Source organism: Rissa tridactyla, chromosome 5 (genome assembly GCF_028500815.1).
Source record: "Rissa tridactyla isolate bRisTri1 chromosome 5, bRisTri1.patW.cur.20221130, whole genome shotgun sequence".
Taxonomy (NCBI): Eukaryota; Metazoa; Chordata; class Aves; order Charadriiformes; family Laridae; genus Rissa; species Rissa tridactyla.
The window spans coordinates 1848317-1992495 of record NC_071470.1 but is presented as its reverse complement, the minus strand read 5'-3'; the positions used below and the strand labels follow the sequence as shown (position 1 = coordinate 1992495).

At 38.8% G+C, this 144179-nt stretch overlaps 1 protein-coding gene across 2 annotated transcripts; it reads left to right on the top strand.

Annotated features, from left to right (window-relative positions):
• The first annotated feature begins 38510 nt into the window (after positions 1 to 38510).
• Positions 38511 to 122944, top strand: GLRA3 (glycine receptor alpha 3). 2 transcript variants are annotated; one of them, XM_054203906.1, is made up of 10 exons: positions 38511 to 38629; positions 55254 to 55381; positions 62626 to 62693; positions 85834 to 86057; positions 88991 to 89073; positions 101116 to 101253; positions 111215 to 111429; positions 113039 to 113185; positions 118871 to 118990; positions 122675 to 122944. In XM_054203906.1, exons 1-10 carry the CDS (start codon positions 38511 to 38513, stop codon positions 122942 to 122944), a joined length of 1512 nt encoding a protein of 503 aa, XP_054059881.1. The 2 variants fall into 2 exon arrangements, with proteins under 2 accessions (XP_054059881.1, XP_054059882.1); XM_054203907.1 differs by lacking the exons at positions 38511 to 38629; positions 118871 to 118990 and having other exon boundaries at positions 55303 to 55381; positions 113039 to 113191.
• Positions 122945 to 144179: the final 21235 nt, after the last annotated feature.

The window sequence follows — 144179 nt, the reverse complement described above, 5'->3', positions numbered from 1 at the left end:
GGACAAACTGTGACTAGAAAAGCAATAGCATCATTTGCTTTCAAGATTCTTCCCACTTATTTGTGCAATTATCTTACAGAAGCCTAAGGCGCCAAAAGAAAACATGAAGTATTACAGAATATAAACGTACATACAATTAATGACAGTACATGAACTTTTTTATAAGCCTAAACCTGTTATTATTTTAGAAGTGCAAGTTGTCTTTCCCTAGAGATCTCCTATATTTACCTCCATTTCAAAAGTATTTTTCTAAGAACTGCCTCAAAAACCCACATATTCCGTAGCTTACTCTAGGCTAACTTGATGAACCCGCAGTTCTACTTTGTCTTGTGCCCAGAGAATAGGTGAAATCTCCACTCGCGTCTTTGTTACTGTGAATTATATGCAGTTATAATTTTACTCTTGGAATGTTGTGCCAAAACCCCGAGGCTCCCCATATTATTTCTGAAAAAACACAACCATTAAATTCCATTTTAAAATTTCTATCAACAGGGACCTGCTCTAAAGGTTTATAAATGTTAGTGATCAGTTTTGCAACAAGATGCTTATGATAATTTTTCTCAATTCCACCAATTCAGAGAGATTCTTTCCCTGCTACCCTACAGTAATGGGATCTATATATTTTCTAGAGGGTCTGAAAATAACAGTCCTCACCGCAGTAGATTAGCGATACCTCTTCCATTTGCTAGCTGCAAATTTTATCATTAATAGGTAAAGGTATACTCAACTTAACTTCCAGGTTTCAGCTCAGATAAATCACTCTAGAGGAACAGGGACATGTTTTGAGTTTTCTCAGCTTCAGATATTATTCAGACATTCGAGCATCACCCACTGAATATATTTTGTATCAGAGGCTAGCACAATATTGTACAGGAAGTTGAATCTATGCTAAACCCTTGGAATAGATTCTGACTTGGAAAGCGCCCATGGAAACAAGCAAAAAACCTAAGGAGGATTATTGTCTGTACTACAGCTCAGAGATCGTGCTGAAGAATTTAAGAATTACAATGAAAATGTGTTATTTAGACAAGCTGATTCTATTGCATGCACTGTATGCTTACAGTTGATTTTACAAGACTCCAACAGCAAACTGGGAGACACGAACACAAAGACTCAGACTGTCTCTTTCCAAATGTTCCGAGAGAGATAAGCATACCCAGAGGGCATGCCTGAGATAAAGTCAGTCATATTTACCAGAAAGAGGGAAACTGAGAAAAAAGGCGCTATAAAGAATAAGTTATGTACATGATGAATTACCACGTAGTTGTTCATACGTGCTCTATATTTTCACACTCCCAACCTGCCAGATTAACATACACTGTCCAGACAGTGAGATTAAAAAAAGTTTCCTCTACTTGCTCCATAACTACCACTTTTTTGCTGCTTCTCTCCAGCAAAAAACTATCACATTATGAAATCATTAAGAAAAATCATAAGATGAAGTTTTTACTTTAGTAGCTCTTTACTTCTCATACGATATACACAAAATTATCACAGTTCCATCAGCGCTGGACAATTATATCTCCCTTTCTCCCTAGTATACCTTGATGTTTTAGTCCATAAATTATCTTGTGAATTATTTTTCCCCTCAGAAATGTTACCCACATCATCTTATAGAATTTTTAGCTACTAGATTACCATACAAAAAGAATAATATAGTAATTATGACATGATATTTTAGGTGGGTTTTCTGCTTTTTCCACTAGGAATTTTTCCATAACTAGAGGTAATTGATTTTCATTGAACTTGTATGCATATTATTTCAGTAGAAATTACATGTTAATTTCTGAAATATGTTTACCACACCTCAATTTTCTTTTGTTAAAAAAAAAAAAAGAGAGAGAAGAGCAAGAGCTATTGAGGCTTGAATTTTAAGATCTAGCTGACTGTGGCCGGACCACCTGAAGTGTAATGTAGTTCTCTTTCCCTTGAGAACATAATTTGTCAACACTGATGACTAAGACAGTACTGTGAACTAGCAAAGTGTGGCACTTCTGGGGTAATGTAATTTGCAAAAAGAAGACAAAACGAGTCTCATATTTCACTATGACAATATTTGCATGTGCAAACTTAAATTTAGTAGCATTAAAATTCATGTTTAAATACTGTAGGAACCAAGAATAATTACACATTTACTTAGCGGAATGTAAGATTGCACTAGGCAATGAAGCTCATGAAGTATTTATCCTGTTACTGACAATCAAAGAGAGACATTTTAGGGGAAGTCTAGCTTTATGCAAGTCTGGTATCAGAAGGAATTTCTCTATTCAACTTTCTCTTCCAGGTTTTTGTTTAACTAGAAGGTGACACTGAAAAAATAGTTACTAAATAAAGATAAACCAAAATAACCCAGGAGAAAAGAGGGACGAGATCTCTCTGCGCATGTCTCTGTTATAACTAAATGAAGGTAGGATTTCCCTTTGGCAAAAGGAGCATATATTGGAGTGAGTTTGGATCTATTGCTTGTTAATTAAATTGGGACTCATCTTTGAGAGCAGAAGAGCCAGCACTTTGGCTTTATGTGACAGATGTATTGATAAGGGTACATGTCCCTTTCTACTCAGTATTTCTGAGCACACTTTACATTTATTTTGATATGTCAGTGCAGTATTAGCAAATTGCTGCACAAAACAAAAACTCATTGTTTAATTTCACGTCTTTGTAAACGATCATACCAGCATGATTTTCCTACCAGAGAATAGCCTGATAGCATTCTTGCCCAATTTCCAGAGTAAACATTGTGTTCGAAATTTCTGAAAGTCTCCTGAGAAAGCTATTTACAAATACATAATGGGATTTGAGGACATGCTACTGAAACAAAACAGGGTAATATAGCATGCCGATAATACGTCGGCCGATAATACGACAATGCGTCAACAAAATCCAGCAGAATTTGTGTTCCCAAGTACTTCACAGGGACAAGGAGAAAGACTGTGTTTTTAGTTTTGCACTGTGAAACCCAATATCCCAACTCAGACCAGTGAACATCAAGGCGAGGAAGAATTCACGCTGGACCGTTCCCTTGCTCCAGTCATGCTCCAGCTGGGGCAAGACAGAGTTGCTTGGACCAAGTCTACTGCTCCTTCCCCTTCAAAGTCCCAAAGATAAAGCAGACTAGTAAAGAAGATACGGAAATATTCTTAAAAAATGCTTATAATTTTCGTTTCAGATATATGTAGTCAGGATTTATGCAACAAAAGATCAGCTTAGAATCGAAACATCCAAAAAGCATTAAAGTTTACTTGTGATGTGCTTTTGAAAATGGAATATTACTCTTCCCCTTGTCACATGTACAACTGTATTCCTTAAAGCTTTTAGACTGTTTTTACTGATACTTTCTACAGAGTCTTTCTATAGCATTGTCCTGAGACAGACTATGCCAGCTGAAGCTTCAAACAGGCAAGGAAAAAAATGTGAAAATAAATAAAATAAATTGCTAAAGTGAGGAGGCTAAAAGCTGAAGATAAAGCAGGAAGTAGACACTTCTCTTCCTGAGCTGTCAAACAACATGTATGGTTGCAAAGTTAATTTCCAGTCTCCTTCTGGAGTCTATTTAGCTATTTGTTCAGTCCTGATATCAAATCCAACACAGATGTGTAAACTTAACTATATATAAAGTAAAAAAAAAAAATCTTTTAAGACGTTCTTCTATTTACAGGTTTATAGACCTGAAGATCACTGTCCAACAAAACTGGGAGAAAGGAAAAAACAAATTAAATCTTCACAGAGAAAGGAGAGTGGAAACATTCATCTTAAAAGGTCAAACTGTCCAAAGCCCTTTAGAAAAATCTTAGCTAGTGCACACCAACACTAACCTTGTGAGCTCACCCTCAGTTCAGAAGACTCTGAGCCGGAGTAAATGGAAGCCAGGTCAAGTTTCCAAATACACACATAGAAGTATTTAAAAACTTAATAAGAAAAAAAAAAATCCTGGAAGTTCAGTTAAGCTAGACACAAGCTTTGGTTCTTCGGATTCCTGTGAATGAACGTTAACATTTCGACTCTGTAGCACTATGTGTAAATGTTGGAGCACCCAACCATTAACACTGCATCACTCCGCACATGCTGCCAGGACACGGAGCCTCCCACAAGTGTTATTTCAGGTTATTACTATCGCTGTCACATGTGGTTATCCCGCTCCTAAAACCTTCCCTCTGGTGGAGATTCTATACAAGCAAAAAAGGGGATACTCTGTAGTAAAAACAAAACAGATGGATTGAGAAATGACATTGTAAAAGGTAACAAAAAAAAAAACCCTACACTAAAGACAAGGTTCAGCAGCCTGCCACACAAGTCCCAGAGTATCAGTGGGAAGGAAGTTTCAGCAGAGTTTACGAGGAATTTCTACCAGGTCGAAGGACTGGCATGAGGAAAAATTCACCTTCTGTTTACACATATGGATTCCTTTCCTTCTCCTTTCGCATGAATATTTATTTTTATATATAATATGCACACACATAGTTTATGTCAGATATTAAATACACTTTTGTTTTGCATGGTAAGGACAAGATTCTCCTTGGAAATAATACAGCTTTTTTTATGGATTTTATGGTCAGAAATTAGACCTTCTAATTTCTTTCAAATACCAACCCTCAAATAAGTTTAAAAGATTAATAAGAATTTGGTTTTGAATCTCAAATTGTTCGTGCTGAAACCTACTCCACAAACCAGAACAGAAACGATGTATTTTGGTTTTGTTGCGCCGTATTTCTCACTAGTGCTAAGTTCCATGAAACTGATCTACCTGTAGCTTTCTTGCAAAAAATCAGAGCAGACCACGTAACATGAGAAGAGTGTATCAGTTTGGCACATTAATTTTAATGGTTTTAGTTACTACATTAGGGTATACATTTTCCAAATAGTTATATTTGCATACATTTGCAGCATAACAAATTACAATTAAGCCAATCAATCTTCTCTTTCCTCCTACTAGCTTCTGAAATAGCAGACTAAAACTCAGTATTAGCTGGTTCGTGTAAGATTCACTTTTTCCAGTTTCACCGTTTTGGTCTGTGTATTACTGAATTCATAAACAGCCCTATTTAGCAGAACTTGCACTAGTTTTGAATTCTTCTGGTTTTGACACAACATGTCAAACTGCAGCGTTATTCCATAACAAATAACACGTTACGTTGTTAAGTTTCAGCTTTTCCATGAAAGGCTCTGACAACTAACACAATAGATCGTAATATGCAAGTCTCTAGGAAATGCAAGTGCTTTAGGTAAATTGATGCTGGAAATACAAACCTTACCTAATCTTTATAACTTTACTTTTAAAGTATATTTTTCAAAAGACTGTGCTGGCAGCTTTGTAATCTAATGGATTTTTCTAGCCTGGGAGCTAACGACAGTTTTTCAAGACAGAGGAGCTGTGTAATGAAGTTGCATCAATATTTTTCAACGCAACTGTAGAATAACTACTGCCAGCTGAAAACATTTTTCAGTAGGATGACACATGTATTGTATTGCCACAGAATGGCAGAACATTTATTTTACTTAAGTAAACTCAATAAAAAAACCCAAAACACACAAAACAAAAACAAAAAATTAAGAAACCCACAAACACACCTTTATTAGTATAACAATTGTTACCCTTACCATACACCAAACTGCAGATACTGAAGTCTAGCTCTGCTTTCCCTGAAGTAACATACTCTTTCACCTTGTCCAATACAACCAAACCCATTAATCTTTTCAATTTATGTAACATATGAATTCTTGAAATTATATTTGAGATAATGAGTAATCTCAAACCAAATCCCACTCTGATTTATGTTGGGTTTCACTCAAAGCCAGAAACATGCCACAAGTGCCTGCTAACAGGTGTTTTTCCCCACCATGATGATTGTTAAATTACAGGTTGAAATCAAACAAAAGATTTGGGGTTAGAGACCTTTAGCAACAGACACATACATACACAGGAGTACAAACGAAATAATCACATATTAGGAAAGCTAATATCTTGTCCAAAGACTGGTACCACAGAAGAAAAAAAATTAAAAAAACAATAAAAAAGCCTTAAAGGGGGGAGCTAGGGATGAACACACAGCGGGGAGCTAGGGATGAACACACTTGGTATGGCGTTGAGAGGCCAGACGTGAATGGAAAGTCAGGAGAAAAATAAGAGTTTACATATGTCATCAGGGAAGAGCAGAGAACTTCTTCCAAGAGGTGCAGGAATCAGTTACTGATTGGCCTTTAAAAAGTTTTTCCAGCCCCTCCTCAGCGTAGGGTACTATCAATCAATCCCTTTTTACTCCTACTAACCTCTAGCACTAGGGATACAATCAAATACAAACCCGCGTATCAGGGCTGAATGGCCATCAAACAGAGAGAAAGTAGCAGGAGAGTATTAGTAGACAAGCAATAGACCCGGCTTCATACTGGAAAGCAATGTAAAGGGCAGCAAAAATGTTGGTGTTTGTTCAAAACATAGATGCTTCCATGAGCACAAGGGAGAAGACACTGAATATTAGAATTTGGGAAGGTGGATAAGAAATATGGTCAGAAATAAACATGTGAGGATGTAGCGTAAGAAGTAAGATGAGATTCATATTATTAAACTATGAAACAGCTTAACGAAAGGAAGTTTGGTCTTATTGCTTTATTCTTTTTCCCTTGAGATTTGTTTTGTCAAAAAAAAAAAAGGTTATGCAAGTAGAAGGTACATTTCACTATTTTATACTTTTCTACACCTTTAGTCCAGGAAAAAAAACCCCACAGATTTAGGCCGTCACTGTAGTTAACCTGCCTGTGTTCTGGTGCTTTTTGAAGGGGAAGCTTGTTTTCCATTGCAAATGCAAGCCCACCCAAAATTTCCAGTTGCATCACCCAGCATGTAATATATCTACCATTTTCAGAGTAAGAAGAAGAGTGCCAGAAGATCTCTATCCCTACAATAGTGATCTTCCAGTTCCTAGTTGTCACCTATTTGTCTCCAACCAGAATATTAATAGGCAGAATTGATTAAGAAATTCCATCTTCTTCATACACATTTGAAAACCTGATGCTTCCCTTACTCCTGTCATATTCACTTCCATCAGTCTTACGCAAAATTAAGCAACTGACATTAAGAAATGACGGTTGAAGCAAGCAAATAGTTAAAGACAGGACAGAGTAAAAGCAGCTTTCTGTATCCCAAGGGACTTTTGTAACCACTGGGACAGAGGCTTGAGTGGAGGAAACTCCTCTCATTAAAAACCCAAGAAATGCCACAAAGAACACACACAAAAAATCCCAAACAAGCAAAGCCCACAACATCCCACACATCAAGAATCACGGCTGCTCATCTCAGCAGAGATCAGTAATTTTTGTGTATTTGAAGAGCACTGGAGAATTTTAGTGATAGAAACAGATGCCAACAGAACTAGGTGAATTTTGCAGGACATAAGCTTGATCTGAAGAGGAACTTCAGACCCTAAATCCTTTCTGGACCTGACCTGTTCTGTTCCCGACATGCTGAAAGTAGACATCCTCCCCCAGACCTCACCCCCAACAGAGTATCAGGGCGTTTAACAATAAGCTCTCTAATTATGCTCATTATATTTGGTGAAAGCCAGCAGAAGGCTCATAAAAACAGTTTCAACGTTGTTTGCAAACGCAACAAAGATTTCACAAACAACCCAGACTATTGCATTCATTCAATTATGTCTAAGATATAACTCAGGAGAACAGTGAATAAACCCAAATAATTCTGAATTATTGTAGAAGTGCTAATAAAACAAGATAGATTCTGCAACCATGCTGTGAAAGGCTGCTATATTTTATACAATGCTGTACGTCAAAGCTCTGAAGTGATTGTGTTGAATTTATCTATGCTTGAAAAAGTTTAAGATTTTTATATCTCGTCATAAACTATACACAGTTTGGATATATCTGTGTTGTGTCAAATTCAGTTTGTGACTTTTAGTACAAAATTTATTTAATGACTTACCAGTGTTTACAGCACTTGGTGAAATTATCCGAGAAACAGAGAAATATTTTATTTTTGAGTGTATATTAAGCACCCAGGCAGAGTATCAAGTTTGAATTACAGTAAACTCCGTACATCTCGTCCAATTAATTTTTATAACTGTCTACCTGCACCCTAAAAAGATTCTGGCAAAATACTTCCATAAACTCCATCTTCTTTGCTCCATCTTGGCCCCTTTCTCACCAGTTCCCCAGGGTTTAATGGTCAGAATCTTGCATGGGGGAAAAGAAGAAAAGTCATCTCCCCCCTTCCTTAAGCGAGACATCTGTGAGCCAGGTATGTAAGGCAGAGCATCTGATTTATTGCTGCCCCAGACATTCCACCCTTCAACTCCCAGCGGTGTCGAGAAAGCCAAGTATTCATCCATTGACCTAATCCCAAATTCTTACAGTTGTAATCGGCACTAAGCAGCACCTTAAGTTATTTTTCTTCAACTATTTGGGGGCAAAATAGGTTTCCCTTGTTTGTTTCCAGCTTTAGTTTGAGTTATTTTTAACAAGACGCAGTCTCCAGATAATACCATTGGTAGAAATATTAGCCTGGAGACTATTTCCTCCCTGCTCATAAAGTCCACACACAGAAATTGTTTTTCCTGTCTAATGCTAAGACCACTCATGAGCAATCTGCCTTAAAAAGCTCACACTTCAACTGATAGCTTCTCAAATGCTTCACTAGTCACTGAGCACTCGGAAGGCTGAGATGGAACTGATTGCGTGAACATAAAAACGTATTTAAGCTTCAATTTACTGTTGCATTATTTCTCATAATAAAGTTTTAAAGTTTCAGAGAACTAAATGTCAACCGATTTACCATCCGCTACTAAGATGTGATTAAGCCATGACTCATTGCGACAATAACTGCATCTGACCCATGCTCGTATTTCTTGTTGCACCTACTTTGTGGCTAGTGCACTAAAACAAAGTAATAAATTGTTTTCTGCATCTTGTATATTTTTTGCACTCCACAAATATAACTATGTAACACCCAGGATACAGGATGAAAAGCTGGCCAACAAAAAAAAAATCACCTAATCCAACATTTATTCAAAAATGTATTACGTGATAGTTGAAATGCAGGTAAAGCAAGTCTAAGGCAAACTCTTGGCCAGACGTTTTACTCCTTCCTCATGTATAAAACACTTCCTTCACAAATTCTGCATAAAAACATCTTTCCGAAAATAAGTTTAAGAACCTAACTACTTGCAGAATACTTCTTCTCAGCAGAGAGCCTAGAAGTGAGAGCTTTTACAGTGCTGTAAAACTGCCTACATGATGCTAAGATTCAGGGCTCAAAACTGGGAATAGTTCCATGCAATACATCTTTGTCTTAAAATTGTATCATACAGAAGCTTTGTCAGAAGCAAGATCAAGAAGAACTCTCCACAAAGTGGCATTTAGGGGTTACATGAGGTTTCCCAAAGTATCAGAGTAAGAAAAAAAAAATCTTCTGTTTTTCTTGTGCAAAATGGGAGTGATTTAGTAGATTCTGCACGTGTGCAGTTAGCTGTGTGATATTTTATGAAGACAGACAGTCAGCTTCATTTATTCTGTTGGACTATATACCACAGAAGAATTGCAAAGGGTTACACAAGACATTTGTAGCAGCCCTAAAAAAACTATTCCGGATTTTGATTAATAGTGAAGGATATATTTCAATAGCGAGTTGTACACCACTTAGAATGGAAGCCACTGCTCTTTTTATAAATATAGATCTACAGCAACTAGTTGGATGAAGGACCTGGTGGCAAACAGTTCCAATTTTAATCTGCCCTGGAGCAAGCTATAAAACTCCCTGCTCTCCCCTGGTAAGAGGTTTGACCTAGCCTTGTAGCAAATCAGGTCAGAGGCAACACAGAGAGAACACGACATTGTCAGACTGACATACGAATTGCATTTAATAACCTGTACCGCAGTGAAGTTCACGGGGCTGCTGCTAGCCAGTTCAGGTTATTTTGACAAATCTGGATAAAAGTATATACAAATACATTCGTAGTTTCCCCCCCTTCACTATAAGGTATAAATGTTTATTCCATAAATAGTTCCAGGGTCAGTAATCAACAACAGGCAATGTGTATTCTAGCCAGAAAGTTGTTACCACAAGGAGTAACACAGTGGGAAACAAAAAACTGTCAGCTGTTTTTAGAGTACTTGCAGTTTTTAAAGAGTATACCTGAAAGCTCTGTTGGGATCAACAATAATTAAAAACATTTGTTCTGCTCTAATACTATTTAATAGAAGAAAAAAAATGCTTACTATAACAGTTGGTTAACTGTACTTCTGGGTTTTGTTTTCCTGATGAAGTGCAAGACTTACTATTGCAATAAATACCATCAACTTGGGAGAAAAAAGAAATAACACCTGTCCAAAGGTCAGGTTGTAGTTGGCAAGAAAACGGCTCTCAACCTTCCCAGTGTGGAAGCCACAAGAGTTCGCCTTGTGCCAGCGCTGCTGCAAGCAACGACAGCATGAAGGGCTTCAGCATGAGTAAAGTTGCCTGCACGTATCCACTGGCAAAACAAACTTTGCTTTTGGGAACATGTACCCTTGAACTTGCTTATTAATTTGTTTGGAAATATATTGTATAATGCAAAGCAATAGATCTAACACCCAGATAACAAAATAGACATGATTCTCTTTTCACAGCTCCCTTTTTCATTCCATTAGAACACACAAAAGCTTAAATGTCCCATAAACTTTTCTATCTGCAAGATCATTTTATGATTTTCTTCTTTCCTGCTTCCGCGATACCTTGTGCTTGGGCTCTCTTTGGGTCGTCTCACTGGCACTGCTGTAATGCCATCCCCCTCTAGACCTCCATCCACGGGGACAGCACACAAATCATCACCTCACAAGCCCAGTAAATCACAAGTAAAATATATATTTGAAATGAATGTGCTTAAAAAGAAACAAGAATTATTAAAATGATATTTTTAAAAGAAGTTTTTGAAAATAAAAAAGATGTTTTATTCTGAATGGAAACGTCTTGGCAACACGCATTTAATTGTAGGGCTGGCAGAATTCCATATCAAGTTAGTGGTATAAACAAACATCCCATCTAAACTAAGATATTAATATCACGTATTCATTTGCTTGGGTTTTTGTTCTGGTTTTTTAAAGGGAGAGTGTGAGTGCATGCACACACGCGTGCTTCCTTCTGCGCGAGCACCAGGCCCACCAGCATCCCAACTACTTGGTCACAATAATAGATCCTCCTTTACTTGACAAAAATAACCATTTCCCAAAGTATGTATTCATATTCCTCCACAAGCGTAAGTATTTCTATTGAGTTCAGCAATACCAATGCAGTTATTTTGTAGTGTCTAGATTAATTTTTGGGAACTTCTCTTGTCTTGGTAAAGCACTGTCTTACAGGATTACATCTAACCAGGATTACCTTGGGAAAGAAGATAACATACAGAAGTACTCAATATAGTAAGTTTACAGACCCGTCATTGTGTTTATACGAGTATGCAAATGGAGTGGAATCCATATGAAAGCCTGGAAAAGGAGAGTAATTTAAGAAAAGCAGTACACACAGCTATCTCCCATTTCAAAGCTACCTTTAGAGAAAGCATTTATAAATACTCCCCCTTTCCAGGTTTTCATATAGATTCCACTCCATTTTCCATTACACTGATGGAAATCCTTGTGTCAAATGTGATAGGAATAATAGGAATATGTGCAATGACAAGGGGAGAGACTTTCCTTCTTCCCTTCTAAGCCTGTAGAGGAAAGGAAACTTCATTGTCACTGCCTTTGTCTGCCCATGACAAGGATAAGAACAAACTCTAGAAATGTATCCAAGAACTATCACACAGCCACTTTGCTCTTCACAGATCCAGCAAAGATACTTTCAGCAAACATCCAGGCTGTTATGATGTATTTGTAGAAAGAACAGTTTGGAAGATCCTAAATATCAGTGTTTCAAACCAAGCCCAAAGCATGGATGCCCAAACCACTACAACACCCCATCCCTGGAGGGGTTCAAGGCCAGGTTGGACAGGGCTTGGAGCAACCTGGGCTGGTAGGAGGTGTCCCTGCCCAGGGCAGGGGGTGGCAGTGGATGAGCTTTAAGGTCCCTTCCAACCCAAACCATTCTCTCTTCCATGTCATTTCACTTGCAGGTGTACTCGCTGCTCTGTCAGATACGAACGTGACATTGTTACCATCCCAGAACAGCAGTAAGTTTATGGAATTTTAAGATAATTCAAGCCTTATCTCTGTCTATACCTGCTTCTAAAGCATATAAACCAGGTTTTCATTCCGGAACTAACATGGTCTACTTTTATGTGTGAACTCCCATAGCCAAGCTAGATATCAAAATCCTTAGTCAGAATATTTTTTTTTTTCTCCAGATGTTAAGCATTAATTTTGTACCCTTAACTACCATAAGCAAATGTTCAAATATGCCTGTTAGCTCAGTTCTGGACAGGTCACATGTATCTGGCAGTAGAGATGCCCACAACATTGACAAATAACTCTACTAAAAACCACCTATGTGTTTGCAAATTAACATGCACTTCAAGAATTAGTCCAACGTAGAGTACTCAGAATAAAAGGAACATTAAAGTCTTTTTATATTGACTATCATCCTCAGTTATAGAGATCCCTTATAGAGTAATGAAAGCTTAATCCAAAAGGACAGGTTCATAAACACTTAACAGCTCAGTATGTTCTTACTATAGTTGAATTGGGTAAATTATTTGCCACTGCGCACTTAATGGTCCTCAAACACCTGGATTAGTTTAAAAGCAGCAATGTGAAAGATTTCAGCTAGCTGGACATAACTCTTGCAAACCCAAACCACTGTTGACATGAGATATTTCACCGGTACCACCAACGAGGGGGGTCGGGTTTCAAACGAGGAGCAGAGTTCACACAGTAGTTGAGTTCCATCAGACTGAGCACTGATTCTGTTGAATCTTTGTGATTAAAACACATTCAGATGTTCTGGAATCATGTTATTTTTGTGACTAACAAAGTTACCTGGCCTATCACAGGATGATTTTTTTATTTTATTTTTTTTTTACATCACTATGAAAGTGTTCCAGAGTGCATTCCCAGCTCCCCCCTGCCTCACCTCCCAAATCTTTTCATTGTACACAGTGGACTTTTGGTACTTAAGCCATAATCTTGCATTAGGACTCACAGATATATTACTTCAGAGCTTTTAAGTATATTAACGCCCAATTTAAATCAGGAAAAATAAAAAATCCCTGAAAAAAATGAGTTTACTGGACTATTTTCTCCAGCTAAACCAACACCAATTCTGCTGACCTATCGAGAAGGCAGTGAATTAGAAGTCAGGAATATCAGTTCAATTAATACCAGCCAGGAGTTTTGCGTCTTTCCCTTCATATGCTCATGTAAACGTATCTTTCACAGGTATCTTATTTGTGTTTTTGACAAATGTCCATTGCGTTTTTCACACAGTTCCATGTGTGGCCAAGAGGGAGCACTGGTCATTACAATTCAAGTTTAAATATCACAACAAGCTATGGATTGCAGAGCAGTAGGCAGTATAATCTGCGAAACAGCCAGTGGCTGAAAAACTATGTTGAGTTGCTCAACTTCAGCAAAAGGCAACCTCAGGTTAAGGTCATTTGTAAAGCTTTCTAAAGAGCTGCATATAAAAAGACCGCCTGGGGGTTTAAAACAACTAAAATAAAATCCCCAAAGCCATCCAAACAAGTATCATAAGTTCTACATAGCAGGTCTACTAAAAATAACTACTATCCCTTTATCAACTCCCACAGGCTAAGGTCTGATTTCAAGTTAGGGCTGGTTGCATTTATTACTTCCAAAACCAGCGATAGTTGCAGGCTAGTGCATATGAGGCTGAACAGGGAGAAAGTTCTGTTGTCAAAGCAAATGGGGAAGAAAAAAAGAAAAACACAACACAACAAAAAACACCCCTCCACACATACTTGTCCTTGTTTGCTATGGACTCTGAAATTCCCTCCTCTTTCTTCTGTGCATTCTCCTTCTGCGATCTCTGTGACTGTGAACCAATCTTAAGACGACTCAAATGTGAGGGGGTTTTATTTTGTTTTTCTTTCTAACTAAATAAGCCTTGCCTCATAGTTGCCAAGCAGCAAACTTCTACAAAGAAAGAATGTTGCAGAAAAACCTTTTTCAGTCCTACTAGGAAAAAAAAAATAAAAATACCCAACCCAAGAAAATCCACACATCTTTCAGCAAGATTTTAAAATGGCCTTACAGTAATCTCATTACTATCCTTTCAATTAAAACACTGTTCATTTGTTAGAGTATCGTGTCCCAGGGAAGAAAGAAAAAAAAGCTTTAAAGAAGCATGCAAACAAAAAGAAAACAAAACCACAATCACAAGAAGCATTTCCACTGGCTGTGAAAGACGCTCCAAAATGATCTGTCTGGTCATGAAATGAAATTTCTTTGAAATTCATTAAGTCAGACACTATCAGCCCAATCCCGCAATTCTGACTCAGGCAAAACTGTCATTGACGTCAGTGAAAGCTTTGCCTCTGTGAAGAAGTGAGAACGGATTTCAGGACTGGAACCTAGTTGTGTTTCATTTCATTACCATCTCATTTCATAAGCAAAAAAACCATTAAAATCAGAATGATATTCTAGACTAAAAGAAAAACTGCACATCCACAGAGCACAAAACAAGCGTGGCATGAATTGCAGTGGAATTTTCTTGTGGCCTTTATTTTAACTTTCTGTTAGATGTCAGGACAGTGCAGAAATCAACATATATTTCCTTTATGAGTGTTGGCTTCTCTCAAAGTGATTTATGAAAACCGATCTGCTACTAGAAGCGCTGTAGGGTAGACAGAAGGTTGTAGGGAAAACACCAACACACTAAAGAACTAAAGAAAAATAGGCAAGAACAAAGCATAAAACAAAGCAGTACAGCAATATTCAAGTATTTAATATTATCTTGCAAACAGAGAAGCCATCCCATTTACGCTCAGGGAAAGAAAGAAAGAAAAAGTAGACCAGGTATTGTATCAAAAGGACTTTCCTCCAGAATTATTGAAAAAAAAAAATTTACTGGCTTTTTTAAAATTTAAATTTAATTAAAAATTAAATTTAAATTAAAGTTACCATGGTCAGATCTTCAAGGTCTGGCCCAGTATCAGAAAGACAATATTGGCACTGGATTGACACCTGGGAAAATCCTGTATTGTCCACTGTAAGAGAGAAGGTTACAAAAAAAAGGTTGAATGTTGGTTGCACCTACAACGGCCATTACAGCTTACTGTTACACATAGTATCTCCACATCACAAGTTTAAGATCCATGCTGCTGTACACGTCTTACTTTCCTGAACATGCAAGAAAGACTGGAACACGAATACAACAAAATATGAAATGCAACTCCACAAAAAAACTACAAAAGGAATATTTTTATATGCATCTTAGATACTCTATATACAGTCAGTTTTCCAGTGGGATTCCTTAAAAGGAAAAAAAAAAAAAGAAAGAAAAAAAGAACAGGAAAAAGTTTAAGTGCATGAAATGAAGTTTAAAGGTTACCAAGTAACTTCTTGCTTAAGAAGCTCGTTTGGGAAGCTGCTCATAGCAACAGGAAGCTTAATGAATTTAAAAAGTATATTCACTTATTAGCTTCAAAAAAATTGAACTATCTCTTGGAGGCAGTTCTCTTCCTTGGACAGGCTTCTAAGTAAATATTTTCGTCCTTAGTACTGTTTGATGTTCAATTTTTCTTTATTTCTTAGATGTATCTGTTTTCTCCATGTATTTTTCAGTATCTGCTGGAGGAGAAGGAGTAGGACTTAAGAAGAACTTGATATTTTCAGCAGTTATTTGATCATGTGTAAGTGGATTACATAAAGATTTAGTACATGAAGACATCAAATACTGATTTTAAAGAAATTTAGTAAATATCTTCGAAGTTGAACTCAGTCTTTTTTGTATGAAAATGTAAGTTGAGGCAGTTTACATCTTGAGAGGCACAGCTTGCCCTGTGTTGTTTCATCGCTCAGATATCCTGAAAAGGGGGTGCTACCCCAGGCAATTCTTCTACAACATAGCAAGAGCAGAGCCAGGTTCAGGAAACAGCATAGGAATTAACCAAAAAAACCCTCTTTGAATTGGTACAAGTCAGAAGTTTTTACTGGGCAGCTAGAAGCTTTAATGAAATGCTTTTCTATGCAACTCACAGAAGTCATTCCCACACCTGTGTGCCTTCCAGCACCTGTTCTGCCACGGAATACCCAACAGGTCATTTGTTTGCTACAGTTTTTGCCTAGAGAAGTGGTGGAGTCTCTGTCCTTGGAGATATTCAAAAGCCAACTGGGTACGGTTGTAGGCAACCCATGGCCATGCTTGAGCAGGATGGTGGACCTGACAACTTCCAGAGGTCCTTTCTGGGATTCTAAGATTCAATTATAAGTTTTAAATATGATCAAATAATGCTTTAGTATCTAGATTTTGGATTATTTTCCCTATTGAAATAAACCACTGGGAATCAACTTCTTAGTATTTCTAGCCTGATGTATGCTGTTTTCCCATAATTTGTTTTATAGATATATACATATTTATCTCTACAAAATGACCCATGATCTTGAGTCTTTAAAGCACATACCTCAAAACAGGAGCAAAGACATCTGTCATGAAAAATCAATAAAAACAATGTTAAATCAAAATACTTTCAATAAGGTGTTTTTTCTATTTTCCTGAAGAAAAAACACTACCTTTCTGCTCCCCCCCCCAAAAAAAAATCCACACGTCAGTTATACCCTTGGATATTATAGTTGCTCCTTAAAGCAATTGCTGTACTACTACTGAAAGCATGCATCTATGCATGTGAATGCAGTTATCAAGTAATTCTTGTCACAGCAGTCAGCCAATTTCCATTTTTTACAGTTAGCCCAATAAAAGCTTTCCTTTGTGTAATATGTCAAGAAGTGCAAAGAGATTTCTTCTTACAGGAAGCATAGACACAGGAAATCAAAGGACATTGTTATAAACTAGCCCAGTACTTCACTGCACAGTCATTAAACGGTTACAAGTAGAGCCACTTCCAATAATGCTGAATCCCTCTGAATTATTTGCATTATACCTCACAGCCTGGGAATTGTGCTTTGCCTGTGTAAGGCGGCAGTCCAGCTCTCCAGTTCTGGAGGCAGGAAAGCAGAGATTTCCACTATCCGGTTGAGATTTTGCTTAATTACTGTTACAGTCTTAGAACTAGAGACGGCAGTGACGCCTGCAACAGGTGAAGATCTGCCAGTCTGGGTCACTTTGCAAGTTCTGAAACCATTTGTCTGCTGGTGGGAAGCTGTGACTTCATCCACGCGAACAGCTGCAGAGCTTCTCTTTGTACCCAGACAACACTGATGCTGTTCAGCCAAGACCCTCCGCCAGGCACCCCGCTGAGCGCATGAGAGAAATCACTTCAGATAACACCCTTTTAAAAATCCCTTTTAAAGGGATTTTACAAATTCATAGCACATTAGCAGCTTTCCCTGGTGCACGCTACTTGGCAGTTTGGCAACACGCTGTCAGTGACCGCAAGTGTGACACCGTATGTCAGAACTCTGTTAGAATTACCAACAACAGATAAACACTTACAATCTCCAACGTGCACAAGCTCCTGAGCACACGAGGAGTCAGTATGCATGAATTTTTACAGGCTTTGAAGAAGTGTCTCCAAGGCCTTAGTGAAATACTGCGTTAACACACATTTACGTTATCCTGAAAAAAAATCATGGTGAAGACACTCAGGCTTTTGCTTGCATTTTCCTCCTTCTACTCCTCAGTTGAAACCCCAAAGTAATTGTACTGGGAATTCTCCTCACAGACCTCATAAGCCCTTAAAAATTACAGCATTGTTTCCTCTTCGGGCAAGGAAGTTTTGTGACTCTGGTAGATTTTTGGGACCAAGTGACAAATTGCATTTGTGTAACATCAAAGAAAAGAATTCAGTCCATCAAAGAGCAGCTTTCCTAGATCAAGTAAAGCTCATTCAGCAGCTTTCAGTTGCTATTTATCTTTTCCATTAGACTTTTCATCTACTGGATGCTAGGTGGAGCTAAGTAGGGGACTAGTCTACATTTATGCGAAATATGTACAAATATTTATAATTTTCCTCAACAGACTACCTTCATGTTTAACAGAAAAATATATATATTTTTATATATATATATACACACACACACATACACACACACCCCCCCCAAAACACAAATGCTATTCTGAAAAGAATAGTCATTACTTCAGCTTCTGTTTTCCACTGGAGAAAAAGTAACACCTTTGGTGAGAAAAAACAGCAGGAAAGGCAAGTTATTTTCCTGGTCAGTTTACTTTGGCAAATGCAGGGACACTTCCTTCATGCCTATTTACTGTTGTTGCTAGTTTAGCGCAAGAACACCACAGCACAAATTAATTTTCATAAAGAGATGCAAAAGTATCTGGAAAATCATCTGGCACTGAAGGTTAACCTATGACTCTTATGGAGTCCCCTCATTGTCAAGTATTTTTCCATTCCACAGGCTGCTTTGGAAGACCACTCTCGGGCTTTATCTGTGTTCCCTTCATCTCAAGTAAAGTTTTTTGGGTCTCAGTTATTTTTATGAGCTGGCAAGGAGGTCTAGTCAACATTGCCCTGGCAGAATGGCATGTCTTGGAGCTGGTCAGCTGAGGGAAACAGTGCAAGCTCTTCAGTAAACAAAACAGAGCCAACACACAATGGGCAGATTGTGGTTCATTTCACTGTCTGGAAAGCAACTGATCTCAGGTAAGGTATTTCAATTGCTACTGGTCATAAATTAGGGTTGACAAGTTGTCAGTAAAAAAAAAAACTTTAAAGAAATCACATTTTGAAACTATTCTCTTAAGCTAAGGAAAAACTCCTCTAGCCTCAACTGCTCAGCAGAAGAACAAGCCCTTCAGAAGTCACTGACAAGAAGCATCAACATTTTAAAATGGTCAGCAACGTAGTGCTCAGAGATATGGTTTAGTGATGGTTTTTGTCAGAATTAGGTTGATGGTTGGACTCGATGATCTGAAAGGTCCCTTCCAACTGAGGCAATTCTAGGATTCTATGAGCCCCAGTACAACAGAAAATCTTGTAAAGATTACCTATTTCATAGAAATCGGACTATCCCAGGTTGGACAGGACCTTGATAGATCATGTGGTCCATCCTTTCATGGGAAAGGGAGCCTAGATGGGGTTATCTAGCACCTGTCCAATCCCATCTTGAAAACCTTCAGCGATGGGAGCTCTCCCACGTCCCTGGGGAGGTTGCTCCCGGTATCTTCATATTGTATATTATGCTATTCACAGCATTCTGAAATTCCTCCCATTTGCCTTCTTCCAATAAATAATAGCATGGTTTGTTTGTGTGTGGGTTTTTTTTGTTTGGTTGGGTTTTTTTGGTTTTTTGTTTGTTTTTTTTTAAGACGACAACATTCACAGTTTCACACATTTACATACAATAGCTGTATCTTAAAAACCCTTTTTAACACTATGCTGAAAAAAGAACTGGGGGACACCTAGACATCTTCCTTATTGCACTCTCACTTCTATTGAGATAAGTTCCTTTTAAATAAATTCTTTTCAGAGAAAAATGATTCAAAGAACTGATTTTTGTCTTTTCAGTGCCTAGAAAAAAAATCTTGCACACTGTAAAGCCAGGCTCCAAATGTCTCATGGTTCCCTGGGAAAGTTTATTTCCCACCTGCCAACTTTGAAAAACATCTGCGCTGTATTTGGCTTCAGGATGTCATTTACATGTTGTGCTGGTTTTGACTGGGATAGAGTTAATTTTCTTCATATTATCAAGCATGGGGCTATGTTTTGGCTATGTGCTGAAAACAGCATTGATAACACAGAAGTGTTTTAGTTAGTGCTGAGCAGAGTCAAGGCCGTTCCTGCTCCTCACCCCACCCCACCAGCGATGGGCTGGGGGGCACAAGGGGCCGGGAGGGGACACGGCCGGGACGGCTGACCCCGACTGACCACAGGGACACTCCATGCCATGGGACGCCACGCTCAGGGTATAAAGCTGGGGGAGAAGGAGGACGGGGGGACGCTGGGAGTGATGGCGTTTGTCTCCCCAAGTCACCGTTACAGCGATGGAGCCCGGCTTCCCTGGGGATGGCTGAGCACCCCCCTGCCATGGGGAGCAGAGAGTGCATTCCTTGCTTTGCTTGCGAGCACAGCTTTTGTTTTACCTACTAAACTCTCTTTATCTCAACCCATGAGTTTTCTCACTTTTACCCTTCTGATTTCTCCTCCCCATCCCTCTGGGGGGGAGTGAGCAGCTGCGTGGTGCTTAGTTGCCAGCTGGGGTTAAACCACAACACATGTGCATCCTTCACATAAAGGATATTATGGCTAGCTATTGCCAACAGCCAGCAAGTAGCTTTGTTGCTAATTCTAGTAACCCAACACTTGTTCCATTTTACATTTGTTTCACCTAACAGCCTTCACTTATTCAGAGCAGGCTCCCACAGGTGTCTAGGCATGCATGATAATTAGAAAACATTTTTCTGAAATAATAAGCCAAAGTGTACTACCTTTAAGAAAGAGCACTGTGAAACAAAGGTCATGCTGGTTATATTGAATTGAAGGCTTTTTTTTTTTTTTTTTTCAAAGCACACTGCTTGATCTCACCTTTCATCAATTTTAAATACAATCATTTAAATAAAACATAACAGTAAAAGCATAACTGCCAGGATAAGTCTAAATACATTTCTAAAGCCTTCCTCCTCTCTCTGCACCCACTACAGCATTATAACAAAAATACTTTGCCTGATGTTTTAATACTGAAAGAAAAATAATCATAGTTGAAGCCTGGATTTTCGATGGACATTGCTCAGATATTTGGAAAACAGAAAAATCTTATTTTTTAAACCTTTTTTTGTGATATTCACATGCATTAGTAACACCAGAGTTTAGTCACTGCTAATCTTTGTGAGATACTGAAGTAGATTGTTAAACAAATAAACAATTTCCTAATGCCCAAGGAAGGAAAGAATTGAGCTGCTTTCAAGAATCCAGTATGAATTAGTTCAGATTTCTATTACCATTTCTTTATGAGTGCAGCGCATGGCTTTTTTTTTTTTTTTTAATTTGTGCAAACAGAGCTCCTGAACTAAGTCAAAATTCATCTGTCACTATTGCTGCTGAATGCTGTTCAAGCTAAGTGGAGGTAGCAGTTATCTTTTTCCTAAATGCATTTTGTTGCATTATCTGCTGATGAGGAGGTCTTAAAAGCTCCAACAGTTCAGCCGTTGTTAAAAGCCTTTGTTGAATGAGATATTTTTTCCAAGAGGTTACTATACAGCAAAAATATTTTGGATCTCCCTCTAGCAGAAGTATCTTGACATTCATGGAAAATGAGTAATATTTCCAGCAGGTCAGGTCTACTGGAAAGTCCTATATATTACTAATGTCTCACAGACATGATTTCTCCTTTACAGCCATCATTGGGGTTGTATTCAACAAGCCGGATGGGTCTCACATCTGTATTCAATCATTCAGTTTTGCCAAGAAGCAGATAAGAAAGAAAAAATTTTTCCTCTCATTTTAAACTTTGGAAAGAAAAAATAAAATAGCAATACTAAGTAACAGCTTTTGAAAACAGCTATAGATGTTCCCCAGATTAGAGCGCATTGCTATCTCCGGACCCTCTGGAGATATTAGGTTCTTCTGAGAAACAAAAAAAAACTCCTTTACTGAATTTCGTATTTCATCCTATTTCCCCAAAAGTGGTATGAAGCAGTGCCACAGAGACAAGAACAGAACTGTTGACAGCATGAGTTTCCATCTGTATTCCTGAAGACTGTATTCTAACCCTACTGAGGCCCAGGAAACGCACAGCAGCTTAATTTACTTTTTTGCCATTACTGCATTCCTCTTCCCTCGGTAATAGACCTCATATTGCTAGACATCCTAATTGGTGAACTGACACGCTACATTTGTAATGCAAGGCTATTTGCATCTGTATTGCGGTTTTTCATCCAACTTCTTTTATTCCAAGGAACAGGACATAGAAATCCACTATAGGATTACTCACCAGCCAGAGACTGTTTGAGTTCTGCACATTTAAGTCTCCAGACTGAAAGTATGAATCACTCTTCAACAACATGTCTGCATATAGACCACACCTCCCTATCACCAACGATGAATGGTTTTGAACTTGATCCGTCAGGGTCTCATCCGTTGCAAGATCTTACACCCGGTAGAACTACAGGCGCATCTCTCATTTGTCTCTCTCATCTCCTGGGCTGATGTAAAGGAACATTTCTTTAAAAAAAAAAAAATGTATTTTGGTGACATTTTCAGCAAGAAGCAACCTTACTGAGAATGAAGAATGGAAATACCACCTCTATGTAATTGAAGCAGTGATGATAAATTGATCTCATTAATTCTTTCAGTATCTCTAGAATTGTGCAGGATTCAAACTGAAACTGCAGTATTAAGGGACATACTAGCAGTACACTGATCCCCCCATGCTTTTGAGGATTTCAGTTGAATCTGAACCATTATGTCTATATCATATCGGTGATGAAGTAGACTTGCTTCATGTTCTGCCTCTCCTCAGAAGAAAAAAAACCAAACAACTAAGGTGCAAAAACATACCAGGAACATCATTCAGAACAAAGAAACTTGACACTTCAAATGAGATGAGAGTTAGTTTATAAACAGAACCAAGACATTTTTCGGTGAAACAAGCCGCCTAAGTCAGCAAAACAACGTCCCACATTCCTGCCCCTGAAAGAAAGATATGTAGTAGCTGCTCTACCACTAATTTGCTGGCAGTCTCCTATTTTTGCTGCAGTTTCTATAAACTACAGATTCCTTTTATTTCCTGCCTCCCAACCAATACAGTCAGGATGAGAGAGAAGTCTTCCATCCCTCATCTCTTCTAAAAAGGCAAGACAGTTTGGTCAAGATACAGAGTGATAAACTACCGAAGAGCTGCAGAATGTCATCTTTGATTTCCTCTTCCCATTTCCTACTCCTATGGGTTATCACTCCAGTAATGCACCCCAGTCGCCCAAAGCTATGAGTTATTCCCAACTCCCATCGCCCAGGTGAGCCATAGACCAACCAGCACAGGCTGTTGAATGATGCTGCAGACCACACCAGTCCAAGCAATGCACGGACTCCACTGTCTTAAGTAAATGCCATCACCAATGAGATGTTTAAATACGCACACTTTAAATTTTTGCCTGAGATGAAGGCGGACACATTAAGATGCACAAGAACTCCAACATGAGCACCTGAAGTTACAGACTTCCACTGACCCCCTTATCTTCATGTCCCAGAGTTGAGGTCCACAAACTTACAAAAATCAGAAGCTTTAAGAAATGTTTAGCTTCTTATTCACTAGCTGAAGTATTAAAGTGACATTAGGGAGTCTTGCTGTTGTAACCATGCTACGTAAAAACATCCTCTGAACTCTGACTCCCAATGAGCCTACACCAGCCTGCTAAAAGAGTAGGGCTCACTGCCACAGGGTGGTACCACAGCTTCTCTCACAAGCCTGTGCTTTGCGAGCATCCACTCAATAGCAAAGCAGGTATTTTCTGAGTACAGAAACACATGCATGACCTGAGTGAGCAAGAGTCTGGGAATAAGGGTCCTACTCCATTTCCCAGCAGCTATCCTTTTGAAGTGGTTACATCAATAAGTCCCCAACTTAGTTTTTCTCTGTTAATGTAAAACCTCCATGAAGGCACTGCAGCTCTTCACCTTGAGAAAACATTTGTTTCAATAAAACTTTGAAGTAAAAATCTCAATTCTGCTGTGATTTTATACTACTTAATGAGTTTTCTACAAGTGATGGAATGCAATTCTGTAATTTTCCATGCAGTGTCTGCTATTTTCTGAACTTCTTTGTCCAAGTTAGTTCACATGCTTACTTTATTAATAAACGAAATAAAGTCTTACGTTCCACACCAGCTTTATATCTCTAGCTGAATTAAAGTCATGTTATGTTGAACTGAAGATGCAGCCAAGAATGTTAACTTTAGTATGTTCTCTTTTAGTAAAGTATGTATTTCACATGGTTTTATGGTTCACTGTCATTTTCTGCTTCTGAAATGTCTTTGAATTAATGTTGCAATTTTGTCAAAAATGAACTTGCAAATTCTAAAATTGTCTCCACTCAATGGTATCACATAACAGAGACAATAGAAAATAAATACTTGAAACCAAGTTATAAATATGATCAACCATTGGTTCAATATGAGGTCTTCATTATTTTGAAACCATATTTCAGACAGAACTTAATGCTATGTTACATCTAAGCACGTGCTATGTATGTATTGACACACGTGCGTTCAAATCACAAATATACATCTCTGATTCAGGCCAGGTAACTGGTAACAAAACAGAAAAGAAACAAACCGATATCTACAGCTAGGCAGCACAAGCTCTCTGTCCCATCTCTCCTCCACCTACACATGAACTACAATCCAGAGCAGGGTGGTCACTCCACCCCCCTCCTGTGAGCTCTCCGGGGTGACTCTGACCTCCTGCTGTCAAAGCAACTGGGAGCACAGAGTTCAGATTTTCTGTAAATGGATCGTCCAGGTACAAAATAATTGCTGTAGGGGATCAGAAGGAAGGCACTGAAGATAAGCCAAAATGAAAGCAAAGTTTTTATTCACTTAAAAAAAAAATCCTAAAAGACAATCTAACGATATTCAATTGTTTCTAGATGCTTTAAAGGTCAGATGCATCACATGCATGACCAGCACACACGTGTAGGAAATACCAACAGCTGAATAGGGACTTTTAAAAAAAGAGAATCAATCAGAGAATCATTCGTGTTAGAAGGGACCTTAAAGACCATTCAGTTCCAGCCTCTGCCCTGGCCAGGGACACCTACCACTAGACCAGGTTGCTCAAAGCCCCATCCAGCTTGGTCTTGAAATAAAAATAAAATTATCTATTTTGTATAACAGTGACTGATAGGCTGGAAATGACATGAGTACCTGTCAGGCAAAAGATCTTAGTTACAGTCCACTTGGAGTGGAAAAACAGTTTCACTTCTCTAACACTTTCCATACGAGCATATACAAGCTGTAGAAGCAGCAGTTATCCTTTAAATCTGTGCTTGCTTTTTAAGCCAAAAAATAAAAAAAGAAAAAGGATGTTTAATTGTTTGTTAAGGACAACCTTGCTAATAACCTGCAACCCATAAAACTCCTAGCAGGATACTTATGAAGCCACATCTTAAAGAACAGAGCAAAATATATTTATTTAATAAGAGCTACTTTGTAGTCAATATCTGATAGGGAGCCATTACCAAATAAACACCTTCATTGGACGCTAATATATTTGGTGTTAAAAAAAAAAAAAATCCAGACACAGAAACACGTAGCCATTACATTGCATGACACATCAGTAAGGTGCTAAATGGGCAAGCACAAGTTTTCCTCTGCCCTTCCTCTTAAAGGATTACAAAGAAGTGTGTATCTGGCTGAGCCAGAGATTATTTATTGGATATGGATACTTGGAGACAGCATGGCACAGAGATCAGAGTCACAGATCAGGTCAGGATGACAATCATCACAACTCTAAGACGACAGCTGTTATTTTGAATTATAACTAACTATATAATATCAGTAGATACAAAGACTTTGAATTCACTAAGTGCATGTAAATGATCACTTAGTCACTGAACTGAACTTCAATACCACATTTTTCTGTAAGACTTAAAATACATGCTCAAGCAATTTAAAACATTACCTATTTAGTAATCTAGTGTTTAATAGTCTCAAAATTTTAAGCACAACTGCCCCGCAGCCTGCGTGAGCCAGTCCTAGAGGAGCCAGCCTCAGAAGGTGTACAGACTTGTTCTATAATTGGAGTGAAACAAGTCACCTGAAGAAACAGGTGAATCTCATTTGTTCCCATTTTCTAATATTAAAAAAATCCTTTGTGCAGAAAGTCCCTTACACAGCTTTAACATTACTGAAAGTCTAAGCTCTCAAGACTTATGTGATGTTTTCAAGTTATATCCTTTTAAGATATAAGTGAACAATGCATTTACCACCTCCTCCCTCCCAAAATAGCGAGGCTAGAAAATAACTCATTAAAAGAGCTACCAAAGAGTTGTATTAAGTAAATGAACAAATCAGGAGAAACTGCATAGAACTACACCTTACAAAGCTTTCCTAGACCCCTCCCAGTATAAAGCAAGTTGCCACACACAAATACAAGTTGTGCGGCATGGGAAAGAGTAGCACAGCTTCTAAAGAAACCTGGTGGTCAATTACTCAAACAATCTTCCTCCACTATCAAGCTGTTTTTAGGCAGAACTAGATATGTGCGTATGCATACGCAGCCGGATTTCAGACCACATCACGCCTGGTCACAGGACGGTTCCGGCACCGGTACCGCTTTCCTCTTCATTCACACCAGTTCAGTGAGCAGTGCTTCTTGAATCTCTGCTTATTGCTGCTTACCTATTATTTACACTCTGGCTGGAAGTGGAATAATCCAAACAGTTTTCGTTCAGGGCAAAAAAAAAAAAAAAGGGAAGCGATGCCAAAAAAATCCTAGAAATAATTCACAAATATAGGGACAAAACCAATACAGACTTAGGAAACGTTATAGTGACATGAGCTAACAGTCGTACAAGCCCTTTTCAATATGTCTTTCTTCTCATCGCATCTGTATTTTAGTGATGTACAGCACTAGCTAGAAATGTTAATGTAGAAAGCATTAGATAAGAGAAAAACCGAAGACTATCAGCTTATTTGAAAAAAAAAAAAATTAGAGAATTAAACACAATCCTTTTCACAGATGTGGGTTACGGATACCGCAAACATGAAGTAAGGTGTAAGACAGTAAAAGCTTAAGCTGGGAGGTAGAGTGATTTGAGAATTAATACAATGAAACAAGAAAGCAGGGAAATAAAAGCAATGGGGGAAAGTCCAATAATCACCTGTGCCTTTTTCATACCAGTAGTCAGCTAAATCTTGTCAGCACAGCCTCCCCTCCCCTTAGCACTGCCTCTTTACCTCTGCACAATAAGCTCCATAATGAAAACTGGAATAGAAAGAAAAGCTGACAGGAAAGCAGAGACTTTCTCCAAACTCTTTGTACTCCAGAAATATGGAGATGTAGCTATAAAACAGCCGAACCAGTCCCCTAGCATCCAAAACCACAAAGGGATTATACAAGATTTCAAGGCATCCCTAAAATCTGTCAGAAAAACATAACACAAAGAAACAGCAAAATGTCAACCTTATTAAGTTCTCCTCCATTAAAAAGCATTACTACATATATTGGGTCCCTGTACTCAAGAAGTACTTAAAAGACAAAAACAAAGCATGCAAAGAAAGCCACCTCATCCTAAAGCAACTTCAAAAAACCATATTCTCAAAGAACAAATAGAATCCCAATGACAGAAAATACTTCATCAAAACACATGAAAAACAATAATCTTAAAAACCCCACCATAAAGCTGCCTGTTAATTACCTTTCCGTGTAGCCATACCTCCTCAGCAGGTTAGGACATCAGAAAAACACGTTTGAGCTGTTCTTCCTAATATAAAGAAAGGAGCAGTAGCCCCTGAAAAGGTCCAGGTTCTTTACTTACCTTGTTAAGCACTTAATTGAATAATCAAATTCACCTGCTGAATGTCTAATTCTGCCTGGTTTTGCACTAGCCTCTGTCGGGAGTGTGAATTAGAGCAGAGTGGTGGGGGCTGCGGTTGTGAAGAATTAACCTAGAGATGCTTTTTTTCCCCTTTTCCCCACCCCAAAGTGAGGGGTTTGCAATATTTTATTAACAGAAATATTTATCAAAACTTTTCTTTCATAGGAGATAAATAAGTTTTTGCTTTAGGATGTTTATGAATTTTAAACATGTTTTGTACAAACATACTAAATTTTGTTTATAGTTGGACATTACATTTATTAAAGTTTAAAAGAAGTAGTATCCATCATGAACAGATTGTGGTTATGTAGGGTGCCTGTATGAACAGGACGTCAGCATTCAAATCAGAAGAATAATGTACATAAATCACATATTTTTGTGCTATACATTTCTGCGTTAATAAATATGTATTAGTACTGAAAAAAAAGAATTCATTTCAGTCAGGCGTATCAAGTGGTTTAATACTTCTAGTTTGAAAACTAGACGGGAATCTATACCATTGAAGCTGACACGAGAGGAATAAGCCCACGGAGAATGTATTCTCTGAGAGTTGCCATCACTAGCATAATTTTTGTAAATCATCAAAGCATGGACATAGGTCCAATGAGTTGTGTACAGCGTTGCTGAGTGAAGGGGCAGCAGAAGATCACAGAATCCCAGACTGGCTGGGGTTGGCAGGGACCTCTGGAGATCACCCAGTCCCACCCCCTGCCAGAGCAGGGTCACCCAGAGCAGGTGGCACAGGAACGCGTCCAGGCGGGTTTGGGATGTCTCCAGAGACGGAGACTCCACCACCTCTCTGGGCAGCCTGTGCCAGGGCTCTGCCACCCTCACAGCAAAGAAGTTCCTCCTCGTGTTGAGATGGGACTTCCTATGGTCAAGTTGGTGCCCGTTACCCCTTGTTCTGTCCCCGGGCACCACTGAGAAGAGCCTGGCCCCATTCTCCTGACACCCACCCTTTAGCTCTTGCTGAGCATTGATGAGATCCCCTCTCAGCCTGCTCTTCTCCAGGCTGAACAGCCCCAGGGGTCTCAGCCTTTCCTCAGCAGAGAGATGCTCCAGTCCCCTCATCATCTTCATAGCTCTTCGTTGGATGGGCCAACGAGGGGGCTGAAGGAAAGGTCCGGCAGGAGCAGCAAGAGACAGGACTGGAGACTGGCACACCTACAGCAAAGCTCAGGCTGGGACTGAAGGCCCATTCCTCAGCTTAAATGGGACTCCCGGGTGCACACGCAGGGTTGTTTTGCACTGAGGAGGTGCTGGTTCTTTTGGGATCTCACTAAGAAGGGTGTCAGCACTTAAAGCTGGTTAACGAATTTATTAAGTAAAAGATGGAAAATAATGGAAGAAGTTATCACAATCTTACATCCCTCCTGATGCTGAGAGTGGCTGGAGGCCCTGGGTGAGGCTGTGTCAGGGTCATTAATGGTCAATAGTGCACTACAGGACCCTGACACGAGCGTACAGGATCACTACACTACATTCCAGAATGTGATGAAATTACTGATAAATTGTTTTAACTTAAAAGCCATTGAATCCAGTAGATTTCATGAGCTCTGGAGAACGTAAATGAAGGACCAAGATAAGCAAGACATCTAAAATAAAATCTGACAAGATGGTCTAAAAGCCTATGAACAGAGACAACTTTTTTTTTAAATTTTCTTTGATTTTGTTCCAAATGAATATTGCATATATCCAGAATTTTGGAAAAGTTATTTTTTTAGGAAAGTGTTAGGACCATCCTATAAAGTCCTGAACTAACCTTAGGCAGAACATTGCATTTTATTCTCATTATTTAGTTTTGAGAAAAAGAAATTCAAACTGGAAAAAAAAGGTGAGAAAAGCTACTCAGGAGACTGCAGGAGCTTGGTTCATTTGGTAAATGCATTTCCTGAGGTAAAAACAAAGGAAGGAAAAGAATAACACTGTCCAAAAAGCCACAAACGAACACAAAACCCAACCAATCAAACAGGAAACTACGTTAATTTAAAGTTGCCAGGAATAAACTAGGGTTTGAAATCAGAAAAAAGTTTCTAATCATCAAAGCAATGAGATACCACCCCTCTAGGAGCAGCAGCAGAAAAAGGGTTAGATATTTTTACAATGTAACTTACATTTGTCAAATTGTGGGTGACTTTTCATGGTGTGATTGCCCAAAATAGCTGTGGACTAAACCTAATGTCTCAGAAGTCATCTTCCAGACCTCTGTTCAGCTTCACAGAAATACCTCTGCGCTGAAGAAACAGAGGATCTCATTAAGTAGAGGAAATAATGCTATGCAGGCTTTATATTTATATTTATATTTGTATTTGCATTTGTGTCTGTATTTGTATTTGTATTCATATATCCTGTTCCCTTCTCACCACCTTCCCAACATGAGTGACGAGGCCAAGGCAGAGCACCGCCATAGCGTGGTTATTGGCATTACCAAATTGCGTCAAGTTGGCTTGGGTGTCTTTGCAGATCACTACACTGAGTCAGGCGGAATGATAAATGATATCTAACACTTCTTTCAATACATTGCTGCTCGGACTGTTTTGGCAGCAGATTTCATAGGGCAGTCCTCCTCTCTGTCCCAGACAGTGGTTTCCCATTCATGGTCAAGCCCACTGAAAGCACTCCGTGTTGAAAATAGTGAAGTGGAAGCTAGGATAAACACAAAGCAAGCAAAAATAAGATAGAATAACCATAACCATGACTAATCATTGACGTGTGTTACTTTTCCAGTTTTTAATGCATGGATCAGATTTAGCAATTAATAGTAAAATTAATGAATAATACTAGTATATAATGATAATAAATTCCACCGGTAAACGATGACACTATAATACTAAAATCACTGCTAAAAGGAATGTTGCTAACTGTAGAACATTTGCTTTGTAATGGAAGATTTTCAATCTTTTGCTAAAACTGTTTCAATCTTCAAGACCTGGTGCCAATGATTAAAATGATTTATGTGAAGTTGCCTACTGTTACATATGTAATTTTGAAATACCGTGCACAATTGACTTTGATGCTTTAAGTCCTTCTCCCTGACAGCCATGGATTCAAATCAACAACAACTTTTGCCCTTTTATAGAAACTAGAATTTTAAAGTCCAGTTGACTTCAACAAAAAGAGATGGAAGACATTAACAAGGGTCAGTAAACTGAAAGTATTTGTCTCTGACTTAGAACATGAATATATTCAAAATCTTGTGAGCTGTGAGGTATTTTATGGTTTGTCAGGATCTAATGAATCATGAGATTAAAGGATGGGTTTACAAAGGGTTGAGGAACAATATTCAAGCTGTAACTGGGTCTTAAGCCTTCAAGTTTTTTTCTCTAAACTCATTCTGCAGCAAGTCTGAGGGAGATGCATTCACCTTCCCCTGAGGAAGTTCTCACTGGTACTCCAAAGTTCCTTTGTGAAAACACATCAGCGTTTTCCATGAAGATATAGTTCACAATGTACCTCAGCAGGATTGCTTACATGAACACATTTTCCAAAATCATAAGGTATTAAGTCACTTGCTGTAAAAGGAATGTACATTAGGGTGTATTATAGCAATATATTCTGCTCATAAATTATCACTTTACATACTATGTCCATTTTTTCAAATCATTGTAACTCATTTTCTGCCCAAATGGAAATGTCTGATAGAGATTGCTGTAGAGAACGATAAGGGGTGGTTTCACTTTGTTCTATTTAGTTTCAGGGGTAATGTTCATTTGCTACATTTCTTGAAAGAGCTTCCAAGTGCAGGATTCTCAAGCAGGCCACTGAAAAGGGAAGGTCAGAGATGGATAATTACACCTCAATGCAAATGATCCAGTTGTCCAAGCCCTTATAAATGAGGCAAAATTTGTCATCAAGCACTCATTCCATAGAAAAAGAAGTATGTATGATTAATTATCACCAAAATAAGACACTTCCCAGCAAATTAATTAGCTGAAATAGGTCAATAGTGTCAAAATGTGTTTAAGAAGAGCTACTGATCAAAAAGTGGAAAAAATTAGTTTGGTTTTCCGTCACAGCTCTGAAAACCAGTTTGGAATAGCAGTGTTTATAAAGTAATAGCCAGCTACCAACCTAAGCTACCCCAGCGCGTACATTTTGGTATCGCTTCCCAGATCGTTATAAAAGATCCCCTCCAAGTTATTTAAGTAATACAGGATTTAAAGAGTCACTGACAGTTTACATTGCTTGTAATCTTCTTATTAAATTTACGTCCTTTCACTGTCCTTAGGCTAGATGTAGCGTGCACAGTCAGTACAAATGTTGGAGCTGAGCACAGACCATAGCGAGTGAGAGAACAGTTAGTGGGAGATTATCCGCTTTGGTCTACGTCTTTCGGATTCACTCTCTCCCTAAATTGATACCTGTGTTTGTTAGCGTCCAGAACCTGCTGCAAAATCTGTGTAGTCTCCAAAACAAATGAGAAAACTGGCGTGAGGTACGGCTGGATGAGAAAATCTGGGCTCCCAGGTTTGATTCCATCCATTTCACATACACCTGCTGTCACTACGACTTTGCTGCATCTGTTCCTGGGCACTGAGAAGTGCTTATTTGAAGGGGTTTTTTATTAAATTTTAATTTAAAATATTCCAGTAGAAACAAAGGTAGTTGAACACCAGCAGATTTTGAAAATGTCTTGTCTAAACCCCTGCCTCTAAGCACAAACATCAATACAGCCTAACATATAAAACATTGAGGTGTCCTCAAAATGATTGCACTCATTGAAAGACCACACGTTTTCAGCTGTAATATTAAAATGCTCCCAATCCAAACTATGTTTTACACGTATTTCTCGCATCGAAATCCATGGGTGTTAATTTATGCTGGTACAGTTCGCTTCTCAAAGTTAATTATTTGTATGCAAAACTATCACATGGGCAAAGAAGAAAAAAAATAACACCCCCAAAAATGGAAGAAACTTAAATTTTCACACTGAGAAAATGGCAGGCTGCTCTGGATATTCAAGCATTGTTCTGCTATGATTACAAGGACTAATTAAATAAATACATTTTTAAAAAACAGGAGCGCTCACTAACTAGCAGGAGCTGTCTCCCTTGAGGCTTGAGCCAGCAAAACATGCACAGGGCGCTGACTCCAGCAGAACAGCTCACCTGCTTTGAGCTGAACTGTGCTTTACAGATAGAGGCCTTGATTAACAAATGGAGTTAATAAAAAAAAAAAAGAAATTAGTTTGAAAACCTTTCTGCTTTTGATTGGACTCTGTGCACAACGGTTCACAGGCATTTCTGCCCCTTTTTTAGAACACTGCTTGTTCTGTTCCTTTTTGTAAAAAAATACTAACTTCCCATTGACTCCCATTATCTAACAGAAATTCTGTTTATAAGCATTGAAAGAAGAGACCAGATTTTGCTCCAAGGCAGTCAAGACACTACAGTGAATATAAACATATCAGCTACACCTCAGCACTTCTTTTCAGTGATGACTGCTTATGGAGTACAAATTTAGCTTGTGTTTATATCCTTGCTTAGCTGTCTTCATGTAAAGTGAATACATACGCACCTCTTTTCTGAATATAACAACTAATATTTAATAAAGATTTTATATTTCTATATTAGGCAATTTCAGGGTGGTATTTTTTATATATATACCTGTTATTTACAAGCCTCTGCGTTTTTCATTGAAGTTTCCAATCTGTTCTCCCTGTATCAATATATTTTCCAAATTCTGCTGTTTATAAACTTGATATGTACGTATGATAAGTTATTACTCTGAATATACCACTCTTATTAACAACGGGTGGGCTCCTGCACTGAGAGTAAAAGACAGACCATCTATCTGCATTTTAATTTCTGCTACTACTATAACCTGCCACCCCAGAGATGAACTTCTCATATAGTTTAGCACAGATCTAAAGAACATGATGGACAGAAGAATATCAGTTGCCACTGGATCTGGCAAACTCCATCTGAACTCAGAGAATTAAAGGTTAAAACAGAAGGTGCTTGAGAAGAAAAAATATCTGTAGAAAAATGCATGCAATTTGTTGGCCATATCTCAGTTTGTTAAAAGACTGATAATTTAATTAACCATGAAGTAGAAACAATTGCTTTGTATGCATCCAGAAGTTAAATGCAACAGCCAACAGTTAAGCAAACCAGACTTAAAAGTCTATGTATTTTAGTTACCCCAAGACTTGCTTTTGAGGTAGTACATTCTGAAGAACGTTATGCCACAGCCTTGTGGTGAGCATCTAAATTTCTTATTGAGAAAATGGGCAAATGCTCCTGTACAGACTCACCACTGAATTTTCAGACTGAGATACGTCGTTAGGCCTTTTTTTTTTCTTTTTAATGTCTTTAGTCCCGTATTTTAAAGTTGGCCTTTCTATTTCAGGATTGCATTTATCAAGAAAACCCACTATTCTATTTCTAGTTTTGTATTTAATAATAGGTCAAAGCCTCTGGGGTTTCACACTTGAATGAATTACATCCTGGGGAATCCTGTGTACTGAGAAAGCCAGACTAATTAACATAATCAAACATGTCTCAGTAAAACCAGGATCTAAAACTACAGTGATGTCATATCCCATCACAACACCCTCTAAAAATGCTGGAATGTTCAAACTGGCAATACAAGTGTGGTAAATACTACATATGTGAGATCTTTATTCCTTACCATTATGATATATGTGGTTTTCAACTCTGTCAGCTTGGAAGCCAATCTAATGTTTGTAAGCTCAATTAATTGCTTTTCTAAAAAGTAAATAACTTTAATTTTGTAGCTGAATACATCATGACAAAATATTGCGGGTTTATAGATTCATGTGTTTTAACACTGGAGCCATCGTTGATTTCAACTTCCGAATCTCAAGGCTCATCAAATTTTACCCAGCGGCTTCTGGATCAAACCCAGAACATACAGCTGACCTAGATTTAAAGACTTTAAATAGTGATCAGTTCTGCTCCCTCCTTAGTTGTTTCAGTCTTTTAATTGCTTCAAAATAGGATTTTTTTTTTCTAGTCTGAATTCCTCTTTCATCAGGTTCCAGTCTTGCTAATTTACTGCTCTACTTCTTCAAAAAATTACCTCCAGCTCACAATCTTTTTTCCATCATGATGGTGTCTAAAGATACCTTTAAACCTTTCTGATTTTACAAGATAAACTGCTTTAATTTTATGTTAGAAAAGTATTCCAAACTGTAATGTTCTTGTAGCTCTTTTCAGAAACCTTTCAAACTTGTCAGCAGCCTTCTTACAGAATGATTATTTGAACATATTGAACCATAACATGTTCCAGGATTGGGCACATTAAAATGGTAGTAACAACTTCTCACGACTACCACTATGATTAGTTTGCCTTAATATTCCACAAGGACTCTGTCGCACATACACACATCCTTCAGTCCATATCTGCACATTGGCTTCTCTAGGAATACTCTTGAGCAGTTGCGTGATCTTGCATTCAGTTGTATAAATTGTGTGTTATTAAAGTGAGCTACTTACTTGAGTGACGCTTACCTTTTGCTGAGTGCAGATACACAAAGTTTTTCATATATCCCCAATTTCGGGACAAAATAAAAAAAGTGATCTACTGTTATGCTCCACATTAGGATCATCTCCTTCCAGTAACCTTAAAGCATTTTTGGCTCCCAGGCTACTCCTGGTGACCATCTCTCAAGCTCCTAAATTCAAGTGGTTTACTTTCAAATATACCTAAATACCAGCTGGAGCAGAGAAAGAGAAGCATAACCAGAAGCCTGCTGGTTATGAGAAGAATTAGAGATTGCCTTTAACATATGGCATACAAATATCAACTATCGTGTTTTGAATGATAAGCAATATTTTATGATGTTGTTATCCAGGTGTCTGAGGCATATATAAGTGAACAACATTAATACTTGAGTCAGATTCATACCGCGTTTTTACAATGGGGGTTCAAACAAGTCTCACATTTCAATTTACTGTATCTACCAGAAGTATTAGGAGATACGAAAAAAGATCTATGGACATAGCCATGCGTTCAGCTTTGTATAATAGTAGGTAAGTCTACCAGCAGTGATATGGAAAGAATAAAAAGATGGTAATTAAAACAACAGCAAATTGAAACACTTAAACCAATTAGGGAATATTCTATCAAAGCTTGTGATTAAAACCTAAGTATGCTTCTATGCTTCTAATCTCATTGAAGTCAACTCTATGTGCCCAAGCGCTTTGTTGAACTTTTCATAAATCAAGGTCAGTTGTTTGAATCCACTCAGAAGATAGCATTTTAATATTCAACACTACCCATATGAAAATTTCCAAAAGCTTGAAAACAACATTAGTATTTAGCAGAACAAAATGATGGAACAGCAAAGTTGCTACTTAACTGGGGTATGTTTTTCCCACAGGAATTTTGAGAAGTTTGAACTCTGCATATCTGAAGTATAGCCTATATTTATAATTAATAGAACTGTTCCTCTTGGAGAACTGGAGAGTTCGCGCTGGTAGTTTTAACTAATAGCACCATAAGAAAAATGTACTTGCCTCAGTACAAATAAATGAAATGTTAGACCAATTCCCTGTTGAAGTACATAACGCCCAAAGATAAACAGCTCCTGGAGAAGAAGGCTCACTAAATACTTATTTTAAGAGGAAAGGTAAGAATCAATTGTTCTGAATATACAAACGAAGTACTCTACACTGATTCTGTAGAGCACCTGCATTGACAGACTGTCCTTGAGCAAACAGAGGGATTCTTTAGTTTGTTTGCTACTATGTTTTCAGTTAAAGGTTTAAACAGGTTCTTCTCATGATCATCGTTGCCACACAGGGCGACTGGGAGAATGAGAACAAAAGGATAAACTTTTTGCTAAGTGGACCTAGAAAGTTAGAGTACTGAATACAAAGAGTCCCTGAATTTATGTAAGCACTACTACTACTAAAAAAAAAAAAAAAAAAAAAAAAAAAGCTCAGGGAACATAAGAAATAACTTAGTGATATTCTAGTACATTGTTCAGCCATACACTTGATAGGTATTAACAAAGAAATCCAAACAGGATCTAAAATATGTGGTAGGTATTTAGTGATATATGGTGGAATAACCTTGAAGAAGAGGTAAAAAAAATATAAGGATGTGACAACAATGGAAAACATTAGTTAAAAACTGAGGTGAAAGCTACATGTGGGAAATTTTTGAAACAAAAAAGACAATGTGATTGCCTCTAAAGATTTCTAATGAAATACCCTATTTCTAACATACACCCTAACCTTGGATATAAGGAACGCATAAAATCCCTGTTTCTTATTTCTTGCCTGCATCTACTCTACTCAATGATCTCTCTTTTTTTCTGTTCTGTGTAAAAAGTTGTTCTTTATTTCACTTTGTCTTTCCATCTTCCTTTTTCTGTAATGAGTTTATTATACTACCCTCAAATTTCAGTTTCTTTTACTCTGCATCATGTGCCTAATCTTGTTAAACCTCTGCCTTTTTCTTTATTTCCTTCCTTCTTCAGCAGTTGAGCCTTCTGTAGCCTTTTAAGGGTTGAAATAAGAATCTGGCCTGGGAATCATGTGGGCTGTGCAGCTAGTGGAGTTGCATAAGTAGTGTGGCTGCTGCCTAACACAAATTAGTGGCTATAGGAAAAAGTAATGCAGCAGATTGTACCGAGACAAACACTGAGAGGAGGATATGCCCAGCCAGATAAATTTCACATATGCAGAGATCTGGCCGTGAACTGCTCCCGCATTTCTCCTTCCATTGGCTCTCCCACACACAATGTAGGTATTTAAAGGCCATTGTCTTTTAGGCTCACAGATAGTATCCCTACTCTACAGTCTCAGATATATTTTCCTCTTCTGTCCCTCTTCAGGTATACAATCATAGAATGGTTTGGGTTAGAAGGGACCATAAAGACATCTAGTTCCAATCCCTGTTGGATTGTTCCAATCCAACACCTCCCACTAGACCAGGTTGCTCAAAGCCCCATCCAACCTGGGGGAAACTTTCCTATTTCCCTCTTACAGTATTCTTTCCCTTTTTCCTTCCCAGGATCCAGTCTCCTTCCCAGCCAAACTTTCAAAATCTTTGAATTTGCCTATCAGTCTGCCTTATGGCAGTAGATCATCTCTATTTTCTAAAATGTGGAATGAACAGGATATACTTTCCTTGTGTCCATCAGCACTGTAATTTCAAAGAAGAGACTGAAACACAGAGGTGTTTTTTTTCTCCCCCGTTTCCTAGGAAAAAGCATACCACCTAAGAAAAAGCAGAATCCCCCCCGCACACACATCTCTTTCCCCAATCATTTCCGGGCCCCAAGGCTCGGCGAATCCACCCCGGCTCTTAGACGATAGCTGCCCTGTGCAGGCATGCCCCCCGCCACCGTTCTCCCCGCTGGAGGGCAGGCACTCGAGCCGGGGCTATGCTGAGCACAGACATCCACCACCAGCCCCAGCTGAGCACTCCCCGGCGGGACCATCTGCCCCTCCACGGGCAACCCCTCCGGGGCTCCCCCCGCCGCCGCCCTCCCCAGTCCCGCCCCCGCCCTGCCTCCCCGCCCGCCCCGTCGCCGCCGCCGCCGGGGCCTCGGCGCCCCCCGCGCCGGGGATGCGGCGCACGGCGGGCTGCCGGCTGCTGGCAGGAGCCGGGGGCAGGCGGGCGGGGAGGTGGGCTCCCGCCGCCGCCGCCGCGGCTGGCATTAGGCTGGGATGCGGAGCGGCGCGGCCGGCGGAGCGGCGGGGCCCGGCGGGAGGGCGCGGGGAGCCGCCGGGCAGTAGGCGGGGGGCGGGCGCGGAGCCTCCGGAGCTGTCCAGGGTGCTGAAGGACGCGGCATCAGCGAAGCTGTCCAGGGTGCTGAAGGGTCTGGAACATCAGGGGTTGACCAGGGTCCCGAAGAATCCTGGCCCCCCGGTGCTGTCCAGGGTCCTGAAGTCTCCGAAGTCTCGCCGAGCCGCCGAGCCCCACCGATGCCTCGGACAGGAGCGCTCCGGGGCTCGGCGGCGGCTCCCAGCAGCATGGCCCGGATTGGGTACCTCCGGGCGGCCGTCTCGGGATTTTATCTGTGGGAAGCCGCCGTGCTGCTCAGGTGAGTCGTTTTCTTTGGGGAAACAAATCGTCCATGCTCGGTTACCTTCAGCAGCCAGACTGTGGGGACAGAAACTACGTGTGTGTGGTCCATGCTTTGCAAATGAATTCGTGACATTGCATTGCCTCCAATTTGCTTTTGCATTTGGCACGCTGAAGGCTGTACCTTTCCTTCACCTCTTCCCAATTAGTGTTTGCCTATTTCATCTGTGAATTTTATCACTGGTTTCAGTAGGAAATGCAACCTTAAAGATCTTGAAAATTCTTCAGGTGCAAAGTGTCTATATGTAAAAGTTACAGAAGATAATCTGAATTGGGAATATATAGGCTTATTTATTACTATCAGTTCTTCCCAGTAAAAGGAAAATCAGGGATTGCATTAGGTCAGAAAAGTCTTATACAGCAACAGAAAAAATGATAGCTGAGTGAACAGAGGATATGGTCTACAGTATTCCCCTCAAGAGGGAAAGTGTTTGCTGTACCACTGGCAGTCTAAGATTTGTATTATGAAAGATAGCAACATTTCTATAAATTATGACCTGAATAGAGGACTGAGGTTCATACAGCTTTTTCCACTTTCTGCCCAGCACACTTTCTCTAGCTAATGTTATGATATCAATGCCAGCATTCTTTTAGTACAGAGCTCTAGGACTGTGGTGATAGCAGTCTAAAATAAACTGGAATCCTCTGTTTAAAGGTGAAAGAAAAACTTAAAAAGAAAAATCAGACATGTAAAGGAGCAGACTTCAATGTCATCATGCATTCAGTGCTGATGCAGTTAACCATGCTTGTTGTCAACAAACATTCTAGCTTTGTACCACAATAAAAAGACTATGGCATATAACATGAAAATGCCAGATTATTTTAATGATCATATTGTTATTTGACAAAGATAAAAAGGGAAACTTAAATTTGAAAAGTGGTTCTCCAGAGAGAGTTTGGGGATTATATACGTAAGGGATTTATAACCACAAAGTTAAAACAGTAGCGCGTAGTGCCCCACAATGATGGCATGCTTCACAGCTGCTCACAGGTTCATAGCAAATCTTTCCTTTCTGAAGTTAGTTTAATGACCTGTTTTATATCAATATATGTAATGCAAATAGTTTATAACGTGATTTTATTGTAATTGTGCCCAAAGAAAGAGTTTTAAGAAACCGGGTTACTTGGTATAAGAATAATTGACACTGGGAGGAAGGAGTAAATGTATGTAAATACAGTTTAAATTTTGCAGTTACATTGAATATTTAATGTTCAGAGCAGATGAACAAACCCCATTGTAGTGTAGGCAATACAAGCATTAGTGTGCTATGATTAAGCTGTTCCAACGTCCTTATAGAACTTATTTTTTCCTCTGTATATTATTTAAATGCCATCCTACTGTTGAATGATTGATGTTTTATATTAATGATATAAAACCACATGTTATATTCCAAGGGGGTAAAAAAAGTGAAAAAGTCACTTTGGGACAGCATCCATGTATTTTTCATCACATAATTTTGGACTAATATTTAATTGTGTCAAAATATATACAGGCATCTTATTTTGCATAAATTCAAATTATTCTGTTCAATGTCATAATAACTGTTGTATTGCATGCTCTCACAATGTCATTTCATCACAATGAACATGGTTATTGTGCACAAGGGCTACATGGTATGAGAAAGACTTCAGAAAAATGCTCAGAATCTGTGCATATATTTGATATAAATCTCAATATTAGAGAATGCTGGTGACTTTAGGTCTAGCAATAATACCTGAGATACCTGAGTCAGTTCGAGACACACAGGAGTCCTCTCCATGCTTTGAAGTGTGTATGTGGGTGGAATACACACACGCACACACAGATATATATATATATGTGTATATATATATATGTAAATAAAGGTTAAAATATTAAAACCTGAAGAATTCCCAAGCTTCCTGGAGCCATTAATTCTAGCTCTTTTCTAACTTAAGCCTTGTGAAATTATTTACATTAGAGCAAAGGGGACAGGCAACTGTAGGACACTGCTTCCACTCTGTGAGACACACAAGCTCCAGCCTTAGCACCTATAGAACACCCTCAGTGAGAAGACGGATGTGCTACAAATTTCTAGGAACAACCAAACCTCAAGTGTTTCACCTGCTCAAACGCTATGGAAAAAAAATGTATCTTCTCTTACTTTGTGCGACACTAAAACTTTTCTGCTCTTTGTTACCAAGCACTCAGGGCTGTGTGAGAAGACTGAAGGAACCTACCAGGAAGAACCTTCAGTTCTTGTCCAACGGCCCTGAGGCTGCTTAAAGTGATTGTTTAAATTATGTGCCTGTGTAGATAGACATTTACTTTTCTTTTCAGTAGAGGTCAAATGAAAACAAAGAGGATTTTTTTCAGTATAAAGTTACAGGCCTGCTACTTTAATGAGCAAAGTCTCCGGATTGGCATGCTTCAAAAGAGCAAACTGCACCAATTCTTTTTTTTTTTTAAATAATAATTTTTCATTCCACGTCTAAAGGCTCTTCAAATTGCAATGACTGAAACAAGATGTATAGTGGTCTTAGCAAGATCTAATCATTAATTTGATTTGCAAAAGACATTGTAGAGAGAATAAAACACTGTTAATAGTCTTTCATAGTATTGTGCATGTTTGTACTACTATGTCTTAGATTAATAACATACTTATTGGTAATATATTAGTATATTTTTGATGTGGAAAACAAGGATTTAAGCACATAACACTCTATTATATGTTCAGTGATATGAGGACTTAGAGAAATGCTTTAATTAGACCCAAAATAAAAAAATATTATTTATTAATGACTTCCTGGCCAAGCCCCAGTGTGATATTAGGAAGAGGGTAGAGATGTAAAAATGAGGATAAAAGCTAGGGAAAATAATTGAGCCTAAAAATAACTGTAATTCACTACCAAAGAAGGAAAACAAACACTTCTAAGATATGGTTTGAAGTTATAATAATCTCTAAGACTGAATATTTCTCTGTTTTCATTGAAGTAATGGCATTAGCAAAAATTCCTCTGGATTTGCCTGGATTCCAAGAGGTCATGCTGAGAGCAAGATCGTATTTGTAGAGTCAACTTGAAGATCATATTTGTGGATCAAACAGTTTTATGACAGCTCTTGGACTTGCAAGGGCACCAGCACAGCTCTATTAGAACTACACTTGCAGGGACTTGCCAGGGACCCTGCTTTCTCCTGAAAGAGTATACTACAGGTGTTAGATGTAGAGCTGTGTGTGGGCAAAGCACAGGATGAAAAGGTATGTGGCACTGTGGAAATGCAAAATAGATTCTCCCTGTATGATATTTCTTTAGATATCCATATAAGCACAGACCAAGAATCATGCTATGATTGGCTATCGCCTCTTTCCTCATTCTATTCACTGCCCCATTGGCCTTGTATTAAAGGAAACAGCATCACAGAGACAGCTAATTGCACTTAGAGACCAGGTTCTTGTGGAAAAAACACCTCAGTGCAACCTAACTCTGGGGCATGTCTGAGCTCACAGTTAACTGGTTCTGAAATTATTCTTGCATTGCATTGCAAATTGATTTCAGATTAATAGCTTTAAGAAGCAGAAGTCAATATCCTTTAAGCCAGCATTAGTTCCTCCAAATGATGAAAGAGAAAAAAAACAACAGCTAAAAAATAATAGAACAAACATATCATCACAAACATCTTTGAAAATAAAGATTTTTCAGGTGTTCTATGAGATTTTAGTAGCTTATTAATATGTTAAGAATTCTACCTGCAATACTATTCAAGAAAAGAAGGTGCCTGTTAAAATTAGGATGTGAGTAAAACAGTATGTGAAAGAAAATATAGTAATCCAAGATGAACGCACTGAGCCACAGTACCTTTCCTTGGCAGCCCAGACTCAATTTGAAAAGATGGTTTCTGTGGAATAAATCCATTGACAGACTCCCCAGATCCTAATGAAAAAAGGATTTGACATGTCTCAGGGAGCAGCAAGGGAAAGGAAGGTGAGTTGGGAGTCCAGACTCACAGCAAGGCAGGCAGGAGCAGGGCCTTACCAACAAAAGTTTGCAGTCCCACAGGACCTATGCAGGAGCAGAGCAGATCCAGCCCAAACGACAGTTCAGACTGAGATGGCAAAGTTGGTAGTGATGAGGCAGGACCAAGGGCAAGCCAAAAAGTCAGGTCAGCAGATCAGGCTCGGGAGCAGACTGAGGAAGGTCCAAGGCTGGGTGAAGATGCACTTGCACAGTAGCTCACACAGAGATCAAGAGCACTCCTAAGGAAGGAAAAAAAAAAAAGAAAAAAATAGAAAGAAAAAAACAGCTCCTGAGAGAAGGGGGATGAACCCCTGCTGAGGTTTCTACAGCTTTTTATCGAACAGCTCTGCTTCAAAACTGGGCTGCTGCGTTATCAGCGCTGGCACGGAGCCCGGCCAGCCAAACCCCTGGGATGAAGGAAATGTGCTCAGGGTGCTCATAAACTGTCAGGAGGAGAGCATCAGGGTTCCCTTGCAGGGTGTACCCGTAGGCAGAGTTCCAAAACTCAGACAAAAAGGAAGTGGAGGTTTTTGGAGGACCAAGAATACGTAATTCAAATTCTCTCATATTTCAACTATACCAGTGAAAACACTGAAATCCCTTTGAACCAAATATGAGTTTTCTCACGAGTACAAACTTGATCAGAACTTCTAATGTCCATTCTTTATTTGTATAAAAAACAGTTATTTTTGCAACTACCATTTTTATAATTTTGATAATTTCCATAGATTTTCAACTTTATAACACTATAAACTGTAAGAAAATTAAATAACAAAGAAATCTCAATTAAAACCAGGGATCTTTCCATTTTTGCTGTGCTAGTGACATTATTTTTACTTTTCAACCTCTCCTAATCCGTTCCTAGCCAACTGATGCTAACAACAACCGAAAGCAAGTAATATTGTGAGATAAGTGCTGTGCTTCTGTGTGATGAAAAATGTAATAGCTCCGCTATCAGATTAGTCTTGTCCAGCTATCCTAGGAATCACGACAATTAGAGAAAATGAAAATTTTTATAAGATTAGAGCTTCTTATTTTAACAGATTTAGAATACAAGCTTCAAATGACCTTACTGAGCATTATATAATAATACCTATAGGGAACGGTTCATGCAAATCAGCTTTTCTCGAGTAATGAACAACGAAGAGCCCTTCTGTGTGGTGTTGCAGCTCCTCCTTTTTATTGCTTTTCCTACTGAACTTCATGATGTTTATTGGAAGAATCAGTGAAAGGAGGTAGGGACTAAAAAGAAGGAGTTTTATTTTCTCTGACATATAGGCATTGTGAACAGATGGAGGAAAAAGCACCTTTTTGCAGATATCAGCTACCAGCAGAAAGGGAACATCTCCGAGAGCAGGAAAAGACACTGTGTGTAAGGAGAATGCAGGGCCCAAAGCAGGAGGATGAGAAGAGCATCAGGAGGCAGAGCAGACCGCACAGTAAAGTCAAGAGAAAGAGAAAAGACATTGAGAACCGTTGAGGCTGCACTTTTTTCTAGCACAGACTATAATCCATTATTTTTGATGGCTTCTGAAGCAGTAGGACCCTTCCTGACTGATGTCTTTAGACGCTGTGTCAATACAAATGCTAAGTAGTCAGAGTAAAAAGAAAGAATGAAGTAAAAAAGTACAAAAATAGCAGGTGGTTATAAAAGTATAAAGGAATGCATTTTGTTATTAGTCCTCCATTCAGCTAATTAATTGCTCCAACATTATCCACCAGCAAACAGGGTAATAATACTCGGTCCACGTTCCAGTGGACTTTCTACATAATGAACATTTCCTATATAATTTTCCTGTACCACGTACCACCCTGTTATTCCTCCAGCCCTACCACAGGTGTACAAAATGAGCTGGGCCAGGGGGAGACTCAGGGCTATTTCCAGGTGGGAACTTCCCTAAGGAAGATCAGTCCTCTTCAATACTGTTATTACTGAAGGTTCTGTTTAGTGACATGAAACATTAGTGAAATGCAGTTTCCGAGGGAAAGAGTTTGAGATGACAGAAAACGTAGAAAAGTTCACGATGACTCTGGCCTGAGATAATCATGTGGTCACCGATGGGGCTGGTGAAATAGTGGAGCTGCACAAGTCACGGGGCTGCTGCCGAACACAAATCCACGGCTACAGGAAAAAGCAAGGCAGCAGATTATACTGAGACTCTTTCAGCGAAGCAATAAAGTGAGTAGAAAGCAAACACAAGAGTAGTAAATTATCTCAGACTCTGAGGGTGAGTTGATTGCTACTAACCTGTATATGATTCTTACAGCTAAAACTAATTTTGGAAGGCTATCGTAAGCAAAATCACTACAGCTATGAGATTTAAAAAAGCAAACTAGGTTTTTTCCTCTTCCTGATTAAAATTCAAGCTGCGGTTTCAGCTACGTAACCTACTGTCTTCACATTTTTCCCTTTGTTGCATTCCATCTTTGATATAAAAAAAAAAATAATATTGGCATACGGTACCCATCTCACCATTGCCCAAGGCTTGCCATACTATGTACAGTTTGCATAAGACTCCACTATATCTAGAACTTATCTCCAGTTTCTTATAAAATAATTTTTTCTCCCTTTCAGAATGTTGAAAGGTAAAATATGAGCCTAATGTAATCCTAAACAACACCTCTGAGGATACACATGTACCAGAATATATTATTTCCATTATGCCTTTCTATAAAATTGGATGTTTACAAATTTGTATAATTTTTACCAGCAATTAACTTTAAATAACTTTAATTTCACAACTAGCAACTCAGCAGAAATGTCTAGTAAATACAGTTTTACCAGCATGGCTCTTCAGAGGTTTTTTAAAAATTATTATTGCTTTACATCTTAGTGGTGACTGCAGAGCTTAGGGACTCTTTTGTGAAAAGTTGGTTTATAACGTTCTGGGATACAGTAGGACTTGATTATTAAAAAGATCTTGAGTTTTTCTCCTGCTAAGGCTTTGAATTTCATAGAGTTTTCAAAACCGCATCATTGTTTGCTGGCTGTAGTGATGCACAGGAGTGCCCGTGCTAAGACACATTCATCTGCAGGGACCAACCAAACTTCCAGTTTTGTGAGCAACGTATCTGCTGGCTAAGGGTGCCCTACTAGAAAAATAAAATAAATGTCACAAACTGGTAAGTTGCTGGCAAAAGTAGGGTAAAACTTTTCATTTCTTGAAGGGAAAAATAAAAATTTGGAAATCAATCCTGACTAAATCACTGCCTTCACACAGCTAAATTAAGACTAACTAGAGTCTTCTAAGGTAAATATTAATTCTGTGCCTAAGCATCTATATGACGCCTCCATGAAGGTACCCACATCTGAGCGATCCAGGTCAGATCCATTACCTCTGACTCAACAGTATTAGAACTAAAATCGAAGTGTCCAGATTCCAGCATCACATCTGGACTACATCCCATAAAAATTTTTTTTTTTTTTTGAAACCCATAGCAGGTTTTTTCATTGTTTTATTCTATCAGAAATAATGTTTTATGCAAATATTCATTTATTTTTGGGGAAGAAAGAAAGCAGCAGATTTTTGTTTGCAAGATTTATCAGAGTTTACTGTAACTCGTAATTTGCAAGAGTTAAAGTAAAATAAACTATCTTCTGTTTTCCTTCAGTCCATGTACACAAGAAAGACAGGAACACATTTGGTCATGGGCTTTCCTTCCCCCAGTGTATTTCCATTTCTTTATATGAGGCTTATAAAACTCAGGCGATAATTAAAAGGGTGCTGGATACGTGGGATAAGCAAGACTAGTACAGCAAAGACAAAGCATGTATCTGAGGACAAGTTTAAACACCGCTTTCTGTGTGTGAAAGAGAATGCGTGCATGTGTAGTGGACCAGGATAATTTTGGTGGAAACATGAAAGGCTAGCAGCCCTTTTTTTTAACCTTCATGTTATTTTCTCTGACTTATTCAGTAAGGAATATGCTTCAGTGCATGCATTAGGAATACTGGGTTCTGACATTATATGGCATGAATCCTGCCACTCTCATCATCACCCTGAAGCTCAACGCTGTTGTTCCTTGAAGAAAGTCTTATTCTGAATTATTATAGTGTTGATTCTGTGTGTAGAATTGATAAAAAGGAAAAAAATTACCTAATCCATGTGCCTCATGTGAATTAACACAGCTGGTTGAACATCATCTGTCTCACAGAATATTCCAAAGCTCTGAAAAGATTTTATTGCTTTTTCAATGCATAAAAGGAAGTTTAAGGTGCAGAAAGCAGCAAAAAGTCTCTGTCAGCTCTGCAGGGGAAATCTTCCGAGAATTTTTTTTAAATTAGAACCTAAGACCCCACCTTCAGTTCCCATCAACATCAAAAAAGTCATTGTGGCTGACAGAACAGAAAGGACACTGGACAATATTCCACCCAGGCCTGCCAGCATTTCATTAAAATAACATTAACACAGATATGTTTCTCTAAAACTCTATTTCAAGAAATCAGTATTTTTCCAACTAGAAATATTTTGTCTTAATTGAAAATTCTTAATCAATAGTAATAACACAGCATCTACACTATAATTAGCTGACTAATCAAAATAAACAATCTCATTAGAAGTGTTTTGGGAAAGCACTTTATATAGCACTGGGCTCTATTTACTGATAAGTTTTGACTTCTAAGGGTCGCAGTCCTGCTTGTTGAAATACTTCATTTTCAGGTGAGTGACTTTTCAGGCTATATTCAGCTTTTCTCTAACTGAACTTCTATCTTATCGAAGTTATTTTGGACAAAAAGGTCTCATCTTCTAGCCAGCCATCTGACATGCTCACTGAAGATACAGGACAAGGCTGCTGTACTGATAGAAGCAGAGCTTCCCTAAGGCAAACGGAATAGTGTGTAATTGAATTGTGCTTCAGTCTTCCCAAACCCCGGGGTTTTAATTCAAAAATCAAATTTTTATCTAGTTTTGATAAAGCCCAACCATTTCATTCTATTATAAGATTATCTGTGAAGATTTTTATGAATAGTAAAAGAATTGTTTGAGAAGAAACATATCAACAAACCCCAGTTTTCAGTTTCAGTTATAGTTTTCAACTCATAAAAGTGGATTTTTAAAGCAAAACGAGGCAAAGCAGGAACAGAAGACTTGTAACATTCTAAATGATCATTAATTATGATTACGATAAATACCTTTTTTCTACAGATGCACTGTTCAGTGGGCACTGTTCCCATTTATAGTGAGAGTACTGCAACGTGGTGGATGCAAAGTAAGCTGATGGGGCAATGCCACAACAACAGTAAATCTAGGCAGTGAATTAGAACTAGAAAACCCAGTAACACACAGCTCTACAACTTAAAGGACTTTTTGGGATGCATTCAAAATACAGGATCAACCAAGCAGCTATAATCTGTAGAATTCTGTTTTCAGTGTTCACAGCTTGCTCCTAGATTTGGGAAGAGTTTGCCTTGGGAAACAGTTGTTTGCAGGTTTTAGTCAGGCTAAAGTCTCATTTTAATTAATTCTCCTTTCAGTCTAGTGTTGCCTCATTGACATGAGTTGAATTACTATTCATTATGGTGGTGAAAGACACTAGTCAGTTCCTGTACAAGTTCAATTGGGTAGAGGAATTGTTCATTTATCACAAAAATTAATGTAATTGTTCAGCTCTGACATGCTTTTACAGGAGGATATCTGGTGTTATAAAAGATAATATTCTGAAATAATTTCACTTGGTCATTTTGCAATCTATCCATTACTCCAATAACTTTTCTCCATCATTCAGTTAATATGCAAATTAGTCTTTGTAGTGAGATAGTAATGCAAGTTCAGACCGCTATATATGAGTGATTTACAGTTTCTATTTTCAAATATATTCCATTAATTTTAGCCAAGAATTATCTGTCTGGGGGGGGAAAAAAAAAAAAAAAAAGAAAAAAAACCAAACAAACAAACCAAGAGAGTTAACTGAAATTTGGGAAGATATTACTATCTTTAATTCAAAGTTAAAGTTGTCAAAAACTTAGCCCATGCAGTAGGTCTTTGGAATAGTGAGAGACTTGTCAGAATTTGAATATTTGAAAAATTCTCTGTGCCTTGTATAGCTGTTTGCATCAGCTTTTTCCCCCCAAATGTAGGTTGTATAAATTTAGAAACAGCAAGAAACTAAAACCTTAGTTTAGGACATTTATAAAAATAAGGTATACAACAGGTACAAAAGACTGCTAAGGAAGCAGGTGCTTCTGGGAAAACAATGAACAAATACTCAGATTAGATTCATAATTCATAAAACGTCTTAAGAAAATTCACATGCTGCATGGCTGGAATCGGCCACAATAAATTTGTCTTAAACAAGAAAGCAAAATTAGAGGGACAAGCTGTAGTTTACTGAAGCCATATCTTAATTAAGCTAGAAAGCCATGCCCATAGGATTATGAAGAATGCTGACAAATTCGTTTTCTTCCTTTACCCTAAGAGATATTTTCTTTTCCATCGGGGAGGCAGTAAAGCATTGTGCTTATATATATGTATCCAGTTGCAAACAAAACCAAGTACATACAAATTTAGCCTCGTCTAGAATATAAAGCCCTGTGACCTGTAGAATGGTGATCAGGTCAGGGTGTCACAATCAGAAGACTTAAAACCTTATTATTCTCTATTTTTTTCTGGAACATTCCTCAGTCAAAAAGGTAGTTTTTTCAGGTTTATGTTCACTCTTGGAATAACGTGTGCAAATTCTGTACACTATAAACTGATCTTGTTAGTCCTTTATCTACTTTAATTAATAGATCAGATAATTAGGGACACTCCCTTTACAAAAAAAAAAAAAAAATCCTATGCTTCCAACCTCTTCAAACAGAATGTTCACTTTTGCCACTAATCCTACCAAATGCATTTTAGGAAGGGAACTATTTTGCACAGAAGAGGGTTTAAAGACTGTCTTCATACTGCAAAATCTTGCTGCCACAGTTTTCAAAATGCAATTACCAAGGCACTCTCAGGTGATCTGACACCGTCAATTCGAGGACCATTTCATTTTTGCAGCCCTTGTTAATTACATGGTTACACTGAATAATTTTTGTTTTAAAATGGATGAATGTAAATTACAGTTACAGAATCAAGGGAAGTAGTTATAAGATTAATTCACCTAACCATTATTGGTGACCCACTGAATAAGTACCAATTCAGATTAATTGTCTGCTGCTGTTTGTGAGATGCAACCGAGTGCATATTGGCTGGCTGCAGTTTTTGCTTTCCTTATGAGTGTGTAATTAATTTCCTTGAGCTTCTCTGCAAAGCTTTTTAATGTAAAGTGCATTAAAAACATTCAAACATCAGCTGGAGAGAAAGGACCACAAACACAAGATCCAATTGCTCCAGGGGTTTGTCCACACTGGCTGTCTGAGAGAATAAGTAATGAAATGAAAGAGCTATTGGACCATCATAATGCATGCAAAGCATCGTATAACAGCTCTGTATTATGCTTTGTAAGATGAAATATAAAACTTCTGCCTCTCCAAATGGCTAAGATGGAATGTGTCTGAGATGAAAGAAATAATTTATGATCAGGTAAGAAAAAACATCAAACCAAATATGACAGTAACTTGGTGTTAATGTAAGATTTTCAAGGTAAAATACATAGGTAGTTTAACTATGGAAGGAAGAATATGAACATACGATCTAATTCCAAGGTAGTTTATACCAATTGTATTCAAAAGTAAGGTAGTGAGACTCTGGAGATTAATCTCAGAATAACCTGGATAAATTAGGGGACTGATGTAACTTGGAAACTTCTCTCTGGGAAGTCTCCAGGAGAAGGCATCATTGCAGCACACCATACTCTCTATCTCTGTCCTCCACCTGTCACAGCAACAAACTGGGAAGAGTCAGCAGGTGGTGTAAGATGTAATGTCTTCCCTCACCTTTTGTCTATATTATCCTTATCAAGCGCTTCTTCAGGGCTACCTTTCTTATACAAATGTTGGCAGTACCCTATTACTTTTCTTCAATATTTTCAAATAAACAGGTATTCTTTTAAGGCTGAAACAACGCACTGAAAGTGATTTTTCAGAACCCACCTTGAAGATGAAAAGTTTAAAAGAGAGAGGAGAAATCAGTGAAAAACAGTACTTTCTGGAGCACAGGAATGGTACAAAAGTCTCAAAGGCAGGATGACTGAAATTACTTTTGAAAATATACCTTTCAAAATAAAGCATATATAAAGCACTTCCATTTGTAAAGTTCCTTTCTTTTATTTGTGCTTTGGTAAAAATGTGCAGAAGTTTGGGGCAGATAGAAAAGAGACAGCTTACAAGTAAGAACACAGTGGTTTTTCAAAAGAACATGGGAAAGCAATCTGATTTTTGTAGCTTTATATGTTTTAGCGAAGGAAACATTTGTGGAGATTGTGAAATTCCCTTTGAAGAGTTTTTCCTCAATCATTTTCTTCTGGAGGAAGGAGAGAGTGTGAGGTTTTTCTCTCACAAACACGGCTACTTTGAATAGACATTTCAGGAGCACAGATTCATGACCCATGCTTTCTCTTGCTGCTAAGTTGCCAGCTGCTAGATGAGATCTCCCATTTAAACTCTGTAGATGTTGGTGCTCTGGCTGCATATCTATGTTATTCTAGAAACTTTTTTCAGGTTCAGTAATAGTAATTATTTTTAAGACATAAAAGAATCAATAACAATGCAACATATCCTCAGTAGAGGGGTTAGAAAAGAACTGAGTCCCACCACCTGCAATCACAGTCATACATGTCTCGGCATCCTAATACCCAGCTCTCTCCTCTCTCTACTCAAAGTGCTAAACTATTCCTGAACCGAAGTGCTTCACTGGTTGAAAGCCTTTTCATTTATGATGTAAATTTACCCCTGGCTTCTTCATATCCATTTTCTTTCATGACAATGTTATCATTTAGCTTAAAATTCTTTCCTCTTTGCAGGTGTATGTCACAGATAGGACATCAGCTCATCTTTTCCGAAAAGTGGTCAACCTCTGATTTTTAAACTGCATGTAGTTTATGGGCAGCTCAAGCACAGTTTCCATTCTGGAGCTTAATTCCATACTGTGCAGGGAGCTGATGCTCATACAACTGCTGGGCAAGTCAAATATCCCACTGTGAAAGGAACTGAGCAAAATGGGCCAATGCTACATGTGTAAAATGGAACACAGATTACAGGTTCCAGTACAGGCAAGCCTGGAAGCCAGCCCAAGCATAGAGGGACCCTGAGAAGACACCTTTTTCCACTTTGAACTAGCCCCATTGCTTCCCTTCCTTAACATCTTCAAGTCTGTAACATGTCTTTTGGCAATCTGAAGATTAGTCTTGTGAGGAGCGGCTGAGGGAGCTGGGGGTGTTCAGCCTGGAGAAGAGGAGGCTGAGGGGAGACCTTCTCGCTCTCTACAGCTCCCTGAAAGGAGGGGGTAGCCAGGGGGGGTCGGGCTCTTCTCCCAAGGAACAGGCCATGGGACAAGAGGAAACGGCCTCAAGTTGTGCCAGGGGAGGTTTAGGATGGATATTAGGAAAAATTTCTTCATGGAAAGGGCTGTCAAGCATTGGAAGAGGCTGCCCAGGGAAGTGGTGGAGTCGCCATCCCTGGAGGGATTTAAAAGCCAGGTAGACATAGTGCTCAGAGATATGGTTTAGTGATGGTTTTTGTCAGTTAGGTTGATGGTTGGACTTGATGATCTGAAAGGTCCCTTCCAACCAAAGCAATTCTATGGTTCTGTGATTTCTGGAGGAGATTTGTACTGTATACTCTGAATTTAGCCTGCTTTTCTCTGCATCACAGGACATTCCTTTTCACCAAGCTACCCATATATGAAACACAACGCGTTATGTTTTGCTAAACTCTGTCTTCCAGAAAGCTGTACTGTCTTGACTGGTACAGTTTGATCTTCTGTTAAGTTACCTTTATTATTAACCCTGTGTGACAAATTCCCACTTGAATTTGTCTCTTTCATTGATTTTTCTTCTGCCTTTCTTCTTCAGATAAATGTCCAGCTTTTTCTGCCCCTTTGAGGTATTTATACACTTCAATTGTGTTATTTTTCAATCTTCTTTTTGATAAACTAAACATATTGAGCTCTTAAAGCCTCTTACTGTAAAAAAATTGCCCTAACTCTCAGTTTATTGGCTTTGTTCAGTACCTTTACTGATGCTTTAATGTCCTTTTAAAATTTGGACATAGAACTTGATGCAATGGCCCAGAACTGGTCTCCTTAATATCATGTAAAATAACAAGTGACCTTCATCCTCTTACTCACTCTTTCTCTCTTTCCCCACCAACGGGTAACACAGTGGTGCGGCGAGAACTTCATTGCAACAGTGCCGAGTCCTTCACCATGAATTCTGAACCCTGCTTCAGACTCACTGCTTTCTCAAACTCACCTACATTCCCAACTCATATATCTCTTAATGTCCTTCCTCCGACTGTTTTAAACTGTTCTACTTCAATGGACTGAACTTCAGAAATGGGTTATTTTCTTGCCCTCATCGATATTTTTACTTCTACCGATTATTTGAAATTCTTAGTTTTAAACCACTGATGCTTGTGTATATTCTTTCCAGACCACAGTAGTAATGCTGAACACCACTCTTACTACAACTCCCTGCAGTAGCTTTTTGTCTAGAATTTAAGATAGAGAAATCGCATCTTGGCTGTGGCAGGCGGCCGCTTGCTCTCTAATATTTATATCCCACTGTAAGTGTCCTCAGCTGGACCTGCCAGTTTCTGACTTAACTATGACTTTTGGTAGGTCATGCGCTGTCACAGACCTGTGATTCAGGATGTTTTCCTACCTCAGTCCATGAAATTCCAACTTGACAGTCTTCAAGACACGATGCAAAGCTCATCTCTCCTCTGATTTTAGATGAACACTGATTTAACAGACAGAATAGACCAGAGACAGGTTCATGCCTGGTTTTATGTAACAGCTTATTTGGAACAAAATTTCTTACCCTAACTTTTGATGGTGTAAATTCAGTCAGTCACAAATGATTTTTCAAATACATTGTTTGACATTTTCCATTTTTTTCTTTATTTTTGTCTGCTAGTTTAGTTAAAAAATTTCTTCTTAATGGTTTGGAAAGACTTAATTTATATTGTAAAGATGCTAAGGACACATTCAGAAAAGTGAAATAAAGTACTGCTCTAGGTCTGAAATTTGAAGATAGTTTAAATCCTTATAAGTGTTAGTAATATTTACCAATAGCTCACAGGATCAACACAGAATCATTACCAGGGCTAGTATTCTTGTTGGTAACTCTTCCTGGTAAAATATGAATAGACTAGAAGACTGGGAGGTTATAATAAATGTATTTTTTTTAGATATATGATTTTTTATACATTTTTATATAGAAATAAAGTTCTTCAGCAATGGGAAGCCTTCAATGCCTCTGCCTGCGAACAAAAATGTACAGCTTTCCTTCTTGGTAATTTAAAGTCACATAGCTTTCTGCTAACCACAAGACTATTGTAGCTCACTTCTGAACGCACCACAGTATAGAAGTTTTGCCAAGGTTAAATTCTTGTAATTCTACCAGTTAGAAAATGCATGCACGTATTATTCAAAATGTGAATAATTACTTCTAAATAATTACTTCTAATAATTACTTCGGTTACTTCTAAACAAAGGCATATTTAAGCACTTCTGAAATAGTGAATTGGCATTAACAGGACAGTGGGTAAATAAAAGAGATTCACATCCTTCCGCAATAGGCTTTTGACTAGAAGTCAGCACAAACAGAAAAAGCTCTTTATCTTTTTTGAAACTACGAAAGTCACAAATTGCTTTAGTTGCACCGTATATCACAATATTACTCACCATTCTATTGAAATATGTATTTACTGACTGTGTTGTTTTTCCAACATGTTGGCCAGCACTGGAGTTAGAGTTCCACACCAATAAAGACCTATTCTCCAGGCCCACGTGGCCGATAGCAGACTCTGCTCTCTTGGCATGCGCTGAGCACACTTTAGAATGTCAGTGGGAGTTCTGCATACATGTGGAGAGGAGGCTATAGGAGATGACATTTGCCATGTGCCTCTGAGATGAAAATTTTGCCCTAAGACAGTTCCTTCAGTAAGTTGTGGGGGTTTTTTTACCACCGCAGCAGTCACTTTTGTTTTAACAGAAAGCAAACCTCTAAGTCGATGTTAAAGAATAACATTTGCCAAGAGATCGTTTGATATGTTGTATTCTGCTTAAATATTAACATAAAACATTGGCTGAACAAAACCTGGTAGTAGTAATACTATTCTTTGAAAGATCCTCACTACTTTTGTTCTGATCTAGACTTGGTTACGCCGCACCCACTTAAACAGACCAATCTTAGAGTAGGCTCCAAATTATGACATTCCACATGCACAGCTATTTGTGTAGCTGACATTATTTAACTCTGCGATAATGGGCCTGGGTGTCAACAAAACAGAATTTGCATATAAAATGACATATATGAAAAGAACTTAATGTTTCCATTTCTTTGCTACTACTACTTTTGAAACATAAACTGGCTTGAAAGGCAACCTTATTTTCCTGTTCAAGAATGAACAAGAATGAACTAAGTGATTCACTGTGTAAAATTAAATTTTCCCTAACAAAATTTTAACAAAATGTTTTGTTCTGTTTTTTCCTGCGTTTGTTTTTCCTTGCTGTTAGCTTGGTAGCCACAAAGGAAACAGACAGCGCAAGATCTCGCAGCATGCCAATGTCGCCATCTGATTTCCTGGATAAGCTAATGGGGAGGATGTCAGGCTACGATGCAAGGATCAGACCAAATTTCAAAGGTAATTTCAAACCTAAACTTTTGGTATTTCAGTATTTATTCTCACACAAATAGAGTTTCTGGAACAAATATGAAAATGAAGAAGTACACTCACTGAACAGCTATGATGGTCCATTTCAGTAGCAATATGCTCTATTCCTGTCACTGTCACAGCTGCTAAAATGCGGACCTTTGGAAAATTTAACTTATCACTAGATTTGAATTGTCTAACACAGTTGTTTTTTTGTGTTTTGTTTTTTTTTTTCTTTTCTGAAAATGGATTCAAATTCCCACCTTGGACTACCATAGCCTGAAGCACTCCAGAAAGCAAAATTCTGTGAAAATGAGGCCAAATTCTCATACCTGCCTGATCCTAACCCTAAGGAAAAGTGTTTTAATGATCTGACCATCAGAGTCAAACTCAAGAGAGCCTATCTTAATTACCAAATCTATCACCAAATTAGATCCCTCACTCCTGTGCCCCCATTGTGCTTTGAAGTGGCAAACGGGACCGTCTTCCCTCTTGTTCCTTTCCCTGTTCTCAGTTCTCCACTGAAACTTCAGGTTCTCAAAGCTGGGAATTGTCTCTTTTATGCACTTGTCAAAAAGGAGATTCAAACAAGAAAAAGGAGATTCAAAGAAGACTGGAAGTCTGAAGTTTACGAATGCAATGATTATGTCTTCCGAGGGTGTTAGAATCATCGAATCATAGAATTGCTGAGGTTGGAAGGGACCTTTAAGATCATCGAGTCCAACCTTTAACCTACCCTGACAAAAGCCACTTCTAAACCATGTCCCTAAGTGCCCCATCTACCCTTTTTTTAAACACCTCCAGGGATGGTGAATCCACCACCTCCCTGGTGGTGGCCAGGGCATGGAATAGGGCAGCCTATTCCAATGTTTAATAACCCTTTCAGTGAAAAAATGTTTCCTACTATCCAATCTAAACCTCCCCTGACGTAACTTGAACCCGTTCCCTCTCGTCCTATCACTTGTCACCAGGGAGAAGAGGTCAGCCCCCATCTCTCTACAACCTCCTTTCAGGTAGTTGTAGAGGGTGATAAGGTCTCCCCTCAGCCTCCTCTTCTCCAGGCTAAACAACCCCAGCTCCCTCAGTCGTTCTTCATAAGGTTTGTCCTCCAGACCCCTCACCAGCTTTGTAGCCCTTCTCTGGACACGCTCCAACACCTCAATGTCCCTCTTGTAGCGAGGGGCCCAAAACTGAACGCAGCACTCGAGGTGGGGCCTCATCACCAGTGCCGAGTACAGGGGGATGATCACTTCCCTAGTCCGGCTCACCACACTGTTCCTGATACAGGCTAGGATGCTGTTGGCCTTCTTGGCCACCTGAGCACACTGCTGGCTCATATTCAGCCGGCTGTCAACCAACACTCCCAAGTCCTTTTCTGCCGGGCTGCTTTCGAGCCACTCTGCCCCAATCCTGTAGCGCTGCATGGGGTTGTTGTGACCCAAGCGCAGGACCCAGCACTTGGCCTTGTTGAACCTCAAGGTATGGTTAACACAAACCATGTTACCCAGGCTCGGGCATGCTAGAGTATTTAATGAAGGATTATGCAAACTATATTATTATACAAATATACAAACTACTGTACAGACAAATACCACCCATCCTAACATTTACGGTCTGGGAAGTTTAGGTAAATTTGACTATTCTTTTTTTAGAATGCAAAAAGTTCCAATAATATAGTGGAACTATATTTAACTCTATTAAATCAACTTATTAGACTTTAAAGTCTCCAGAATATAAGTATTTTTTTGAAAGAATAAAACTATTGTGATTAAAAATGACATTATTCTTACTTTGCCTTAGCTGCCTCCTCCTATCGTCTATCCTTCTATCCTCCTATCTCCTATGCCTATCTTGTTGAGTCCAAGAGGTTCTCTTAGGTCTAACATTTCACTATAAGGCGGGTTTTACTCCATGTTTACTACAAAAATTTTCCTTCGAGCAGACAGGCCTTTCTCCTCTAAGTCATCTGTCACTGCCTTTCCATCTTAATTCCTATTCAGCACTAAATTTTATAATTTGTTGACATCTCCAAGTCCCAGAAACTTGAGTGGTTGTGACTCTAAAGCCATTTCTATTTGTTGGTTTTGCCAAAATTTGCCCAGACTGATTCATAAGGACCAAGTAAGTTGTTTGTCAAATTACTTCCCATCAGGAAGCCATAAACAGTTGGTGCTGCATATATAAACTTATTACCCAGGATTTACTGCGGCTTGAAAGGCTTTGCTTTTAATAAGTTCGCAGTGCTGCTATTCCTCAGAAAATGATAAACATGCACTGGAAACTCAAACGCACCACTAAAGATTTACAACAGTGATCAATATCCCTTATGACCGTACAGAATAAGTCCCTTGGACTTTCCTTGCCAGAACTACTTTGATGAATATGCCAGCGCCTGGCTTCCTGGAGGGTTAATGTATCAAACAATATTTGCAAAATAATGCAAAACACTCTATTTCTAAAATTACTTCCTTATATGAATGGTAGCTCTTCAATTATTTTTGCTCCTTATCAAAGTTACCTTGAGGTGTTGCTGCAGTACCCTCTTTAGCGTGCAAACTGCAGGTTCAACCTAAGGTAAGGCTGTGCTGGGCAGAAGACGACCTCAGGCAAAGTGTAAGCACTGCAGTCTTTCTCCTTTCTTCTTTGGGTCTCCTGAAGTCCTACAAAAAAGTGTTTAAAAATGAGGAGCTTACAACTTAGCGGTTGCGTTGGGGGTTGGATTTTGGAGTTTGTCATGGACACTGTGCAATCAATCTTCTGATGGGGCTCCAGTGAAGAACAGGCAGATGGCTTAGAGATTACAAATTCAATATAGTATTTCTTGAACGTATAATTCAAAAGATTTAGAGCCTTGTTTTGCAACTATTGAAATTTAAGGAGACAAAACCTAATTTGACATTGTTCTTTTTCAAAAAGTGCACATTCTAAATCTTCTAGACAGCTATGCAGTTTGAACAAATCTGCCCAGAATGATTCAGATCTATCACTAAGAAGAAGTATCTCCTTAATTGACTTTGCCACTTTCTGGCTAGTTTTATTAGTCCTAGAACAATTGCTGGGACTTAATGCCTTTTTGAGTTTTTAATCTGGCAACAGTTTTAAAGAAACAAAATGAGTACTAATAAGAGAACCCAGACCATCATTTTAAATCACTTGTTCTTCCAGTAAAATTCCTATGTAGTCAAGCATTTTAACTACCATCTTTTAGTCATGATTAATCTTGGTCAATAACACATAATTACATATTTTGTATGAGTGCTCTGCTTTTGGATAAGGAATTCTGCATATCAGTTCTTGTTCAACAGAAATCATAGAGAAGATTCCGTGATTCCGTGAAGACCGTTGATACTTCTTTAGCTATGGAATACAACAGAAAGTTATGAACTTTTGTAAAGCCTTTATTCCAGTTGCAAAATATTCTTGTTTCCAGTACATCAAACCTATAGCAAGGCGTTTCTCTTACTCAGCTTTTCCACATCCCAGACCAATCTGTTCCTGAATAGATGGGAAATACTTCACTGTCTTTCAAATTTGGACACAATTATGTAAACCACGTGTAAAAATTGCCATGGCCTCAAGATGCTCAGGATTAACCTGATACAGAAGAGGAGTTATATTTTTAAATTACACCACTGATAACAATCTATTAAGGTGGAAATGTGGGGATTTACATAGGAAAGTGTAAAGTGTTCCTTGCCCTGGTGTTGCCGAACAGTATTCAGCAATCATTAGTTTAGGAACTTCTAAAGCCAGGACTTTACTGACAAAGTAATTTAGATAAATATTCTGATCACTTTTGGAAGCTGTTTATATTTTTGGCCTTTCCATTAATTTATGGCAATAAAATCTTCGTGTTTTGGAACAGCGAAAAGTATAGTTTTTTCTTTGCTTTGAATTTGGTGACTGTTTTACTGATTTTCTTCCCATGTGACATATTGAAAAATGGAGGAAAAGGACTAATTCTTTTTGATCTTTACAGATTTGTATACTTATATATCACTTCCTACCGTATCCCTTTTCCAATGTGAAGAGTCCTGTTCTACTTAAGCCGGTTTTCTGTGGCAGCACTTCGCAGATTTTGTTTGACTTCTTGAAATCTCTTTTCTCCCTAGTATGTCCTTTCAAGGTGGACAGAGGAGAAATTTTAAAGTATTTAAGATGGAAGTCCAAATTTTTATGTATTTCTTTGCATTCTCCTGTCTTTATTGATGACAGAGCATGCTTCCAGAGAACCGTCCTTAATTAATCTAGCCTCTCTTTCCTGCATGGAAACTGTTAGTTTGGAGCCCATCAGTAGGAATGCATAGTAGGGATTATTTGGCATCTGACTGACACTGATTTCCATCAAGCATTTTATTGACTGACAGCTCAGTATTCTGTGATTTTTCTGCACCTCCTTGCTGTCAGTTTTATATACAACCACCTTAAAAAATATTATACCAGAAGAAAATTATATTGCTATATCTTCTTTTCTAGGTTATTAATATTGAACTACAAAGATTCCACGCAGATCCGTGGGGGAACTCACCAGCAATCACCTCACACTTTGAGAAATGACTATTTATTCCTAACGTCAAATAACTTTCAAGCAAAAGACTTATAAGAGGACTCTATCTCCCTTCATCAAAACTAATACCTTAAAAACCCTTTGAAAAAAGATCATGTTGAAAAGTTTTTGAAAGTCCAAATAAACTATTTGAATTCATTATATATTGAAATTAAAATTAATATTTATTTACGTTAATTAGATTGCCTTTGTCCACACGCTCATCAGATCTTTCAGAAAGCTTCAGTAGATATGAGAGATGTTATTTCATCAAAACTAATATTAATCCATATCTCTTAATCATATTAGTTCTCATCATTTCTACCAGTTTGCCTGGTACGGAGGTAAGGTTTACAGGGATAAAGCTCATTGTCAATGTCATCCGCCATCATACCTAGAGTCTGTTTTGCGTTCTTAATTCAAGTTATACTTTCTGGACATGGTACACGTTTCCACTGATAAACATAACTGACACAGGTGATAGCTGACTCACAGTGATTCACATTCCCACAATTTTGCAAAGATTTTTATAACGTCTGGCTTGGTATCACCTCAGCCTGTCAATTTGTTCCTGTTCACTTAGACTGAAATGTCTTCTCCAATCCTCAGACAAATCTTCCGTCAGAATGGCTCCAGCATTTGACACAGCCAGCAACTGGAGACAAATGCTGCTACAAAGACTTCCTTTAGTTTTCCTGTTCTGACCTTCTTTACTTTCACGGATACTTTTATACCTTAATCATCTTCTCTTGACTTCACCTTCCAGATCTTGGCAGGATTCTATTTTTAATGCCTTGCAGATAGTTATCATTGTTAGCTTTGCTGTCTCTAGTGAGTTTCAGCACTATTTTTCCCCCGTCTTTAATCTATGTTCCACTTGCCCAAGTTCCTGTATTTGAATATGACTTCCAGTTTTAACAGCTTCATTTATGTTTCTTTTTGACCATGTTTTGGGAAGTTTTACTCTCAGCGCAGTATCTTTAAGTAATATCTAAACCCTATGCAAGCTGCTTTTAGCTTCTCCTTTTATACTGTCTTTAACTAGCTGTTGATTATTTTTGTAATGCCGCTTTTGAAATGAAGCATCAGCCCTATAGTGATTTAGGGCTTTTTCTTTATAAAAGCAACTATGTTTGTTGTTACAGCAAACGTACACTTTAAAGCATAATACAATTTTAAACAAGATTTTAAATGATGACAAGTATTACAACATGGAAGTGTTTGAAAGCAAAGCAGCCTTGCAAACATGTTATCTAACATAGCCAGGAAGTATAATTTTCTCCCTGACAGTTTTTAGTGACTCTGCCTTTGTTGGTGTCCCCGGCTTTTTATTTTTCCCTTGATCCTTTTCAGGAGTCGTCAATGTCAAGCCTTTACTGAATTCTAGAAAGGATTGGATATGCTCAACAGCTCTAAATAATTAACCAATATCAAAGTGGAAATAGTGTCAAAGTGACTGCAGAGTGGTACCTCCTTACCTGAGAATTCCGCTCCATATGTGGAATCTTCTGTATGACAGTGACTGAAGCACCCGTAGTGACGTTTTGTTGCAGTTGCCATACAGTACTTCAAAGCAATTATTACCTTGAGGAAAGCAAGCTGGATGTTCCAAGTTGTCTCCTGTTGGCAGAATGTTTTATGGACATTCTGATTCTTCAAGTTTTTAATATCAAGTTCACTGGTCACATTAAATTTTGCTAGCCGTAAGCCGCCAGCAGTGGCAGAGCAGCTCCTTACTTCAGCAACCCTAAAAGAGAAATATCACATAAGGGTTTGTAAGACCAGTCCTCAAATTCCAGATCTAGACCTTTATTATTATCATCAACTGCTTACACCTGCAAAAAGAAATGAGGTTCTCCAATTCTGAACGGGATTATTGATATAAGAATATCAATGATCAGGAGACAGAAAAACCTTGTGATGGAAAAAGTTTGTTTCCCCTGCACACAGACTGAAATTGATAAGAAATAATGGAGAAATAAGCATGCTCCACCATAATGCCGTTTTTACAGAGGCTTTCAGAGAAACAGAGACGATTCATTGTTCTGTTATCGTACTGACTGCTCTGCCGCTACTGATGCTTCACAAATGCAAGATAAGACAGAACAACAGTTGACTGAAGACCCATGGTAACAGAAAATTCAGTTTAAATAGATTCTTAACCATTTTGTGGATTTAAGAGAAATGAGAATAGAATCTAAGTCATTTTTTCTTATCCACATTTGTTGCTGTAAGCAGCAGAGATAAGAGCAGCAATAATATATTTCTGTTACCAGTGATGACAGATAACATTAAAAGTAGTAGCTGCCTTGAGTGAAAAAGGTCACATTTTCCCCTAATTGCTGTGAGAAGTGACATACATTGCTCACTGAAATGCACATAAAAATACCTTTATTATATATTTCAAATGGAATGTTGTTTTTTTTGCATAGAATCATCTGTGCAATTTTATAATGAACTTTCTCTCTCTTTTTTATTGTTAGAACTAGCCAGTCAAACAGTGTACCTTTAAAAAAATCAAAAGGAAAATTACTAGGATTCATTCAATTTAATTTTGCATTAAATTGGTTGTGAACGTAGCATTATTTCCTCCTAAGTCAATAAATATTGTTTCATAATGGTTTGTATTTTACAGTCACTCGATAAGCAATGATGCCGGAACAGGGAGTGGTGTTTTTCTCTTTTGCAGGCCCTCCAGTTAATGTCACATGCAACATATTTATAAACAGCTTTGGATCCATTGCAGAGACAACCATGGTAAGATATTTTACCTCAAACAATGTTTAAAGTTCAAGTTAAACATGTTCAATGAGCTCAAAAGCTAGATAGGGCTTCTCTTCACCTGGAACTAAACGAAGGAGGAAATCCACTTCTGAGAACTGACAGTGAAAACATTTAATTTGGCGATTGATTTTTTTTCTAACAGAAAATCTATCCTTACACCATCAAACACACAAGGAAAAGTAAAGCCAAGGGTTGGGATTTTTATTTTTCCATAAGTTTTATTTAGTGGTTGTAATGAACTCGCTATTTGCAATTAGACAGGTATTGGTTTCTACAGTGTTGCATCTTTCTAACCTGAAAAATGTCAATTCATTATGTTACTTTGTTAATAATATTTGATAATTTCATTATATACGGTGCATATGGGGATGTATGCTTTATTTTAAAATTCCATCTTCCATAGAGCTATTGCACAGAGATAACAGAATAACTAAACCAGTGATCTAGTATACAAAATTTCATTACAAATTCTAAGAGTTGGGTAAATATAAGTGGATTGCACGCTTTTTGTACATGTGCTTACAGTTTGTCTGTTAAAGAAAGGCAGAAGATAGGGTACAAAAAGACTAGAGATTTTAAGGTAATAAGAAGAAAGAGAGGTCAAAGTCTAAAGATAGTAAAACTAAATATTGAACTGTGAACTGACAAAAATAACTTGGATAATCCTATTTTAGAGGTGAAACATGTCTGCTTATAACTTGGAGCACAGATTTACTCCTTAAAATTTGGTGTGAGAGGACATATAGTCATTCTTTCTCCATAGAAGTGCCTTACATATTTTGAACAAAGGTAAATAAACACCTTTGAAAAGAGTTACATAGTAATTTGGGGACAGAGGGGGTTAAAATACAGAGAGATGAAAGATCTGTGGGAGTTTGTAAGATCCAAATATAGTAAATACTTTGAAATCCCAACAATTTCAAGGGTCAGGATACATACTTGGAATGACAGAACACAGAACAAAAATAATTGGTACAGCAAGAAAAAAAAAAAAAGGAAAAGAAGATAAAGAAATAATGCTAAGCAAAAGCTATCCTTCTGAATTACCAGTAAGAGCAAAAATGAGACCTTTGAATGTAGCCAAGGACCTGTAGTTAGGAAATCAATAACATAAAGTCAAATATTTATGCCCCCTATCTCCAAAGCGATATTCACAGCTGCCTGATCTTTGCTTGCCTTGGAACACAGTGGTAGATGTTACTGGGAGAGGCAGATGATTTTTTTTCAGGTAGAAAATCACTTTAATTTGTATTTGGGTGCCTTGCCAGACTGCAAATCCCAAACAGATTGACATGGCATCCAAGGAGATTTATTCAGGTTCAATCAGAGGATTAAGCAGTGCCCACATGATTAGAATAGGGCTCCACAGCTACTTTTTAATGGCTGTATTGGTGAAAGTGGTGCAAAGCAGGAGATAGACCACGGGGCCAGTAAAGTGCAAAAATCTAACAGTTAGATCACTATAAAAAGGATATACGGAAAACTGAAGTTGCTGCCACTTAAAAAAATTGTCCCAAATTTGGGAAGAGGATGCCTGAGTTCACATCTCAAGTGTATTTTCTCTCCAAAAAATGAGAATTATAAATGATACCTTTCAGTACAAGTTAGTAAGTTAGTACAATACTTCTATCTCACAACGAAATTACACTCTGTTCTGTGTTGCCTTGAAAGCCAATTAAAACAGTCGAGATAGACCACAACCTGATCTGTAACACATAGCTCCAGGGTAGTATGCTATAGAAAAAATGTCCACCGCTCATCCCCCGTCAACCGAGCAGGTTACTTTGTCGTAGAAGGTGATAAAGTTTGTCCAGCATGATTTGCCCTTGGTGAATCTGTGCTGGCTTTTCCCAGTCGTGTGCTTCATTGGACTTGTGATAGCCCCCAGGAGGATTCGTTCCATAACTAAGACTGATGGGCCTGTAATTTCCTGGATCCTCCTTTAAGCCCTTCTTGTAGATGAGGGTGACATTAGCCCTCCCCCAATCTTCTGGGATGTCCCCCAATCTCTATGACTTCTCAAAGATTATGAAGAGCAGCCTCACAACAACGTCAGACAGCTCGGGACACTTTCGGGTGGATATTGTCAGGGCCCATTGATTTGTAGGGGTCGAGCTCCTGTAACAGTTCACCCAACAACTCTTCCTTCACTGACAGTGGGCTTGTGTTTGCATCCACCTGGTTTTTTCTTCCGAAGGCCAGAGGCCTAACAGGGCTAGTAAAGATAGAGGTGAAGAGTTGAGAACCTTTGCCTTTTCAGCATTGTTGGTGACTAATTCACCTCTCCTGTCTAACTGTGGGCCAACACTTTCCTTCTGTTTCTGCTTGTTGCTTAAATAACTGAATAACCCTTTCTTTCAGTTTTTGACATCTCTGGCCAATTTAAATCCGAGATGAGCTTCTGCTTTTCTAACTGCATCTCTGCACACCCTGGCAATACTCTTGCAGTTCTCAATGGGTATTCTTCCCCTTTTCAGTCTCTGGTTCTGAGAAAACACTTCTATTCTGGTTTTGAGCAGACTCAGAAGCTCACAGTTAAGCCAAGGGGGTGTCTTTCTCCACCTACCTCCCTTACCTTTAAAGGGGATGAACTGGTTTTGTGCTTCCAGAAGAGTGCTCTGGAAAAACTCCCAGCACTCATTAACTCCTTTAGCCTCCCTGGAAGCTTCCCCCCTCCCATTTGAGCTCTGAGGGAGCTGAAGTTTTTCCCTTCTAAAATCTAAAATCTTTGCCCTAGTACTAACCTCCAGCGCGCTTAGCAGGATCCCGAACTCCACAATGTTGTGATCAGTGCAGCCAAGGCTATCACTAACCAAGACATTACAAAGCAGGTTTTCTTGGTTTGTGCGTAGCAAGTCCAGCAGTGCCTCATTCCTGGTTGGCACATCTAACATTTGTATGAGAAAGGAGTCCTCTACGCATTGCAGGAACTCGATGGATGACATATGAGCTGCCGTATTGTTCTTCCAACAAATGTCTAGCTAGTTGAAATCACCCATAAGAACCAGGTTCTGCTGACCTGAAGATTAAGTGGCCCAAATATTGCTTTGTTGGCCTTATCATCCTGGCTTGGAGACTGGTAGCAGATGCCTACTGTAAAATCCCCTTTGCAGGTGACCCCTCTGATCTTGACCCAAAGGCATGCAATAGGACTTCCACAGTCTCCGTGGTTGACTTCTATACGTTCGAGGTCCTTAACATAAAGCGTGACTCCTCCTCTTCTTCCCTGCCTGTCTTTAAGAAACAGCCGACAGACATCCATCACAATCCTCTAGTCATGCGAGTTGTGAGTTGTCCCACCATGTTTCAGTTATCCCTATGATGTCATAACTTTCTGACTACCAATTACATACATTCAAAACCTGGACAATTAAGCACAACCTTGACCTTAGGACAAATGCTGCCTTCAAGATGCTGGTATTCTGTTTATAACATATCCACTGATACAGTTCAAAACAGACTTTTGCTTATGGTCAGCAGCTGTTGACCTCTCGGAGACTCAAATCTTTTGCAGAAGAAAAAATGCTTTTGTGTAGATAGGACTTCCATGCGTGTATTTTATTAACTTTAATTCTCCCCAACACAGAAGATTAACATCTTCTGAAAAAACAGAAAATCTTTCTATGTCACTATACAATCAAAACCATCTTGCATTATTTTACAAACTAAATTTCTGCACTGTTGAACAAAAGCCAGTTCGCTGCAGTTCAGTATTTTACCAATTGTCCCTATTTTACCAATTGTATTTACTATAGACCTTAAAATTAGGAAGGTACCTATGTCTTAATATTTATTCTAAATCTTTATGCATAGAGTGACTTGATAGAACAATTTATTAAACACAAAAAGGACTTTGATATTCTTGATAAATGTTTTGTTTTTTTTTCCAAACTGTGAACAAAAGAGCTGAAGTAAGCAGCAAGTGCAAAATAAAAGCTGGCCACTAAGTGGTACGTTGAAGTCTCACTGGTATTTAAAACTACCAGATGAATAGTGGGATATGCATATAATCTATTAGCTTTAAAGAAGCCCGAGTGCAGCGAGGCAGGTCTTTCCCTGTGGCACTGCCAGGTTCTCTCTCCCTGTCTCTCTGGTTGTTTAGTTTTCTCACTGAAGACCAAAATCTTTGAGCTCCCTCTGCTGCCTCGGTTATGTATAACACGGTAAACAATTACAGAAATATAATGGGTTCAAAAAAACAAGATCGGCTGCAAAATAGACGGGGGCCGGCTTTACATTACTGGACTTTGTAGTTCTCCGTAGGGAAGAGGAGTTCGTCAGTGCGTGATGGGAACTGACTGTGTGCAGCAGGAATCAGCTTTTGGGCAAGCAGATGCTCTTAAACTCATTCACAGCCAAACCAAAAAAAGTAGCTTAATTTGGTTTACAGCTTGTTAACTCTGTAGATTGCTTTTTTCTTTCTGTTTTCTTATTTTACACATTTCTTTCAACCTCTTTAGAGGGTGGGTTACAGTTATTTCCTGTTCCCTTTCTTCGTCTCAAAAAGCAAACCAGACAGTTCATAGCGGCGAAAAAGGAACGCCACCTCTTGCTGTGATTACGGTCGAACCTGTTGTAATTTTAAGTGATCATATGAGGAACTTAATTTATGTCACGTATGCTCTGAGGAGGGGAAAAAAAAAAAAAGTAAAGCACATAATTTAAAACTCCCTTAAACAATCTTCTGTTATCGGCACCACTTAGAGTCCAGCCTTGCCAATATTCCTGTTATTGGAGGAATGGCAGTACCCTATCTGTACCATATTCACGAAGTGAAGATTTCACACTCATCCTCTGGCCCAATAAAACTTTTATTGCTTTGAACATATAAAGGAAAACCTAGATTCAGTCTTCCATTTTTTACATGTTGCTACTATTCTTTTTTTCACCCAAGGATTTAGAAATCTTAAATACTAGTAGGAGATTTAAAAAAATATTTTAAATCATTTAAATGATTAAATAACATAAGTAACATAAATTTCTCAACTGAAGTTTTTTTATTTAAGATAAATAGCAATATACCTAAGCACAGTTAACCTTAAAAATCTGAGAAATCAATCAGACTGCTTGGTCATATGAAGTTAAATGTACATTCGCAATATGGGAACCATATCCTACAGGAAACTTAATCATTTTTTTTATTGGTGCATTGGAACTTAAATTTCAGGTTTTATCACAGCTTCCTCAGAAGTTCCTTACAGGGTGTCTCTCTGTAGCTCCAGCTGTGCTCAGCTTGTGTTTGCACTGTACCTCCTGGTGCTAAGAGATTTCCTAGTCGTTAAGAGCCGTGTCGCATACAGACTTGGCAGTCGCCAACAACAAAAAAGGAAGAGATTATTCAGTTTCACAGGGTGAGAATAACATCAACACCGACATTTTCATGTACAAATATTCAGAGACAAAATACTGAATACATGAAGCAAAGGCGACGGAATAGTTAAGCTATGGAGCAGATAGTAGGCCATCCCAAATAGCCTCCTTTTATTCTAGTAAATATGACTGACCAACTTCCTTCAAGGCTTTCTGAGTTTTAAAGGTCAGGAACAACGCTTTGATCTTAATGTAGATTTACAACAATATTTACAAAGTATGTATGAATATGCTTAGTATAACGCATGTGCTAAAAGCGCATTGAAAGGGACACTCACTGAGAGACCTGATGCAAATGACAACAGCGGAGACAACTAACACATTAAAAAGTACACGTCTCCTACTTGTTCCTGCCACATTTCTGCTGATGGGTATTGACTCAACCTGAAAAACCTGTATTGTCCTGAGTATCGTTAGGAAGCAGGTGACAGACCTTTCTGTGCTCCCAGCACTAACGAGATTATCTTACATTTACAAATAAAATGTGCTTTTAACCTACGTTAACCCATTTTTAAGCCATCATAATAATGTCTTTCACGAGTCACAGCTCTAATTTCATTAGCTTCATCTTTTTTTCAAGAGAGCATTTCTATTTATGTTCTATTCTACCTATTCTAGGTTGTCTTTAAATAGAGTACTTGAAAGGAGCGTTCACTTGTAGACATTGCAAAGCTTAATGCTGAAGAGTTTCACCAAATATTTTTCCTAAGTGAATCATTTAGATGATTATCTCAAATAGGAGGAAATATATGCCTGCCTTTGGTGAAAATATGCTGAAAAAATCTTTGTAACGGATACAGCAATGTGTTAATACTGAAGAGACGGGCAGAAATATCTAACATTGCATAGGTTTTGTCTCAGATGAGTGAACATGCGATAAAGTCCACTTTACAGTTTCAAAATTAGAAAAAAAGCATTCTTTTTTTTTTTCCCTATTTGAGAATTAACTGCCTCCTTTCAAGGCACAGAGAAGTCTTGTATGAGTTTGGAAGGTGAATTATTTAACGTCCTTTATCTTATCATAAACTTGTCTCTGCCCCCTGAGCCTGGGTCACAGACTCAGGAGTAGGCAGAGGTGTTTCCAATTCTAGCGGGTCTGCAGCTGCACGGTTTGTTACATGACCAGGTTAACCCATGCAAATCCTTTGCTGAACCAGCATTCTAAGCAGACAGCATCATTCCATCCTCCCCAGATACAGCACCTATTTTCCATATTGCGTGGAAATTCTATAGGATGCAACCAAGAGTGATTGAAAAAGCACATTGCGATGCATACAGCGTAGGTGTTAGCAAACAAATAGAATCACAGGATCGTTTTGGCTGGAAGAGATCTTTCAGATCATCAAGTCCAACCATTAACCTAACACTGCCAAGTCCACCACTACCCCATGTCCCTCAGCACCACGTCTGCCCGGCTTTGAAATCCCTCCAGGGATGGCGACTCCACCACTGCCCTGGGCAGCCTCTTCCAATGCTTGACAACACTCTGGTGTAGAAATTTTTCCTAATGTCCAATCTAAACCTCCCCTGGTGCAACTTGAGGCCATTTCCTCTTGTCCCATGGCCTGTTCCTTGGGAGAAGAGCCCGACCCCCCCTGGCTACCCCCTCCTTTCAGGGAGCTGTAGAGAGCGAGAAGGTCTCCCCTCAGCCTCCTCTTCTCCAGGCTGAACCCCCCCAGCTCCCTCAGCTGCTCCTCACCAGACTTGTGCTCCAGACCCCTCACCAGCTCCGTTGCCCTTCTCTGGACATGCTCCAGAACCTCAATGTCTGTCTTGTGGTGAGGGGCCCAAAACTGGGCACAGCCCTCGAGGTGGGGCCTCACCAGTGCCCAGTCCAGGGGGACGGTCACTGCCCCAGTCCTGCTGGACACACTGTTCCTGACACAGGCCAGGATGCTGTTGGCCTTCTTGGCCACGTGGGCACACTGCTGGCTCATTTGTTTTCAAATTAAAGGGGAAAAAAGGACCCATGACAGATGGTTTTATAAGCTGCAATGGAAAACATTGGTTTGTGCAGCTCTGCTCTGAAACTTTTAGTCTAGGATAACTTTTTAGAAGGGAATCTTGCAATTCAGACACTGTGTGGTGGAAGATATCAGGTAAGACACTGGATGGTATCACGACAGCATAATGAAGCAGAGAGGGAGAAGGAGAAGTTAGCGAAAGGTAGCACAGCCAGCTCCCATCCATCTCACCAAGTTACAAGGTGTGACATGGTACCAACTTTTTCCAAGAGCTGATCAAGAGTGAGTGCATATCGCTACTGGGTGGTGAGAAGAAGGTGTGTTTTCAGGTACCTGTTAAGGAGGAGACCAGCTGAAGCTGTGCATGGAAACATGAGGGGCAAGTACCCGATTTGCTGATAGACTGTAATAGATGGTGCTGCAGATGGAGAGGTGGGTGACGCTACACACAGAAGAGGCTAGTACAGATGATGCTGCACATGATGGTCAGCAGGTACCAACAGCTGAATTTCCACATCTGGGGAAATCTGGTTCCCTACTAACAGTGAAAGTCAGCCTTACACAAAAAGTCAGAAATGAGGAAAAATATTCTCACTGCGTTTGTCTCCTGGCCTCTGGGAAGTTCGTGAGGATGATTGTACTATTCTATACCTTTTCCTCACCTTCTCTTTCTGTGTTATAAAATGAGAATATTCCTGTATTCTTTCCTGGCATCTATACTGGAGTTTTTTTCTCAGGAAATAACTCCAGCCTCTTGCACTCCTTTTATGACTCTGAAAAAGTAAAGGAAATGTCAATTTTTCCTTTCTGATTCCTTTGATGATTTACGTCTTTCCGAAAAACATAATAGGCAGTGTTTGGATTGGATCATTCCAGAATTAAATTCCAGGAATTTGGGCAGCAAAGAAGAAATAGTTTTGACTGTTATGTTTGGTTCAGGTTTGGACTAGTAAAAAATGGCTGATTAAACTGATTTTTAAAAATCAGCAGAAGATTTGCCTTTGCTGGAGTTGACGACCTTTGCAGAAGCTGGTGGCAGGTTTCTTTCTTTCCCCGGCCCCTCAAGCCAGCGGTTTTTAAACTGTTTTCAGAAGCAACTCTCTGGTGAGTTATTAGGGAGCAGGAGCATTCGTTCCTTGGTTAATAGAGTGAGATTATGGTATTTGAAAAAGAGGCTCGGTTACAGGGATGGTTTCCACATATTTCATCTGTTTAAAAGCCAATATAGTCAATGTGGACATAGGGAAAAACTGAAATATAAACTATGAATAGACACGTCTGTAAAAAATGAACAAATAATCTTATTCAACATTAGGTTAACCTTTGTTATTTGTCATTCTAAAACAGCAACAAACCAACTCAAGACCAAGTCTCAGGTTAATTTTATAGATAGCATCCTGAGGCCAAGTTCCGCTGAAAGCTCTAGAGATACAGTTCAGTCTTACCTATTAACTGAGTGCATTTGAGAAAATACTGGAGAAACAGCAAGGTCTTGTTTTCAGGTCTCAAAACTGGCCATTTCTAGATATCCTTTCAATGATTTATGAAGAACTGAGACTTCCTTTAAGAAAGGTAATTATCTCATATGGGCAGCACCTGTAGATTGACCGTGAAGTTAAAGTCCAGAATAAGTGATACAGTGCTGATGACAAGCTGCTTGAAAAAGTTTCGGACATTTTCAATGGCTTTAGATGAAGGCATTGTCATAAGGGATCTGACTCAGTTGTTAGTGTGTATTTGCACTATTAATGGAAATTTAAGAGTGATGCAAGAACTGAAAAGAACTATATTCTGTGCATGAACAAGTCATAGGTCTGAAAATATAATAACAAGTATCTACAGTAAAGCAGAAGGTCAAACGGACAGTTTTCCCTGACAGCAGCCACGTAAGGGCCACAGACAGACTTTTGCAAAAACAGACGCCTTTAAAGCAGGATCTAGAAACATGATATACCAGAAGGTTTCCAAAATGAAATACTAAAGTTCCCGTTTCAGTTGTTCTGGTTTTTAAGCTGGATTATTTTTTTTTGTGGCTGTGACCCATGATTTATTTCAAGATTTTTTTGGAAGAAGATGAATTGGAATAGGTTTTATATTTATCCCAGTGAGGTTTGGTGGCCGAGTCACAGCCAGATTCTGTGATGTTTTCTGGAACTCTGGGCTGAAATTCAATGGGTTCTTTATGCAATATAGAGAATAAATATCTAAGTCAGAAATAAAGACTGCTGGTTCCATTTAATTTTCCCTACTGATATAAACAGATCATCTGGATCTTAATAGCCATCTATAAGGGTAACTTATGACTAATTTCAGACCTGTGTGGTGCTGTCAAGGTTTCAAGACATAACTTTAATTACTTATTGCCAGCAGTCAAGAGGGAATCTCGCAAGTTTCCCAAGATGCAAGAAGAGCGTTTCAGGACTATGGCACATACAGAAGTCGGGAAACCTGAGCTCATGTAGAAAAGCTGCAGCTAGAGACTGACAACAGGTTTTCTCATTCCAAAGCAGACTGCTCTTCTCTGATCCTATTTTTGCAGTGCCTGAAGATGCAGTTCCTTACCTACAAACTAAATTAATTGAAAAGCACTGCATACAGATTATCTGGTAGTCTTCGTTTCCTAAATTTTAGCAGGTTTTTGTCATTCAGCTTAACAAAGGACTAAGACATGATGCTTAATATTGAATCTCCAAGATTTTTCATGAAAAACAACTAGCAGTTTATAGTCCCAGCTGTCACAGAAAACATGGGAAATACCCCAGAGCCTCAGGCCTAGGCTGGAAGCTGAGTGGCTGTGTCTGCTCATTTGAGCTGGGCAGCCAAAAAATCTCTTGTCAGACACCACCAGCCGCACACCATATCTTCTGCTCTGACTTCCTAGTCCTGGGAGAGATGTCAAATCAGGTATACAGCCATCTACACCAACTTCAGGTGCACCCAAGTCTAAACGTTTCAGAACACGTCAGTCCCACAGGCCTAGGGAACAGGCAGCAGTGCTAGTCCGACACTTGTGTGCTGGGCAACATTTTCTTAAAGTTCTCCTTACATTAAGGGAAACCTAGATTCAAATGGTTTTCACCTCATTTGAAGAAAAGACTGAATCCAAGCCTGCAGCTGCCTTAGTACTCCAAGCCTAGGAGTAATTTTTCTATCTAAAAATCGATAAATATTTACTATGATAGATGTTACAATCAGCTCTTCCAGACATACTGTAGGAAATAATTTTCTCATTCTCTCCGGTCTGTTTTAACAAACATTCTCAAAGATTTTAGAAAACACTTTGTACAATACAGAAAGCTGAACAGCTCTGATTAAAGATACCAAATTTTCCATTTCCCCATAGCCACAAGCTGCAATTCTTAAGAACAGAAGACTTGAAGAGACTTCATCAGTGCAATCCCTTGCTACTGCAGACAATTCTGCTTTATAGTCCTATTCATCACCTGTTCTAATTCAGCCTAAAACCCAGATGCTTTCTTTCCATGCCAGCCCCTATGAAAGGTTCTTCCAGAATCTTTATTTTATCACTCCAAAGGAAACTTAGCCTTTAACCAAATTTTTAGATCCAGTGTTTACCTACACCCATCTGATCTTGTTCTAGAAAAGATGGAGAAAAGTTCACACCGCTTATTCCCGCTACCCTATGCTTGCTTCCAGAGTCTTCTTTCTCTGACTGCTCTTTTTCACTGAAAGGAAAAGCCACAACTTAGCACTGTGCTATGAAAGCCTATGGCATTACTCCCATCCCCTCCAGCATCTTCTTTCTTACTCTTCCTTTTTTATATTAGTCTTTTCGATCTGCTTGAATAGCAAGCTCTGTCTAGTTGTTGCTAAAAGTCTATGTCCTGCTATAGCAATTACAGCATTACCCAGAAAAAGCTGTGAAGATAACTGATTTGCAAGCTGAGATCTGTTCAGTCACTGTTACAGAAAACCTGAGGACCTGTGAAAATAAGATTGCGGCATCACTACATAGCTCTGTTCACTTTTTATGAGGTATGCTGTTTATAAAGTTTCATATTTTTTTGCAATCATACAAGAAGATGAATTCCATTGAGGTTATGATTGTCTCACAGTCATGATGTTTCTTTAATTTATAGGGATGCAGATACCAATGTAAAGACATTTTTAAAAAGAAAAAAATCAAGAGACTAGGACAAAATAAAGAATTTTTCAAATATCTTTAGTATCGCTGCCTCATGATGTGTATTTAAGCAATAAAATTAATCTCATCATGGTATATGGGGATTTTGTCCTTAACTCCCATTAACGCTAATAGGAGTTAAGTCCGTAAATCCCCATCTATCACTGTAAGAATACAGCCTTTCTCCCTCATTTTTACATGAGCCTGTAATTTACTAACACTTCGATTACAGAAACAAAAGCTTCAGTCAACTTTAGAATAACAGTTAAATGAACCTGAATTAAGAAAATAAAGTATTTTCAGACTGTCACCTTTGTTCCTAATTTCTGTGCTTGAGTCTAGTAAGTATGTGGCGGAAAAGTTCTCCAGCACAAATACTTTACATGAAGCATTAACCTTGAAATTCTTTCCTTGAATAAGTTTGAGTTATTTTGGCATCATTTAAAAATTCAGTTCTGCTCTCACGTCTTTATTCTATGCTGAACGCTTGGTACTTCATGCACTTTGGGTGTGCATTTTTAATTACAATAGCCAAAGTAATCACTCAGCGTGAAAGAGCTGTGCGCTCAGATTTTTTTTTATACATCATACCCATACTGCAAAGGCATATCCTAAATCATATCCAAATAAAGTTTAAACCATTTTAGAATACTTTAAAATTAAACAGTAAAATTATACAATTTATCAAAAGAGCTTGTAAGAATCTGTTTTCTACATAGCCATTTTCCTTTTCCGAAGAGAATACACAGCATGCTGTCAAATATGCTCATTAACAGCTGCTAGAACAAGATGTATTATGAGACCGTGATTCAGGCTTTTATTTTCTTTAAAGCTGATACAATCGGGGCAAGGTGTGGGCTGATACACATTTTTACTGACATACCCCTCCCTATGTCATTACTGGCATTATAACAAAGGTGCCAGATCTCTTTTATTTCCACCCACCCCCACTAAACCCTTCTAGATTGTAATATCAGGACCAGAGGAAATGGTCTGAAGCTGCGGCAGGGGAGGTTTAGGTTAGACATTAGGAAGAATTACTTTACTGAAAGAGCGGTCAGGCACTGGAACAGCCTGCCCAGGGAGGGGGTTGAGTCACCATCCCTAGAGGTGTTTAAGAAACGTCCAGATGTGGCACTTCAGGGCATGCTCTAGTGGCAGAGAGCTTGTTTGTTTGTGGGGGGTTTTTTTGGTGTGTGTATGGTTGGACTTGATGATCTCAAAGGTCCTTTCCAACCATGAAGATTCTATGATTCTAAAACTATTGGTTTCTTCAACAGCACAAAATATGACTTCAGAATGTGTCTCATTCACCACCTCAGCAGGACCCTGCTGGGTTCTGCACCTTCTCTCACTCCCAAGCCCTTTCCTTTGCACCTGCGGGTAGTTCACCATCGCACCCGGGAGGCACCACCCTCCCATCTACATCCCCCAGGCAGGTGTCTCCAGACGGGCATCTACAGATTGTCATCTCTTGGCAAGCCTCTACAAAACATGATCAAAGCCTGGGAGCAAATTTAATTCCATATCTTCCTTTCCCGGAAAAAGACAGCCAGCTACCTCCTCAAGGCCTTTCTTGTCAGATACTGGGAGCCAGTGGGAAAAAATATCGATCAATTTTATCACAATCATGAAGATATTGAAGGTGAATTAAAAATGAGTATATTGAATACATGTAACTGAGAAAAAGAATGTATTCACTATTCTTTACTTGTTTTTAATAATAAAACAATAATCTTCAAAAGCACTTCTGGGGAATCTGGATTTATTCACTTTCTTTAAAAAATGAGCAGTCTTTACGTTGCCTGATCTTTCAATCACTAGATTTCTTTTTCAGGTAATAGATTTCCAAAATGTAAATGTATAGGAACATATGAAAGCTAATTTATTGGCATAACAGGATTAGTTAAAGAAGATTTCTAGTCTGCTTTCCATCTACAGACATTGCGTGCTCCAATATGTGGGATCTCTCACAATCTTCTTTTTAGTTGCTCTACCTTCTTTTATAGATTTAAATTGAATGAGGGTTTAGCTACTTGACTTCTAGTAGGATTGAACGGATAGAGTACTGAAAATTTGATGTTTCTAGTCAGTCTTTATTAGTTCCCTCTTTTGCAACAAGTTTTTCCTTATTTTTGTGAACGTTATGAAACTGGCTAGTCTACAGTTTCAGAAAACTGAACATATAAAATGTGTAATTTGCATGCTTTGATATAATATATATTATATATATTATATAATACATATATATAACAACACTTTTCAAAGCATATGTCTATACTTTACACTGCTTAAGTCTTTCATTCATTTTGGATAATTTTACTCTAATTTTTAAATATTTATACAAGAACTTACAGTGTAACGAGGCCGTTTTCCAGCTTAGCAATATGTAGGGAAAATATTTCAGATTTGGGCCTGTGACTAGTGTTCTGGTATGACTGTAGTATTACAAACCACGGTAATTGAGATCTATCAAAATAAGGTTGGCTTTTCAATGAGTAACCTCTATCTCCATCCCCTTCATCACGGACCTAGCGGAAGCCCATGAACTTGACATTTCTTCTTTCTCCCTTGCTACTCCTCTAGACCCACATGCGCCAGTTCACAAATTTCTTCATCAAAGGAGCAGGTCAGCAAATGGATACTGAATGGAGTTCGTGCCTGTTCAAGTTTTATTTTGCTGCCTGAAGTGCACTCAGTGTTTTTAGAGATGGCCTTAATAATCCCTAAGAGTCTCTGGGTTGTCTAGGGCTGGTAGACATATCATAGGATTGCAGGAGATGTGCGTCTGTTTGAACCAGCAGCTGAAAGGCAGAATATCTTAGGGCTTTTCAAATGCCACTAGATGTCTTCGTGCAGACAAACAAATTGTTCCCTTTCTCCTCAGCACTGGTACGCTTCAAATCCACATTAACTTTTATGTGTTGCCATGGCATCAGTGTAGAACCTCCAAAACAACATGATTTTCTTGACACACTTCTTGGTGTGCTTTATGCCTACCAATAAATTTAAAGACAATTCAAATCTAGTCAAGTTTGTTTAAAGTTAGAGATATATCCCTTCCCACAGCCCATTGTAGCAGATATTTAAGCTACTGGAGTTAGCAGACCCTGCTTCTGGACTTGAGCTGGTTCAGCTTTACCTTTTATTTTACCCTTTTCACCTTATTCTAGATAATGTCATAGTTACCTACCAACATGAGAAAGGCTGCAAGGAAAGTTAGTGTGGAATTCCCAAATTCATGTCTTATTAATTTGGTTATATTTTCCTGAGGAGATGAAACAGAAGATGATTTCAAATACATGTTTTCAATAAAGATTTCTACTATGAGCCCATTCAGTCACCCATCGAAACCAGTCATATTCTAAGTGCTAACACAGAAAATGTACTAATAACAACATGGAATATACAGCACCAAAAATTCATCTGAACAAATGAATAATCTCAGAAAAACCCAGCTTTTCACTTAGCAAGAAATGCCTCCTGCTGCTACAGCAAGAGCATCTTCAGGGACACATCATTTGTCTGCAGAAAAATACCCAGAATCTTTTGTCAACTGAGAACAAGGCAAAGATCAACGAAGACAGAGGCTTAGTGCATGATGTTTGTTCATGTAACTGTCATGTCCATTTTCATCTAATCCCTTATACTACTGCTTGAAAGTGCAAACATGTTAAAAGCCCCTGAGCTAAAGCTTAAAAAAGCAATTACATTGAACAAGTTGCAAAATGTGGTTTTAGTGTAATGCATTAGGAGCTGGGAACACACAACTTCCATTAAGAATGGAAGTAGTATATGCAATCTTCAATTAATAAATATTCTAGGACATGCAGTAAGAGCTGTGACAAATGTTATTATACAGTAAGTACTGTGTTTGATTATTTTTTTTAAAAGTAAACATCCTAGATATTAACTAGCTTTGACTTTTGATATGATGATTGTTTGTGAGCACAGAAACTAAAATCCAGCCTTTGCTACTGATAATAAAACAGAAAAAAAACCCAACAGTACAATTGACTAAACCATTTTGTAATGTTTCGATCCTAAATCCCATGGAAAATAAGCAGATTTTGTAGCACACTTTTGAGTTCAACAGATTTTGAATGTTTTGTAATAAAGACAAGGGAGTCAGAAGCTAAAAATCAAGGAGTCCTCACAGAAACTATTAATACATTCTTTTTTTAGTTGTGGATTGCATGACAAAGACTGATAGCTCTGTACTAATAAGCATCCTGTAAGTGTCCCCATACTTTCAGTAAGGGAAAGACTGAACTGGAGTAGTGACAGAGCAGTTCTCATCCTCCAAACCATTAGCAGGGATGGGAAATGAGATATTACTCAACCCAGAAGGAAAGGCAGCAAGCGACATTCGTGTGTCCCAAGTAGAATGTTAACAGAGGCTACACCACTTCTGAATCCAAGGTTATGAAAGCAGGTGACACACCCGGGAAGAGAACTTGGTACACAAGTAGTATATATACTTGCTTGCTGAACTCTGAATTTTGATTTTGTAACGGAATCTGAGATATCTGATATTACAGGTAGAAATTTTCAATTCCTAGTTTTAGCTAGTTCTTTGCCAAGTTCATTCTAGTGCCATTGACTTCAATATGATTATTGCTGGGCACTAATTGGAGTCAAACACTGCAAAGGAATTAGGCAAAATTTAAATAACATTTTAAAACTATTCACAGGACACCCACCTGGCTACCTAGTGGTTCAGAAGTATTAAAAAACAAACAAACAAACAAACAAAACCAAACTCAAACCAAACAAACCAAAAAGATTAAAAATATTAATGAACACTTTAAAATCTGCTTTTATACATCCGTGGACAAGGAAAGAGAGGACATTTCATTCAAAAACCATCAAAAATCTTTTCTGAATAGCTCAAACAATTTCCTAAAACTTCCTGAGATGAGAGGCAAGTTAGCCCTCACCCAAATCCCCAAACCATCTGGCCTATCCTACTTGATGGAAGGGGAAAAAGAAACCAACATTTCAAACTAGTCTAGTATCCAGGAACCGAACAGGCTCATCCTCAGCCCACAAGGGCTCAACTCGAGAGATCCTGATCACCAACAAAGTGTTTAGCCAACTGACTTGAGGCAGGACTAGACAGGAAAGTTTCCCATGTCTTCATGCGTGGAACCGCATACTCGTCCTTATACAATAAAATTGCAAGACTCACAGGATTAGAAAGCAAAATTGCAAGAGGCTTTCTCCTAAGGCCCATCGATGAAGACATTCCTTTCTGAGGGAGGAATCCTTCAGAAAATTCACAAAGTTCTTTTTACTGCATTACTGCAGTTGCTCCCATGGACTGTGTAATTCCACAGCAAGAACAATAAAATCACCTTTAAGTTTTACCCACTGACAAAATCAGTTCTGGAAAGAGAGCTTCCACCTGTGGAATTATCCAGGGACAGATCACCGGGAAGGATTCTGAGAGTCAGACAAACTCTTTACCGTAATCAAGAGCGTATCTACATTGCTTCTTGTAAGGAATGCCCTACAGCCATGCAGTACAGAAAAGCGTGTTCTTAGGGATGTTTGGCATTAGTCAAATCTTGTTACTCTGACACAGATTTGGGGTGTCAATTAAAGTTACGTACTCAGCAATCAATTTAAATTTCTCTTCAGCTGCTATGGTAAATCTCTGACAGATTAATGTGTTGCAGTTAATGGTGGAGCATGGAGTCTGTTGCATTTTTTTTCCCCACTCATTAATTGAACTGCCATATAACATAGATATATGCACTATCCATGCTGCAGTTCAGACCTGTAATAGTGCAAAGATGTGATAAAAAATAAAGATAAGTCCCTTATTTGCAATAATAAATCATGTCAGTGAAAAGATCACCAATGTTTATTAGCATGGTGTTTTACCTCAAACCAGGACACGTGATGAGCCAAAGAATGAGCCATTTTAGTCCAGTCTAAATTTATTGATAATTAAGAATGTTCTTGTCTTTAGATTTAGAATGTTTTCTCCCTCCAGTATTTGTCCTTTGATATAGTTATGGGTTGCAATCAAGTCATCAATCAAGTCATAATACAAGTCCTTTGTATTACCGGTTTAAAGAAATCAAACTTTTCTGTCTGTTCTCACAGAACTGGCTACCCTGTCCCGTTCTAGATCATCCTTCTTCTATATATTCCTTTTCTGAACATGCATGACTAAAGATGAGGCTTCACCATAAATAATCTCAGTAATCATGGAATTCCAACTGTTAAGCATGAGGAAATAGAGGGAATCCATCAGATTACACAGATTTCATTTACATTTCTTAAATGTCAGTGTGAATTTCAAGGGTCTTCTCCCGCTTTGATTTTGCAATGACACAGGTAACCTGCATGCAAACTGACTTACCTCTTTGAGGGGTTTGCTTCAATTTAAATCCTTGAGTTTCTATACTAGGGAAATTTCATCAAAGGCATATTGAAATATGCGGGATAGCTTTTGGTCCAGTCTGAAATTTTCAGGTACGTAAAGCAAAACTAACGGAACTCCATCAATTTACCCAAAGTGATTGTGTTACCTAAAGCGCAGCCATAGTTCTTACGGCCAGTGAACAAATTTAAGAGAGAGTTGTTATTATCACAAAGTACTAATATGACACAGGGCATCCTGACTAATTATACTAATCAAGGCGGCAATAAAAAGCATGTCAAGTTGCATATTTTTCAGAGAATGAGACAGCAACTTTAGAAAATCTCACCAGTAAAAATTAAAATTATGAATGTGTTCTGTAACATAGTAGCTTTTCGTGTACAGCAGTGAGACCAGGAAAGCAAACCCAAGAGAGAAGATAACTATGACAACCTGTATCCATCCAGTCCCCCCCTGGTACTAGCTTTGTGCTAGTAGAACAAAATCCAAAATCGCCCTTCCCTTTTTGTGAAATTTTCTCTCATGGTTTTCTAAAATAAAATAAAAAATTAATTGTAGCTATGGTAAACCAGGAAAGCATATGTTACAAGGGGAGAATTCATCTTAGAAATTGTAAAATAAAAAAGTTAGCATTATGTTTTTACTTCTGTTCCATAGCAACACCAAGTTTATAGTACTATACTGGACTGTGCAGCACTCATCCAGTTCAGAAAATAACCATTTTCTGCTTAGTTTTCTATTTTATATTCCAGTTGTGGAGTTAGTCTTAAGTGTAACTTTTTTTCACCAGTATTATATCAAAATAAAAATATTAAAGGTAAAATTCCTAAGGGCTTTTAATTAGCCTGTTAAAAGCGTCCTATTTAACAAATTACATCAAGATTAAGAAGTCAAAGTATATTGAAGATAAAAAGCATAAGACAAACACAATGTTCTGTAGAACAAAGGTGAAATATGTTTTTCATTTACCCAAGAAAAAAAAACGGAAAATGAAGTGACATGTGCTCTACAGCATTCATTTTATGGTTGGTGTACCAAGGACGTTGTGCTGAACCATGAACTACTAATACTATTTCACTAGCAACTGAACACCCGATAATTTTTTTTTGGGGGGGTGAGGGCAGAGAGCGAGAAGAATGATAACACCCACACAACTGTATGACCAAATAGTCTCATTCCCTACGGGGCGATAAACAAATTCAATAAAACAAATAGCCCACTCTCGTTACAGAGTTATACTTACTTTGAAGTGGCTCTTCAAGACATTGGTTACTTTTTTAGACCAGGATTCCCTTATTCTTCCCGAGACATATTTCTCTCCCTTGTAACATCTACTTAAGCCATTTAAAGCCGTCCCCGTTCCCCTCATGACTCCGGCAGTTCTCTCTAGTCCTGCCTCGCTGTTACTCCAGACCAGCCAGCTAATTTTCATTCCTCACTTGAGCCTTCACGTGAGCAGCTCTTTCCAGTATGTCTGAGATACCTTCGTAGGAACAGAGGATTGTATCCAGCCTTCATTACAACACCATAGTGGGTAATAGGCTGTAGTTACCAGATTTTAAAAAAAATTCTTGAAAAGAACAATATTTCTCAGAGCGCCTTTAAATTTACTCTTAGTGGTGTTCTTGGAAAGACCGTAAGATACCCATGTTAAAATTTTACAGTGAGTTAGAACAAATAAAGCAAAAATCATTTGGCTACATTATGCAAAAGACAAGTCTAGGTTTCACTTAGATGGATATAGTAGTCAAAATTATAATATTATTTGGAATTGTAACAGTTGAGTTCTGGAAGCTTATTCATTTATGCATGAAAAATTGATGATCTGGTTCAAATGACAGCATTCAAAAATTATGAGAGCAGGTGATACGCAATGTTCAAATGAAGGACATATTTTGGAAATTTGCTTTTATATCTGTCTCTCAGATCTAGGATTCCACATACAGCACATATTAAAAATGCATTAAAGAAACCAGTGAGAGTTAGGCAGTTAATATCTTGAGGATTTGTGCAAAAGTTTCCATAAAGCATCTAGGCATATTCTGTATGCTATCCAAATATAGCTTTAGCTGTATCAGCCTAATGAAGAAGGAATCAACATATTCTGTAAGTATTTTAGATTTCACTGTGTGCTGGAAATTACTAATTAAAATGTTAGTACTGCAGTCCATAATGGCCTCAGCCTGAGCATGGACAACAAAGAATAATCACTTGATCTCCCAATTTCTATTTTCTTGAGCCCTATGAAGTACACGAACATTATCCTGATCCTCGCCCTGTGGCCAAGGGTTTCAAAAGACAATGGGTTGCCCAGAGAAGCTGTGGCTGCCCCATCCCTGGAGGGGTTCAAGGCCAGGTTGGACGGGGCTTGGAGCAACCTGGGCTGGTGGGAGGTGTCCCTGCCCAGGGCAGGGAGGTGTTGTTACCAGATGATCTTTAAGGTCCCTTCCAACTCTAGCCATTCTGTGATTCTGTGAGAGTGGATCAAGCGTCGACGCATCGAGCGATCTCATTCCGCAGAAGCGGGGTCCGAAAACAGCAGCCTTGATGTTACAGAAGTGGCTGTGGAAGCCACCACAACGTAAATGATTATTTCTCTCTCCCCTTAAGAAACCTCCCCAGCACAGAGTTATTTGAGTTAGGAGTCACCCCTCCAGGCAAGTAGCACATGAGAACAGGATTCCCCTTGTAGGAAAACTGGTCAATTCTGGCAATTTAATTCTGGACTCTGTGTTCGCATCGAACAACCCTACTTGTTAAAAGCAGCTAAGCCTTATGGTCACAATGTGTAAGTATAAACTGAGACAATGAATACTTGTCCTTCATACAATAGCAGTCAGATGTATCTCTTTCTGTATCTTTTTCAATAGATTAGGCATTTTTTTAGTGAATAACAAGAGCCAATTTAGGTCAGACTTTTCAGGGGAGAGAACAATGAAAAACAGTTTCATTTGCTTCAATGAAACATATAAGTAGGGTTTTTTTCGTCTTAAAAGCTGGAAAAAATTTAAATCAGTAAAATTTAAAGTTTAAATTGAACATTAGGAAAAAATTCTACACCAGAGTGTTGTCAAGCATTGGAAGAGGCTGCCCAGGGCAGTGGTGGAGTCGCCATCCCTGGAGGGATTTAAAAGCCAGGCACACGTGGTGCTGAGGGACACGGGGTAGTGGTGGACTTGGCAGTTTTAGCTTAATGGTTGGACTTGATGACCTGAAAGGTCTCTTCCAATCAAAATGATTTTATGATTATGCCTTCTTGCTGTATGGGAGACACGAAAAGCTCAGTTCTATGACCACTGAGGTTTGTCTAAGAGTTTTGGCTTAATTCAGGGGAGAAAAAAAAAACCAAAACCAAAAAAAACCCAAAAAAGCAACTTGTTTCTACATCTCTAAAGTACAAATCCCCGGCTCTCGTTTCGTCACACCATGGTGCTAATTATGAATAATACCAACACCTTCTCATCAGAACTTTTTACTTGTCTTGAGGCTGCCACTAGCCCCGTTGAAAAAGAAGTGAAATTTCTTTAAGTCCTTTTCTGAAAGGGAGGTTAACAAATTAATTAACAATTTATTAAAAACCCAATTTATTAGGAAATCCTATGCTCTTTCCACCTGGCGTTTAATGTTACGTGCTTCCATTTGGCCAGGCAGCCTTTTTCATGCCTGCTGAAAACAAAAATCTGAATTAATTTCCTTCTCCAGGTGTAGTTTTCCACTTACTGGTTTTGTCTTTAAAATTTATAAGGTTACATTAATAAAAAAACATCTGCTGGGACTTTCTCTATATGATATGCAGTATTTTCTGATTATCAACCAACAAATGCTTGGTAAACATGTTTTTAGGCTGTTTGGCTACCCTAAATTGACCAAAACAGCAGAATGCTGAAGGTATAAAAAACCATTTTGCATGAGTAAATGTTGAATATTGAGGTTCCTGTTGTCCTTTTTTCTGTCTGTTGGCATGATCCTCACAACCGTATGGCCGCATGTTCCAAGTTTCATAAGAGCAAATATTGATAGGACACTGGAATTTTAACAGTAGCCACAATTTCTACACCAGTGGGGTTTTAACTAGTTATTCTAACCACTAATAACTGCAACACACAGTTATTGGCCAAATTGTATTGCTCAGTCTTGAACACCTTTTTTCCTGTTCTGACTCAAAAAAGTTTCCTTTTTAAAATTAATTTTCATTGTCTTTTATAACAACAAAAAGTGGTTATTTACTGCTACTATATTCAGAAGTGTCACGTAAGCTCTGATAATCAGCTCCCCTTTCCCCTCTGCACCTAACATGTCTTTCTTTCTATTTTATTTTTATCTTCTTCCATTAGTGCAGTAGTGTAAAGAATGAGGAAAATTGTATTACGGCCAATAAAAGCATAGTCCCTATGTCCTTATGCTCAGTTCTCTCAGTTCTAGACATAATGTAATGAGATGCTAATACTTTTATTTAAAAACAAATATTTTAATCTTTCAGAGTGGTAAATTTTTAAGAAAGTGTGCAGCCATAAATACGACATTTTCTCTGATAAGGAGTATATACGACTCCAAAATGACTTCCAGAAGTTTGAAGTCCTCCACTCATCTTTTCTGTAAAAGCCCCCGTGATTAAGACAGGGCTGTCTGTAGGAATTCAGGTGACTCCACTTGTACCTAAGCTAATTTTTTGTAAGGACTCGTATGATCTCCACTATGTTTAAGCAGAGGAGGAACATGTGTCCTTCTCAGACGGCTGTATGGCAAGTTATGGCTCAAAAATTTTCCTGAGGCACAGGAAGTCTAAGCGATGGGTCTAAAATATGTAAGGATTAGAGAGAGAAAGAAGAAATGAATTTAACTTCCCTTACAGTTGGACAGCTTCTCACTGCCTAAGAGAGGGAAGTGGGAACGTCCCCGCCAGGAGCTGGGTGGAAAAAGGTAACTCCGTAAAACTCTTTTTATTGCTTCTCTCATTTTGATTTCAAGACAAAGGTGCTGTAGGGGTAGAGTTGTATGAAGCTATATGAACTGTACGTGGAGGCTGGATTTCCTTAGCTTGGGACTTTTTCAATTACCCTGAAATGCATCTTTATTCTTATCCATTGTGTCCCCACTGATACAAATAGGTATCATGCTGGCATTCAGCTAAGTAATTCTTTTGTCATCCACAGATGGACAGGGGATTACATGGCTAAGAAATGAAATAAAAGCTAAATCCCTATGCTTGATAAAGCTTTGCTTGTTTTCTCTTTCATGCAGGATTACCGAGTGAACATCTTTCTCCGTCAGAATTGGAATGATCCACGCCTCGCGTACAGCGAATATCCAGATGACTCTCTAGACTTAGATCCATCCATGCTGGATTCAATTTGGAAACCTGATTTGTTCTTTGCTAATGAAAAAGGTGCCAACTTTCATGAAGTTACGACAGATAATAAGTTGTTGCGAATTTTCAAAAATGGAAATGTACTTTATTCCATCAGGTGAGTCTCTAATCAAAAGGTTTTTTTCATTTTTCAATACAATTTTTTTTCATTCAGAAGCTCAAAATTGTACCTAAGAATTGCTAACAGGTATCTTCAGTTGCTAGTCGTGCAGAACTATCACTAAAGCAGTGAGTTTTGAATGAAGAACTTTATCATCGTTCCTGATCATTGTTAATACTAAAATAAAAATGATCCCTCATTAGGCATGCACACAGTAAAAATAATAAAAGTATATTTCCCATTCTGAAGTACAGATACTGAGCCTAGAGGAGCAAGGACAGAGTAAATAATCCTGGAGTATTATAATCTAGTTATAATTATAATCTAAACTGGCCTATGTATGAGTTTCACATGCTGTAGCCTCCCATGTCATGGCAACCCAACATTATTTCTTTTTCACCTATTTGGATATTGCAGTTGCACTTCAACGTGAAAACATGACCTCTTTGAGCAAGCACGACATTTAAAACATAGTTCACTTACTGCCGGAGATGGAGAGAAAAGTGAAAAATAAACTTTTGAAAAGGTTTAAAAAGCTGTAAGCAGCAATCATAAGTATTGACAGAATCTAGTTATCTTAATTCTTTTCTCCTCACTTTCCTTTTATCAATACAGACATCCGTAGGCATTTTACCACTACCTTTAAAAAACTGATCTAATGAGAAACACATTGGATGTAAGTATAGTAATGCCCCATTAGATTTGGTATTAATACAGCGACATATTTGTGCAAACCGTTACAATTTTCAAAATAAATACACCTCCTGCCCACTTAGTGTTTTGCTTTGCATGCCGTTACGACACCACATTAATGGGTAATCGGACTTTTTGAAGAAGCATCAGGAATCCGTAAAACAGTTTTTATACTAAGAGAAAAAGAAAATATTTGTGAGTTGTGTGGATGTATCAGTGGCAAGGGAGTCCCCTTCCTCCCTCCTTCCACTGCAAGTGGGCAGCGTCTTGCCGAGCTTACACAGGGAGAAAGCGTTGGGTTAAAATTCCTATAAGCATTTCGTATCCAACAGGAGGTTACTCTGCCCATCTGTGAACATAATCACTCTTCAGTGTCACAACACACATTCTGTCACTTGAAACAGATGGAAAGCAGGTAAAAAGGGTTCCTTCTGCGGACCCAAGTAGAAAGCAAATCTAAATCGATTCTCTCCAGACTGTCTGAGTCACCCCGAGAGGCACTGGTGGTTGTCCCACTCTAACCAAGTAACTCCTCCTCCTCGCCCTACTCCCTCCAGGTATGTACAACGCAGAGTGTAGGCACCACCAAACTGCAGCAAGTTTGAGTTGCAGCTTCAACAGAATTCAAAGTTCACGGCCACATCAATGGGGGGAAAAAACCAAACATCAGAAATATTATAATATTAATCTATAAAAGCAAACATTGATTGTGATGAAAGCAGATGCCGGGTAGCTCCTGTGTTTCGTGTAGAGCTAGAAAGTTTGTGTTGCCATGATGTAATTAAGAACTATTACAATTTCGGAAACATCTAAAATCATATAATTGGCATCTAGTTGTTATGTGAATTTGAGTCAGGGGAGACATGCTAATTGCTAATGTGCTGATATTAAAAGAAAAAAAAAAAAAAGAGTTATAAATTTGCTTTTTCCTTTCATTCCCCAATGTCTCCTCCTTCCCTAATTGTGTTGAACAATTCAGACAAGAAAATAACAAGAAGGTTCCCGTTCCTGATTCAATGAATACTTAATTAATAAAATACTAAAATATTTACTGAAGCACAAAGTAAAGTCCAGGTGCCACTTCTCTGAAACGACTTGCCGTGTTACTAACCTACTAGTCAGATTTTGCATTTGGAATCATTTTTGGTAGCATGGGAATAGGGCCTGAGTCTGAGGCCCCTCCTCGGACTTTCCCTCTGCAGCTCAATCACTGGTAGGCTAAACAGAAGTTATAGCAAAGAACCAAGAAGTTTTGGAGAGGAGAAAAAAATAGGGTAAAAGAACTATACAGCCATACTTGGCACCTCCTGCCCTTTAGCCAAAACACCAAAACCAGAGGAATGGGTTTAAGAGAGGAGGATTAGAGCATTGCTGTTCTAGAAAAGCCATATGTGTAAGGAATTGAACTCAAGCCCCTCGGGTTTTTGGGGAACATTCTATCAACTGAACTGATCGATGAATATAGGGAAGCGTTTTCATGCAAGCTATTTTCTAGCAAGAAGAAAGGTACAGTCGTGACCCTGAATGGTGAATGGGTACCTGAACATGGCCACGAGGGAAAACATGTGCCTTTACTTCTTATATTCTTCTTTCTCATTCCTCTGAAAAATATCACCCTAAAGATAAGTTATTGTATTGATATAAAATGTAGAAATACTTTTTCTGCCTATAGGTTGCAAAGGATTTCACAGGAAGTATCAGGACTAATGTGAAACACAGCTGCAGTTCAAAATTACGGGTGTATTTCAGTCTACCATCAGTATCAGAAAATGTTATCTTAAACCTTTGTGTTGACAATTTGAGCACCTAATTTTAGGACAATAACACATAAATTACCTTGCCGCCATGATTTGCAGCTGACATCTGTTATGAGATTCTTGCAAATCTGGGTAAATTTTATGTGAAGGATTTGAAATACTGTAACAGTACAATAGTTCTGCTGTAGCACCAGAAAGCATGCTGTTGTTGCATTCCTTTAGACTTCTCATAAAGTTAGGCAAACCTACTGAAAAATTTGTTTTTCTGAAAGTCTTTAATAATTTTTTTCCACATTGTCATACTAGGCCAAGTGAGTGAAATGGGTTCAGCTAATATACATCCCTATTGAGAGCTTTCTAAGGAAAAAACGTATTTTCTTCTATTTCTACTGACTTCCGGTGTTTTCATGCATTCTTCCTGTGCGGTTCTATGGCATTTTTGTGGTATATTTTTTAATACTTTTTTTTTTGTTCTTTCAGATTGACTTTAATACTGTCCTGTCCGATGGATCTCAAAAATTTCCCAATGGATGTGCAAACATGTATAATGCAGCTGGAAAGCTGTAAGTTTGCGTAATGTATTATCCTATAAATGCTTTTGTCGGGATTGCAGCAGCTATGCAGGAGATAGGAAGACTCCTTGCAGTGGCAGAAGAACAAATTTTCGAAAAAGAATCCTCTATTTTATCAAGAGAATCTGTGAAATATACGTGGTTTTTCAAAGGAAAAGAATCTTCCATCCTTACTTGTACTGAAAAAAAAAAAAAAAAAAATCAAGGTTTGCATAAATCTAAAGTTACAGCTAAACTTAAGTAGCCAGTGCCAGTTTACCTTTATGGAAAATTTATTAATACTGGGATTCACCATTAAGTCTTCCCTGTGTTCACACATACAGGGGGACAGTAGTTTGGGACAGCATAAAAGAAACATGAGAATAATTTAAGGAAGTGATTTATATGAATATCCTGAAATTGGTAATAACTCGGTGTACCTAAAAGCTGGAAATGAGATGATACCTACTGAGCCCCTGCTCTCCATATTCCTGCCTACATGTTATAGACATGTACCTGTAGCTTCTACCTAATCACCCTAACAGGGATTAGGGAAAGAGTTTACTACAAGGGAGAACCATAGAAGTTAGATATCCCTACATAGGGTACGCCACTTACGCAGTCCTCACCCCCTCAACTGGGGCGGCACCTTGGATCAGTGGAAAAAAACCCAGAAAATCTTGGGAAGGGCTGTACAGCCCTTGCGTTATGAGGAGGAAGTCATCTACACAAGGCATCATCTAGCTAAGGATAAAATGCGATCATTATCGGGTCATCAACCATAACACTGGAAAAATTTGTAGCATCTTCCAAAGACTCCGGATGTAAAGGAATTTATAGTTGCCCAGATAGCTTGACATTGAAAACACCCAGCAAAACACAGAAAGAAAAAAAGATCTGATAGCTTTCTAGCACAGAGAAGGTCTAGCAATTTGACCAAACATGGTGTTACACTAGAATTTAAATGGAAAAAGCGAAATTACAACCCCATGTGTTTTAAATAATCTCTTCATAAAGCCCTATCTGCATTATACACCAATATCCTGAGGAGAGCAGAGGAGAAGGTAAAACCAGCTTAGACAAGGCAGGTTTTGCAGAATTATCTTTCAGTTAACAGCAATATTCTTTACGTGAAAGCGAATTGGCAACCCATCATATACGGTACTTGTCTCCATTGATGCCTGTCTTAGAACGTAGAAGAAGATGGGCAGCATCCAGCAGCTTTGCCATTTCAAGGCACGCACACAGAAAGACCTTGTGATACGAAGTATTTGGGAATTCCCTTTTCCCCTTAAAATGAGGGGGCTTTGGAAAAGATTCCTAGCAGAAAGATCCTCCTAATGATGCGAAGAATAAAAATAAAATAAAGTAAAGCATTCTTTGAAAGATTCCAGCAATCAAGTTTGTGACAATTCATGACAGAGAAAAAACAGATAAATTATAAGAATCCGTCTTAATGTCATATCTATATTTACAGTTTTAGGACCAATGAGTAAAATATTTCATAAAATAATTTTCTGCATATAGAATGAAAATACTGGATTATCTGAAATATCTTACAGGTCAGAAACACAACACACATAATTTGATTAAAGTATTTCTTGGTTTCTTTCTTCTTTTACTGAAGAGAAGTAGCATCTAAGAGAAAGGGGAGGTAATTATCTGTCAGTCAGTACGTGAGAGCTGGTGGTTGTAAGGGTAATGGTAGGCTTTTACAAAAAATTGCAGGGTGGATATGAAAGCCAGGTGTATCTTTCATTACAGCGGACAGATGGTAATATTATAAAGTGGGCTTTTAATGGCTGAATCTGACAGCAGAAATTTTCCTGACTAAAACCGAGAGGTAGTTATTTGCTGCAAATGTCAAGGAATTTAGGGCAATATTATACATTCATCATTTAAGCAAAAAAACCCCATAATCCTACTAATAACCTATGTCACCTTTATAATTAGTGTGACTAAATACGAGGCAGTCGTATCAAGAGTACATCCAGATGGCAGGTATATTCACTATATACAATTATTCTTCAAACAGAAAGTATCATATTGTTTGAACAAGCAAAAGGTATAATTATTTTCTTTTTAAAAAGTGTTTAAAAAGTTATGAAATTGTTGCTTTAACAACTTCATAAAACTCAGCTTTGTGTTTCCTCTCTTCTCTAGCCCTTGCGAGGACAGGTCACACGACAACTGAGTGCTCCTGAACAAACAGGCGTCTCTCTTGCTGTAGAGAAACCCGGCAGGAGCTCACAGTTCCCACAAACCGCACTGTAGGGAACCAACACTTATCGGTTGAATAACACTGTAGATGTTCTACTGCATTTTCCAGCAGAACATTTTTCACTGAAGTCTTGTTTTTAATCATTCTGTTCAGTGAGAGTAAATTCCCTGCTGCACATCCGCAGAGCGGAGAGAGGCAATGCTCACAAAAGAGGAGCTGAACAAAATACAAATGAGCACTTCAAAATCTTCTAGTTGGAGAGAAAGATCAAATCTGATTTCATAAGGAAATTACAAGTAATAAAGCTTTTACCCAGATCGCCTTGTTTAATTCTATTTTACCTGTAACTCCAGGCATTGAAAAATAGAGACGATGGGCAAAGTTTCTGGCCTGAGGCAGAAAATTTTGCAGTTCTGGCCAGACCTACGCTTCTGATGGCAGAATAACTAGTTGGGTTTGCAAGAACATGACAGCAGTTCCCTGAAACCATAAGGAATTTCTCTGGGACAGATCCAAAGAAGAGAGGAGTAGTGACATGAACTCCAAGCTCCCAGACCTTCAAGAGCAGGAACGCACCTGCCCAACCCCAGTTTCTCTATACAGGACGAACAGGAAGGGAAATAGACACCTTGGAAGAGTCACAAAAAATGTCTACAAGCTGGATAGGAGAGTAACTAGGCAAAAAAAAAAAAAAAAGTTTTCTGTGAGTCTGAACTCCAACCAGTTTCCAAAACTTAAGAAAAGGTGAGGAGAAACATCCAAATTCCAGAGTCTTTGGCTAAGAACAGGCATCCAGTTCTCTTTAAAATTATAGAAGAAAAAAGGAGGACGGGTGCATTTAGCATTTTCCCAGGGTTCATATCAAATGTCCTGAGGTAAGAACTGACATAACCCCGAGACCCTGGATCCATCCAAGCAGCTCTAATTTCTAGGCCACAGTGCCACACTCTGCTGTGGCTGGCCAGCCCGCATTTCTTGGTGCCCAGTGAGACAACCCAAACAGGGGGACCAAAGTACCAACCCTAGTGGCTAATGCGCCGTCTGGGGAAGTGGAAGACGTGGGGCTTCCTAACTGAGAAGACAGTCCTCTCATGTCCTGCGTAAACGATCTGCTCATCAGGCTGTGTTACAAAGCCCAGCGTGGTTGGAGGAGCAAAACAGCAGCAGCCACGCTTCCAGGTGTTCCTTTTGAAAGGCATCATCATTGCTGGTTTCTCCACTGAGAGCCAAGTTGGGTAGGACGTTGTACAATTATGAATTCACAAGGCACATTTCTCTCACAGTATCTGGTCTTCAAGCCTTGCTCCTGCATGTGTCGCTAAGCAAATTAGACTGTTTCTACCAAATCGCTCATCTTTTTCTCACTCATCTTACCACCAGGTTGTAAGAAAGGTTGACAGTTACTTATAAAGGACAGATCATAGATTTTACCTCTGCTATAAAATAACAATTTTGTTTAATACTAGATCCTTTCCTTTAATATTGATACTGTTGCTCCAGCGTAGAAAGATCTAAGAGGAAAATTCATGTATAGCTTTTCTTCCCAAATGATATTTTTATTTTTAGCCACCTCGTGTAAAGTTTTTTCCAAGGTCAGTCTAAGCAGCTGGATTTGCCTCTGGTTAAAGTACTTCACTTACATCATGAAGCGTCTGAAAAATATTTAAGTGGAAATGCCTTCTATTTTTAAAGGATTTATTTTACCAAATGATTTCTCAGCAACTAGAATGAGCTGCTTTTGTATCTTAGAAAGGAAGCAAATGAAAATGCACATATGAAATAATCCCTTCTACATTTCTATGCCTTACACCAGGGCAGCCTATGGGCATGTGAGATAATTTTAGTTTTATTCTGCTTGAATAAGATACAAAGAAATGTCAGCTAGATACATATTTATTTCTGCAGCCTGTCTCCCAGGAAAGAAATATTTTTCTTTCATGTGCTAGAGCTTGTTGTCTGTCCCTTTTTTAAGTTTCACTTTTATCTCTCAGCATTCCTTTATTCATCTATCACAATTATAACTTTATGTGACATTCAATATTCCTGAATTTTCAAAGACTAACTCAGTTATGAAAGGAGAATATATGTAAGGGAGAAAGCACCTGTTCACATCATAATTTTATTTTTATGCATACTGTCTCTCTTAATGAATTAAACAAAGGCTTTTTTTTTTCCCCCTTCTGATTTATGGAGGCTTTTTAGTCTTTCTGAGCAATCATGCTCTGATCTTTTGGTTTTTTAGAGAAAGTTCACTCGGTACTACATGATGCTGTTACCTGAAGAATACAATTTCTTTCTTCCGGTCTCTAAATTGGAGATTGTGCCAATGGGGGGATCTGTAAACCGGCTTCTGCAGTACAGGCTACTGCACTACCGAAAATGATGTGCGCGTTGTTCCCTTCCCACAGCAGCGCAAAGACACCATCAGAAAGATAGCGGGACTGCAGTGTATTCCTTATAAGCCAGAGAACCTCAAGTGTCCACCTGAGTGGCAGAAATTATGGACACACTGGGTCAATGCCCACCTGTGCCGGAACGTGTGGAAACCATCCCTCTTTTCCATTTCAGTAGCACAAAGATTATCAACAACCCATCCTACGGTTTCTACTCCGCAGACGGGTACTCAGCCCACCCTGCCTGTCTGAAGTCAGACCTGACACACAGATACGAAGAGGTAGACGTTTCTGGTCTTCAGCTCCCGACCAACACCGGAGGAAAGGGCGGCAATAACTGCACAGCTGCTGCTGAACCCACAGAAACTCATATAAAAACGACAGCTGAAAATCTATAGGCTTCAGCAAGGAATATTAGGTTTGAGGGATGTGGTAGCAGGCTGGGCCCAAGATGTTATTCGTCTCTGAAATTCAGGCTAAGAAGGATAAACCTGTAACTCCCAAGGGAGAGATTCCATCAGAAAGACTTAGAGGCCAGTGCAAGGGGCAGAGCCTTTGCAAAGCGACTCAGAAGTACATAGAATAAAATCCCGCTTTCTTGGACCTCCGCATAAACTTAGCCTTGAAATGCATCACAGTTCATTTCTGAAGCTAATGTTTTTAGTATGTAATGTATATTAGAAGAATTTATTCTAACCTCAAGCCAAAAACCAGATTGGTTAGCTCTGTCAGAACTTCCCCCTGTTATGTTGCTTGGAATTTAGGGCACAATTCAAACCTCTGCCATGTTCTAAGACCAGTAACGTGCAGGCAGCCTGCCCTGGAGGGACACTGTTGGGATGCGTAACAGAGGGATAGTGAAATAACTCTAGTCATCATGACTGTAGTCCTTGCCTCGGCTGGATACCTAAAGAACAGCTCGGTTTGATGAATAAGTCCAATGTTACTCTTGGACTTGTACCTTACTAAACATTTAAGAAATTAGAACAGAATTTAGGTAAATCACTGGGATTAAAAGAACTATAAAAGAAATTCTTTGTCGAACCAAACTCTCTTGTACAAAAATGCTAGATATTCAGCTCAGTTGTTTCATGCCATTCATGTCTTTGTTTATTGAACAAGAGGAAAAGAGTCAGGTTTTAATATGCCTGTAGATAGCGTTAAATGACACAAGGGAAGCACGGCCTTCCTGGAATAAAACTGAATGAGTAGAATCATTGACTGTGTTGGGTTGGAAGGGACCTCTAAAGCTCATCTAGTCCAACCCCCCTGCAGTAGCAGGGACATCTTCAACTAGATCAGGTTGCTCAGAGTCTCATCCAGCCTGGCCTTGAACGTCTCCAGGGATGGGGCCTCCACCCCCTCTCTGGGCAACCTGGGCCAGTGCCATGTAGAAAATTTACAAGATATATTGGCATTCAGCTGGATCACAAGATTGCTCAAAAACTATCTTTCACGGCTTGGAATGGTACTGTAAGGGTGGTTAAAAGGAAAGAACTCAGCAAATAAGACTTTCAAGCTGCAGTGAACAAAGAGGATCTCTTGGAATTGTGGAGGCAATTGTGGTTCAAAAGTGTGCTATCTCTGAGGGTACAGGGGAATTGCTTGCCCTGAATAACAAACTTTGTTTTTCTGTAATGGTGTAGTCCTTGGACAGCCTGAAGAAGAGATCTTAATACTTAAAAGACACTTCAATAATTCTTCAGGACAAACTTGTTGGATGCCCACAGTTCTGCCTATGAGATTATGGGCTTCTAATGCCTACAGCTGATACTGAATTAGCTAAAACAAAATCTTCATACACTTAGCATGCATGTATAAAACTGATATCAATAGCTTGGTTCCAATAAGTTCTAGAGAGTCATGAGGACTGATGTGGGTTTTGTAGAACCCTATTCATTTACAGTGGATTTTGTTCCTATATTTTCAAAATTGGATTAATGAAAAGGTTATATTTATTACTAAGATTAATGACTGTTTTAAAAAAAAAAATCCACGGATACAATCTTTTTTTTTTTTTCTTTCAGGGACCTCATGTGGGTGTTGATAACAACTTGTCAACACCATTTTTGAAAAGATAAGATTTTCTGGGAAAGATGAGCGAGACCAAGGGAAAAGTTTGGGTTTCTCTTTTCCAGACACTGTAGTTGCTGTTGCTACTTAGAAATATTTCAGAAGGCTCACATTCTTTTTCCCTGAAATTTTTCCTGCAACCTTTAATTGAACATGCTGAAATTATTCATTCTAGCCAGACAATTTTCAGCACTGTCTAAAGGCTAGAGTTTATATGTCTGTTTTGTCCACCTATTGCCAAAGAGTTTTGCATAGATTAGATCAATTAAACAGTCTATCACTATAGTTTCATTTTATTTGATATCCAGACATTCAAAACCCTGCATCAGCTGTTCCAAGCATGAGTCCTGACAACCACTCCTCATCCAATGCCTAATTTTTTCCACCTCCTCTCTCCGTAAGTGTGATCACAGAGTTTTACTTTCATTTTTTCACCATTATCACCAGCTCTGTGATGGACCATTTTTCTAAAGAAAAACTTCTGCAGGCCAAACCCAACTTTCCCAATTGTTTCAGGCCCTCTACACTGCCAGTTACTTCTAAATTCTACTTATTTTGCCAGTTCCTCGTATTCATCTCAGGCGGAGGTCTCAGTCTGCCAGCACATGCTTCACTAGCTAATTACCTGCAATGACTTCAGGCTCCTAAAAATGAGTTGTCTCTTTAAAGAGAGATTTTGCTGAGAGGCTACTGTGCCATGCACACACACATTTTTCCTGAGAAATACTCCCTCTGGCAACCTCCTCCTCCTGGGATGATAGCCTTGACATATAATTACCAACAATTTATCATCTGCTTTTGCATTACAGATGTGCAAGACCTCAGACTTCGGGTTAATAGAGGCAGTATTAATGCAGCTTAACCAGTCTCGTAACTTCGCAATACCGCTGTTCAACATAACAATGTGGTTTTTCTGTCCTTTCCAGTTCTACAATGACACCGCTTAGATTTTGTATGATTAGTAGTATCTTTATAGAATTAAGGAAGAGAAAACACCTGGACCGTAGCCAGACAACAAATACATTGCAAACTGCTCTCTGCTTCAGCCACAGCAGCTGGTTTACATCCTGTAACACACAAAATTTGGCATCTCTGCTTCCTTTCTCAACCTTCAAGCATTTACGCCCTGCAAACCCAAACCCTGGTACACCACATTTCAGCGACAGAAGTCCTTACTAATCCACCTGATTTAGTTGAGGTTGGCTTGGTCCTGCAGACCACTACAGAGAGGGTAGCTTCCATTGCTTTCAGCTATTTCTGTAGTATTAAGGGGTCACTTTTTCTACCATGAATGAAAGAGTGAGCTGCTCCCTCGTATACTAACCAGGCCAGTGAACTGACTGTCCTTTTTTCAACACTAAAAAGTAGCCACTAGGACTTTCCTTCATAAGACTGCATTTCCCAATCACCATTAATAAAAGTGTCTGGCAGCAATTTATAATAGTCACCAAACCCACCTCATAGTCAAAAAAGAAAAATTCCTTTTTAGCGAGAGACTGAGTATCATGCTGGGCTGCAGCAAATGCAAACAAGAGATATTTCTCTTCTGCTCACAAAGCAGCAGCAAGAGAGACCATATAGTAAGAGTGAACAGCAAGAATTTACAAATAGGAATAACCATTACGTAGCAAAAATTTACCCTGGAAGGCAGGCGTGCTCAGAAATAGATTCACAGGGTATTTTTTCCCGGACATAGACTGGGACTCCCTTCAGGCACACACACCACGTTTCCCATGGAAAGCAGAATATAATGAAAGCAAAGCAGAGGGAGAAACAATCTTACATCTTATCCAAGAAGAAGTCAGGATTGAAGAGCTAAGCACTAATGTCCACTACAGAATAAGCGCCGTACCTCTATAAGCAGAGTTAATAAACATTTAAGGTTACGTGTAATTGATAAAAACACTCTTCTGATTTGGCTTTGGGTCATCTCTTTCTACATTCTCAGAGTTGAGTAGAAGGCCACTGAAATAATTTTCCTAGACAAAATACAGTGCCCTGCTGATAGAAACGTTAGAAGCTTAGGAAATGTGATTAAGTGTTGTCTCTGCTATTTTTGAAAATCTAAAAAAATATAAATACACTGCAAAACTCATCAGCCCATTAACATTTGGCACGGGCTTCTGTGGCAAGCAAATGTAAGGAGGAGAACCTAGAAACAGGTATCATCGGGCAGAGAGGGCTTCTATAGGTGTGAATTTGAACTTGAAAAGCTACAAGGGATGGGATTCCTCATTCTAGGATGTTGTTGTGAATTGGTTCCTCTACTTCCTCAAACTCAGGGTCCTAGATTGGGCCAAGTAGTTTCTGTGGATTCAGTATTTATGGACCTAACAGCACAATAAAGACACCGGTGTCTTCCTTATCCCTTAGAATCCGTAAAGAGAAATGTCTTGTTCTGTATAACTACTACATATTTCAGTGCAGTTCTTACAAGAATAAAGGCATTTCAAGCCCAGAGTTTGCCGAGAAGGTGATCTGAGGGTATAACAGTTCTTAAGTGGGAATAACCGCATCATGGAATACAGCTGCTCTGGTATTTTATCACATAGGCCAATTGGAAAATATACACAGTGTATTTCAAATCTTCTTTCTTGCAGCATCTAATCATTTCCATTTCACAAATGTAGGGCTCAGACTGCAACACATATTCAGGAAAGGGCTGTGCAGTCCCATTGAACTCAGGCAGCGGTATCAGAATTTTAAAGTTATCCGCAAAATTCTAACACTGTAGTCTTCTATGATTAGCGATTCTAGGATCCTAAATATAAAAATAAAAAAAGAACACTCTGCCCTTGAGGCTTTCAAATTTTCTTTACCAAAGCTCCCTACACTTTTGATACTTGCTGTGCTCTTAGCCCCCTAATTCAACGCACACGTTTGATTGGACTATGTATGTCACATTTAATAAAGGGCCTTAATTTTAATAGACATTTAACTTAAATTGATTTAATTTAACATAACTAGTGGAAATGTGATATACAATCTACTAATTTAAATTCTTTTGGTATAACATAAACTCACATCTCTATTAAGCTCCTCTATATTTTAAGACACATTTACTTTATAACTATGATGCTGATTTACAAAACTGAAGTTAGAGCATTGAATCTAGCTAAAGCTATATTTAGGTATTTAAAACGTAAACATGATAAAAATGAATGACTACATCAGCATTTTGCATACACCGCTATTGTTTTTATCATAGAATCACAGAATCATTTAGGTTGGAAAAGACCATCGAGTCCAACCATCATCTCCACTCTACAAAGTTCTCCCTTACACCATATCCCTTAACACTACATAGATTTTAATAGATTGCACTACAAAAGAATTAGCGGGCAGGGTAGATAATCAAAATTAAAAGCATGCATTAGAGATGAATGAATCTGATTTAGTGAAATCCATTTTGACACAGCAGTTGTTTCTTGTCAGTTCAATGAGTTTTACGCGGGAGATATCACTTCTGGCCATAATCTACATGCTTCAACTGATAATCTGCTTTACACACAACTGCTTTTTGTCTGAATTCATGCAAAGTTTGATAAGACCTATAGTTCTGATTTTTCATCGTTTATGGCATTTAATAGTGAATTTTGAGACTGCGTTTACAGAGTGTCATGCATTCAATAAGACAGAAAAATAAGCGTTTCCTTGCACAGTTAATCTATGCTTGAAATGACTTGAGTAACGTCTGATCTTAATTAAATACTTGTTTAAAAGGGTATGGTCCCATTTTTAGCATATTCATAGAGCCCCAACAAAATACCAAAGGAAAGCAGCGGTCAGGCTGAGCGCCCGTGAATACCTTGTGTGAAGGTACTCCACCAGGGAAACATCAAGAATCCAGAAGCAAGGGGAGGTGTTGAAAACAGTTTTAAATTTATAGACACCGATTCTTAGCTTTTAAGTTCATTCAACTCAGACAGATCAGAACGAATGAAGTGTGCCTCAGATTTGAGGTCAGCATACCAGGGCATTATGACTGAATAACGTTCATATATGTATTCAAAGAGTAATGAAGTCACTGAATATAACAGGGGAAAGATTTATGCCCACACCCCAAAGAGGTTATTTCCTTCGCTGGAACTCAACATTTCACTATTTGCGGGCAGGCAGATACTCTTAGAAAGTTCCGAACAATATATTTTGAACAGCAATTTGTTACTGAAACATTAAAAGATATTTCCAGTTATCAGTAGGTATCCTCAACAGCTGATTAGCACGGGATTAAAGCAGAAAGGAAATATTGCAAAGAAGTAAAATAGGTGAATGAAAGCTGTGTAATTCAGATGTAAAAATTAAACCCTTTGCCTTCTGGTTCAAGCTATTTTATGTGGCTCAATTGTACCCTTGTCGTTCAAACTACTACAATGACAGAAGCTATCTAGTTTTAGATTTCAATCTTAAAATCTCACTTTGTCCAAATATACTAAATGCTGAGAAAGCCTTAATGAAACCTGAATGAGAACAGGAAGCTTGGTTTGGAGTGTTGATTTTTTTTTTTTTTTTTTCAGTTGTCATAACCCGAGAAAATATATTCAGAAAAAAAATAGAATAAAATCTCAGGGATATACTGGAAAGTTTATATATCACACATTCAGAGGAATTAGAGCTATTTTCCACAATGATCTCCCGTGCAAATATTCACCTGAGAGAGGAAAACAGAAGGGAAAAGGGCCCTTGACCAGTACTTCTACTACTCCTTTTGCTGTTTTATTTAATCTTATACACACATGCATGAGGTACGGGTAAATGCATGAATCTGAATATTAAAACTGAATGCCTTTTAATCTCATAATCCATCTCAGTCAGTTAATATGAGAAGACTGCAACCAATTGCTTTCTCTTGTTCTCTACCAGTTTCAGAAAAAAGTATTTTTTCAATTCAACTAATACCTCACTCCTGTAGAAATATTCATCCCTCGTTTTCTTTGGAGAGTTTGCACCTAACAATTCAAATTGACGTAAATCCATAAACATAGCTTTGACAATCCACCATTTCACCTCCAATAAAAGGAGGAAGAGATCTGAGCGTGAAGGGCCTATTTTATCCTTCATGGGCTGGGGAGGGGCAGATGTTTCCAAGCCCCCACAGAGTTGGATGTTTAGCTCATTTTGATACTTTTGTTAATTCCGTTAATAGACTACTTGACTACTAAGATGTCACAAAGGGTGCATAAGACTGGCTTTTTTTCCAGTTCAGTGTGGTATCGAAGGGCAGATAACAGTCTGTGATTAACAGGTACAAGCAGACCCCCTGTCTTATCTCCTTTTCATGACATTCGCTATTTGGTATGCCCCTGCTTTTCAAAGTTCGCAGCTGACTTAGAGTTTATTTGCATATGTGTTTTTTTTCTTTTTCAGTTGGATACACAATGAATGATCTCATTTTTGAATGGCAAGAAAAGGGAGCAGTTCAAGTAGCAGAAGGTCTCACTCTGCCACAGTTTCTGTTGAAAGAAGAAAAGGATTTATGCTACTGCACCAAGCACTACAATACAGGTAGTAAAGCATATTAGTGATTAAAACCGGAAAGACATTTAACATTCATTGTTATTTCGGAGAATTGTTTGGAATTTTTTTAAATATTCTCACTGAACTCACAAGAAGATTAAAAAGTAGAGGTGCGTTGTGCAGGATAATGCGCAGGGGGCCTACAGGAAAGCTGGGGAGGGACTCTGGAGCAGGGAGGGGAGCCATGGGACGAGGGGGAAGGGTTTTACACTGAAAAAGGGCAGATTTAGTTGAGATCTGAGGCAGAAATTCTTGGCTGTGAGGGCGGTGAGCCCCTGGCCCAGGTTGCCCAGAGAAGCTGTGGCTGCCCCATCCCTGGAGGGGTTCAAGGCCAGGTTGGACGGGGCTTGGAGCAACCTGGGCTGGTGGGAGGTGTCCCTGCCCAGGGCAGGGGGTGCCACTGGGGGGGGCTTTAAGGTCCCTTCCCACCCAAACCATTCTGTGATAAACAGGTGTATAACTTGCATGATGTGAGCCTTTGGCTGTTCTCAACTGCTGCTGGCTAGGCTTCATGTTGCAAACACTGTTTTGAGGAATTAGATGGACTTGAGAATTTCCAGGGAAGGAAAATACAAATGAGAAAAATGTCCACATGGGTGCTCTAAAACATGACTGCAGCCCACAGGCCTGAAAAGATGGTTGAAGTTCATGCATCTAATTAAAAAAGGAATTGGGACATTTGTTTTGTCCACAAAAGTCAAGCCTATCCACTAAAACAGAAAGCTCAGAAGCCTGGATGCCGGCACCCACCATAGGCACATCCTCACCTGAGGCTGCAGCAGGGCGGCCTGCACTGACTTCCAAAATTAGAGGTACAAATCTGGAAGAACTTTAGCAGGGCAAAGCAGAAAGAAACGATAGTCTGACTCATGCAGGCCTACATTTATTGTCACAGCCTCCTCTTCAAGATAACAGTATTTTCTCCAGAGTGTTTATTTTTTTTATTCAAGTCTTCAGCATGAAGTTAACTTAATCAAATTAGGGGGGGTTGTTTTGGTTTCTAGGAGGGTGGGATTTCCTTTAATTCCTTTGTTACAACCATGTATTATTAACTACCATGTGTAGGCTAAAAAATCCTAAACATTATATTAAAAGACAACAACTAAGAGTTTCTTTTCCTCCATTATGTCACTCGGATATGTGACCAGCAATGCACCTTCTTAAGGCTCCTGCAATGAGATACCGTAGACAGATACCCTTTAGGATACTCCACAAGAAACAAAAAATCATTTTGCAAAACCGGAAATAAAGCCTGTTTCTCTGGCCTATGACAGATTAGTTTAAAAGGATCCTTAAAAGAATGCTAAGCAACTGTAGCTGGTATGCAATAAGTCACCAAAGAAGAGTTTTCAATTTAAATTTAGTTGCAACACAAGATGGAACGCTTTTCTGAAACATCCCATAAAACAGAAAAAATAACCCAAAAGTCCTCCTGGGAAAAAAATTAACATGAAGCTTCAGGACAGTATGTGGAAACTCATCAGTGCGTGTCTCATCGGTGTTTCATGCCCAATTGAAAATGGATCTCTGCAACCACGGCTTGAAAAACAAATTGCTTCTAAATATAGAGACATAACAGTTTCAGCAGCAGCACGGCATAATGGCTCATCAAGTCTTGTGTTCTGAAACGACGCAACAACATCTCTGATCATTTTCGTGTTTTCGCGTCCACTGGCATATCCGCAGTGACAAATTTGGGAAGTGAAGTAGGCTCATAAGGACCAGAAAAATCACAACATGAGAACCAGTCACATTACGAGGACAGTCTCGCTTTACAGCATCCTCATTCACTTCCTCTGCCACATCGTCACTCCCCTGGGCTTTTACGCAACACTCGATTTTGGTTTCAAGCACGGGTAATTTCAATCACAGCTGCAAAAAGCCCAATATATGATAGCATGAATTTATACATAATAGCACAGCCTAACGGGCACAAACAGAAATACTCTGAATTCTGGCTTTACTCCTGCACCATGGATAACCTGCCCTTGAACGATACTGCTCAGAAGTGTCTTATTGATGGGTTTTGGCTCTAAGTATTGCATGTAGAGGTCCTGGAAACAGTGGAGCTATGGTTGGTACACTCTCTACCAGGTTCTATATGGGACCATTTCTGATAACTCTGTATCCTTAATACAGTAAATCTGTGATCTCGACGAACAGCCCACTTCCTTAACTCCACATTCCCCATTCGACCTCCTAACACATCCATCCCATACACAACCTTTTCTCATGATCCCTTTAACTCCTCCCTGAGGTCAAACAAGTTGCTTAACAACCTGTAGATTGAACCCCTTCTTGGTCCTACCTTCAACTGACTTAATGCCTTCTACTGGGTCATTTTATTGCCAGCGTGATAGTGATTAAAGGAGACGTAACTTTGATGCCTTACTCTGCCAACAAGAACTCAAACCGCTACTTGTTTTCACAAGCACCTAAACTACTCTACAGCAGTGATTTTAAAGTTTTTTCAGGGTTTTCCAGGGTTTTTTCATAGACCACTTCTCAGAAAAGGAAGACTGTACTTTCTATCCAGCGGGTATTCTACGGGTGTGAAGTCTCTGAAGCTTCTCATTCCTTCACCAAAAAAGGACCACTTTGAAAAACAGAGCCTGCGACCAGCTGAGGACTTGACCACCCTTAGACACAGAAAACATCACTGCCTGACTCCAACAGGGCATTTTTCTCTGCAGGAGAGGAGAACTCGATTGTCACTCCTGCACTTATCAAAATTTAAACATTCTACCTTAAAGATCCATTGAATAAAAATTCATCAGCTGTCCTGTAAGTAGAGACATTACATCTAGATGTCCTTGCTATTTATGTTGCTTATCAGATTCTCCTTAGTTTCTACTTCTCCCCTCACTGACCTTGCTATCACAGTGCAGCACGTGACTAGGTTTTCACATCACAACCGAAATATACTCAAATCCCAATTTATTTCAGTGCAAATTGCAAGAAGTGTCTGGATACTGCACTTACCAAGTGCTTTTTTATTACCCCATCTCCTTCTTAGAGAGGTATGAAGATAATTTCAGCTAACTTTACTTACATATAATCAATTTTATAGATGATCTCTTGAAATAACCAGCTTTGCACACACACATAATTTAGGGTGTTTTGTTTATTTAAGAAGTTTTATCATGGGAAGGCCAAAGGACAGAAACTATTTAACTGTATTTCAGTAATAAGTAAAGCAGAGAGTCTCTCAAAGGACTGCGTAACATTCCAGGAGGAATAAAAAGGGAGTCTTTTTCCTGAACAATATAAACCCAGCTAGACTGCTCGCCTCGTGGTGATTCTGGTAATGACTCATAAACAGGAGAGAAAGAAAAACGGACTCATGGAGAAGTCAGTATATATATTTCATTCTCCTTCATGCTCTCTGTGAAAATTACCTGCCATTATGATTGCAGCGTGATACGTAACACGCTGAACTTTTCCACCAAGAGAGGTTAATTGTGGTCTCATTTTCACAGACACAGAGTGTAAAGAAAACACGTAACAGAAGGCAGAAAGAAAATGCTGGTGGTCTGTGTCATCCCTCTTACAGCAATACAGTTTTATTGCGTTCTGAGACTATGTTTTCAACCAAAGAGTTATTTCTTTTAGAACATAAAATTGTCCTCAGAAAATTTCTTTAAACGTTAATAACTTTAAAAATAAAAAGCTTTCCATTTGCAATTTTGTGGCTTTTTTTCATTACTCCAGTTTATCTGAGGACACCTGGAGCCACTACCTCCCCTCTCACTAAAGACAATACCAGCTTTTGCCAGGGTGATTCCATCCTGTGCACTAGATAACCCAAAACAGTAAGGCTCACATATGCAGGGCACTTAACAAAAGCCTTAAATACACGGTGAATGATTTGGTTTCAGGACAAGACTGATCAAAACTCCTTCTGCCTGGGGCTCTAAGACACCCACAGATAAAGGACTGGCTTTCTGCTGCCCAGCGCACCGATGTGTCCCAACGCGGGACGAGGCGAGTGCCAGAACCAGCCCTAAGGAAGGACTGGGAAATAACAGCAAAGGGGAGCCTCTGCTGGCCCCCAGTTAGAACATATTAGGTTGCAGCAATCTAACCACCTCTCACAAACTATCCTCATTGTATGCTGTCCTGCGATAGACATTTGTTTTGATCAAATATTGGTCCTTTTTTCCTTCATACAACGGTACAGAGAGTAGACAAGAATATTCAAAGCATTACAACAGCAACTATTCAGTGAGAACCTGGGAATCCGAGGTATTAATCATTAGAAAACAGTGAAAGTCAAAGTGCACAATAGCCACATTGCATCAATCCATACAAAATCTGCTTCTTGAGTCCACTTATTGTTTTGTCTCAAAAGATTCTTTAACTTTTGCTTTTAGAAGAGAGAACTGTCTTTACTTTTCTTGCTATAAAGCGTCTCAGCTAGCTTTTGCGGTATGTTATCTTTTCCACGTGAAATGGGGAACGGTGATTTTTACAAGTCTAACTAAGGTAAAGACTGCAGAGGTTCAGAAGAGCACCTAGGAATAAATACCCTAATGCAATTTTCAAGCTCACATTGAGCTTGAGCGCTTAGGATCTTTATGGGGAGTGGAGGAGTTGAGCTGCTTAAGAAAGGGATTTCCAGAAGACAGACAAATGGGAGAAGCTCTGTATTGCATTAAGGGATCTAAACTGAAGTCAGCCATTTGGGCTGAGCATATCCTAGCCATTGAAGTGGTCTCACTCTCCCTTTCTGCTTTCCTGCTGTCTCTCAGTGCTTAAACATGTGGCTCAAGTAGTTTTACAAAGGGAAAACGCAGTGCTAGAGGAGAGGACCATCATCACAGCTCGATTGCCCCAGGGCTGTTAGCAAAGCTCCATAGCTAGCAACATTCTAGCCCCTGGGCTGCCTGTTTGCTGGTCACCGGTCGCTGGTGAAAACAGAGCTGTGTACTCTACACCCATTATGACAGACGTGTTGGAATCAGAATACAAAATATCCTCTTTCCAGATCTAAGACGCATACTCTGCAGAGCTCCATGAAGATTTATTCATGTTTGTTTAACTTAGTTTGGTTCAATTTTCCTAAGCTTCGATCCGTACTCTACTCAGCAAGTATAAAATTCTTACCTTACAAGTAAATAGTTTACTAACAATTTACTAATTTGTAAATAGTTTAATGTAATTTCATTAAGCTCTATAATCTTTAGTCCAAAGTCCTCTCTACATCCATAAAATATTTCAGAGTAGATCAGACAGTAGCATTACCAATGGCTTTTCTTATAAGGCCAGACTATGAGTTACCAGTATCTAAAGCAGTATCAAGAACCAACGCCTTCAGCAGATGTCTCTACATTCTGCATGGATTAACGGTTGAATCTCTGCATGCTTAGTTACTTTTTGTTTGTTTGTTTATACTTATTCTTTGTATATTTTATTATGTTATTAATTTTTAATTTTATTGTGAATTAATAATAATTATTATTATTACGCTTATATTTATTAATTCTTTCTCAGGCACACTATTTCCTTGGTTCAATTTCCTAAGGTGATTCTCCATTATGAAAACTTCAGAAACAGCTACTCAGCCTTCATGGCAAACATGAACACGACTTTGTAAGGGTACAGTAAGAAAAGCTTCCTCCAAGGGATATCTTAAAGGTTGCTAAAAAGGGATAAATAAATTTAAGTTCTACCAACTACTTCCTCTGGAGCAGTGTGAGGTAGATGAAACTGAAAAAAGGACCCCTTATGGCCTGAAAGCTACTACTTAATCTTGATTTCCTTTGTACATCCCCAGTCCTGGCACTGCCTTCTAATCCCATGCACACGCTGCTGCTGCGTAACCCACTGCTTGAACAGCATCTGCCATGGTCCTGGAGGTGGGAAGGTGTGCTAAGGTAGAAAATTATAGAATCACAGACTGGTTTGGGTTGGAAGGGACCTTAAAGCCCACCCCCTGCCCTGGGCAGGGATACCTCCCACCAGCCCAGGTTGCTCCAAGCCCCATCCAACCTGGCCTTGAACCCTTCCAGGGATGGTGTTACTCACACTTGGCCACAGTCGCAACAACCAAAAAAAGAATATGTGACCTAGACATTGACTCGCAAGAAAAGCCACTTATACTTTTTAGGGGGAAAAAAAATCATATCGACTGACTGGAATATACATTTTTTTTTCCCTGTAATATTGGTTTCAGTGTGGATATTGTATAGAAACTGGGACAACCCAGCAGATCTGATATTGTTACCAAAGAACTCACGTAAGAGAGAAAAATGCACCACCACATGCATATATACCAGTACCTTCACTTCCAAAGCATAAGTACAGCACTCAGCAAGGCAGCACTTTCGGTGCCCTTATCCCACTTGAGTCCCCGGCTAGGTTAGACTTACAAGCACAAAGAACATCATCGCTGTTTCAAGAAAAAAAAACGCTGATATTGTAGGATATCCTCAACAGCTGCTCTTTCTTTTGCATCACGAAAGTCATCCACTCTATGGATTGGGTGCATGTCTATATTTAGCTCTGGGCTGAAACTAGTATCATGCCTTAATTTTTTACTCAGCCTCAGCAAAACCACAACACCACAAAGGTTTCGTATCCTCCTCCTGGCACCTCTCCGTGGCACTTACAGTGTGCATCAGAGTGAACGAGAGCTTACCTTTCACGCGCTGTGAATGAATTATTAGAGAAATGCTCTTGGCTGTTTGTCTCTGTGCTTCCCCAGCTGAGATGACTTCATGGGTACGTCTCTTCTGATCCATTCAAGCATTCAGTCAAATAGATTAATCCACAGCTAACCTGCCTTGCGATTTGAAGTGGAATAGAGGAAGAGAAAGGGGTCTGAGAGCTGGATAATGGCTTCAAGATGATGATTGGGAAACAACCACACCACCAGTGCTGGCGGCCTCCAAGCTGAGACTCCCACCTGCTAGTATAAATGTTTTGTTTTCCATTCTGCCTCATTAGCCAAGTTTGTGCAGGTGGTTCTGATCTCAGCCAGGAGGGGCAAAAGCTGACATCAACCCTTCCACACTCGGGCCAGTGTTGAGGATGACCTCCAGCTGCTGCCTTCCACTGGTGAGGAAGCCAAGAGTCAGCAGGGCAGTAACAGAGAGCAGTGACTGCCCAGGTAGCCACCATTCTCCCTGCAGACTTGCCACGTATTCGATCAATATTTCAGTGCTACACTGGAACAGAGCAGATGAGGAACACAGTGGTCTTCACTGGGAAGCAATGGATATATGACCGGCATGTCCATGAACCCACTGGGCCTAAGATGAAGGCAGGAGTCTCATTCCCACTTTCTGTGGCGTTAAGCAAAGATATTTTGCCACTTTGAGACACACTTCACTTTCTTTTTTTCTTGGTTGGTTGTGGGTTTTTTGACTTTTTTTGTTTGTTTCTTTGTTTGTTTTTTTACCTTGGCCAATGATGTTTACAAAAATACAAAAGCCGAGCACAGAAATCATTCAGTATAATTCCTCCAACACACCACTCAGTCCTGGTTCTGGCCTCTTCATAATCCCATCCCTTTTCTCGCCTTTTCTGTGGTTACAATATGTTCTGTTTGTGCTCCTTCCATTCAGAATCCCTTTCGTTTTGTTAGAGTTCTCTTGTCCAGAGCTATTCCTCTCTCTCTCCTTAGCTCAGACAAGCCTGGCAACCTTGCAACAATATAAAAATAATCCACATCAGAGCTAATATATTGTTTACTGCTCCTTGTTTAGGACCACAGTATTTTTGGGCTGGGATCTCTGTAATAATTCAAGCCCACATGAGTACTCAGGAAAGAGTCTTGGATGTCTTATCCCACCTTTCTCTGGAGAAAAAAACAACATACAGGCAATAGCCAATGTTTATCAACACTCCTGTTACACATATATTACCCATTTTGGTACTCCTTAGTTCTTGCGAATTTGTTTTGAAAGAAGAATATAGGACCCTGTAAGAAGAAAATGTTGCATGTTGAGCTGTAATTCTGGCTGATGTGATGCCAAATAAAATGGCTTTGCAAGAGACCTGGGTTTGGTTGATGCATTTCTGTCGCTCCCTACCATCGTGATTTACTGCGATGTGTGAGAGAAAGAGGCCACTGCTGCCCACGGCTGCTGAATTAACACAACAAATGTCACAAAAAAAGCAATTTTCAGGGTAATGACCAGCTTGAAGTAAGAATATGATTCTGACAAAGGCCAATCAGACCAGAACTCCTAGTTACGTGGGGTGCACTGAACTACTAACAAAAAGAATATAGATATCCTCTTGAAGACCCTGGAAGAGAAATGTAGGAGAAAATTCTGGCCTTTTCTGAAGGAAACACCAAAATTCCCATTCACTTTTGTTAAATCCGGACTTAATTCCTTGATTGAAGCAGAAATGAGTTTTGAAGCTGGGGCAGCAGATGGTTGAGCCAGGATTTGGGACACAGATTTCAGGAGTGGAGATAGGATTCAGGAAACACTGGCAATTAGGAATGGAACTAATAACTGAGCCAGCAGACATAAAACTCCTGAGATATATCATGTCATTTTAAAATTGAACATCATAACTACCATCTTCCTAAATATGCTTTTTTTAGTCCTCAACAGAATAAAAATTTTATGCAATCGCATTTACTATGTCATCATAGAAAGAACTAATGGACTGCTAAGAGAACTATTATGAAAATAATGAAGTTCAGAAGATATTTCCAAACACTGAAAATGCCTAGAATAAAAACATTACTGTTTGACTTTATCTGAAACTCATTTTTGTATGGCTAGCTCTATTGTCACAGCATAACACACAATATATTAAATTAGTATATGATAATCTCATAAATAAATCCATCATATAAATTTTGTTAATATGATAAATATTAAAGCACTATTAATGTGGAACAATTTGCTATAAAATGGCGTTTTAGCAAATAAAAATGGATTAGCAAAATATCTATCAAAACCTACTGGAAAATATAACCAAAAAATTTCATACCACTTAAGAAATAAATAACTACGTAACTTTCCATGTTAAATTTAGAATTAGGAATGCTTTAATTCAAATAAGGAAGAAATCTGTACATTTCTTGCTGTGAGAAACTGTTTCACGTAGCCACTATTTATAGTAAGAGCATTGCCTTCAGCACCATTCATATGTGACTAACATAAGCATTGAGCAGAATTAGAAAATCTAATGAGACCAGGGCAAGATCTGTGAAATAATCTACAGTTTACAGGGTGAAAAAAAAAAAAACAACAATCAGGATAAGAGAAAAAAAAAGGTTTTATGGCATTTCTATGAGCAAACAATAGATTTTTTTGCTGATTTGGTTAAATTAGTGGAAGTTGCTTGATCAGTATCTGGAAAAATTAGGCCAGTTAATCAGCTTCCTGAAGTTGACTAATTTCAAGTCCTCAATTTCTGTTTGAATGTTGGTCATTGCACTTCTGAGTTGGAACAGTTTGAATGGGGATAAAGGGAGAAATTTAGCAGAATCTCCTCTTGATAACCCACACTGATCTTACTATATTTTTCCCTAATTCGTTGGATTAAAAAAAATAAATTTAAGCTTAAAATTGAACCAAAAGATAAAGGAGATTGTACACAGTGGGAGAGCAAGCCTTTTCTTTGCATACTGCAGTATTTCCAAGCAATAAGTAGGATAACAAGTGCGATTGCACAGAGGAACTTTGCTATGTCGTAACGATTTGTGTTTTGGTCATCTCTTTGTTTTTAGAAAGAAAGAAGCGGTCCAGAGTTTATCGAATTCTTAAGTTTTCAGTTTTTCTATCCACTTTCTTTCCAGTAGATATTCCTGTTATAACCGGGACTGTACATATTAAAAATCATTAAAGAGAAATCAAAACTCTCATTTTTCATTAGATAACAAATACATTTGGTAGAGTGTAAATTCTTTAGAGGGTGCACTAGACGTTGACAGTAAAGAACATTCTATTTCTATCAAATATTTCTTCTTTGTTATCAAAAGGAAAGTTCACATGTATTGAAGTCCGATTTCACCTTGAGAGGCAGATGGGTTACTATCTCATCCAGATGTACATACCGAGTCTCTTGATCGTCATTCTCTCCTGGGTGTCGTTTTGGATCAATATGGATGCAGCTCCAGCCAGAGTGGCTTTAGGCATAACGACGGTACTGACGATGACAACCCAGAGCTCAGGTTCACGAGCGTCTCTTCCAAAGGTAGGCAGGATTTCCTTTGTTTGTGCTGCGTTAGTACAAAGTCATAATGCTATGTGACAGAAAACACCTTCAGTCAACCTTATACTATGTGCTTTAATTACGAGAATTTAAGCATCTTCTAAAGGAGACGAATAACTTTGAAATATTTGGGGCTTTTTTAAGTTACCAATCAAATATATTCTATTTCTCTCCCATCTCGACTATTTAGTCAACCACATATCTACTAATTTCCATAATGCTCAGCTAGTGATGAAAACAATGTTATTCAGTACTACATAAATGCTGCTTAGTAATCAACTAGCTCATTCTCTTCTAGATCCCAGTATCTGATGACACTCTAGCAGACATAGCTGAGTTTCTAAAGGTCATCAAATCCAAACTGTTTTCAGTGATGCTCCTTTCCCAAAACCTGCCTACATGAGGAATTAACTCACTAGTTACAAACACGTTTACATTAAAATGAAAAAAAAGTGAAGCTAAATAGCTCCAAACAATTGTATAAATAATGCTTCACTACACAATGTAAATAGCTTAAAGCATATGAAGCGTATTTCTAGGATTAATTATTTAAGTTTTCTGACTTTTCATTGCTTTAAAGATTTTCTTTCCATTTTAAGGTTTATTCCTTGACTATCTTCATGTGCCATTGCAGTTAAAAGAAATTAAATATATACAATAAAAATACACAAAGTCCACTTCTGTATTAGTTTTACATGGTATTTTTAAGTTGGCTAATTATTTTTTTCCTGAGTAAAACAGATAGCCGTAACAGAGGTGAGTGCGCTTTGCGCCTCAAATATATGGATCTGAATGCATCCAATTGTAACATCAGCAGACGAGAAAATGGAATGCTATAGAGACTCAGAAAAGCGAGAATGTACGAGGTTACCAAGGAGAGCTACAGATGGGGTGTGCCACATTTTTGAGGCCTGAAGCGAGCTGTGCTGGCTTGTATGACAAAGCCCAGAGAGGGAACAGGCACTGCTTCCCTAGTTCAGGTTATGTCCCGCAGCTGAGCTGGGCAATAAAGGATCGCGGGAGCTCATCTGCTCTGTGGTTGATTTTCAGTACTTCCACGGTGTCAAAATTGCAGGACTAATCTGAACCTATATCCTTGACTTCCCATGCCTATATTAGCAGAGAATGAACATACCAGAGTTCTCCATCTATCTCCCTTCCTCTACCTGATTTCTATTCCAGGAACTTTAAATCAGATCCATTATAACACAGGAAATCCCACTGGTCCCAGTATAACCTCTCCACTGATTCCTTAGTACCACTCACAGATCCCAGTGGGAAAAGTGGAGGAAGAGCATGTGCTTCTCGAGGATTATTTGTTTTGAGATAAAATACACAGTATATCATGAGGAAATGTTCATGACGTAAAGAGTAAACACATTTTCTGAAAGACTACATTTTTAAAAATAATATTTAACGTTTATAGATTGAATTGTTTTCCCTCTTATTATCTAGCCTTCATGATAAGTTTTGTTTGACAAAAGTGGCGTTGGGATGTGGAGACATCAATGAACTTCCTCCTGACGTGAAATACTAAAGTTCACATCTGTGGTTTGAAAGTATTCAGTCTTTTGTTCTGTTCGCTCCATAGGTGTCGTATGTCAAAGCGATTGACATCTGGATGGCTGTGTGTCTGCTCTTTGTATTTTCTGCGCTCTTGGAGTACGCAGCTGTAAACTTTGTGTCAAGGCAGCATAAAGAACTGCTGCGATTCCGCCGCAAGAGGAAGAAGAGCAAGGTAAAAGTAATAGTATTCACAACTTTGAAAGAGCCTGAGGTTGATTTATGCCGGGATGTAGGGTTAATTTGGTAAACATACCGCAGCTTAAATAGAAATAAAATGGCAGCACAGAATGAAATTCACTACAGGCAGAGGGTCACTACAAGGACTATGCGCTGCATAAATCCAACTTGAATTCTCGAAAGAGGGATTAAGAGGGATTTAAATGAGGCACGGGCCATGTGGGAGCCATCTGCACAAGCACGAATTTCACTCTGTTAGGAGAGTCAGATTATACTTCAGTGGATGGATGTTGCTGGTACTCGCAGCAGTTTGTGCTGCATTGAGACTCAACAAATAATATTTCTTAATTTCATTCCAGTATTCAGTTCAAAGCCTTTAACAGCTGTGTTTAATGTAAATATTTTTAATACAAAAAATACTTTTCCAATTAAGATTATTGGTGGAAGAACAAACATTTAGTTTTAAAAGGCTGTGAAGTGGTTTGGTTTTTTTCCTTCTGTCATTAATTTAGTGTAAATTGTTCATACAATTAGTAAGAAACTTTAATACAGCAATGGTTATTAATATTTATTTTATAGCTGAAGTTATCTAGGCTACAGAAAAACAAGTCCCTACCAATACGCATAGTCAAACAGCTGAGGCTACAGCTTTCAATTCGGAAGTCCGCAGTTAAATCAAGAAATAAGCAAAATTTCTTACAACAATATGTAACTCTTACTTTTGATTTTTCAAAGAGTAAATATTTCTCCAACCTGCTCATTAAATGAGTGCCCGCCACTGATGCCAGGCAGAGCCTTTCCACTGGCTTTCAGTCACTCTCTAGAATATTACTGGGGATGAACGTCTGACCATAGTTACAAGACTCAGTTCAGCCATCCTTCGTTCCTGAAGACTGACCCCAATTTCCTGCTTACATCATGAGGAGAAGACCTTTTACAGGTTGTTTCCCTTTTACTTAGAAGATACTGAAAATCTGTAGTGCTGCAAAGCCTACCTGAGCAATCTCTGCCAGCAAGACTCCATGGCAAAAGGCAGGCTGGACACTCAACCGAAAATGATATTTTCATACATTTGGTGTTCCTCTGTGTCGAGTCTGAGGCTTCTTTTGGTGCAGAGAGAAACCCGTGCGCTGTAGACTGGAGGATCACAGAATCGTAGAATTGCCCAGGTTGGAAGGGACGCTTCAGATCATCCAGTCCAACCATGAACCCAACACTGCCCATACCCCCACTATCCCGCGTCCCTCAGCACCACGTCTGCCCGGCTGTGAAATCCCTCCAGGGATGGCGACTCCACCACTGCCCTGGGCAGCCTCTTCCAATGCTTGACAGCCCTTTCTGTGTAAACATTTTTCCTAATATCTAATCTAAACCTCCCCTGGTGTAACTTGATAGTTCAGGATAGGTCAGTCTGTGTGCACCTGATTTCAACTTTCCTCCCTGTGAAAAACATGCTTTTTTCTTTTCACTGACAGTAGCAGAAAAAATGCTTTCTGAGACACATGGGAGGAAAGCAGCATTTTTGTGTCAGGGGATTGGTTTTGAAATACGGCAGCTCTCTGAAAGCTGCTTAAAGGTTTGGAATGGGGGGAATGGGCCAGGATGGATTGCCGCATAGGGGGCAGGTGAAACACAACAAATGTGTCATGTATCAAATACAAACAGCTGTGCTGAGTGATGAATTATATGACGATCCTTTCAGCGCATTCCTTTTTTCACCGAGTATTATGGTGTCTTCTGGATCTCAGGCAAATTTACCATATTCAACTTTAGTGATGTCTTTTCACATCCTTAAATCCACGTCAATTATTATAATCATAGGTTAGAAACTGGCAGGTAATATCACCTTCCCTCCAAAGAATCAAACCAAATCTCTTTCCAGCCCCCTCTTAGCAAAACTTCAAGCTCACCAAAGACACTTCTTCAGCAATCACAACCAATAAAATTTCAGCTTAGAGGTACGTGAGGAAGGATCCACAATATACGAAGCACTTCTAAAAGAATCATACAGTCATAGAATGGTTTGGGTTGAAAGGGACCTTTAAAGGGCACCACGTCCAACCCCCTGCCATGAGCAGGGACCACTTACAGAGAAGACCACTTCACAATGAACAGTCTCATTGACTTAACTGTTTTGCTGGGCCAGTGTTTGACATTGATATTTTTGAATTCACCTTAAAAGTCCTTATTCTAATTTTACACTTCTAAATTTGCGCTTCATTAGACAGTCTTCTAGCTTCAGGTAGGTTTTCTGCTGGGTTTTCATAAAATCAGAGGATTCAAGGCTGCTGGGTCTATAGTAAAGCATCAAGTACTCCTTAGATTCTGAAGGATGAAGACATGCATTTTAAAGCTTTTCTTCATAACATACCCGGGGAGGGTGTTAACTGTATTCATGGGTATATGGCCTTTCCCTCCTGCCTGTGTCTGCGTGTTTCACCATGAGACAGGTTTCTCAGCCTAAATTTACCAAAAACTGCTTTGTTCCCATACAAGTTTATGTTTTTGACAAATAGAAATTTGGCTGAAAATATTAATTTCACTGAACAGTTCTTGACTGACTCCAATTCTAAGTAGATCTAGAGCTCCTGCCCAGAGTTAACCTTGAAGAATCCACCTTCTCAAGCCCTAGAGACAGCTCAGCTAATTGCTTCTCTTTTTCTCAGTGTTTTATTAAATTATTCCTTGCCCAACAAGCATACTAGAACTTGAAATGTTACAACGTGGAGATTTTATCTCTTCAAAAAATTTGGATCACTTTCTAAACCCTCCGGTATACTAACAATTAATGATGTCTTATGGAGCAAAGAAAGCAGTTAATAACTAGCCTTCCTTACCACAAATGTTATTATTTATTCACCACAATTTCCAACATGAAATGCAGGCCCTGGGGTCATAAGTCAAATTAACTTGTGTTTCCTTCCTCTTTTTTTCCCTTTCAAAGTCAGTTACAATAGCCCATGATTATAAAGTTCTGTATCTCTTTTTTATCCCTTTGGACTGGGTCAAAGAGCCACTGGCTCTCAGGAATTAGATTGTATTAGCGTTTAAATCTACCACATATAAAGAAATGTTAATTTGATCACAATGTCAAAAGACGTGAAAAGAAGTTAGGTTAAAAGGCTGCATTTAAAATAAACTTCAGGGCCTTCCTTGAACTTTAAATCCTCTTTCTTTTCAAAGTGAAAACTGCTATTCTATTCAGTATTTACGTCCAAATGGATTAGAGAGACAGAGCGTTTAGGAGAACTTATTAGACTTTTTTACCCTGTATGCTTACCATCTTACGATGTTTTACTAGGATTAGGTTTTTCTACCAGGTGAATTCCAACTAATGAATACAGAATTTTGTGGCACCGGCATTTTATCTGCAACGGTAAAATTCCTAGTAATTTGACTGTGTTGCATAAGTCCAAAAATAGATGGTTTTCGAAAAGTTTCATTTCAGGTATATGTAGACAGAAGAGAACATGTATGAATAATATCTAATTGCAATCAGGAAGCTGAAGAATTTCCAAAGTCTGTTTTCCTTGTAATTAAAAATACATGCTTGTTGCAAGAAATATTTACTTTTACCAAGTAACCTTAGCAACAGTCATACAATTGAATTTCAGTGCTGGAATACCCTTGGGAGGTCAGAAAATCCATTTTCCTGACCTAAGTCACAATCAGTTATACCTAATTCATCCCAGTCACAAAAAATCTACAAGCTCCCCTGCGATCCAGTCCAATGGTTTAGATAGTCATGCCTTTGTTGGCCTCTCATGGCTTGCCTAGAAAGGCCAAAGAGAACAGACTGCTTCATTCCTTTATGTAGCCATTTGCACATTTCCATTCAGTCATCTTCTCTCTAAATATTCACAGTTGGTACAGTCTTTCTTTTTTTTTTTTTTGCTTATTCTCATTTTCCTTCCCTGGAAATTCTCCTCGTAAGTCCACCTAATTCCTCAAAACTGTGTTTGCAACATGAAGCTTAGCCAGTAACAGCTGAGAGCAGCCGAAGGATCATATCATGCGTTATACACCTGTTTATCATAGAATCACAGAATGGTTTGGGTGGGAAGGGACCTTAAAGTCCACCCAGTGCCACCCCCTGCCCTGGGCAGGGACACCTCCCACCAGCCCAGGTTGCTCCAAGCCCCGTCCAACCTGGCCTTGAACCTCTCCAGGGATGGGGCAGCCACAGCTTCTCTGGGTTTATCCAAACCCGTTTGCCATTTGCCTTTTTAACAACAGCATGGGATTGACCCATATCAAGATTGGGACCTTCCATAACTCCCAAGTCTTTTTCCAGAGGTGCCACAGAGCCATTCCCTTTTCACCTTCTGTTTGTGAAGTTGATCATTCCTGTCTAAATGTAGTACCTTGTATTCGTGCCTACCAACTCTCCTACTGTATTTTTCAGACTCTTTGCCCAAATCATAGAATTCAATTTTAAATCTAAACATATCCTCAAAGAAATTTGCAGTTTTTTTCAGGTTGGAGTCTTTTGTAAATTTAATCAAAACTGTGGGTTACTCCTTCTCAGTGCTGATTAAAAGCGTAGGAGAACTGAAATCTCTCTCTTAAAAAGCATATGACTGAACTCAGATAAAGCCCCTCCAGTAAACAAGTGTAGCAAATAAAGAGCTGCTGAGATTTATGGAAAATTATACGGTTATACAAAATGTAACTAGGTACAGAGCTCTATTAAGACATTTTGGCATCCAAAATTTATCTATCCTTGCCATTTTCCTTATGCTTTTTCCACCTACAGTCACTGCCTCTTTCTTACACCATCTAGTCCACTCACAGCCTCCCTTCCCAGACAACAGCACCAGCAGCATCAAAGGTGATTCTTAGGTATAACTGCACCCTCTGGCTACCGTTTTTATGGTTGTAACTATGGGCCTCACTCAGTGATTCCAAATAACCAAAAAGCAAATTTCTTTTCAGAGGTTCAATCCAATCTGCACAGAATTAACAATTTTAAAGTGTCTGGGATTGTGTTAGAAATACGTTTATAAATATAAAACCCGTTATTGCAACACAATATGCAACCTACTCATGCTGTTTCCCAATAGGCATCACAGTAGGTATAGGATATTTTTGAAAAAGGGTCTCATTTGTTTATGATTACACAATTGGCATAATGAATCCTGAGAACAGAGAACAGAGGAATTTTGGTTCCCAATTTGAGACTTCAATTGGTGGTCAGTATATGATCCACGGTGCTTTGTCTCTGTCAGAGAAAGAAATCTGACCAATGAACACAACTATTTCACAAATATTACTTTATGTACATGAAGGAGATGTTCCTTCAGAATGAATGAATACTAATTATTCACTTGTAGTTACTCTCTTTTCTGTCTTGAAAGACCAAAGGACAAACCCAGCAGAATTAGAAGTCCTAGGGGAGTACTGAAACATACCTGTGATCAGTGCTTTTTCTTAGTTACATTTACACTGTGCTGGGAAAAACATCAACTGTGTGCATATACTGAATAACTTCGATTTTAGGTTAGCTTTTAATATATTAAGTTTTCAGGAACAGTCAATCTTTTAATTCTATTTTCAAAAATCTAAAGATCACCGTATCTTTAGTGAGGAAAATAGACATGCAAACTAGACTGTCTTTAATGGTAATCACACCTCTTTTCTTTTGTTTTCTTTTTGGTCAACCCATCCGTTTTGATGAAAGTATTTTGAGGGAGTTCTTGATGGAAATGAAATCAGTGAATCATTGCAGCATAGCAATGGCTTGAGATGTACAGGACCTATAGACGGGACTTTGCCTCAAATCTACAGTACAAATTTAAGGGTAAACTATGAAGAAGATGTCCCATTTGTCATAATGTGATATCCAACCATTAACGGAGGCCCTGTCCTTTTGTCTGAAATAATGTCTTCCCATGTGAACTCCATATACCTCCATTGCTACCCGTATGTGATGACGTGAAATGTTGATAAAGGTACCTGTCTTGTTAATTTCGTAATCCGTTTTGATTGGTTTAAATCTGGATTAAAACATAGCATTAAAATTTTACCTGCTGCAGCTTCAAAGGAATACTGTCATCAGTTCAAGGAGCAAGCAGTTCTTACCAGACCAGCTTTTAAAATCAAACTGTTTGTAGTGCAAAAAAATTCAATAACACTTTTCTTCTGAAAAATGAACAGTAAAAAAATACAGTGATCAAATAACCAAAGCCACAGCTTCAAATACGTCTTGAAGTACCACAATCTACAGGCAAAAAGCTACGGAGATATTTTCAGCCCTTGTGCACATGACTCCTCAAGAGAAATATATTATTAAATATACAGACAGAAAAAAGGGTAGTCACGGGGCCACAGGAACTGACAGCTTTCTAACACTTTATAGCTAAGTGTTTTGTAGAACAACACTGATACAAAAATAAACTAATTGAAATTATTTCCTTTAGGCATCCAAAGAATTCTAACTATCTAAATATAATTTATTGTCTAAATTTATCTCCGTTCTTTAATTACAGTAATTTTAATATAGATGATAAAGTATTTCTGTGTAGCTGTATGCGGAATAATTTTCAAATTTATCAATAAGAAATTGTTCATTTTCTTTTCTTTAGTGATGATGCACTAAAGAAATACACAAAAGACCCAAAAAAATCTTTATTACTTCATTTTAAAAAACAAATTCAACCAAAATGCAGGACTTTTTCAGGAAGATTCACTGGGCACTTCCATTAGATGATTTCAACAGCTGTGAATTCAGACATGTGCATTATGAGAAATATTTCCAGTCAAGAAGAGGGACTGTGGCCAAGTCAGTCCATAAAAACAAATGGGGTGTCACTGACATTTTATAAAAAGGCCTTCGAAAAAGCACTCAAAAGTTACTATCAATAATCAGAGTTCCTGCATATTTCGTGCTGTGCACAACCACCTTCAGGTATGAACCCGAGGCCAAATTAATGATTTTTCTGCACTATGAACTTGCTGGAAAACTTGCAGAGCCACATTTTGGACATTCCAGCTGGTATCCCTGAAAAAGCCCTGTGGTGGTACCTGGCATGTTACAGTGCTCCGGGTGGTGCTCTTTCCCGCACGTCCATAGCCCGGCATGGTGGTTGGACTTGGAAGGCTCCAACCATCCCACCTGCCCCCAAGGAGACACCATCCACCAGAGTCTGGGCAGAACTGCTAGACTCCTAGAAGGACCTTCAAACGACTTTCCAAGCAAAGAAATAAGTACTCAGAGACCTGTCCTTTAAACCCATTCTCGGGGATCGTTCAGTTCGGGTAAGCATAGAACAGGGACAGTGAAGTCTTAGTCTATAGTGCCTCATCCTGAAAACATTCCCAGCTGAAAGCTGCTACTCAGAGGAATTATTTTATTATCTTTTTAACCTATACAATCATAAGCATTAATTTCTGGAGAAGCATGAAAAGATTTAAACCCTGAATTGTACGTATGAAGGTGTTGAAATGGCAAGTTTAGTGTAAATTCTCACAGTCCGTGTATTTGTAACTTCCGCTAATGGGAATACAGCACTACAACTCCCTGGAATACAACTACTATGAAGATGCTATTTCCCAGTCTTTTCTGACAGGAGAGGAGGACAATTGTAGTAATCAGATCTTTGTTTTATCACGTCATCAAATATTGATCCTATCATTCTGTATTTCTGTTGTTCATTTCCATATTGCAGTCAGTGATTTTTTCCTCCTTTTCTTTCATGTTAATTTTTCTTTTTTTTTTTTTTTTGTTTTTATAGGGGAATTCTTATACAGATTTGAAGCACGGTAGTTTCAGTGAACTCTATTGTCTATAAGTTTAATCAATTTACATAATTGAAAAAGTATTGCGGTTGGGTGGTAACTCCAGCTCTGCTGCCTGCTCATGCTGGTTGCCAACCAGCTCACTTCAAACTTAGTAGTTGATCTGCTTTCTTTAGTAGATAACTTCTTTAGTAGGTAACTGATATTGGTAATAAAAATCATTGGAATTTTTGTAAACAAAGTAAGTAACAACAGCTCTTCTAGCAAGTACTATTTAATCGAAACTTTAAATATGTTTAGAATTAATTCTCCATTCCAAAACATTTTTCAGATTTTCGGAACACCACAGTCATTTTCAAAATTTAGAAATTTGGGTTTAAACTGTGTTCATCGAGAAATTACATTTGTACAAAGTAAGAGGCTTATATAAAACAAAAAGCTTCAGAATTACTGAAGTGAAACACTTATTATTTGATTTGATTTGGTAAATGAATGTTTTTACCTTTTTAATTTAAGCTAGGAAGAACTTCAAAATATCAAAAATTCTCTTACAAAAAGGAAATGGACTGCTGCACAATTCTTTTTTAATACTTATGGAAATTATTTTCCAAAATACTTATTTAAGAAATAACATATGCGTAATACCTTGTCATAATACTTTGTAATATATATACATAATACTTTTGTCATAAAAGTCTAGAATCCTAAAGCAACTAGGCTAAATTAGACATGAAAAACAGGAAATCCTGAATATAAAATCAGTAATTAAAAAAATGTGAATGCCATCAAAATCACATGACTATCCTTGAGTAGCCAACGTAGTGAAGGAATATGCTGGAATACATTTCAGAATGAAATTTGGCCCTGGCTTCACAGTCTAGGTCTCATTTATTTGCCTGCATTTGCACCTCCTTTATGACTTGAGAATGCCTATAACCAGGCAAAAAGAAGTACAAAATGTGTCTCTGGACAGAAGCCACATTCTTGAAATGCACGTTATAAAAACATATATATCTTCAGACCACCTACTTTCGTTTCTGTGCCATGTGATTAAAAACCACTTTCCCTCATGGCTCCCTGAATTCAGAACGTCTTTGCCAGTTTTCCCCTGAAATGAGAGAAGAATGGGTCAGAAGAAAAACCTGGTCTTTAGCTTTCATCCACTGTATTTTAAACTATGCTCATCTCTTTATCCGATGCATTCACAGGGAACAGAAGAAATAAGGCATACAGATAAGATGAAATAAATATATAATGACCAAATAGGCAGAATTGTCACTAGTATAATTAACATGAAGATCATTAGTGCTTGGATGATGAGTACCTCTCCAGGCCAGGATCCCATTTTCTTAAGCGACGTACAGAGTTAACGGCTGTTATCTAAAAGAGCAGGGGCAAGTTTGCCCGGTTGAAGGCTGCAGATATTTACTGTAAATTCGGAAAACCAAACCAAATCAGAAGTTGTGTGCCTGACTACCACTAGTTTAACAAGCTTTCTCGTCTCTCTAAATAAATCACAGAGCCTATAAACAAATAGGAAAATTCTGTGCTTGTTAAAGCTGCTGCAATATTTTTGACAGATGCTGATAGGGTTGAAATTTCAACCAGTTCAGATAAACTGTGGATTCAAGAAGTCGCTGAGGTAACGGTGAAATACTTGCTATTTGGCAGCTGGTAACATTTCTGTAAATAAAACAAACTTCTGCTTTTTTTCTTTCCTGTTATTTTCTTTCTTTTTTTTCAACAGGACGATGACATGAGGGACAGTCAGTTTAGTTTTACAGCATACGGAGTGAGCCCGTGTCTGCAAGCAAAAGATGGAGTGACACAAAAGGGGCCAAACAATCCTGCTCAAGCTGCACCAAAAAGCCCTGAAGAGATGAGAAAGGTATTCATCGATCGGGCCAAGAAGATAGACACAATATCCAGAGCTTGTTTCCCGCTAGCCTTTCTGATCTTCAATATTTTTTATTGGGTAATTTACAAAATCATCAGGCATGAGGACATTCACCAATAAGGAGATCAAGGCGCGCGGTACACACAGTTCAACGGGAGGCTTTCTGTTAGAAACGCGCACCCGAGGAGTGACCGGGAGAGTTAAAGGCATTGAGGGGGGACAAAAACCGCAACGATCCTGCATGGCCTGCAATGCCCGGTTGCATTGGAATGGAAGAACGACACACAGAGAAGACACATCTGCTATTGCAAACGTTCCGTGTCAAACTAAATATTAACTTTTTCATTGTAAATCACCCTCTGCTGAAGCTTTACTGCCAAGTATTTATACATACTGTTACATAGTGGTATAATTGTACAGTAATCTTTGATGTTCCTTCAATTTTTTTAATTCTGGTGTATTTTTAATTAAAAAAAAAATGGATCCAGAATACCCTACTCAAATCCCGCAGTATAACAGAATAGATTAGTATTTGTAACCTTTATTTCCATTTTACAAGATAATGACAATTTACTGATTTGAGATTACAGTTTTATGGACTTTTTCTTGTCTTAGGGACAGTACCTGTGGCTTTGCAATGAGCACATTTGACACGTTTAAGTTATATGATTTATTCAGTGTACTTCACATTACCACTCCCCTGGAAGGTGTGTGTTGACATAATCCCAGACAGCACAAGGTATCTACAGCCTAATAGTCTCCGTATCACATGGGAAATATATTAAAATTTGCAAAGTATTTATTCTTGCAAAGGATTTTTTTTCTTTTAATTACCTACACTTTGATAATCGAAACTTACAGTATTTTTTAATCCTTTTTCTATTTTTGAAGGGTTTTTTTTTTCCTCAATTGATAAAACGCGTACAGCTTTTGAGATAGATAAATTACATCAAAATTTTGCAATGCTTCATTTCGATTCAATGCAAAGAGATCTTGGACCAAAATTAAAAGCAAATAGTCAGCTGCTTCCCTGAAACATTTGGAGGACAAGTAGAGCTGTGTTTATGCACACTTATCTCCGACAAGTTACATAAATACAGGAAGTTTAATTTGTGAATATGTCAAGTTTTCTGTCTCATTCTTTGAAGTATATTGATATGACTTAGATACTGGTAAAGAAGCACTTCACAACTTTGGAAAAAACATGGAACTCTTGTAAAACATGAAAAAGGATCTGGATGGTCTTTTACATTTATTATACTTCACATTAATTAATTGGAGAACAATTATCAAAACTCTTATTTTCCCTCTTTAGGATTAAATAGCTCATATTAGTTTCTTCTTTGAATTATAACAGAATAGATCATATTTAAGGCAGGTCTTGTAGGCAAGAGTGTTTACTTTAGCCAATCTTGTCTACTGAAAACCAAAAACATGCTAAGATATGGAAATCTGACATTTAGAATTACTGGGTACTTTGAGTCCAGTAGCTGAGGCTGTTTCTCATTGCAAAATATTTTTATTTTGAACACGTTTTAAATTTTTTGGTTTGTTGTTGCTCAGAATGTGTATACAAAAGCAAAATACAGCTGGAGGCAAACATCTGGTGCCCTGCCAAAGGCACGGTGCATATGAAGTAACCGAAGCGATGTAACTCTGCTCCGAGGATTATAACATAGCAACCTTGGCCTTGGTTGGGTTTGTTGTTGTTTTCCTTCAAGGATTCGTTAGACAGATTCTAAAATAGTAGTGCTCATATTTTGGTCAGCTGTGTCAGAAAGAAGTGGTATGATCCTCCTTTATTTTAAAACAGTAGTATTTTTTTCTATTTTTTCCTTCATTTATGAACGGAAATTAATTCAATTCACTTTAAACAATTATTGTTTGCTGAGGTTGTGTCTTGTTTGTTGTTGATTTCTTTATGTGCAGGTTCCAAAAAAATCCTGTTCACTTAGGAAGGTGCTCATCTGTGTGAGGGGGTACCACGAACTAATGGCTGACATTTCAGCTGGGTTATAGTCATCTCTCCCAAAGTTAGAATTAGCTGTCGTATGAAGAGGGATATAAACTTGCTTCTGCTATCAGTCAAGTCAACAGCATTTTATTTAAGAGGGATATAAACTTGATTCTGCTATCAGTCAAGTCAACAGCATTTTATTTAAGGACATATTCAAGATCCATTATCTTTCAGGCTCATCCCTCTTCTTTCCTTCTGAAATAGCTGACTCACATTCAGTAAAGCATTCCTCATTGTCAGGGTAAGTGCATTAAAAAATGCTGGCCAGATCAGAGTAACTCCTAGTTATTCTAGTTTATGAGACTTGAGCACTTGGTTCTCATTGTGTCTTCCACGGTCATTCAATAGTCTGTTGCTCTCGCACATGAAGTGCTACTTTGCTTTGAAAACATTAACAAATTTGAGTAAAGCAGAGCTAAACAAACTTAGTCCTAATTTCTTTCTTCGCTCTTTAGGGCAGAAAAGGTCTATGCTCTCAAATAGAGAAATCAGACAGGAAATCTTGGAGGTGATAAAAGAGAGATCAGATTACAGCACTGGCAAAGGCAGCAGGGAGTCAGACGGAGTGTAAATTGCTAAGCAAGAAGGACACGATCCTTCGTTCATATATGAACCTGTTACCTCAGTCAGGGGCAAGAACCCTTGTGCCGTATTTCTCTTTGACTAGAGTATGCTAATCTAAGGAATAATTACAACATCTATAAAATAAAAAGCATAAATCTACATTATAATTCTTTTGTGACCTCCCTAATGGATTGTTACCTACGTGTTCTATTTAAAATAAATAAGATCTGTAGTTTTAATGACTGGACCTAATGCTGAGTGTTACCTCTCAGGATGCGTCCCTTCAGCCATGCGCTATGGTGCGAGAGAAGAAGAGGGTCTCAGACCTGGCCAGTGGCAAGTAGATCCCCTCCTCTGTGTAGTTCTATTTCTCTTTCGGAGGCCGTTAGCCTACCTCTATACTGGAAAATTACATATAAGGCTCAGTCTTATAACAGGGCGCACTGAAAATAAAAAGAATTAAATATGTTTAAAGCATCATTATGAAAACTCTACAGTGTTGCCAGAACACTTTTTTGATTTAGCAATCCATTAATACCAAAAGTATTTCAAACAGAGAGGAAAAGCAAAAAATGGTTCCATGAGGATATTTTCAAATGCACATAACGTTTGGCATGTCTTTCTGCTGCCCTCAGGTAAGAGCTTCTATTTGATATAATGCAACAAAGGTCTCTCCTGAAATGATCGTTTTGGGGTTTTTTTACCAGAACCATAACATTTGCCAAGGTGACAGAAGCCTCTGCAGTCAGCTAAATAGTGTGTTTTTCAAGAAAGAAAGCAGAACTTAAAATTTAAATTTCATTTTGGTTATTTCTAAACGGCTTAGCGTAAAGTCCCGTGGTAAAGAAAGAGAGAAATGTCAGTTGAGATGATAAGAAACTTCAAGGCACAAATGCCTGCTCTCGCCACTGAGCAGGGGAAAAGCCCAGCAATGCCAGCTGGCACGCCAGCCCTCTCGGCAAAGCTGGAACCAACAGCTACTGGCGTCAGCTGAGGTTAGCATGGGAGACGGTCCTTTTGTCATTGTATAACGAAGTGGCAGGGAGTAACATTAAGAAGACGTAAGACTCGAAAGGTACTCTGCAGTATTTATCAGACTGCAGTGTTTATGCTACAGTCCTGGGAAAGAGGCAGTGGAGGGGAAGAAAAATAATCATCAAGGAAATAATGGTTGAGGCACGTGATACCTAGCGGGGCTTCTCCTACATCTAGAAAAGAGCCCATTCATTAGGCTGAGTAGACAGCTACCTCACCTTGCTATCACTGCACCTGGGCTCTGCAGGGTACAGGTCATAGAATCATAGAATGGTTTGGGTGGGAAGGGACTTTTAAAGTCCATCTAATCCAACCCCCATGCCATAAGCAGGGACATGTCCAACTAGACCAGGTTGCTCAGAGCTCTGTCCAACCTGACCTGGAATGTTCCCAGGGATGGGGCATCGACCACTTCTCTGGGCAACCTGGACCAGTGTCTCACCATAATCATTGTAAAAAATTTCTTCCTTATATCTAGTCTGAATCCTTCTCTTTTAGTATAAGGCCATTACTCCCACACAAGAAGGCTTCTTGTGAGCACAACCCCTACGTGACAGGCTAACGCAGCTTTGCCCCAAGTCGTTATTCACTGTAGGTGCAGACTCAGTGCTGCTCAGGTCATGGTTTGGTGGTCTCTGGCACTAGAAGACCATTGCAACACAATGAAAACCGAGAGAGAAACTGTAGGGTCTGGAGGAATACTCCCTTCAAAACGTCACCCCTCGACAAGCCAAATGCTTCAGGACCACGAGAGAGAATAAGAACAGTCCCTTAGAGACGCAGCAGAGATACTCTCCTACCACGGTACCAAATTCTGCTTAACTTCTGAATAGCAAAGCACATTTAATTTTTAAAACCATATTCAAATATCAACAATATAGGCTTGCACGGCTACAGGGCTGTATTTTTTCTCTATAATGCTGATAAACTAGAGGAGGCTTGAAGGAGAAAGGGAAGAAGGGATGCTGGTGTTTGACTATTTAGAATTTAGCTATTTTAATGCCAAAATAAAGCACATTCTACTTTCAAGAAGTTTTGACAGCAAACATTATAATTTAAGCAGGTTAGTGGAATTCAGGGAGGACATGGGATTTTATTTTTTCAGCTCAATCATATATTGGTTTTCTTTGGATTCTCCTTATTAGAGTTTGTTCCAAAACCTTTTTATAGGCTGCTCTATAAAGAATCCTTTGTGAAGTGTGAGAGATGATTCTGTTTCCCCACTAGAAAGACTTATATTTAGGTGACTTAGATGTGCACTTTACATTTAAGGAGTAAAGTATTGCTCCCACTTTGTATTATAACCCCTTACAGAACTATAGGTTGATAATGTAGATAAAATTAGCATATATTAAACTGTAAAAAACCTTATATTTTTATCAGTAGGGAAAGATAAAAAGTCTTCCTTAACCTTAGGAAAGAAGTATTATTTTTAGCAATAATTTTATATTAGATGGAAACGAATTTCTTTGTACAGTTCCTAGCCCAAGTTGAGATGGTTGGTTGCAATAGATAGATAGACTTTCTGCTCTCATTTGAGCTATCATGGGAATTAATCTAATCCACAGAGCAGAATTTGGCCTTAAACTGTGAAACTGCCGCATGAATATTAATTCTTACAGGATCCCTGTGAGGTAGTAAAATAACTTTATCCACATCTTACTGTACAATCATATGGTTATTTAGATGAGAACAATATCAGATCATCGCAGCTTTTTTTTTCCTTTTTTGAGACAACTAAGAAGAAAAAAATAAATCACAAACTAAGCTACTTGTTAATAATAAAATGGGTATTCGCTTTTGGAGTGGTTGTGGAAAAGGTGCCTTCAGGCAACACACAACACCTACAGTAGTTACTGCAGCGCTCTCGGTTGGGAAGGCGTGTGGAAGCAGGTTGGATTGCTAGCAGCAGTGGGTCAAATGCCAGAAAAAAGTTGGCTCGTCCTGTATTCTTGACGTTCTTGGATATTACTGCACTTCTTCACTTTCATCTCTGTGAAATATGCAAGAAACATTTCTTATGTTTGTACTTTAATGTACGACAGAGTGCTGTTACCAGACGAAACAGACTCCGGTAGCTACTGATGTTCCATGAATGTGTAATTGTGAGCTGTATAAAAAGAAATTGTGCCATAAGCTTTTGACCTAAAGGTTTAACATAATATACAGTACTTTGTGTGTTAGTGATCCCAGCTTTTTAAAGGCTACAACAAGAAAAAAGAAAAACATATGATAGTGTATTAATAAATTGTCTGTGAGTTTTCAAAATATTCTCCTGTGAATTCTGTCTGATGGCAATTTCATCTCAAGGTACTTCCTTTTTTGGTAAAACTCTATAAATGTGTTGTGCATGGATTTGATTAAATTCCTTTTTATTGTATTACAGTATCATATTGCACTTAAACTGACATTCTCTGCAGACGGAAGTGTTAAAATATGTGAAATTTATGGTGTCAGCCATGTCATTGTAGATAGTTTGTTCAAAAATAATAAACTTAATTTTTTTCAGAAACCATGCGGTTATTTTTATGATATTTTCGCCAATGGTTTAGGCAATGGGTTTAAAGTCACAGGGGGGACTAAAGCCACCGGAAAAAGGAGGAAACCCTCAACAGTAGTTAAGGTGCATTACCATTAAATATTTCAGGGGTGAAAACTTGAGGGAAAAGGAATAGAGCGCCTTCAATTGTTATATTATTCAGATTAAGCTTCAACATACAAAGAGGTGTTTTCAGGGAAAGCCTGTTCTTAAAACTCAGGGAAAGGTATCTCAATAAATGCCTATTGAAATCAGTACAGCCACTCCAAAACAGTCCTGCCGATCTTGTTATCAAAAAGGCAAGGAATTTCACTTGCAGCAAAATAACCTTATAGAACCTTTCTAGACCTGCAGGCCCTCGTAAGCACTCCTTGATAGAAAAACGATTTTAAGAAAAATGAAGTGATGTTAGCAATTAAGAAGTCCTCTGAGAACAATCTGAGTTCTGATAGTCTGATTACAGCAGTGTTAATATAGAATCATAGAATGGTTCGGGTTGGAAGGGACCTTAAAGCTCATCCAGTTCCAACTCCCCTGCCCTGGGCACGGACACCTCCCACTGGATAAGATTGCTCAAAGCCCCATCCAACCTGAGTTTGAACACCTCCAGGGATATAATATGCTTATGAAGAGCGTACGGAATGGTCATCTCAGTAAAGCCATTATGTCAACATGATGCCATTTAGGCTAGAAATCCTTAGCAGCCCCAGCGCGGGTACTTTGTGCTCCCAGCCCCCTATGACTAAAAGCAACATCAGTTCACTCCTTCCAACTTGTTTTTCAAGTCAATGGGATACAAATACAGGAACTTTGCCATACCCACAAGTGAACTATTTCCATATACTAATAATTCCATCCAGCACTGTATGGCTTGGAGCTCTACGAAATGGAAATTTCTCAAAAAAGCAGCCAAATCTTAGAATCTTAGAATGGTTTGGGTGGGAAGGGACCTTGAAGATCATCTAGTTCCAACCCCCCTGTCCTGGGCAGGGACACCTCCCACCAGCCCAGGTTGCTCCAAGCCCCGTCCAACCTGGTCTTGAACCCCTCCAGGGATGGGGCAGCCACAGCTTCTCTGGGCACCCTGGGCCAGGGGCTCACCGCCCTCACAGCAGAGGATTGGAGCAGAGACCCTGAGTGTGCCCCCCTAGAGCCCACGGACCTGCGTGGGCAGCGCCTGCTATTCCCACCAGGTCTTGCTCCAGCGGGTCTGTCCCATCTTGTCTTCCTGAGCCTAGAGCACAACTGGTACCGCTGGTCTCGTTCCCATCTGTTCACAAACCACGATGTTATGAAACTACCACAGTAGCAAATATTTTCATGCGGAGGTGCACGGTTCCCAGAGCATGAAGAGCGCAAATGCACTGTACCAGGGGTGCAACGAGCAATCAAACAAGACAGTTACAACCAGGTAATGTGACCCGAGGGTCAAAGGAAAAAGAAGTAACAGATCTTAAAGAGATCAGTATGTGATTGTATTGCATAAACTGTACAGCGCCTTCAACACAGAATTCTGGAAAAACAGATATCAAATATCCCCTTTTTCATGTTTGCATATATAGCTACCTAAATATATTAAAAATTAAATAAAGATTTAATTCCATGTGGTCCATGCAATTGCTTTTATTTCTCCTATCCTACCCTCAATACACTAGCAGGATCTGAGAACATTTTTTTTTTCTGAATAAGGCACAGGCACGTGAATTTAAAAACCTGGATGACAACCTACCAAAGTCACAAAACTAGAATTACAGGGAAAATTTCATTTTGGAAATCAAACAAACTTTTTCAAAATTTGAATAATATCGAATCATAGAATGGTTTAGGTTGGAAGAGACCTTAAATATCATCTAATTCCACGCCCCCACCTTATACTTCCAAACCTTTAATAAACAAATATATATTTTATATATAATATTTTTTCATTGACAAAAATTAAATATTTCAACATTTACTTCACAGACTCACAAAATCACAGAATGGCTGAGGCTGGAAGGGACCTCTGGAGGTCATCTTGTCCAATCCCTCTGCTCAAGCAGAGCCACCTACAGCCCCGGACCATGTTCTTTCGAATATATCCAAGGATGAATATCTCCAAGGATGGGGACTCCACAGCCTCTGTGGGCAACCTGTGCCAGTGCTCAGTCACCCTCAGAGTAAAAAAGTGTTTCCTGATATTCAGAGGGAACCTCCTGTTTTGGTTTGTGCCCTTCGCCTCTTGTCCTGTCACTCGTCACCACTGAAAAGAGCCTGGCTCCATTTTCTTTACGCCCTCCATCCAATTTTTCATGCAAATTGATGAAGTCCCCCCGGGACTGGACACATGACTCCACGTGTGGCCCTACCAGTGCTGAGCAGAGGGGCAGGATCACCTCCCTCGACCCACTGGCACCACTCTTCATGCAGTCCAGGATACCACTAGCCGTCTTTGCCGCAGGGCCACATTGCTGGCGGTGTTCAGCCTGGTGCCCACAGGACACCCTCAGCTTTCCAGGTGGTCATCTCCAGAATATACTGGTGCATGGGTTATTGCTCCGCGGGTGCAGGACTTTGCACTTTCCCTCACAGTACTGAAAACACTTTTCTTGTCCTGTCAGCCTCTATTTAAGCAATCTGCATTTAAAACCTCTCCTGAGGTAATGAGCTCAGCCTGAATCCCACTTAGGTCATGTCTTAATTTCTCTCTTAACAAGCCAAATAGCATGCCTGACGTGCCTCGAAAACCAGCACCTTAGTTTTGGATATGTTTAGTGATTCTCATTAAGCATGTTCAGAAGACATTCAACAGCTGTTTTTAAAAGCACATGTTCGTGCAGGTTGTTTGTCATCGCACGAAGTAGGAGTAAACCTCATGTCGGTATAGTAAATCAGTATAAGCCCACAAATTATTAGAATTTGACTGAATTTATTTAAAGTAAGAGGATATTGGAAATTCTTACAAATTTCAACTATACTTGATTGCATTGCATGCAAAACAGGTTTCCTCCCCATCCATTTCTTGTCTTTGTAGCAATAGCTTCGTCATTTCTCAGGAAAATATAAATGACACCAGGAGATGGCTCCCTCTCACACCGATTGAGGGATGTCACGGGTGTTCGCATTTTGTTCAAGGAGATAAACTCTAGCTAAAGGCATTCCTCATGGAGAGACTCCACGCACTCACATTCATTATTAAGAAGGAAATTTATAAAGCATAAACACTATTCATTGTCACACTTCATTTTGGAAGTGATGCAAATGGTTTGAGGTGATGCTGTGTTAGAAACAAAAATAGCCGAGACCTTAATTTGCTAAGAACAAAACCCAAGGGTTTATACCTAAATACACATACAAAAATGTAAAGATTTGTGTACCTGAATATTTTATTAAATAAAAATGACTTTTTAAAACATAAACCAATAATTTACTTTTTTAAAGTATCTGTTGATTGTCAAATACTTGTTGCTATACTTATGATTTTGCCCAACAGCAAATGAATGGCTAACCAATTTTCAAAGCAGACTTTAAAAAATTAAAGAGGAAATCATTAATTGACACCCTGCTCCCAAATGTGCTAAAGTTAGAAGGTCTTTGGAATAGATTCCTCATGGTAAGGGTGCCTTCAGAGCACAGGTACAGGTACAAATACATCAGTTACTGGCTGTGCACAGCAGCTATTCCGCTGATTAACTACACGTATGCTGTTATGCTGTAATAAATGCAAAGAAGGAAGTATATATAGCTTTCACTGAGGAATATATAACTTCATAGTATCTCACATCTAAGATGAGGTGAGCACATACACTTCAGCAATGTAAACAGTGTAAATCTGAAACTCAGTCTGCCTTGTGACAGCCAGTTGGGTCACCACCCTCTGGCTTTCCTCGCAGGCTTCACCCCTTTGCCTGTTCACTCAACAAACATGGGAACAGCAGCAAGAGCACCCTGAACTTTGGTCTGAAAGGGCACTAAGGTTATTATTTTAGACGGATACTACAGAATTGTAGCAGACTAGAATGGATACTGCGGTGTACCACCAACATCCATTCACTGGTTGTCCTTAATTTCTCAAGAGACTACAATATATTGGCGTGTGGTATGTGGTGGTTTTGGCAGTGTTAGGTTAATGGTTAGACTTCATGAACTTAAAGGTCCCTTCCCTAACCTAGACAAGTCTATGATTCTGCATGTCCTCTTTCATGATTTAGATGCTAGTTAAATGGGACCATGATGAAGACTATTAATTTTGAATCTAACACTAGTTAATAAATTGTCTGCCAAAAGTTAAAGGATGATATATTTAAGGTACATAACAGTATTTACAACTTAAAAGTCAATGAGTGTTATGTTTGCTGTACTCTTTTTTTCCCCAGGCTTTGTAGACTCTCATGAATGGTGACTCAACTGAATTACTTTGACGTAACAGCAAACCACTTTATGTTTGACTGCTTTGCCAATAAAAAAAGCTCAGTAAAAATGAAACAAGAAGTGCATATCTCAGTTCGACAGGAAATCTTTCAATTTTATACAAATGAGGTCAGAGGTGAGACAGAAACAATTTTATACCAACACAGAGTTTTGAGATGATATATTTAAAAACACTTTCAAAAGTGTCCTTTTCAGTAGCCTCAGATTTACTCTAAGATTTCTAAGTAGCAAAAAGAAAAACCCTTGAATTTTGTTCTTGCAAATATATGAGACCAAATAATTTGTAAGCAGCTTTGAAGCAGCACCAAAGCAGCTTCTAGGTGAGGGAAGAGGGAAAAGGTAACAGCTCTTTCCTCGCTTTCCCATTCTCTTTTTTTCCTTGAGATTGCTTTGTATCTCACAGCAGATCTGATCCATCAGGGAGACTAGGACATCCTCGGAGGACTTTGCTCAATAGATGCAGTGCAAGACAGTGTTGGTTCAAGTCCCACCTGGGCTACTGGCTGTGGCAGAAAGAGTTCAGTGTCCAGGTAAAGTCCTGATGGTATAAGAAGGCCCCTTTCACCCCTGTATTAACTCTTTTGTTCCTTAATGACACCTTCAGAATGCTGCTTTCATTTGTGAGGTTGTACATTCCAACACCACCACCTGGCATAGAGCTAAGTGTACCGAACTGATTTGTTATCCCTGCTCCCCTTCTAATTATTTCTCCCCTCTGATTAGCATCAACGTTTCACATAGCTGCTCCACTTGTAGAACAGTTACATTGGGTTTAGATTATCAAACTTCTAATACTTCTTTTTTTACCTACAATACTCATGCTTGTTCTCCCACTCCAGCTCCCCCTGTAAGGGAAAGTATGGTCCCAGTTTAACAGGAAAATCTCTCCTCTTCCCAGAGGCCCCCGGCAATCATGTAGGATAAGAGTTACAAGAAAATTCAGGTACTTAGATCCCTTCCTCACCTCTTTCCTTCCTTTTTCCTGGAAAAAATTTCAAGCTCAGTTTGCAGTATTAGCATGTCCAAGTTGCCTAAGGTCACCTTCCTCACCACACATTTTCAAAGTATCAAACCTGTGTCTAAATCCTTTCAGAATTTACAAAATTTTTTTATTCTTCTCCTGGTTTCATGTGAGTGGTACAGTTCCTTTGGGATGCCCAAAGGGACCACTGGACAATCTCTGTAAACACACAGATAATCCTATACACTGTTTTCTCCTGTCCAAGCTCACAATCTCTCCTGAACCTATACTAGCTCTCATGCAACCCTGTCACATTCTCTAATATTTATCAGATGGTTACAGGGTAATTCCAGCATTTGCTGATCCGTGAATTTTACAGGGTTACCTAACCTTTTAAAAATTAAAGCAGAATATTTTACTTGTAGCAACCAGTGCAATATATCCCGTGCGTTTCCTTTGGCATGTGCAAAACATCCAAAACAAAAATATTTTTTCCAGTGTGATAAAAAGCGTTAGTGTTTTGCGTTGTTTGTTCCGTGTCTGACAGTTTTCTAATTCAGCATCAAATTTAAGCCCTAGTAAGCACACAAGTCCGACCTGCTCTGTGTTTGTTTGTCCCTGTCGGGCTCTACATACATCAGTCACAATTTACATATGCATCACAATTGTGCAGCTCCAGACAGAGCAGATCTATTTATGGTCATGAAAATTGAGTGTACAAATTCGCAAGCTATGTTTACACCTTCATCTTGACCAAAAGAGGATAAAGAGTTATTCTCTCATTGACTTTTAGGCAAGGCTGTCTTACCACAGCATGATGTAATTTTCACAAAAGCAAGTGGTAAAATACCTACGTGTCCAATGGAAAATAATTATGAGAAGTTTTCCTCCGAAGTTTTATTTGCAGCTTTCTACCTCTGCTGGTGCCTACACAGATGTTCCAGGGCAAATAGAGCTTTTAGCAGGAATAAAGACAAAGTGTGGGAAGTGTGTACTGCAAGACACCAGCCTTACTCAGGTGCCAAAAATGGTCTGTTTATCATTACATTTATATTCCCAACAGAGCATTCACATGGTACTTTGGGTGCTTGTGAGTGCACTAAAATGCAGGATACCTTTCCAACAGAATTGTCAATGCACATAGCATTTTTACAGTATTACATGTAAAATATGTCAAAAATCCGTATTTTTGACATTTTACTTTCCAAAAAACATCAAACAGAATACCAATTATTTTCTTTTAACTAAGCGCTGCCGGGGGAAGATGCTGCTAGGCTTGCTTCTAGCCCCTGATAAAAAGTACAGAAAAGTAGCGTAACAAAGTAGACTGACCTTTTCTCCAATATTGAAGCCACCAGAGGAAGAACGGCTGACATGGAACTACTGCGTGAAGCCTGCCACAGGTTTTGGAGGTGGAAATCTTTAACAAGATAACAGGCGTTTCATCGGTCTTATTCTTACTCCCAGAATATCAGCAATGTCTTTGAGCCCTGCCAGTTTCGCGGTATCTAACACAGCTACCTGAGCACTCCGAGGTGCCTTCCTGGGCGATAAACCTCATACCGTCACCTCAGAATGGGAAAATCATGGAGGATATTAAAACCTTACAAATGTTACAAATCCATCCCTGCCCATCTTAACCTATATAAGTCTCCCATGAAAAAGATAAAATCAGTTTTCCAAATTGTCTAGTCAATCATTTAAGATCAGTGAGTGGCAGAGTTCATTCCAATGTTGCAATTTTCTGAACCTAATATCCTCGATGCAGTTTTAGCAGCGACAGTTTCTGCGAATCTGGTTTGAACAAGAATTTGCTGTCAAGCCTGCTTGGGTAGTTCCCAACAGCTCTGTTCTGTGGGTCTGAAGTCAATGGAAAAATGTCTACAGAAATTGGATGGGGCTGCCCTACCTGCTTATAAAAGGCAGCGGTTTTATATCTCATTGCAGCTGGAACTTTAATTATTATTTTTCCAAAGGAAATTGAATCACCATCTTTGACATGTGTCCCTGCCCAGGGCAGGGGGTTGGAACTAGATGATCTTTAAGGTCCCTTCCAACCCTAACAATTCTATGATTCTATGACATAATCATTCTGAAAAATTTCAGTTTCCTTCAGACCTTAAATAAATGTTCTGAACTCGGGGAGTTAAGCAAATAATGAGCCCTTTCCAGTGTTTAATTGTTGTGCGCCTGCAAGTTAATCAGCTCTTTAAAAAATATTCTGTTCATAAAAATAAAGCGCAGCAGAATCTAAATTGAGCTTGAACATCTGAACCAAACTTGAATATCTGTAAAATCTACTTGCCATCGTGACTCTCTTAATCTGCTGCAATCCAGTCTTGCTCTGCCTGAAGTGGAAATATTCCTGCTGGCCTCGGCACTGGCTGGGAGAGGCTTTTGAAGACTTACTCCACTCATATATGTGTGATTTTGATAGTTTCAATTACACTATAATATTTGAAATAGTAAAATAAACACGGAAAATATTCCCAGAGATGGTAAAATAGTAATCCAGAAATATGAAAAAAAAAAAGATCCTTACATTGTACATCTGTTTGATCCTTCTTTTATCCTCCAATCTCTTTTTTAAAAATATTTTTAGGATAAAAACCTACGGAAACAGACGATATACTTCTGTTTGTGCTGTTTATATGCAGATAGTAAATAGTTAGCATAGAAGTCAGAACAAGGAAAGAAACACTTCAATCTCCTAGCTTTAGACAACCTATTTGAGTTGAGATCCAGAAAAAGATCACTTAGTTTCTTTTTATTTATCCTGTTTTAGAGAGGCTCCATTAGTATTCCCAGTGGTTCATGCCTTTGTTCCATTCCCACTTGAAAGTGTGAATTGAACTATTCTCCATCATCATTTTAAATCCAGCTGAGGACAACAAACAGCCCTTGCCTTTTCATGGGTCCCTGGAGAGTAATCTTCTTTAAATAAATCTTTATTAGATCCCTTGTGGAAGGAAGTGGACTCCAGAATCTGGATGTCTCCCCCAAAGAGCCATACGGAGGAACAGAGCTGTCTCTAGTACTGCTCTAAGCCCAAACACAGAAACTGCCTCCCTGGAGTTTCTGTGCCAATAGGAACTTAGCTTTGATCAGATCTCTCCAGAGCTCATGGAAAAAGATGGGAGAAACTTGTAGAAGTGATTAAACAGATTTTACCTGTATTCTACCTGCTGAAGAATGACTCTTGGATGTTGTTGGACTTTTCTGGGAAAAAAAAATGCAAAACCTTGGAGACCTTTTCAATCAGCTCTTCTATAGCCTGCTTCTCCTTTATGCATGAGAACTCTAACCATTCAACTGTATTACTACGCTATCCTTAAGATTATCTAGACTGGAAAAAAAGGAGGAATTTGGCAGATTTATCACTCCATAGATGGATGTGGAAATGAGGCAGGCTCTTGATGTGCTTTTCATGGAAGATCAGTTGATTCAGAAGAGGAAAAGGCTAGAAGAACCGTGTGTAGAAGCATCTCCAGTCCTTTTGTCCATACAAATAAATCCGTAGAAGGTAATTATTCTTGAGCAGTTAATTTGAAACCTAGCCCAACTAGCCAGACTTCACGGCTGCATCTACATAGTTCTGAAGGCGGTAGAATCAAAACAAACACTTGTGTTTACTCAACGGGATCATGTAATTAACTCCATTCTGAAATCACATAATGAAAGTCACATCTCACTTGTGGAGAAGAACAATCTAAGATGCAAAGATTACTATTATTTACAGACTGATCAAAAAGCTATGAACTCTTCATATGGCATGCATGACAATAGCTCTATCACTCTTGAACATGTTTCAGAGAAAAAAGTCAGTTAATACTAAAAGAGGAAGAACTAAATTATCTTTCCTGTTTCTCCAGGCTGACTCCCATGACATAACTGGAATTGTAGAAGAGTGGATAACTTGTGCCCATTCCAGTCTCAAAAATAACCTAATTGCTATTAGTTAGACTCAGGGACACATCCATAGTGTAGATACTAAGCAAACTTATGAAGTGTCTTCAGGTCTTGTCCCCATTACTTAGTTTCCCTCCATGGCCTCATGACTCTTGCATATTAGCTTCGTATTAGCAATGGTAGGTACAGACTCAACCTTCACGGGACTAGTATTGCTCAAAGTATCACAATATCAATAGTTACAACCTCATTTCAAAGGACAGAGCTATTTGGGGAAGCTGAAAGCAGGAATCTGCCTTTGTCACAGTAGCTATCCATCATTCCCTGACCTCCTCAGTCAGCCTACAACCTGTATCTTGCATGCAGAACGTTTACATTCCGAGGAGCCTTCAATACAAGACAGAACAGAGACCTTCATTTTTTCCACCCCATGGGGTATGGCTTTTTCTACCACAGCTCAGCTTGCTCTATCATATCAAAGACATTGAGAGAAGGGCAACAAAGCTGGTGAGGGGTCTGGAGCACAAGTCTGGTGAGGAGCGGCTGAGGGCGCTGGGAGTGTTCAGCCTGGAGAAAAGGGGCTGAGGGGAGACCGTCTCGCTCCCTACAACTCCCCGAAAAGAGGTTGTAGCCAGACGGAGGTCTCTTCTCCCAAGGAACAGGTGATAGGGCAAGAGGAAACGGCCTCAAGTTGCGCCAGGGGAGGTTTAGGATGAATATTAGGAAAAATTTCCTCCTGGAAAGGGTTGTGAAGCATTGGAAGAGGCTGCCCAGGGCAGTGGTGGAGTCGCCATCCCTGGAGGGATTTAAAAGACATGTAGAAGTGGTGCTGAGGGACACTGTTTGGTGGTGGGCTTGGCAGTGTTAGGTTAATGGTTGGACTCAATGATCTGAAAGGTCCCTTCCAACCTAGGCAATTCCATGATTCGATGGTTCTATCAAATGTTCCTTCCCAGAAACCCAAGTCCCCTGCATCCCCCATGCAAGAGGGAATAATTTTATCAAGCTGATGTAGGGTTCTTCACAAAACTGCTGGAGTGGACTGATCAGGCACAAAATACTACCTGACATCCTGGAAAAAAACAAAACAGCAGGAGGAGGCAGGAATCCAGTGGGATCAACAAGAAACAGGAGGGCTGCAATGAGCCAGGCTGGACGCCACAGGCAAAGACATAGACCACTGCTGTAACCTACAGCAATACCACGAAAACCCAAATACTCTGACCTCTTGCAATAAAATTTTGTAAAGCTCATGCTGCTCCTAACACACAGGCACACACACAGAGGCACTAGTTGTTTCAGTTGCCTCATGAACTAAAGTATGTGCGGAGAATTAATAGTCCATGTAAAATAGATATGTCTGAATAATTGGTTTTCCTATAGCCATGTAAAACAATATTTGAACTAAAATTCACCCTGATGGTTGTTTATTTTTAATCAAATTAAAATTCAGTTTCTTGTGAAATGAACAGGTTTATAGGAAACAAAAGTAATAAATTTGCAATTACACGGATTAAAACTCTAAGTTTTAACATCGTTATTTTTAGATTATGTATCTAAAATATTCCTTAACCATGTATTTCAGTTAAAAAAAATACCTAATACCATTTTATATGATGCAAATTCATATATTCGTTCACTGTGCCTAAAATTTGCATTTTAAGTGAACATAGAATCACAGGGGTTACAGGGACTTTTGCTTTAAGATAGAATCAGATACATATGTTTGGACAGACACTCGTTAAACCTGTTTTTAAAGAACTCAAATTATTTCAGCTTCACAGTTCCCCAAGGCTTATTCCAGTACTTCATTATTCTTCTTCTTAGAAGTTTTTTCTAAATATCTAATATAACTCCTCCTTTTTTGCAATTTAAGGCTATTATTTCTCATTCTATCTACAACAAACGAGGAAAACTTACTATTCCCTTCCTCTTTGCTAATGGTTTATTTACCGCATTCCTTCTCCACACCATATTCCTTGATTCTTCTCCTCTTTCAGACAAAAAAAATCCAAGTGACTTATTCTTTGCTCACGTATCATGGTTTCCAGACTTCAAATCGCTGTTGCTGCTCTCCTCTACGTGCTCTTCAGCCACTCCTCCGCCTGTCTTGGAGAGCCAAACACAGAACTGAACAAAGAATTCTTACTGAAGCCTTGTTACTGCAGCGCAGAGCAGGGGGATTACTTCACATTTTTGGGATGTAGGGTTCTGTTTATACATTTTCCTTTTCATAGCAGCGTGCCTCTGTCGATCCATGTTCAGCATGGGAGCCATAGTAACCCATAGACTCTCTTCTGTGCACAAATATTGGTTAGCCTCTTTGAGCAAAATATTTTGCTCACTTCTAGCGCAAAGTGACATGAAAGCAATGTAATTTGAATCTTTGCCAAGGAACAAGAGGCCCCTTTCAAAATTCCTTCCCCAGCTTCACAAGACCTTTCAAAATGTTTTAAGTCTGTCTGTGTTGGTAGACCTCTCCCCATCACTCAATAATAATAAAGCATCCCTGTCACAGCCAAGCTACATAGTATTCGTGTGCTGTAATAACAGTGCTTTTAAGGAAGAAAGCATGAAGATTTTTGAGTAAATATTCATTTGGTGCCATTTCTTTCTTTTTAGAAAATAAAAACCAGATTTTCCATCCTTCCCTTTTCACACATGTACACTCACAGGCACAAATTAATTTATCATGGAGGATAAACTCTACCACTGTTAGGGAGCTGTTAGAATACTTTCAGCACATAGCCGGTGCCCAAAGAAAATGACTTTCTGTGGTTGAGTGGAAATTTTTTTGCAATAAAAGTTGGAGGAACATTTTAGATCTAATTCCCCAAAGTATTTCATCTGCATGTAACACTAATTTAGAAAAAGAAAAAAAAAAAAGATCTGCAATTGCTGATTAAAGCGCTGACGTATTTAGGTCCCAGTCTTAAAGTAATGGACTCATGCAAAAAACTAGATTTTAAGTGAGACACAGAGGGTCACCAAAATGCAGGGGCAGAGTCAAATGAGACAATTGAAAATTATTATTTTGAAAATAACTGGATTATTCAAGAATCTCAAATAACTACAAATTACAGGTTTGTTTTAAAAGAACTGTCTTGGTTTATTTTTTATAACCGATAAATTTTGGGGATTATACGAGAAATACTGAGTAAGCAGATAAATGAAACAGTTCTTAAGGAAAATAATGACTTCTGTGAAATAATTGTGGAGTTTCTATGTCGTTACTGCCAAATCAATGATGTAATGTCTCAGGAACGACAGCTCAAGGTCAAGGTAAAACCAAGCTAATAGCCCCAAGGAAACAATACCGTTGCGACTGACGTTATACAAAAACTGAGAGTTTCACCTTTCCCTGAAAACATCTCCTTTGACTTTTTGCTGGCTCAACAGCCAGACTTACAGCTTTTCATCTCTGGTTATTAATGTTGCAACTAAGAAGGAATTAAAAACAATTCCTGAGGACTGCCTTCCAAACATCAAATGACAGACAAGTGTTTTATACACTAGATATTCCTCTATTAGCATAAATATTTTGAAATCTTTTAATAGCAAATTGATTTACACTGAAAACTCTCAATTTAAGATTTTTCACCTCTTCATAACTTAGGATATCTTCCGGTGGAGGCCGTTCCCTGGTAAAAGCTAAGCTATCATTATATAAGGGATTTCTCCTAAGAATATGGAGCTTCTTAAGGTTATTGTATGTATATCTGAGGCCACAGTTGGCAAACTCAGTAAATTTGCTCTCTTACAGCAGCTCGTTGGTCAGCACGTTAAGAGCTACCTTCCAAGTACCTAATAAAAAGAGAGAATTTACTGCCACAATAAAAGACTCCAATGACAATCTATAAAATCAATAACATAAAGCTATTATTTGCTATTATTTGTGGCTAGTAACGATGAGAGAGATTCACATAAAGAACCGAATTGTTAGGGATTCAGAGCACTAGGAAACTTGCCACAATTGGATAAAGTAACATTGGCACCATCACATCTCATAAGGGAAAGACCAGAGAACACCCATTTCTAACAAGCAACTGAGAGGTTCTACCCCATTTTCGGGTATTTAGACACAGCCTCCGGGAGAACCCACTCTAAATGAATCTAATTATCTCAGGTGGCATGACCTACTCTAAATTGGCAATAAAGGCAGTATGGATTTTTGGGATAGCTTTCATTCCTTTGGGGGTGTTCAAGATTAAGCCTTGTAGCCTCCGTTGCCCAGCATCTCTCTCTCCACCTTTTTCTTGATCAAAGTGGTTTCTATCCCCCTGAAGCTTTACCTGGGGAGGGGTGGGGAATAAACCAAGCACAGCTGTTTTAAATGTCATATTCTCATCCACATAGCGCTGGTTTATTCCAAAGATATTCTGCTTTTCCCTATTGCAGCACCTTTACATTTCTTCTACGTGACTTTCAGCTGTTAGCTAGTAAGGGAAGAAAATATAAAAACAACTTTCTAGCATCCTTTGACCACAGTCCCAACAGTTATATTGATGCTACTCCCAAAAGGTAGTGTCATTTCTGGAAAGACAGCTGAATCTGCTGCAGAAGGTGGATTCAGGTAATCTGTAGTACTGCTATGGACAGTTGTGTTTGAAGTTATTTTTCAATACTCTTAAGGATGATGTAGTTGATTTTTTTGAATTTTTGTATAATTGCAGTAATCTAAAATGTAGTAAAATACAGCACAACAATTCAATATCCTTACAGCCGGGTTAAGAGCACACCCACACCGCTTTTTGTTCCTTCCTGTTGCTAAGGACAATATGGTCAGAATCAATACTTATTTTTAAAAGACATTTTTCTCTGAACTTGCCAAACTTTTCAGCATGTCAAGAATTATTAAATGGGACTGCCAGTTATTTCAGAAAGCACATGGGGAAAAAAAAATCCTAGATAGTCTTCCAAAATCCTGAAATGTCAGCAAATCCAAATGCTTCCTTTGATGTAATTTCAAACATCTGAAAAACATTATTAACCCAATGCTAAGGATTCCTCTTAAATCATTAAAGACACAAAGAAGATAACAGACCCGATTCTCACTGTCTTTTATCTCCTATAGTTATTAGCTGTGTAAAATGTGTACGCAAGAAGATGGTCATTTTGAAACTATGAGGGAGAGCAGTGAAGTATTTCATCTATCAAAAGCAAGTGTAAGTTGGAGGCTGATTTGATATTAGCTGGCTCAGGTTCACCGTGGGATATTTCTGCTGTTAAGCACTTTCTAAAGACAAGACTTTAACTATTAATTGGTGAAGGTGAGTTGTCCTTTTGCTTCCCTCTTCCATATCAGTTCCATCTCTGGTTGCACACTGAGAGAGGGAATACCAGTTTGTGTGCCGTTTGGGAAGTACAGTAATTAGCAATGGATATTATGTTAAGAATTTCAAGATTTCAAGAAAAGTCACTTGTTCTCTTCCTCTGAATTTATTTTTCTTGCTTTGTATTGTGGTTCATGCTTAATGGCTGTTATTTTTACTTTGCTCTTTTACAGGTTTGCTATGGTGTAAACGGCTACAAAAATACAAGGTAATAGAGAAGAAGGGCTGGTGGTGACCAGGGACGAGTCTGGCAGAAATTCTTAAGCCAAACAACTGTGAGGGTGTTGCTCTGAGGAGACCTCTCAGGATAGGAAACAAACCAACTACTTGGAAATTAATAGTAAATTTACAGCTATGTAACCATTTGCTTTGATTTTTACTTTTTTTCTTAAAGCTGTAAATAAAAGGACACAGTGAAAAAAACAAAAAGGCGTAACTGGCTGAATTTTCCATATAAGGGTGAAGGCTCAATCCAATGCATTACACTGACATGGAAATTCCCTGGGCGGTTCTGGACTCCTGTCGTGCCAGAGCCATTATCAAATCATAGGTGTGTATACCCCTGGTAGCAAAAACTCTTTCCAAGAAGT

Excerpts from the sequence above, each read along its gene's own strand:
- GLRA3 (XM_054203906.1), top strand. The coding sequence starts at position 38,511 with ATGCCTCGGACAGGAGCGCTCCGGGGCTCGGCGGCGGCTCCCAGCAGC. Across the intron at positions 111,430-113,038 it reads CACGAGCGTCTCTTCCAAAG|GTGTCGTATGTCAAAGCGAT; the intron begins GTAGGCAGGATT and ends TTCGCTCCATAG. Across the intron at positions 113,186-118,870 it reads GCAAGAGGAAGAAGAGCAAG|TATTTTGAGGGAGTTCTTGA; the intron begins GTAAAAGTAATA and ends TTTTGATGAAAG.